The following is a 144,179-nucleotide window of genomic DNA, read 5'->3' on the forward strand; positions in this document are numbered from 1 at the left end:
GCAGTTTGACATGTTACATCGCCTGTCTCATTTGAGTGTGGCTACAACTAATGATTATTTTCATGATCAATTAATTGTTCTTTCTATTAAATGTCAGAAAATAATGAAAAATGCCTTTGATCTTTTCTTAGAGGCCATGGTGACGCCTTCAACTGTCTGGTTTTGTGTGATCAACAGTCCAAATCACAAAGATATTCAGTTTACTGTCATGTATGATGTAGTAGAGCTTCAAATCCTTAAATTTGAGAAGCTGCGACCAGAAAATGTTTGGCATTTCTTCTTTAAAAAAAAATGATTGTTTGATTCTCAAAATATTTACAGATTAATGTCCTAAACATTGTTTTGTTTCTTCTACTGAGGCTGCAGGTTGCCAATCACTTTTTCACTATACTTACACCGAAAGGAGAAGAGTTTTCTTTGCACAGTTTGCTTTGTTTTTTGGTGAGAGAAGCTTTTCTGCCTTGTGAGCACATCGGCTTGATGTACTGAAAGGTTAGCTGAATCTGTAAATTAATACCTAGTATTTAATACCAGACACCTCCTTCTGTCTGATAGGAAATCCACAAAGTTCCTCTTTCAGAAGAGGTGCATCTATATCTAACTGGTGGTTTTGGTTTTCACTGTTGTAGATTTGAATAATACACCAGGTGGTAAATGTATGGGAGGGTGGTCAGACTGCCTATCTCTCTCTCTGCATGCCTATATACACAAACTGACAAAGCCAGTGTCTTAGTTTCCTCTAAAAAAAATGTCTTCATGTGAAGAGACAATAGAGGATGTTGTAATTCTGAACAGGGTCAGTTTATGTCATCCGGATGTTCTGTGTATTTCAAAGATCCTGTTTCACCAGTTAAAACACTGTGTCAGCATAATCTTCTGTGCTACTGTCATTGTTCACCTCTATGTTTTTGTCTGTTCTTTCTCCCAACAGTGTAAAATCCTGTTGTTGAATTTCACAGCCTATCCTGACTGGGAGATACCCAGAGAATGATAAAATGTACAAAAGTGGACACTGAAAACAACAGGAATTAAACTTGTGAAACACTGGCCTGGAACTATGCCGCTGACCTCACTCTGGATCTAATCTCCCACAGTCTGTATCCTGCCTCCTCTATGAGCAGGAATGAGCTTTTGTTAGTCTAGGAACACCCAATCCCAGGAGGCTGCAAGAGCAACATGAACTCTACAGTGGAGAGTATATCCAGCTGCACTGTCTGTCACTGTAAAATTTGAAGTGGCTATTATCAATATTTTATTATTATATTACATCACTACTTGCATGTGAAAAAGGGTCAGTTGTAGTGATGAACCCCCAGAGAATTTTTACCCGACTCCGATGTTCCCCTCAGGTCAATGCATCATCTTAGCATCTTTCTGCTTGTTATTTTGGTTTTATGACTCACAGTTTTACTGTGTGTCTGTTCATCCTCACAGCTCTCATATTATCAGTCGTCAGTGAAAAAGCTTCTTAGTGAAAAGCTCTAAAAACTGACTGTACGCTTCCTGCTCAGCACCAAACAATAAACAGACAAAAGTTGCAACTAGCTGGTGAATATATTCAAACATTTAGCAGCAAAAGAACCACATATTTTTTTCTCAGGAGTTGGTGGAGACCAAAACAGAGCTAAAAGAAGAGTGACTATTAGACTTACATTCGACTGGAGGTGTAAATTAGCAACTGCTTGTTAACAAGTTCATCATATCAAATTAAAAGGTGATAATATCTTTGTGTTGTGTTCACAGCTTGTTTCCACTGTCCCCAAGTGGCCAAGAAATCGGTTATTGCAGGTTTAAATTAGTTTGAAATACACTTATTCGCATACTTGCCAAGCGTTAGATGAGAAGATTTATACCACTATCATGTCTGTACAGTGAATATGAAGCTTCAGCCAGCACTTGGTTAGCTTAGCTTAGCATAAAGACTGGAAACGGGGAAACAGCTAGCCTGGCTCTATCTGAAGGTAACAAAATCCACCTATTAGCAGCTCTACAGCTCACTCAGGTAGATATCTCACAGTTTAATCCATAGTATTTCTTGGCCAGGTACAGTGACTTCACCTCACGGTGATGACAAGACTTCATGTTGATGTAACAGTGAGCTTTAAATGTGCTGGTGGGTAGATTTTGTTACCTTTAAACAGAGCCAGGCTAGCTGTTTCCCCCTGTTTCCAATCTTTATGCTAAGCTAAGCTAACTAGCTGCTGGCTGTAATTTTATATTTAACATACAAACATGAGGGTGATACCAATCTTCTTATCTAACTCTCAAGAAAGCAAATCAACATTTATTTAGTGATTTAGTTTATTTGAATCATAAGCACGTTGGACAAAGAAATAAGTTTTAGAAATAAGACCGTTGGGATAAATATTTTTGTAAGGAATGGGTTTAGTCTGGCTGGCTGTGAGCTCAGATACTGAGTCAGATTACTCCCACCCCATCCTGCACCCACCTCCCTCTGCCTCCCTCTGTCAGAAACTTTCTTTTCATCTCACTTTTTCTCTTTTCTCACAGATAGAAAGGACACATGTTTCTCTTTCTTTGTTTCTTTCTTTGTAACACACACTTTTTCTGTCCTGCACACTTTGTTCTCAAGTTCTGGCCTCACAAGTTCTGGACACATGATGGTACCCATCAGCTTGTTTGGTCTTGATCTGTACCAGAGGCAGTGGAAACTGCAATATGCAATAAAGTTAATAAATAAACATCTTCTAGAGGAGTCATCAGAGCTTGAACAGCTAGTGTACGTGAGAAAGTACACAAGAACTTTAACCACAAAAAGTTTAAAAAAAGAAAGAAGAAGGAAAACAGGGCTGCCAGCTGCTGTTGTACAGTGAGAACATCATGATACACTTTTCAAGCATATGTTTGGATGAAACAAAAAAATATAATAACTGCCTGCAAACAAAGTACTTTTTATCATCCAAAATTATAATCTGCTCTAAAATAGGTTATCTTAACTATCCTCTCTAAATCTCTATCTGATGGTTATGTATCTGATTGCTGTAAACAGAGGAAGCACTTTAGCATCCCCTGGGATACGCAGCTTCATGACAAACAAATTGTGTTTATGTAACACAAGCTGTACTCAAAAGCCAACCCCCACTCTTTTCCACTCTGAAGCTATCTATTTTCTTGGCTACATCATTTCAAATGACTGAATGCATGAATGAATGAAATACATGTGTAAAGTTCAAAGTTCAAATTTTCATTTAAAGAAATTTCTAGGGCCAAAGACATTTTTTTTTATATCTTTTGAAAGTGCTGAGAAATCAGTTCATGTTTGTTTGTCCTCATGTCTATATTATCATAAGTCAGTGAACTCCTTCCTGCCTCAGCCAAGAAGCTGTAGCTCGTCTGCAGATGGTTCAAAAGGTGGCAGCTCATCTTTAAAACAAAGACAAAGCAGGGACCACATGACTTAAGTTTTAGTCTCACCCAGTGTAGTTTCGGATTCAATAAAAACTTTGAGGTAACACCTGACTATTTTGTGGTATTACTTCAGGAAATAATAATTTTCCTTAGCAACAGCAACAACACTTCTTCCGACCAAAAAGTCTACGTTTTTTAAAAAACTCTCTCTACAGTTTCTCAATTATGGCAAACAGCCTGAGTTAATGTTACAGAGAGCATGTCCTACAACAGCATCTCCTATTTACTGTCTTACAGGTATAAGAAACTACACAGGTGAAGCTCCTGATCAGCTAAATTTTCTGAAATTTTATGTCCTTAAAGTGTAGTCAGCTAAGCAGTGTCTAATGGATGTTTGCAGAATTTGGCTTTTAAGGATTTGGCTGGTGATTTTCTATATTTTTCTTATTGTCAACCAGTCTTATGTGCAGAGCCAAACAAACAATGAGCTCATCTACTAAGTGTGTGTGCCTGATATGTCGTATTTCTCTGTGCCGTAGACCTCCATTGTTGTCCAAAAACTATTAAAAACACATCAGTGAGTCAGTCCACTCCACTGGATGACAAGGTCTTTCATTATGAAGAGTTTGGTTACAGTTTGGCTCCAAAGACTAATAACAGCGATCACGTTTTGAATCTCTGGAGAGTAGTTCTGTGTTAGGCAGACGCCAGTGAGCATGTGCGGGAAGGCGGGTCTGTTTACAGAGGTTCACTAGCTTGTTGTGCTACATATCACAACGTCTTGACCTTGTATTACATTGTTAATTTCTCAAAGAACATCAGTACAAAGGCCTGGCCTATTAAATCATTGTTGACTCTGCACTTGAGAATTGTTGACAATAAGAAAAATATACAAAATTGCTGCCTTATCCTTTAAAATGAAGAAAGATGAGCATTTGCTTTCTTTGCCCATAAACTCGCCCAATTCAACTTAAAAAAAAAAAAAAATTCTCTCTTATATTTCCTCTTAACTGGTGTTTTGCTGTGAATTCTATTTTGTTGCTCTTGTGTTGCTTTCATTGTAAAATACTTAATTTTTACCCTCTTCCTTGATTTTTTTTGTTTAACTCAGGTTAAATAACATTGAATCTACCTTGTGGTAAAATTGGACAACAGCAAGGTTACATTTGACTTTCAGAAATTACAACGTAATGAATTAATTAATTCTTAAATCAATGTCAGCTGTGCACCATTTCTAAATTTTGAGTGCAAAAACTCATAAATTAGCCGACTGATTAGCCTATTTGACTGAAATTGTTGATATAATGTACAAAATGATTCACTTTGCTATGGTTATTAGTTACTGTTTACTATTAGGTGTGTCGTGTTAATGTCTGAATTCCATGAATTTTCAAAAGTGACACCATCAAATGAGAAAAATGTACTTGGTCCCTTCATTTTTAACACAAGTGACTGTCATGCCCTCTTGGGGAGTAGTATGTGTATATGTAATTAAACCAGTAGTTTAACTACGTTTTGCAGTAGCTTGCTGGCAGTTCAACTACATTCATATTTGCAGTGACTCAAGTAGTTAAATTACTCTTGCCATTTTGTGTAGTTAACTACTGAAACTACAAACAGTTTTGGACCATAAAAGGAAAGGAATGATTATTTATTTATTTACCTTTGATCAGCCCGCCCCCCTTTTCCTGCATCCTGACTGCTGTGAAGGCACACCCAGGCACCGATTAGTCATAAGTATTGATTATTGGTATTTATTAAAAGATGTTCAGAGAAGTTGTTGCATGCTATTTTAGAAGTTACCTGGATAACTGAGTAATCCACCTGGACTCTAGTATCTGGAAGGCAGGTGTCTGACTGATGGACATTGTATACAAAACCAAAGCTGACATGCTTTGCTCTTTCCCATGAATACTGGGGCATTTGTTTATTTATTCATTTGGTTTATGTATGACCTGTGAACAAGTGTGCACTTTTGCAATAAACTCATTTTTTTTTTTTGCTGGCATGTGACTTTTTGTATTATATTTTGTTATAATTTCACATAACGTGTATTGTCAATTTAATATTTTTGTTTTACTACGTAGTTTGAACTATTTTTTATGAGTAGCTTTAGTTAACTAAACTAGATTTCTCACTGTCGGGTAGCTTTGCTGTATAGTTCATCTTCTTCTTGTGTGAAGTTATTGGTAGCTCGCACAGCTTTCAAAGTAGCTTCCCAAACACTGCTGTCATGGTTCATTCAGTGCTGATAAATTAATTGCCAGATTGGATGTGTCTGCTGTGTGACGGGAAAAGTGACATCAGACGAAAGGAATTCTGCTCTGCGTGAAGTCGGCTGCTGATTGGAGGGCGGGGGCGTTTCGGACCCACTGGACTTTGGGCGGAAACAAACATTTTCACATTCACTGAGTGGTGATCAGCAGCAGAAAGACCCGGAGAAAGACACGAGAAACAGCGACAGCATATACGCGTGTGGACCATATTTGACACAGGTTTTCTCTCTCCTGTTTTTATGGCTTCATTTTTCGGCAGCAATATGTTTTCAGTTTTTCCAAAAACTTTGCTGTTGGTTCTGGTTTGTGCGCGTGCTGCCTCGGCTGCAGGCAGAAACGGTAAGAAAACTTCACTTTGTACTGAGTGTAACATAAAGTGGATGTTTCATGCAGTAAACAGTCTTAAATTGCACTTTCATACGCATTTTACTACAAATGTTTTGTACATTCATAGATTATAGTAGAAAATGTATGATATAATTTACATATAATAGAGCTGAAAAGGTTAGTTGATTGATCGATATTATCGTCAGAAAATTTATCAGCAGCTATTTTGATAATAAATTTATTGTCTCAGTCATTTTTCAAGCAAAAAAAAAAAAAAAAAAAGACAAAAAGACAAACATCGTATGTTTCCAGCTTCTCAGATTGAGGATTAGTTGCTTTTTTTGTCATATATTATTGAAAATTGAATATCTTTGGGGTTTTTTAATTTGTGACGTCACTGTGGGTCTGGAAAACTCTTCTACCCCCTACATATAGTGTAATATACAGTGCTACAACTAACTATTATTTTCATTATTGATTAATTTACGGATTTCGATTCATTGTTTAGTCCGTGAAAGGCAAAAAAAATCTGAAAAAAAATGTCCATCACAGCCTTCCAGAGTCCAAATGTCCCCAAAACAAAGTTTATAGACATATAAAACACATAAAAACTGAAAAACTTCTCATTTTGAGAAGCTGGAACCAGAAGATTTTTTCACTATTTAGTATCAAGACAGTTTATTACTTTTTTATTTTACTCTTGATTGACTTATCAATTTAGGGCTGCAACTAATGTATATTAAATAATTAATAATCAATGAATCATTAGGTGTATAACCTGTTGAAAAACAGTAAAAAATGTCCTTCATAAATCTCCACGGCCCAGATTGACATATTCAAATTGCTTGTTTTGTCAGATATTTAGATAAGATATATAATCTATTATAACAGAAGAATCTGAAAAATAAAAAACTGCAAATATTCACAATCTTCAACAAAAGAAGAAAAATGCTTTTAAAGATGATAAAAATAGTTATTTTATTATTTTTCTGTCAATCAACAAAGTGGTTAACTGACTTGACTGTTTCATCTCTAAATCGCTGAATTAGTTATTTGTTTCAGCTCTATAATATAAATCATTGTATGAATAAAAACACAAATCATTCATTCCTGTGTCTTAGATCCCACTGACTCATTTTCTTTTCTCTGTGCAGGCAGCGGGTATGGGAGGACCTTTGTCGTTTTTCCCAGTACCGTCACAGATGAACCAATAGACCTGACTGAACTTTATTCAGATGATGATGTTGCTGAATTCAATAATTCAACAAGTGTTCGGGCTCGTAATGTAACCTCTATCAGGAGGCAAGAAATCTCAGAGCAGGCGCTGCTGTTTCTCACAGGCTCTGTGTCCACTGTCCTCATACCGTCCTTCTACACGCTGGTCTGCCTCATCAGCGTGCCAATCAACATCTGTGCAGTGCTAGCCTTCGCTTGGAGCATCCGGCCCAAGAAACCAGCAGCGATCTATATGCTAAACCTGGCCTGCGCTGACTTGCTCTTTGCCTTGCTGCTCCCCTTCAAGATCTCCTACCACTTTGGCGGCAACAACTGGATATTCGGCCCGGTCATGTGCCGCGTGGTCACCGCAGCTTTTTACTGGAACATGTATTGCTCTGTTCTGCTCATAACTTGCATCAGTGTGGACCGGCTTCTTGCTGTAGTCTACCCCATTGATTCCCTGGCTTGGAGGAAGCCCCAGAACTCAGTCATAGCCTGTGTCACCATGTGGATATTATCCTTCGCTGGCTCAGTGCCCCTCGTGCTTTCCGACCAGACTTTTTACCTGAGAGAGTTGAACATCACCACCTGCCACGATGTCCAGCAACCACATGAGCTAATCTGGAATTACAAGATCTACTTCGTCACTCTCTGCTGCATCCTCTTCTTCCTGCCTCTGCTCATCACAGTGGTGTCCTACGCTCGGGTGATCTGGTCACTGAGCGTAGTCCCACGTGGGGTTCCAGGACGCTCACGCAGACGGACGAGAGCAGTGGTGATGGCTTTAACGGTGCTGGTGATGTTTGTGTTGTGTTTCACGCCCACAAACTGCCTACTGCTAGCGCATTACCTGCAATTCAACGAGGGAATGAAAGAGAGCCGAGAGGCCCCTGATGGCTCCTACGCGGTCTATCTGGTTTTCCTGTGTTTGGGTAGTCTGAACTGCCTTCTGGATCCCCTGGTCTACTACTTTGGATCATCTCAATGCCAGAGACAACTGTCCAAGGTGCTGAGGTGTCAGAAGATTACAGAGGGCAGCAGCAGTCATTCATCATCTGATTCATGCAGATCCAGTGCCAGGACTATTCTGAAATCCAGCCGCAATGAAATTTCAAAGACAAACACATCAACTACCAAAGTGGACTCTTTCCAAGCGAGTCTCAGCAGCCAATACAAGAAACTACTGGTCTGATAAACTGTCACACTGAGCGAGAACGAATCAAAGTGACTCAGCTGACTTAACTGAAACAATAGAAATATTTTTATCATGAAGTTGAAGTAACAGCAAATAAAGAGCACAAAGCCTGTAGGGTCTAGCCTTTATGTTTTTCTTTCACGATTAGTATAAAGAGAGGATAGCTGAACCTATGATACCAACAGAAAGTGTTAAAAATGTAATTAAATGTTTAGACTGAGAAGTCTTGCTTTCATAGAACAAACTGTGAAATGACAGACATGCTCATTTGAGTGAATAATGAAGTTAAAAAAAAATAGGGAAGGAAGTTTGAGATTAGATAAAAACAACTCAGCTGAACATTTGATACTATGAAATACTGTTATGTTTGCACTGTATATGTAAGAGCTTAAGAGTTTATAAGCTGCAAGTGAATATTGAAATGAATACAAGAACTTGCTATTTTGTCAATATTTTCCTGTATGTGTATATATATATGTATATTTACTGAAAAGCGTATTTTATTGCACTTATGTTTCACCTATGAAAAGCTTTCAGTTGTGTCTTACTTTGTAATTTCTTTAAATATACATCACTTTTAAAACAAAACAACCTTTTGTCTAAATATGTTTGAGCATCATTGTGATAGTGAAAGACACCCAAGAAGCAACACTTATGTGATCAGCAAACATCCCTCCTTGGCATAGTTTGTTTAATGCTTCCCCCTGCTGGTGAGAAATGTGCAGTACATCCTATATGTACACTCACTGAGCACTTTATTAGGAACACCTGTGCAATTTAATGCAATCCAATACAACAGCTCTGACATAAATTCTACTTTTATGAGGCTTATACATTTTCAGTTTTGTTGACATTATGAGAAAGGTGATAATTCTACTTTGTGTTTATTATTGATGTCATAGTGGATGGTGGTGGTGTACTGAAGGGCATCATGTATGTTAATGTGGTGGACACTTTTTACTCCACCACATTTATTTCACAGCTAGAGCTTCTTTTCACATGAACACTACAATATATAACCTTGTTAAAATTAGCTCCATTTTGACAGCAATAAAATGCTGCTTACAGGTTACTGCATCAGTAATAATGATTCTAATATTCACAAGTAAGGCTGGATTACCAACCTGGCAGAGCAGCAACTCACCAGACCCCCAGGTGGCCCCAAAAGCCCCCATATTATTTGGGTCTACATAATTTGATTAATTGCATATTTGTTTATAGAAATCTTCAAAGAAATTTGCACCACCGAATATCAACTCTGACAGGTCCTCCATCCTCTGTATTTCTCATTTATGCAGAAATACAGAAAATTCTAAAGGATTCACAAACTTTCAAGCTGCAGTGTATATGAATGTTGGAATGTAAGAAGGGGGAGATGTATTGATATAAAAAGAAAAGCCAAGAGAGACTCAGGGTCTCTTTTTGGGCTTCCTTTTTGGGTTTGTCACTTGAGGTCCTTTTGCAAGTTTGCCTGTTTTGCATCTTTTCAGTGCAAAACAGGCAATTTCTGCCTTCAGACAACTGAAACAAGTCAAAACATGGTCCAATGTCTTACACCATTTGTGCGGAACTATTTTTACTGAGCTACATTTGAACTTTCAAGCAAGAGTAAACAAACACCTTTACTTTCAAACAGTGAAGCAGTAACACCATCGGACATTACATTACATTTTATTTTTTCCCTGCTCTTGCAGCCATGACTTAAAAGACTCGATGGTCTCACCTGTTTCTCCTTCTGTGTTTCGTCCAGACTTGTCTTTGTCAGTCAGGTAAGATGTTGCTTTGTTTTTTCCCATCACTAGTTGAAAGGCTAGGGGAAGGGTTCAAAAAAGTTATTACATGTAATCCTTAGGGGGACAGGTACCAAATTTCATTGCAATCCATCCGATAGCTGTTGAGACTGGTGGGTGTATGGGTGGGTGTCACTGACACTGATTTCCACACTCCATATTGTGAATGTTTAGTTCATTTTGTTTAATTTGGTCTAATTTGGTTTATTTGTGTTAATAAACTTATTTCCTATTAAAACTTATTTTCTGTTAAAAGTAAGCATGGTGTGTGTCCTATTTTGGTGCGGCCAATGAGCCGGGTCATAACAATATACTGAAAAAATTATTTTATTGCACATATGTTTCACCTATGAAAAGCTTTCAGTTGTGTCTTACTTTGTAATTTCTTTAAATATACATCACTTTTTAAACAAAACAACCTTTTGTCTAAATATGTTTGAGCATCATTGTGATAGTGAAAGACACCCAAGAAGCAACACTTATGTGATCAGCAAACGTCCCTCCTTGGCATCGTTTGTTTAATGCTTCCCCCTGCTGGTGAGAAATGTGCAGTACATCCTATGTGTACACTCACTGAGCACTTTATTAGGAACACCTGTGCAATTTAATGCAATCCATTACAACAGCTCTGACATAAATTCTACTTTTTTTACGAGGCTTATACATTTTCAGTTTTTGTTGACATTATGAGAAAGGTGATAATTTTACTTTGTGTTTATTATTGAGGTCATAGTGGATGGTAGTGGTGTACTGAAGCGCATTATATTGAAAATTGTTGGAAATAATTTGCCCCCCTCATATATATTAATGTGGTGGACAATTGTTACTCCACTACATTTATTTCACAGCTAGAGCTTCTTTTCACATGAACACTAAAATGTAAAACCGACCCAACAATATAATATAATCCTGGTCTTGAAGAGGGACTGTGTCAGAATCTAGTCTTAAGACTTGAATTGTTTTAGTTTATGTTCAACTCATTTGTTATAAAGTTGTGTTTAATTAAACTCCACACAGAAAATTGAGGACAAGATAGTATTATTCCATCATAGGAGTACTGTAAGGCTGCAACCAACAATTATTTTCATTATTAATAGGTCTGACAACTATTTTCTTTTATAACTGATTGATTGTTCAGTATATAAAATGTCAGAACATAGTGGTGTAGGATATTCTTCAGCAGAACACTGTCTATCTTAAAAAGTGGGGGCTTCCATAAGATACCAACCCCTCCACACACACACATCAAACCAAGGACTTTCCCTCCATTTCAAACACAGCTATAAATTAGTTGTGAAAACCAGTCAGTCACCCTGACCAAACACCAAGCAAAGGCCATATCTACAGTTAAGGTAGATCAAAGTCCTCCTGGAGTAAGCAGACATCGGCACAGGATTGGCAAGGGACCTCTAACGACTCTGAAGAGTCAGGTTTGGGGATACACAGGCACCTCCAAAGATAAGACATTGGAGGCCTGCTGTGTCTAGTATTTGCAACACTAGGAATTACCTCCAGCCTGCATGGAATCTCATAAGAAAAGGTGGAATAAAAATGTTCAACAAAATGTCCAACAGCACCGTTTGACCAACAGGACTAAGGGTGGACCTGCCGTGTTGAAATGTGTGTATCTGAACACATTGTTGCGCAACAACTCCCCCTCTCATCCTGGGCCACTCCCCACAGACAATGAATTTTAAATTTGCCACCCCAGTTTACCAGCTGCTTCCAGTGATGGTCACTAGTCAGTCTGTGTTTGTTCATCTGTTGCACCCCCTTTTCTGACAAACTCCAGTTCTGCATTCATTCATTCATTGTAGTGTCATTGTTTGTTTAGTGAGTGTTGTTTTGTGTTATTGTTAGGTTAGTCTTTTAGTAATAAATGTTTTGTGCATAAGTTCATTGCCTTTGTTTTCTTTAACTTACTTTCAGTCACTTTACGCATCCGATCCCTTTTCTGAGTGCAAGTTAATCCCTTTCCAAAACTGATTTATGTGTTAAAGATTCTCTTGACTGATCACCAAGAGAAGCTATTTATTAGTGTTATTGTACCGATTCTGAAGTTATATCGCTGGACGAATAATTGAAGAAATTCTGCATAGTCATTATTCCCTGAAGTCCAAGTTAACATATTATATGTTTAAGGATAGGTTCTGTCTTAAAACAACAGTCAGGTGTTCATATGAACAGTGAAAGAGTTTTCCTCGCTGTAATCATTCATACTGGTTGTTAACAGATCCCCTTCAAATGTGTTTTCAATGGAAGTGATGGGGGCCAAAATCCACAGTGTGTCCACACAGTCATTTTGTGCATAAAATGTATTTAAAAGTTTATCTGAAACTTATATGAGGCTTCAGCAGTCTGAGTTAGTTATATCAAGTGGATATATATATTTACAGTCTTTTTAGTGTCAAATTCCCTCTTTGTGTTTCTTCAGACAGTGTTTCCCTGTTGAGCTGCAGTGGAGGTATAGTAACAGGAAGAAGGACTTTGGCACTAAGAAAACTGTAACGAAGGAAGATATTTACTTGATTTGATTCATTTGGACAAAAGCTTCATATTAACTTCAGATTAACTCTTTGATACATTTTTGCACCAAAGGAGGACTGTGGATTTTGGCCCCCATGGTCAGTGTGAACAGGAGGAACGATTATGGCAAGAAAAACCTATTTCAGTGTTCACCTGGACACCTGACGGTTGGATAAGAGAGGCTTGAACAAGTGGACCAGACAAACTCCACTCAAAACTACTTCTGACTAAATTATTTAATTATAATTGGTGACAAGTCAAACATGGTCCAATGTCTTACACCATTTGTGCAGAACTATTTTTACTGAACTACATTTGAATTTTCAAGCAGGAGTAAACAAACACAAACAATCACCTAAGATATAGTCAACTGGTAGAGAACCCGAGACCCAAGGAGAAGCTGCGGTTTCTTGCACATAGCAAACATCCCTAAATTTTAACCTCAAATGTAAAAAAGAAGAAGTTTCAAATTTTCCACGGAATGTGTTGTAAGTGACAGTCAAAGAAAGGTCATTGCTTCATACAAAGTCATAAAACATCAGCATGTAACTGGTAAATGTCCTGGTGGAAGACCATACAGTGCTGCTTGAAAGTTTGTGAACCATTAGAATTTGCTCTACTTCTACATAAATATGACCTAAAACGTGATCAGATTTCCATTCAAGTCCTAAAACTAGATAAAGAGACATCAATTAAACAAATATGACAAAAACCTTACACTTGTTTGTTTATTTATTGAGGGAAATGATCCAATGTTACATATGTATACATTTATTTGAAGGGGAAATGAGAGTCGGGTGTTTCAATCAATGGGATGACAATCAAGTGTGAGTCTGGGCGGCCCTGCCTTAATTAAAGAAGAGAAATCTGGGTCTTCGCTATCAAAGTCTGAGCTTCACAACACAGGTTTGTGGAAGTGTGTCATGGCTCAAACAAAGTATATTTCTGAGAACCTTAGAAGAACAGTTGTTGATGCTCACCAAGCTGGAAAGGGTTACAAAACCATTTTTAAAGAGTTTGGACTCCACCAGTCGACTGTCTGGCAGATCGTGTACAAATTGAAGACATCCAACACCATTGTTACCCTCCACAGGAGTGGTCGAACAACAAAAATCACACCAAGAGCAGGCGTGTAAAATACTGGGAGGCCACAAGGGACCCCAGGGTAAAGTCTAGGAAACTAAAGGCCTCTCTTGCAGTGGCTACAGTCAATGTTCACAAGTTCACCATCAGGAGAACATTGAATATTAATGGTGAGCATGGTAGAATTGCAAGGAAAAAAGCCTCTTCTCTCCAAAAAGAACATTGCTGCCGTCCACGGTTCGCCCAAGACCATGTGGATAAGCCACAAGGTGATTGGAAAAATATTCTGTGGATGAATGAGAACATATTAAACATACAGTTGGAGTTTGTGCTTCCTGTTTGGGACTTGACAAAAGTAAGAAAAATAAAACTTTCTCCAAAGTAAAAAATAATCTTTACAAATTTAACCAGTTTTTATATATTTTATACTTTTATGAACTTGTCTTGTGTTTAGACTCAACCCAAAGTCACATCTCCAGCTTGTCCAGAATGCAGCTGTTCAGATTATTAGAGGAGTAGAAAGACGTGGTCACATCACTCAGTTGCATATTAACCTTATTTACTAGATTGCTTCAGAGCTGTTTTTTAAGATTTAACTGATCATCTTACGTGATAAGGTCGGTTTTGAAGTCAACAGGAAATTAGAGGGATTGACATGATCTTGACCTTCATTGTAACGTCACGTATCAGTAATCGCAAAAAAAGATAAAGAGGATGTGGCAAACTTTGTACAGACTAGAGACATTTAGACTGATGAAGTGCATTTGTCCACTCAATTTATGTTAATCCATTGAATCTAATTAATCCGGAATATTGAGTTGTTGATTTTTTTGTTTGTTTGTTTGTTTTTAGATTTTTGGGTGTGTTTTTTTAAGGTGTATTATATATTTATTTATCTGACCAAGACTCAAAAACCCAAATACATAAGAAATATATATAATATATAAGAAAAATAGCAAATATTCACATATGAGAATCTGGTAACAGATAATTAATACTTATGTACTTATAGTGAAGTAATAGTTTGAATGCATGGCTTTTGCTTGTAATAGAGTATTTTATGCTGTGTTACTGTCACTTCTAAAATTCAATGCATAATCTAAATAGAAGGACAATAATCACCAAAGTCCATAAATGAAAGCTGCAGACCAAAAAAATAAAAACTAAAAAAATCACACACGCTGGTCATTTAAACATAAAATAATATCTTCTGACAATATAAGTTATTGTTTGATATATTATATCAGTGGAGGCGTAGAAATATCATTGATAAGCGGGTTTTGAATGTTTCCATATAATGTTCCTGTAGTGCAGATGAAGAGAAATGCGTGTTCTAGTTATCAATGACTGAAGGAAGATGAACTCATGAGTGAGATTATTATCATATCACCGAAATCAACCCGAGCTGTGTCTCGGTTGGTTAGATGCGGTCAGCTGACTCAGTGACATCGACTAGTGTCCAAATCATCTATTTGAAGAGGGGATGACACTTCAATCAGTGAGGCAGTAACACCATCGGACATTACATTACATTTTATTTTAACCCGCTCTTGCAGCCATGACTTTAAAGACTCGATGGTCTCACCTGTTTCTCCTTCTGTGTTGCGTCCAGACTTGTCTTTGTCAGTCAGGTAAGATGTTGCTTTGTTTTTTCCCATCACTAATGTTTTATGCTGTCATGAAAACATTCAGCTCAGGTAGATTTAAAATCCAAAAAGACTTGGTCATAACCTAGTAGCCTATATGGCTGGACCGTGTATGGTCAATGTGTGAAACTGTGGACAATTTGTTACAGAGATAGTCAGTGTCAGGGGCGCCGGATTCATTTCAGAAGTGCGGGGGGACCGCGGACGCGCACACGGTTCATATATTTTCTGGGGTCGCGGACACAGACATTGTATGTTTATGTATATACTTTATTACAAACAATCCTACCGTATAAACCTGGAATCTGTGAGTAACAGCTGACCTCTTTATATACAGTCAATGGTGTAGATGGGTAACAGAACACAGAACATTATTTACCGTTAGATCCTTGCCGATCCTGTTAATGAAGTTACTGCTACTGTGCCAGGTGCGTGAATGCGCACATCACTAATGTATCGTTTCAGCTGCTGTGTGATGCTGCAGGTATTTGATAAAGTCAAAGGAAAGAATCTGACCCACAGCCAACTGTAGACAACAAACATCAGTACAGATGTTTTTGCAACATCCCGGATTACATTCAATGACACCTGAACGACATTAATGTACAATTCAGTCTCATCAAAAGCTGTATAAAAACTATTCTGACGGACATTTCAGTAGATTATGTTATAGATGCGAAGTAAAAGAAGCAAAATACATGACAGTTGATTTGTGATGTTGGAGAGCTCTGTGTGCGCACATTTGCTGACTAAAGACACACAAACTGTGTCTCTCTCTGCAATTTTCATTATGTAACAATCTCTGTGCTGACATGTGGAGAGAAGCGTGAAACACTGGAAACCGCTCTGCTCATTGTAAAAGTAACTTTACTACCTGTAACGCGTCCACGACCTGTAAGCATCTTGTTGTGCAGCAACATATTTCTCTTCCACTTTGTTACATTAATAACAGTTTTGTGGAGATGAAACATGCGGGGAAAGGCTCAAAACACTTGGGGCTGAAGCAGTGGTGGCTCCCGGGACCTACAGGACGGCCCCAAAGCTTTGGCACCGCATCACAGCTGTTGTGTTCACTTTTGCTGTTGACATGAACAGAAATGAGACGCAGGATTGTGATTCAAAGAAACTTGTAGCCTTCAGTGCCTAGTGCATGAAGTAGTGTGATAGTCACATAGTGCAAAGAAAAGAAACTGATCTTTTTTAATCTTAATTTATTTCTTGGTATTTTACCAATTTTGTTCTGTCCTACTTTAACCTGTTAATTAAAGTTCAAATTATGGGATGGTACCAGTGAGGCTACAGTACGTTTCTGCACATTATATTTAGTTATATTGCTTTACTCTGTATTGATTGACCGCTGCAGGTGAAGAATCACGCAGATGTCTTGAATTTGTATGGATTTGTTGTCATCACCACAACCACAGTCCTTGTACAACTGTCTGATGACTCAATGGTTCTGTGTAAATGAACATAATAAATCAGAATAAACGTATGAAAGTATAACAGGCTAATGTAGAAATGGTAAACTATATTACTTTCTGAATGTATAAATTTCAACTACAAGATAATACAACTGGCAAACAGCTGATAAATAATGTGGCCATGTATTAAACAGGCATAGCTGAGGCTGAAGCAGTATATTCCCTCTAACAGTGGGTTAATGTACATCAGCACTGCAACACTGCCATCTAATGGCCAGTAGTAGACATGCATGACATCAATCCGGGGGCTGAACGTGCTGCTACACTGCACGGGTTGTGCACGCCTGTTAATTAACGAGCGGACCTACAAATGGCCGTTCAGTCCACTATTCTATTGGTAATATGGTAAATATTACACATCACAACTCAAACATAAAGTCCTAACCGTATGCTTGAGACATGATGCCTGTTAACATCTAGTGACTGTGGAAAACAGTAGCTGCTAATATGAGGCTACACAGTCGGCAGAATACATGAATATGAGCCCCTTTAGTTCGGTTAACACAGAAACAATTCACTAACGAACAGCAACTATAACAACATTCTTAAACACTTCACTCACTTGCGCTAGACGCACTTGACACCAGATGGCTGTTAGTACAAAGTAAAGTTCTGTATTACATGTGTGTAAATTTCTTTCTCTTCTGTTATTTTAGGTCAAGGTCCAGTGGGTCCAGTAGGTCCACGAGGTGAGTGACTACAAATAAATAATAATATATAACATTAAGTTATAATACTAATGTTTACAATGTCTACTTCTAACATAGGCTGTGCTTTACCATGTACTATACCTTCACCTCAGCCTCCCTTTACCTCAAGCTCACTTTTTACTGTCTCATCTCTTCATGTTTGTAGCAGCACCATTTATCCAAAATTACATGAAATGAACACAGCGTTCAATAGGAAATTATGTACTCTTTGCACAAAAAGTGGCATAAGTGTGTTTTCTCAATTTCACTAATCTGGATACCCAAGTTCCATGAAATTGTAGTAGTTTTAATACTAAAAAAAAGAAAGAAACTTGTGCCTAACTGTCTAACTTCACCAACTGCACACAAATAGGAAGAAAAAATTACTACATGATAATCAGATCAGAACTATATTGAATTATTGCCACATACAGTAACATGTGGTATTCACAACTGCCTTTTAAGGTGTATATATATAGTTATTTGTGTATGAAACATGAAATGTGCAACTTCATTTGAAAAGAAAATGTTTGCTAAGCAGAATGAAACTCAAACCTTTCCCTCCACAATCAACCTCTTGCCAAATATTATTCACTATTTAAGCCCTACATTTATGCAACTAATTTGCAATAACTATTTTCATTCACTTATAACATTCAGTACCAATGCATGAAGTAGTGTGATGTTTGTATAGTACAAAGTAAAGAAACTGGTCTTTTTTCCTTTTAATTTCTTTCTGTCCCTTTTTAACCAGTTGATTAAAGTTCAAATTATGGGATGGTCCCAATGAGTGTACAGTACATAATGTTTCTGCTCATTACATTTAGTTATATTACTTCATTCTGTATTCATTTCAATGGAAAAATAGAGGTAAAAAAACATACATTATGCTTGTTTAATTGGTGTGAACCACATCTCCTGTCCTGTACCTCTTACACCTCTGCTGATATTGCTGCAAAGTTACAGCCAGTTTAGATGGAAATGGATGCTTTAATAAAACAAAACAAAGAACCTACAAAATCCCTGTTTGTAATGTGTGTATATTTAAATTATTCTGCATAGTAGTAGTATACACTCCTTGATTACATGTGTGTAAATCTCGTTGTCTTTTTTTATTCCAGCACTTCAACCACGTGAGTGACTGAAAATAAATTCTCCTTATATATAACATTTAGTTGTAATTCTAATGTTTACAATGTCTACTTCTAAAATCAGCTGTGCTTTACCATGTACTATACCTTCACCTCAGCCTCCCTTTACCTCAAGCTCACTTTTCACTGTCTGATCTATTCATGTTTGTAGCAGCGCCAAAGTCAACATCTTATCCAAAATTAGATGAAATTAACACAGAATTTAAATGGAAATTATGTACTCTTTGGGAAATGTTAAATGGGGCCTTTTGGAGAATGCTTGTTTATTTGGCGTGAACCACATCTCCTGTCCTGTACCTCTTACACCTCTGCTGATATTGCTGCAAAGCTACAACCAGTTTAGATGGAAATGGATGCTTTAATAAAACAAAACAAAGAACCTACAAAATCCCTGTTTTTAATGTGTGTATATACATGTTATTCTGCATAGTAGTAGTATACACTCCTTTATTACATGTGTGTAAATTTCTTTGTCTTTTGTTATTCTATGTCAAGGTCCAGTGGGTCCAACAGGTAAATAATAATATATAACATTCAGTTATAATTCTAATGTTTACAACGTCTACTTCTAACATCAGCTGTGCTTTACCATGTACTATACCTTCACCTCAGCCTCCCTTTACCTCAAGCTCACTTTTCACTGTCTCATCTCTTCATGTTCGTAGCGGCACCATTTATCCAAAATTACATGAAATGAACATAGACTTCAAATGGAAATAATATACTCTTTGCACAAAAAGTGACATACGTGTGTTTTCTCAATTTCGCTGACTTGAATATGTTCACTTGTCACATTCAGTGTCAATACATGGAGTAGTGTGATGTTCATATAGCGCAAAGAAAAGACACTGATCTTTTATAATCTTAATTTATTTCGTGGTATCTTACCAATTTCTTTCTGTCCTTCTTTAACCTGTTAATTAAAGTTCAAATTATAAGATGGTCCCAGTGAAGATACAGTATGTTATGTTTCTGCACATTATATTTAGTAACATTGCTTTAATCTGTATTGGTTCAAATGTAAAAGTAGAGGGAAACAAACAGTGTGCTTGTTTATTTGGTGTGAACCACATCTCCTGTCCTGTACCTCTTACACCTCTGCTGATATTGCCACAAAGCTACAGCCAGTTTAGATGGAAATGGATGCACTAATAAAAACAAAACAAAGAACCTACAAAATCCCTGTTTGTAATGTGTGTATAAACATGTTATTCTGCATAGTAGTAGTATATACTCCTTTATTACATGTGTGTAAATCTGTCTGTCTTTTGTTATTCCAGGTCCAAAGCAAGGACGTGAGTGACTGCAAATAAATTCTCCTAATATATAACACTCAGTTATAAATCTAATGTTTACAATGTCTACTTCTACCATCAGCTGTGCTTTACCATGTACTATACCTTCACCTCAGCCTCCCTTCACTTTTCACTGTCTGATCTATTCATGTTTGTAGCAGCACCAAAGCCAACATCTTATCCAAAATTAGATGAAATAAATACAGAATTCAAATGGAAATTTTATACTCTTTGCACAAAAAATGTCATGAGTGTGTTTCTTCAATTTCACTAACTTGGATACCCAAGTTTTGGGAAATTGCAGTAGTTTCACCACCAAAAAGAAAAGAAAAAAAGAAATATGTCTAACTCCACCAACTACACACGAATAAATTATAGGAGGAAAAAATTACTACATGATAATCAGGTCAGAACTATATTGAATTATTGTCACATACGCTAACATGTGGTATTCATGTATGGCTTTTAGGGTGTATATATATATATAGTTATTTATGTAAGAAACATATAATATGAAATTTTGTTTGAAAAGAAAATGTTTTCTAAGCAGTATGAAACTCAAACCTCTCGCACCACAATCAACCTCTTGCCAAATATTATTCACTATTTAAGCCCTACATTTATGCAACTAATTTGCAATAACTATTTTCATTCACTTATAATATTCAGTGCCAATGCATGAAGTAGTGTGATTTTCATATAGTGCAAAGAAAAGAAACTGATCTTTCTTAATCTTAATTTATTTCTTGGGATTGTCCTAATTTCTTCTTGTCCTATTTTAACCATTAATTAAAGTTCAAATTATGAGATGATCCCAGTGAGGCTGCAGCACATGATGTTTCTGCACATTACATTTAGTTATATTGCTTTATTCTGTATTCATTCAAATGTAAAACTAGAGTGGAAAAAACATTATGCTTTTTTATACGACGTGAACCACATCTCCTGTCCTGTACCTCTTACACCTCTGCTGATATTGCTGCAAAGCTACAACCAGTTTAGATGTAAAAGGATGCTTTAATAAAACAAATCAAAGAACCTACAAAATCCCTGTTTGTAATGTGTGTATAAACATGTTATTCTGCATAGTAGTAGTATACACTCCTTTATTACATGGGTGTAAATTTCTTTGTCTTTTGTTATTCTAGGTCACGATGCACGAGGTGAAAATGGTGCACCAGGTATGGCAGGTCAACCAGGTGAGTGACTACAAATAAATTCTACTAATATATAACATCCAGCTGTAATTCTAATGCTCACAATGTCTACTTCTACCATCAGCTGTGCTTTACCATGTACTATACCTTCACCTCAGCCTCCCTTTACCTCAAACTCACTTTTCACTGTCTGATCTATTCATGTTCGTAGCAGCACCAAAGTCAACATCTTATTCAAAATTAGATGAAACGAACACAGAATTCAAATGGAATTTGAACTAGTGATTACTAGTGTTTGCTAAGCAGAATAAAACTCAAACAATGACTATTTTCATTCAATTGTAACATTCAGGGCTAATGCATGAAGTAGTGTGATGTTCATATAGTGCAAAGAAAAGAAACTGATCTTTTATAATCTTTATTTATTTTGTGGAATTTTCCCAATTTATTTTTGTCCTATTTTAACCAGTTGATTAAAGTTCAAATTATGGGATGGCCCCAATGAGTGTACAGTACATAATGTTTCTGCTCATTACATTTAGTTATATTACGTCATTTTGCATTCATTACAATGGAAAAATAGAGGTAAAAAAAACATACATTATGCTTGTTTAATTGGTGTGAACCACATCTCCTGTCCTATACCTCTTACACCTCTGCTGATATTGCTGCAAAGTTACAGCCAGTTTAGATGGAAATGGATGCTTTAATAAAACAAAACAAAGAACCTACAAAATCCCTGTTTGTAATGTGTGTATAAACATGTTATTCTGCATAGTAGTAGTATACACTCCTTTATTACATGTGTGTAAATTTCTTTGTCTTTTGTTATTCTGGGTCAAGGTGAACCAGGTAAAGAAGGTGTAAAAGGTGAGTGACTGCAAATAAATTCTACTAATATATAACATTCAGCTGTAATTCTAATGTTTACAATGTCTACTTCTACCATCAGCTGTGCTTTACCATGTACTATACCTTCACCTCAGCCTCCCTTTACCTCAAGCTCACTTTTCACTGTCTGATCTATTCATGTTTGTTGCAGCATCGAAATCAACATCTTATTCAAAATTAGATGAAACGAACACAGAATTCAAATTAGAATTAGGGATTGTCCTAATTTCTTTCTGTCCTATTTTAACCATTAATTAAAGTCCATATGATGGGATGGTCCCAGTCAGGGTACAGTAGCTACATAATGTTTCCTTTTTATGTAGTTATATTAGTTATATATACTTAGTAATATTGCTTCATTCTGTATCCATTCATGACAATGAAATATGTTCAAGTTTTTACTTTGATCAAAATATATAATAAAGTTATATGTAAAATGGATGTTGTTGTAATGCTGCTGACTAAAGCTCAGAGGAATATTATTACAAGTAGGAAACAGATCAAAATGCTCACAGCTGAAAGGAACAGAGTGCAGCTCACATTTGAGTTTCAGATGTAGTCAAATTATAGTTTGTTCCTGCATGTAAACCTGCATACTTCTGCTTTTCACATGTTTTCATATTGTCACCTCACAGGAGTTCAAGGTCACCGTGGTGATGAGAACCAAGGTGGGGTCAGCTCCCAAGCCGAAGAAATCATGAGCAATGGATCTAAAGGAATCGGTAATGGGAGCAGAGTTTCGGTGCAAGTCAGCTCCCAAGCCAAAGAAATCCTGAGCAGTCATCTTACAACTGTCTTCCTCCCAATCATCTACATCATTGTGTTTGCTGTGGGGCTGCCCACCAACGCCATGGCAATATGGGTATTCCTCTTCAGGACCAAGAAAAAGCACCCGTCTTCAATCTACATGGCAAACCTGGCTCTGGCTGACTTGCTCTTTGTCATCTGGGTCCCCCTGAAGATATCATACCACTTCAAAGGCAACAACTGGATCTATGGAGAAGGGCTGTGCAAAGTGCTGGTGGCATTTTTCTACAGCAACATGTACTGCTCCATCGCCTTTATCACCTGCATAAGTGTCCAGCGTTACTGGGCAGTGGTCCACCCACTGTCCGAGCAGCAGAGGGACAACCGCATACCCGTTGCTGTCTCCATCACAGTCTGGGTGGTGGTCTGGCTTATCACCATCCCTGTCTACCTGTATGACCAACAGGTCAGAGTAACAAACTACAATCTACAAATCCTTACCTGCCATGATGTCACCAGGGAAAGTCAGGTGGGAATAGCAGCTGGCTACTTCCTGACAATGGGAACTCTGGGATTTGTTGTTCCCACTATTGTGTGTATCATATCCTACATCCTCATGCTCAAAGCTCTCAGGAACAGCATGACAGATGCTGCCATCACCAAGAGGCGGCGGAAGGCTGTGGTCTTGATGATCACAGTGTTGGTTATGTTTTTAGTGTGCTTCACCCCCAGTAACATCATGCTGCTGGTACACTATATCCTCCTGTTGAGCGGGGCTGACAACAACCTGTACGGATTTTACACCACCACCCTGTGCCTGGCTAGTCTCAACAGCTGCATCGACCCTTTTGTTTACTACTTTATCTCCAAGGACTTCAGGGATCATGTGAAGAACACGTTCCTCTGCAGGAGTGAGAGAACAGTGAAGAGGATGAAGGTGTCCTTCAGGGCTCCGAAAAACTCACAAGAGCAGCACACCACACCTAACTCAGATAACACACAGAGCACTGAATGCTAGTGGATTAATCATTATTAAGCTGTTTTATTCCTGATCATTTTCTCCCTTCAGATATTGTTTTTCGGTAACACTTAATTTACAGGCCTCTTCATTTTTATTGTAGTTTCTTGGATAATTGCTGGTAATTTACAGGTATGAAGCGGTTAAGTTTTCAGACATTTTCCAGAAAGGAAAATGTCTTCATACATAGTTGCAAATTAGGAAAATTTTAGATTCTTAACATTAATTTAACTTACAGAAAAAAACTTACTGTTCAATGTCAAACTACATATTAGCGTATGAGGTTCTTAAAAACTGTATGAGTCCATTTCCCATATACTGCAAAACTACATAACCCTTTCAAAGAATGAACAGCTATTGTGTATAGCAGCTACTTTTAGGATTCCTGGAAATTAATAGGAAATGAAGCAACCCGTAAAATAAAGTCTTAATTTTTTTCTTATTCTACTGTGAATTCTTCCACCTCAGGTTTGGTTCAGTGCATTAAAGGAAATTTAGGAGTCATCTTTGACCTCCTGTTTCAGAGCTTTGAGCTGTCTAAATTACTGCTTATATTGTTTTAATACATTTAATTGTCTTTATATCTTTTACAACACACTTGTTTTATGCACTTTGCTTGATGCAGTTTGCTTGATTTCAGCAGGATATGAATGATTGCCTTAATGCAGTTTTGATGGGTCTAATCTTTTATTCCATGTTGTAATTTGATGAATTTTCTGTCAATGTTTGATGTGTCAGAATTGAGACCCAAACCTAAAATGGGCAAAATTTAGCAGGTTTTATAATGTAATGGATAAAAGTTTGTCTGTGATTTTTAAAGTAATAATTTTTGCTTGTATATCTACATTTTAGTTTGTCAATAAAAGTCATTGTCTAACTAGCAGTTTCCTGACTCTGTGGACGGGTCGACATGGGAAAGGTCAATCCAGGTAATTCTCATTTTCAAAACAATCCTGATATTTTAACCTTTGCTCACAATCCAGGGTTGTGTTCATCTAAAATTCCCCTCAAAGACAAAATTTCATCCCAATTATTGATTCTGTGTGTAGAAGATTTTTCATACCTCCCAGGGCCTGGCATAATGTCAGAAATGTCTCTTTCTTTGTCCAACTGTAAAAATATCAAGTAAATTGTTGCCATTTTGTGAAAACACACATCATCCACCCTTCTTTGTTTTTTCTTCTTTTCTTTTGAAATGGCATTTTAACACCGTAATTCTTCACTTCAGTTAATGATTGTCACTCAGCTCTTGTTCACTCCTCCTCTGTTACACTGCTGCACAGAATACCACGGGAGGTGAAGGTAAACTTTTACTGAACTTTATTTATCACTGTTCTCAGTTTACACACAACATGTTAGCATATGCAAACAATAATACAATTGACTTCTCCCAAAAAAACTCTTCTTCTCCTCTTCTTTTTAACCCTCTCCACAATTTCCCTACTATGGCAAGTAACCTAGGTCACAAAAAACATGCCCCTCAATATTATTTCCCATTTACTGCCTTACAGCATGTTGAAGAACTTTACTTTAACTGTTACTGTAGATTTCACAAAGCACGTAATAAAAGGAAACTGCAGTTTTTAACATATTAAACATGCAGTTGGAGTTTGTGCTTCCTGTTTGGGTCTTGACAAAAGTAAGAAAATAAAACTTTCTCCAAAGTAAAAATAATCTTTACAAATTGAACCAGTTTTTACATATTTTATACTTTTATAAGCTTGTCTTGTGTTTAGAATCAACCCAAAGTCACATCTCCAGCTTGTCCAGAATGCAGCTGTTCAGATTATTAGAGGAGTAGAAAGACGTGGTCACATCACTCAGTTGCATATTTACCTTAGTTACTAGATTGCTTCAGAGCTGTTTTTTAAGATTTAACTGATCATTTTACGTGATAAGGTCGGTTTTGAAGTCAACAGGGAATTAGAGGGTTTGACATGAACTTGACCTTCGTTGTAACGTCACGTATCAGTAATCGCACAAAAAGATAAAGTGGACGTGGCAAACTTTGTACAAACCAGAGACATTTAGTCTGATGAAGTGTGTTTGTCCGCTCAACTTATGTTAATCCAATGAATCTAATTAACTCAGAATATTGAGTTTACTTTTTTTGTTGTTTGTTTGTTTCTTTTAGATTTTTTGGGTTTTTCTTTTTACATATATTGTGACATACTAAGCATGTTCTGTAATGAAATGTTGAAAGTAGAGCTGAAACTATAGCTCAATTCACTGATTATTCAATCAACAGAAAATTAACAGGTAGCTATTTTGATAATCGATCAATTGTTGCAGTCATTTTCAAGTATAAACGCCAATACTTTGATGGTTCCAGATTCTCAAATGTTAAAATTAACCATTTGTAGGAAATTTTGATGGGTGTTTTTCACAATTTTCTGATGTATAAAAAATAAACATTGATCAATTGAGAAAATAATCGGCATATTAATAAATAAAGTGAGATATTCAATTCCAGAATCACATCAAACACGTTAAGCGGCAGGAGATTTGGAATTTTGAGTCATGACCTCAGTATTTATAAAATCTTTGCTACGGCCCCGAGGGGACCAGAGGTCACACTTTTACTGAGGAAACTGTGAAACTGTTGGTGCAATATTGAACATACTAGAAAAGTTACATTTTAACAGACCAAGTCAGGACAGCAGTGCTTTGAACTAAATGCTCACAATTACAATGCTAACATGCTACTAACATACTACTAAATTAGCACTAAACACAAAGAACATTGGTCATGAACGAGAAATAAATTTTGACCTGATGATGGCACTACATGAAAAGCTAGGGGAAGGGTTCAAAAAAGTTATTAAATGTAATCCTTAATGTAACAGGTACAAAATTTCATTGCAATCCATCCAATAGCTGTTGAAACGCTTTATAAGCTGCAAGTGAATATGCAAATAAATACAAAGACTTACTATTTTGTCAAAGTTTTGTATTTCCTGTATACATATATACAGGAAACACCCCAGGTGTCACCTTTTCTTGGCCTTGTGATTTACCTGTCTGCTCTCTCTGCTGGTCCTCCAGCTGTTGGTCAAACGTTTTATTCAGCTGGGGTTGTTTTGAAGATTATTTTGTTTTGCTTTGGTTGCTGTGATCCCGATGGGACAACGTCTTAAGGGAGGGGATGGGGTGGGTGTCACATTTTGTTTGGCCTTGTGATTTACCTGTCTGCTCCCTCTAGAGGTGTTCATGAGGGCAGCTGGCAACAGCTGAGGGCCCACAGGGTTCCCAGGTTATTTAAGTCCAGGCTGCAGCACAGCTCAGTCTCACATTCTTCTCTGACTGCTTACGGCTGCTGCTGGTTGCGGCTCTCTGTTCTCCCCTTCAGCTACTTGGTTTGGTTTAGCTCTGTTTCCGTAGTTTGGTTATGTTTTATGTTCTTGCATCTTAAAACACTCACACACACACATTTTACACTCATGCACGTCACACACCACTGACTACTGATTTCCACACTCCATATTGTGAATTTTTAATTTTGTTTAATTTTGTCTAATTTGGTTAATTTGTGTTTATTAAATTATTTTCTGTTAAAACTAAGCATGGTGTGTGTCCTATTTTGGTGCAGCCAATGAGCCGGGTCATAACAATATATATATTTACTGAAAAAATTGTTTTATCGCACATATGTTTCACAGTGAAAAGCTTTCAGTCATTCCTTGCTTTGTATTTTCTTTAAATATGCATCACTTTTAAAACAAAACAACCTTTTGTCTAAATATGTTTGAGTATCATTGTGATAGTGTAAGACAACCAAGAAGCAACACTTATGTGATCAGCAAACATCCCTCCTTGGCATAGTTTATTTAATGCTTCCCCCTGCTGGTGAGAAATGTGCAGTACATCCTAAATGTACACTCACTGATCACTTTATTAGGAACGCTTGTGCAATTTAATTCAATCCAATACAACAGCTCTGACATAAATTCTACTTTTTTTACGAGGCTTATACATTTTCAGTTTTTGTTGACATTATGAGAAAGGTGATAATTCTACTTTGTGTTTATTATTGAGGTCGTTGTGGATGGTAGTGGTGTACTGAAGCGCATTATATTGAAAATTGTTGGAAATATTTTGCCCCCCTCATGTATGTTAATAGGGTGGAAATTTTTTACTCCACTAGATTTATTTCACAGCTAGAGCTTCTTTTCACATAAAGACTAAAATGTAAAACCAAGTTAAGAGTATATAACCTTGTTAAAATTAGCTCCATTTTGACAGCAATAAAATGCTGCTTACAGGTTACTGCATCAGTAATAATGTTTATAATATTCACAAGTAAGGCTGGATTACCAACCAGGCAGAGCAGCAACTTACCAGACCCCCAGGTGGCCCCAAAAGTCTCCATATTATTTGGGTCTACATAATTTGATTAATTGCATATTTGTTTATAGAAATCTTCAAAGAAATTTGCACCACTGAATATCAATTGGCAGGTCCTCCATTCTCCATCTTGTGGTCCTGGTCTTGAAGAGGGACTGTGTCAGAATCTAGTTATGAGACTTGAATTGTTTTAATTTATATTGAACTCATTTGTTGTAAAGTTGTGTTTTATCAATTTCCACACAGAAAACTGAGGACAAGATAGTATTATTCCATCATAGGAGTACTGTAAGGCTGCAACCAACAATTATTTTCATTATTAATAGGTCTGACAATTATTTTCTTTAATAAATGATTGATTGTTCAGTAGCTATGATGTCAGAATATAGTGGAAAATTCCTATAATTATTCCCTAAAGTCCAAGTTAACATATTATATGTTATAGGATAGGTTCTGTCTTAAAACAACAGTCAGGTGTCCATATGAACAGTGAAAGTGTTTTTCCTGTCATCATTCCTCCTGTTCATACTGGCAATTAAAATATCCCCTTCAAAAGTGCTTTCAATGGAAGTGATGAGGGACAAAATCCACAGTGTGTCCACGCAGTCATTTTGCACAAAAATGTATTTAAAAGTCTACCTGAAGTTATATGATGCTTCAGCAGGTTGAGTTAGTCATATCAAGTGGATATCTGACACATTTACAGTGTTTCCCTTTTGAGCTGCAGTGGAAGTATAGTAACAAGAAGAGAGACTGGCATAAAAAAGATGAACATTGAAAGATATCTACTTGATTTGACTCATTTGCAAAAAAAACCTTCATATCAGCTCCAGAAAAACTTTTAGATACATTTTTGCACAGAAGGAGGACTGTGGATTTTGGCCCCCATGGTCAGTGTGAACAGGAGGAACGATTATGGCAAAAAAAACCTACTTTAGTGTTCATTTGGGCTCCTGACTGTTGGATAAGAGAGGCTTGAAAAACTGTGAACCTGTCCTTTAACATATTATTTCATCTGACCAAATATATAAGAAATATATATAATATATAAGAAAACAACTAGCAAATATTCACATATGACAAGCTGGTACTGGAGAATTTCTGGCATCTTTGCTCAGAAAGATTACAATTAAAAATTAATTGCCAGAAATTAAAATTTCTGGCAATTAATTGTCGATCATATCAGCAAATCAATTAATCAACAAATAAGTTTGGCTCTAGAGTCCTACTCCAATCTGTAGTGGGGCAAAAAACTAACTTTTACCGCGGGGCCCTATAGGAGGTAAATCCTGCCATGTTAATAAGGAGTATTTTTACTCCAGTATTTTTACTGCACTGCAGTATGTACTTTGACATATTCTTTGATACTATATCAGTAGATATCTAGAGATATCATTGATAAGTGGGTTTTGAGTGTTTCCACATAACCTCCCTGTAGTGCAGATGAAGAGAAATGCGTGTTCTTGTTATCAATGACGGAAGGCAGATGAACTCATGAGTGAGATTATCATCATATTACCGAAATCAACCCGAGCTGTGTCTTGTTCGGTTAAATATAGGCCTTGTTTGTTTCATGTTTTGGTCTTGATTATTTTTATAGTCTGGATAAGAAATAATTTGATCACATTATATAAATTACATAAGTTATATGTAAAATGTATGTTATAATGCTGCTGACTCAGAATCAGAGGACTATTATTACAAGTAGGAAACAGGTCAAAGTGTTCACAGCTGAAAGGAACAGAGTCCAACTCACATTTGCATATTTTCTTATTCTACTGTCAGTTCTTCCACCTCAGGTTTGGTTCAGTGCATGTAAGGAGTCATCTTTGTCAGTGACCTCCTGTTTTAGAGCTTTGAGCTGTCTAAGTTACTGTTCATGTTTTTTGTAAATACATTTAATTGTTTTTATATCGTTGACAACACACTTGTTTTATTCATTTTGCTTGATGCAGTTTGCTTGATTTCAGCAGGGTATGAATGATTGCAGTTTTATTGAGTCTATAGAAGATTTTTCATACCTCCCAGGGCCTGGCATAATGTCAGAAATGTCTCTTTCTTTGTCCAACTGTAAAAATATCAATTAATTTTGTTGCCATTTTGTGAAAACACACATCATCCACCCTTCTTTGTTTTTCTTCTTTTCTTTTGAAATGGCATTTTAACACCGTAATTCTTCACTTCAGTTAATGATTGTCACTCAGCTCTTGTTCACTCCTCCTCTGTTACACTGCTGCACAGAATACCACGGGAGGTGAAGGTAAACTTTTACTGAACTTTATTTATCACTGTTCTCAGTTTACACACAACATGTTAGCATATGCAACCAATAATACAATTGATTTCTCCCAAAAAAACTCTTCTTCTCCTCTTCTTTTTAACCCTCTCCACAATTTCCCTACTATGGCAAGTAACCTAGGTCACAAAAAACATGCCCCTCAATATTATTTCCCATTTACTGCCTTACAGCACGTTGAAGAACTTTAACTGTTACTGTAGATTTCACAAAGCACGTAATAAAAGGAAACTGCAGTTTTTAACATATTAAACATGCAGTTGGAGTTTGTGCTTCCTGTTTGAGATTTGACAAAAGTAAGAAAATAAAACTTTCTCCAAAGTAAAAATAATCTTTACAAATTGAACAAGTTTTTATATATTTTATACTTTTTTGAACTTGTCTTGTGTTTAGACTCAACCCAAAGTCACATCTCCAGCTTGTCCAGAATGCAGCTGTTCAGATTATTAGAGGAGTAGAAAGACGTGGTCACATCACTCAGTTGCATATTTACCTTAGTTACTAGATTGCTTCAGAGCTGTTTTTTAAGATTTAACTGATCATCTTACATGATGAGGACAGTTTTGAAGTCAACAGGAAGTTAGGGGGTGTGCTTTTACTCACTTTCGTTGCAACATCAGGTAATATCATGTATCAGTAATCGCAAAAAAAGATAAAGAGGACGTGGCAAACTTTGTACAGACTAGAGACATTTAGTCTGATGAAGTGCATTTGTCCACTCAATTTATGTTAATCCATTGAATCTAATTAATCCAGAATATTGAGAATATTGAATATTGATTTTTTTGTTTGTTTGTTTGTTTTTAGATTTTTGGGTGTGTGTTTTTTAAGGTGTATTATATATATTTATCTGACCAAGAGTCAAAAACCCAAATACATAAGAAATATATATATACATATATACATATACATACATACACACACAAACACACACACACACACACACACACACACACATATATATATATATATATATATATATACATATATGAAAACTAGCAAATATTCACATATGAGAATCTGGTAACAGATAATTAATACTTATGTACTTATAGTGAAGTAATAGTTTGAATGCATGGCTTTTGCTTGTAATAGAGTATTTTATGCTGTGTTACTGTCACTTCTAAAATTCAATGCATAATCTAAATAGAAGGACAATAATCACCAAAGTCCATAAATGAAAGCTATATAAGTTATTCTTTGATATTATATCAGTGGAGGCGTAGAAATATCATTGATAAGCGGGTTTTGAATGTTTCCATATAATGTTCCTGTAGTGCAGATGAAGAGAAATGCGTGTTCTAGTTATCAATGACGGAAGGAAGATGAACTCATGAGTGAGATTATTATCATATCACCGAAATCAACCCGAGCTGTGTCTCGGTTGGTTAGATGCGGTCAGCTGACTCAGTGACATCAATTAGTGTCCAAATCATCTATTTGAAGAGGGGATGACAGTTCAAACAGTGAAGCAGTAACACCATCGGACATTACATTACATTTTATTTTAACCCGCTCTTGCAGCCATGACTTTAAAGACTCGATGGTCTCACCTGTTTCTCCTTCTGTGTTGCGTCCAGACTTGTCTTTGTCAGTCAGGTAAGATATTGCTTTGTTTTTTTCCATCACTAATGTTTTATGCTGTCATGAAAACATTCAGCTCAGGTAGATTTAAAATGCAAAAAGACTTGGTCATAACCTAGTAGCCTATATGGCTGGACCGTGTATGGTCAATGTGTGAAACTGTGGACAATTTGTTACAGAGATAGTCAGTGTCAGGGGCGCCGGATTCATTTCAGTATGCGGGGGGACCGCGGACGCCACACGGTTCCATTCATACTTTTCTGGGGTCGCGGACACAGACATTGTATGTTTATGTATATACTTTATTACAATCAATCCTACCGTATAAACCTGGAATCTGTGTGTAACAGCTGACCTCTTTATATACAGTCAATGGTGTAGATGGGTAGCAGAACACAGAACATTATTTACAGTTTAATACTTGCCGGTCCTGTTAATGAAGTTACTGCTACTGTGCCAGGTGCGTGAATGCGCACATCACTAATGTATCGTTTCAGCTGCTGTGTGATGCTGCAGGTATTTGATAAAGTCAAAGGACAAAATCAGACGCACAGCCAACTGTGGACAACAAACATCAGTACAGATGTTTTTGCAACATTCCAGATTACATTCAGTGACACATGAACGACATTAATGTACAATTCAGTCTCATTAATTATTATAAAAACTATTCTGACGGACATTTCAGTAGATTATGTTATAGATGCGAAATACTAGAGAAGTAAAAGAAGCAAAATACATGAAAATTGATTTGTGATGTTGAAGAGCTCTGTGTGCGCACCTCTGTTGACTGAAGACACAAAAAATGTGTCTCTTACTCTTTCTGTAGTTTTCATTATAAAACAATCTCTGTGCTGATATGTGAAGAAAAGCGAAACCGCTCCGCTCATTGTAAAAATAACTTTATTGTCTGTAATACGTCCACGACCTGTATGCGTCTTCTTGTTATATATTTATATATATGTATTTATATTGCTTTATTCTGTGTTCAAATGTAAAAAATAGAGGGTGAAAAACCCCAACAGTATGCTTGTTTATTTGGCATGAACCACATCCCCTGTCCTGTGCCTCTTACACCTCCGCTCATATGGCTGTGAAGTTATTCTGCATAGTAGTAGTATACCCCCCTTTATGTGTGTAAATCTCTTTATCTTTTGTTATTCCAGGTCAAGGTCTAACAGATGTACTAAGTGAGTGACCGCAAATAAATTCTACTAATATATAACATTCAGTTGTAATTCTAATGTTTACAATGTCTACTTCTACCATCAGCTGTGCTTTACCATGTACTATACCTTCACCTCAGCCTCCCTTTACCTCAAGCTCACTTTTCACTGTCTGATCTATTCATGTTTGTAGCAGCACCAAAGTCAACATCTTATTCAAAATTAGATGAAACAAACATAGAATTCAAATGGAAATGATGTACTCTTTGCACAAAAAATGGCATGAGTGTGTTTCCTCAATTTCACTAACTTGGATACCCAAGTTTTGGGAAATTGCAGTAGTTTCACCACCAAAAAGAAAAGAAAAAAAGAAATATGTCAAACTCCACCAACTGCACACGAATAAACTATAGGAGGAAAAAATTACTACATTATAATCAGGTCAGAACTTATATATATATAGTTATTTTATATACAAAATATGTAATGTGCAATTTTGTATGAAAAGAAAATGTTTTCTAAGCAGCATGAAACTCAAACCTCTCCCTCCACAATCAACCTCTTGCCAAATGTTATTCACTATTTAATCCCTACATTTATGCAACTATTTGCAATAACTATTTTCATTCACTTGTAACATTCAGTGCCAATTCATGAAGTAGTGTGATGTTCATATAGTGCAAAGAAAAGAAACTGATCTTTTATAATCTTTATTTATTTCTTGGAATTTTCCCAATTTCTTTTTGTCCAACTTTAACCAGTTAATTAAAGTTCAGATTATGGGATGGTCCCAGTGAGGATATAGTACATAATGTTTCTGCTCATTATATTTAGTTATATTGCTTTATTCTGTATTGATTCAAATGGAAAAATTGCGGGGAAAAAAACCTACATTGTGCTTTTTTATTTGGCGTGAACCACATCTCCTGTCCTGTACCTCTTACACCTCTGCTGATATTGCGACAAAGCTACAACCAGTTTAGATGGAAATGGATGCTTTAATAAAACAAAACAAGGAACCTACAAAATCCCTGTTTGTAATGTGTGTATAAACATGTTATTCTGCATAGTAGTAGTATACACGCCTTCATTACATGTGTGTAAATTTCTTTGTCTTTTGTTATTCCAGCTGAATATGAACCAAGTGAGTGACTACAAATAAATTCTACTAATATATAACATTCAGTTGTAATTCTTATGTTTACAATGTCTACTTCTACCATCAGCTGTGCTTTACCATGTACTATACCTTCACCTCAGCCTCCCTTTACCTCAAGCTCACTTTCCACTGTCTGATATATTCATGTTTGTAGCAGCACCAAAGTCAACATCTTATCCAAAATTACATGAAATTAACACAGAATTTAAATGGAAATGATGTACTCTTTGCACAAAAAGTGACATAAGTGTGTTTTCTCAATTTCACTAAATAGAAAGTGATCTTTTTTAATTTTAATTTATTTCTTGGGATTGTCCTAATTTCTTTCTGTCCTATTTTAACCAGTTAATTAAAGTTCATATGATGGGATGGTCCCAGTGAGGGTACAGTAGCTACATAATGTTTCCTTTCTATGTAGTTATATTAGTTATATATTTAGTAATATTGCTTCATTCTGTATCCATTCGTGACAAAGACATGTTCATGTTTTTGCTTCATGTCTAATTTGTCTAAAGTGCCTGTAAAGCAAGTTATGCACAAAGTCAGATTTTTGATTTTTTTGAACTGATGTGGTGTTTTGCTCTGTTCATCCTCTTTCCAGCCTCTTTGTCAAGATATACTGTAGGAAAGAATAAACATTACAATTAACAATAGCAATAGAATTAGAATAGAATTATTAAAAAAAGAATATCTCATTGCATCTTCCCTGTGCTGGGCCAAAAAAGTCTTGATCAGTATTTCTTATCATGTTGATGTGTTTTGAATGTTTAGTTTGGATGATGTGAATTATGTCTTTCAAGGATCACAGGATTTAGTTGTAATGATATCTACATGTGTTAATTTTTGTTTTAGACAATCCCTCAATCAAACAAAGTTATGTAAAATGGATGTTGTTGTAATGCTGCTGACTAAAGCTCAGAGGACTATTATTACAAGTAGGAAACAGATCAAAATACTCACAGCTGAAAGGAACAGAGTGCAGCTCACATTTGAGTCTCAGATGTAGTCAAATTATAGTTTGTTCCTGCATGTAAACCTGCATACTTCTGCTTTTCACACGTTTTCATATTGTCACTTCACAGCAGAAGAAGACATCCCTGGACGTCAGCCTGATATAGAGAGCTCAGGTGGGGAGCATTCTCAATTTCACTAACTTGAAACGGATCTTTTTTTCATTTTAATTTATTTCTTGGGATTGTCCTAATTTCTTTCTATCCTATTTTAACCACTTCATTAAAGTTCATATGATGGGATGGTCCCAGTGAGGGTACAGTAGCTACATAATGTTTCCTTTTTATGTAGTTATATTAGTTATATATATTTAGTAATATTGCTTCCTTCTGTATCCATTCATGACAATGAAACATGTTCATGTTTCTGCTTCATGTCTAATTTGTCTAACCACCAGATCTACTAAGTGAGTGACTGCAAATACATCCTCCTAATATATAACATTCAGTTGTAATTCTTATGTTTACAATGTCTACTTCTACCATCAGCTGTGCTTTACCATGTACTATACCTTCACCTCAGCCTCCCTTTACCTCAAGCTCACTTTCCACTGTCTGATCTATTCATGTTTGTAGCAGCACCAAAGTCAACATCTTATCCAAAATTACATGAAATTAACACAGAATTTAAATGGAAATGATGTACTCTTTGCACAAAAAGTGACATAAGTGTGTTTTCTCAATTTCATTAAATAGAAAGTGATCTTTTTTAATTTTAATTTATTTCTTGGGATTGTCCTAATTTCTTTCTGTCCTATTTTAACCAGTTAATTAAAGTTCATATGATGGGATGGTCCCAGTGAGGGTACAGTAGCTACATAATGTTTCCTTTCTATGTAGTTATATTAGTTATATATTTAGTAATATTGCTTCATTCTGTATCCATTCGTGACAAAGACATGTTCATGTTTTTGCTTCATGTCTAATTTGTCTAAAGTGCCTGTAAAGCAAGTTATGCACAAAGTCAGATTTTTGATTTTTTTGAACTGATGTGGTGTTTTGCTCTGTTCATCCTCTTTCCAGCCTCTTTGCCAAGATATACTGTAGGAAAGAATAAACATTACAATTAACAATAGCAATAGAATTAGAATAGAATTATTAACAATAGAATATCTCATTGCATCTTCCCTGTGCTGGGCTAAAAAAGTCTTGATCAGTATTTCTTATCATGTTGATGTATTTTGAATGTTTAGTTTGGATGATGTGAATTATGTCTTTCAAGGATCACAGGATTTAGTTGTAATGATATCTACATGTGTTAATTTTTGTTTTAGACAATCCCTCAATCAAACAAAGTTATGTAAAATGGATGTTGTTGTAATGCTGCTGACTAAAGCTCAGAGGACTATTATTACAAGTAGGAAACAGATCAAAATACTCACAGCTGAAAGGAACAGAGTGCAGCTCACATTTGAGTTTCAGATGTAGTCAAATTATAGTTTGTTCCTGCATGTAAACCTGCATACTTCTGCTTTTCACATGTTTTCATATTGTCACTTGACAACAGGAGAAGACACATCATCGCAAGCCATCCCTGGACGTCTGTCTGATATAGAGAGCTCAGGTGGGGAGCATTCTCAATTTCACTAACTTGAAACTGATCTTTTTTAATTTTAATTTATTTCTTGGGATTGTCCTAATTTCTTTCTATCCTATTTTAACCACTTCATTAAAGTTCATATGATGGGATGGTCCCAGTGAGGGTACAGTAGCTACATAATGTTTCCTTTTTATGTAGTTATATTAGTTATATATATTTAGTAATATTGCTTCCTTCTGTATCCATTCATGACAATGAAACATGTTCATGTTTCTGCTTCATGTCTAATTTGTCTAACCACCAGATCTACTAAGTGAGTGACTGAAAATACATCCTCCTAATATATAACATTCAGTTGTAATTCTAATGTTTACTATGTCTCCTTCTACCATCAGCTGTGCTTTACCATGTACTATACCTTCACCTCAGCCTCTCTTTACCCTTTAGTAATTTCACCACCAAAAACAAAAGAAAAGAAAACATGTCTAACTTCACCAACTACACACAAATGAATTATAAGAGGAAAACATTACTACATGACAGATCAGAACTATACTGAATTATTGCCATATGCACTAACATGTTGTATTCACATCTGCCTTTTAGGGTGTATATATATACTTATTTGTTTATGAAACATGTAATGTGCAATTTTGTTTGAAAAGAAAATGTTTTCTAAGCAGTATGAAACTCAAACCTCTCCCTCCACAATCAACCTCTATCCAAATATTATTCACTATTTAAGCCCTACATTTATGCAACTAATTTGCAATAACTATTTTCATTCACTTGTAGCATTCAGTGCCAATGCATGAAGTAGTGTGATGTTCATATAATGCAAAGAAAAGAAACTGATCTTTTTTAATTTTAATTTATTTCTTGGAATTTTCCCAATTTCTTTCTGCCCCTTTTTAACCAGTTAATAAAAGATCAAATTATGGGATGGTCCCAGTGAGGCTACAGTACATAATGTTTCTGCTCATTATATTTAATTATATTGCTTTATTCCGTATTCATTCAAATATAAAAATTGCGGGGAAAAAAACCTACATTGTGCTTTTTTATTTGGCGTGAATCACATCCTCTGTCCTGTACTTCTCACACCTCTGCTGATATTGCTGCAAAGCTACAGACAGTAGACCTACAAAATCCCTGTTTGTAGTTATATTGCTTTATTCTGTGTTCATTCAAATGTAAAAATAGAGGGTGAAAAACAACAGTATGCTTGTTTATTTGGCATGAACCACATCCCCTGTCCTGTGCCTCTTACACTTCCCCTCATATGGCTGCGAAGTTATTCTGCATAGTAGTAGTATACCCCCCTTTATGTGTGTAAATCTCTTTATCTTTTGTTATTCCAGGTCAAGGTCTAACACTTGTACGAGGTGAGTGACCGCAAATAAATTCTACTAATATATTACATTCAGTTATAAATCTAATGTTTACAATGTCTACTTCTACCATCAGCTGTGCTTTACCATGTACTATACCTTCACCTCAGCCTCCCTTTACCTCAAGCTCACTTTTCACTGTCTGATCTATTCATGTTTGTAGCAGCACCAAAGTCAACATCTTATTCAAAATGAGATGAAACGAACATAGAATTCAAATGGAAATGATGTACTCTTTGCACAAAAAATGGCATGAGTGTGTTTCCTCAATTTCACTAACTTGGATACCCAAGTTTTGGGAAATTGCAGTAGTTTCACCACCAAAAAGAAAAGAAAAAAAGAAATATGTCTAACTCCACCAACTACACACGAATAAACTATAGGAGGAAAAAATTACTACATGATAATCAGGTCAGAAATATATTGAATTATTGCCATACACGCTAACATGTAGTATTCATGTATGGTTTTTAGGTTGTATTTATATATAGTTTTTTATGTATTAAACATGTAATGTGCAATTTTGGTTGAAAAGAAGTCAGTTTAGATGGAAATGGATGCTTTAATAAAACAAAACAAAAAACCTACAAAATCCCTGTTTGTAATGTCTGTATATTTATGTTATTCTGCATAGTAGTAGTATACACTCCTTTATTACATGTGTGTAAATCTCTTTGTCTTTTGTTATTCCAGTTGAATATGAACCAGGTGAGTGAATGCAAATAAATTCTCCTAATATATAACATTCAGTTGTAATTCTAATATTCACAATTTCTACTTCTAACATCAGCTGTGCTTTACCATGTACTATACCTTCACCTCAGCCTCCCTTTACCTTAAACTCACTTTTCACTGTCTAATATATATTCATGTTTGTTGCAGCACCAAAGTCAACATCTTATCCAAAATTACATGAAATTAACACAGAATTTAAATGGAAATGATGTACTCTTTGCACAAAAAGTGACATAAGTGTGTTTTCTCAATTTCACTAACTTAAAACTGATCTTTTTTAATCTTAATTTATTTCTTGGAATTGTCCTAATTTCTTTCTGCCCTATTTTAACCAGTTAATTAAAGTTCATATGATGGGATGGTCCCAGTGAGGGTACAGTAGCTACATAATGTTTCCTTTCTATGTAGTTATATTAGTTATATATTTAGTAATATTGCTTCATTCTGTATCCATTCGTGACAAAGACACATGTTCATGTTTTTGCTTCATGTCTAATTTGTCTAAAGTGCCTGTAAAGCAAGTTATGCACAAAGTCAGATTTCAGATTTTTTTTGAACTGATGTGGTGTTTTGCTCTGTTCATCCTCTTTCCAGCCTCTTTGCCAAGATATACTGTAGGAAAGAATAAACATTACAATTAACAATAGCAATAGAATTAGAATAGAATTATTAACAATAGAATATCTCATTGCATCTTCCCTGTGCTGGGCCAAAAAAAGTCTTGATCAGTATTTCTTATCATGTTGATGTGTTTTGAATGTTTAGTTTGGATGATGTGAATTATGTCTTTCAAGGATCACAGGATTTAGTTGTAATGATATCTACATGTGTTAATTTTTGTTTTAGACAATCCCTCAATCAAACAAAGTTAGTGTGGAGAATTTAAACATGAAATTTATTTTTCAAAAGTCAGTATTTTGAACAGTCACATTTCATAAGAGCTGATATTAGCAGCTTTCTCCTTCACAGGAACAAGTAGGTTACTGGTAGTGATAGTAAGGAGGCAGTTTGAGCATGATATTGTCTGGAAGGGATTATTTGGTGCTTCTGGTTTTATGGAATGAAATGTGAGATTATTATATAGTTGTCACAAGCAGGCCAAAAAAACTTTTCATTAAAGTTGAATAGGTCACAATTTTACCATTGTTGGTAAACTGAGACTTCATTTGCTCTATCTAGTGTAATATGTACACTTCTGGCAGTCTGAAGTGTACTCTATAAAACATCTAACCTACTTATGCTATTTATGCATCTTATTTGTACATTCATCAATATAACGAGCCTCTCATACCGCTGTGTGTTTTTCTGTTCGTTGACTCGACGGGTGGAAGAAGCAAATCAACATTGTTTATGGGGTATTTTTACATATTTCTCAAGAACCACTCATCCAAACGACTTCACACATCAACATTGCACTTCCTTGATTCCCAGCAATACACCTGCCAGGTACGAAGTAGATCGAATGAAGAGTTCTCAAGTTATAGGCTGGATGAGAATTACTTTGATCAAAATATATAATAAAGTTATATGTAAAATGGATGTTGTTGTAATGCTGCTGACTAAAGCTCAGAGGACTATTATTACAAGTAGGAAACAGATCAAAATGCTCACAGCTGAAAGGAACAGAGTGCAGCTCACATTTGAGTTTCAGATGTAGTCAAATTATAGTTTGTTCCTGCATGTAAACCTGCATACTTCTGCTTTTCACATGTTTTCATATTGTCACTTCACAACAGTGCAAGCCATCCCTGGACGTCAGCCTGATATAGAGAGCTCAGGTGGGGAGCATTCTCAATTTCACTAACTTGAAACTGATCTTTTTTAATTTTAATTTATTTCTTGGGATTGTCCTAATTTCTTTCTATCCTATTTTAACCACTTCATTAAAGTTCATATGATGGGATGGTCCCAGTGAGGTTACAGTAGCTACATAATGTTTCCTTTTTATGTAGTTATATTAGTTATATATATTTAGTAATATTGCTTCATTCTGTATCCATTCATGACAATGAAACATGTTCATGTTTTTGCTTCATGTCTAATTTGTCTAACCACTAGATCTACTAAGTGAGTGACTGCAAATACATCCTCCTAATATATAACATTCAGTTGTAATTCGAATGTTTACTATGTCTCCTTCTACCATCAGCTGTGCTTTACCATGTACTATACCTTCACCTCAGCCTCCCTTTACCCTTTAGTAATTTCACCACCAAAAACAAAAGAAAAGAAAACATGTCTAACTTCACCAACTACACACAAATGAATTATAAGAGGAAAACATTATTACATGACAGATCAGAACTATACTGAATTATTGCCATATGCACTAACATGTTGTATTCACATCTGCCTTTTAGGGTGTATATATATACTTATTTGTTTATGAAACATGTAATGCGCAATTTAATTTGAAAAGAAAATGTTTTTTCTAAGCAGTATGAAACTCAAACCTCTCCCACCACAATCAACCTCTGTCCAAATATTATTCACTATTTAAGCCCTACATTTATGCAACTAATTTGCAATAACTATTTTCATTCACTTGTAGCATTCAGTGCCAATGCATGAAGTAGTGTGATGTTCATATAATGCAAAGAAAAGAAACTGATCTTTTATAATCATAATTTATTTTGTGGAATTTTCCCATTTTATTTTTATCCTATTTTAACCAGTTAATTAAAGCTCAAATAATGGGATAGTCCCATTGAGGCTACAGTACATAATGCTTCTGCGCATTATATTTAGTTATATTGCTTTATTCTGTATTCATTCAAATGTAAAACTAGAGGGGAAAAAAACATTATGCTTTTTTATACGATGTGAACCACATCTCCTGTCCTGTACCTCTTACACCTCCGCTGATATTGCTGCAAAGCTACAACCAGTTTAGATGGAAATGGATGTTTTAATAAAACAAATCAAAGAATCTACAAAATCCCTGTTTGTAATGTGTGTATAAACATGTTATTCTGCATAATAGTAGTATACACTCCTTTATTACATGCGTGTAAATTTCTTTGTCTTTTGTTATTCTAGGTCAAGGTCCACCACGTGAGTGACTGTAAAATAAATTCTACTAATATATAACATTCAGCTGTAATTCTAATGTTTACAATGTCTACTTCTACCATCAGCTGTGCTTTACCATGTACTATACCTTCACCTCAGCCTCCCTTTACCTCAAACTCACTTTCCACTGTCTGATATATTCATGTTTGTTGCAGCACCAAAGTCAACATCTTATCCAAAATTACATGAAATTAACACAGAATTTAAATGGAAATGATGTACTCTTTGCACAAAAAGTGACATAAGTGTGTTTTCTCAATTTCACTAAATAGAAACTGATCTTTTTTAATTTTAATTTATTTCTTGGAATTTTCCCAATTTCTTTTTGTCCCTTTTTAACCAGTTAATTGAAGTTTAGATTATGGGATGGTCCCAGTGAGGATACAGTAGCTACATAATGTTTCCTTTCTATGTAGTTATATTAGTTATATATTTAGTAATATTGCTTCATTCTGTATTCATTCGTGACAAAGACATGTTCATGTTTTTGCTTCATGTCTAATTTGTCTAAAGTGCCTGTAAAGCAAGTTATGCACAAAGTCAGATTTTTGATTTTTTTGAACTGATGTGGTGTTTTGCTCTGTTCATCCTCTTTCCAGCCTCTTTGTCAAGATATACTGTAGGAAAGAATAAACATTACAATTAACAATAGCAATAGAATTAGAATAGAATTATTAACAATAGAATATCTCATTGCATCTTCCCTGTGCTGGGCCCAAAAAAGTCTTGATCAGTATTTCTTATCATGTTGGTGTGTTTTGAATGTTTAGTTTGGATGATGTGAATTATGTCTTTCAAGGATCACAGGATTTAGTTGTAATGATATCTACATGTGTTAATTTGTGTTTTAGACAATCCCTCAATCAAACAAAGTTAGTGTGGAGAATTTAAACATGAAATTTATTTTTTAAAAGTCAGTATTTTGAACAGTCACATTTCATAAGAGCTGATATTAGCAGCTTTCTCCTTCACAGGAACAAGTAGGTTACTGGTAGTGATAGTAAGGAGGCAGTTTGAGCATGATATTGTCTGGAAGGGATTATTTGGTGCTTCTGGTTTTATGGAATGAAATGTGAGATTATTATATAGTTGTCACAAGCAGGCCAAAAAAACTTTTCATTAAAGTTGAATAGGTCACAATTTAACCATTGTTGGTAAACTGAGACTTCATTTGCTCTATCTAGTGTAATATGTACACTTCTGGCAGTCTGAAGTGTACTTTATAAAACATCTAACCTACTTATGCTATTTGTGCATCTTGTTTGTACATTCATCAATATAACGAGCCTCTGATACCGCTGTGTGTTTTTCTGTTCGTTGACTCGACGGGTGGAAGAAGCAAATCAACATTGTTTATGGGGTATTTTTACATATTTCTCAAGAACCACTCATCCAAACGACTTCACACATCAACATTGCACTTCCTTGATTCCCAGCAATACACCTGCCAGGTACGAAGTAGATCGAATGAAGAGTTCTCAAGTTATAGGCTGGATGAGAATTACTTTGGTAAAAATATATAATAAAGTTATATGTAAAATGGATGTTGTTGTAATGCTGCTGACTAAAGCTCAGAGGACTATTATTACAAGTAGGAAACAGATCAAAATGCTCACAGCTGAAAGGAACAGAGTGCAGCTCACATTTGAGTTTCAGATGTAGTCAAATTATAGTTTGTTCCTGCATGTAAACCTGCATACTTCTGCTTTTCACATGTTTTCATATTGTCACTTCACAGGCCAGAGCCCAGATGGGGTAGAAGTCATACCTCAAGACAAAGAAATCCTGAGCAGTCATCTTACAACTGTCTTCCTCCCAATCATCTACATCATTGTGTTTGTTGTGGGGCTGCCCACCAACGCCATGGCAATATGGGTATTCCTCTTCAGGACCAAGAAAAAGCACCCGTCGTCGATCTACATGGCAAATCTGGCTCTGGCTGACTTGCTCTTTGTCATCTGGGTCCCCCTGAAGATATCATACCACTTCAATGGCAACAACTGGATCTACGGAGAAGGGCTGTGCAAAGTGCTGGTGGCGTTTTTCTACAGCAACATGTACTGCTCCATCGCCTTTATCACCTGCATAAGTATCCAGCGTTACTGGGCAGTGGTCCACCCACTGTCCGAGCAGCAGAGGGACAACCGCATACCCGTTGCTGTCTCCATCACCGTCTGGGTGGTGGTCTGGCTTATCACCATCCCTCTCTACCTGCATGACCAACAGGTCAAAATAACAAACTTCAATCCAAAAATCCTTACCTGCCATGATGTCACCAGGCAAAGTCAGGTGGGAATATCAGCTGGCTACTTCCTGACAATGGGAACTCTGGGATTTGTTGTTCCCACTATTGTGTGCATCATATCCTACATCCTCATGCTCAAAGCTCTCAGGAACAGCATGACAGATGCTGCCATCACCAAGAGGCGACGGAAGGCTGTGTTCTTGATCATCACAGTGTTGGTTATGTTTTTAGTGTGCTTCACCCCCAGTAACATCATGCTGCTGGTACACTATATCCTCCTGTTGAGTGGGGCCGACAACCACCTGTACGGATTTTACATCACCACCCTGTGCCTGGCTAGTCTCAACAGCTGCATCGACCCTTTTGTTTACTACTTTATCTCCAAGGACTTCAGGGATCATGTGAAGAACACGTTCCTCTGCAGGAGTGAGAGAACAGTGAAGAGGATGAAGGTGTCCTACAGGGCTCCGAAAAACTCACAAGAGCAAAACACCACACCTAACTCAGATAACACACAGAGCACTGAATGCTAGTGGATTAATCATTATTAAGCTGTTTTATTCCTGATCATTATCTACCTTCAGATATTGCTTTTCAGTAACACTTAATTTACAGGTCTCTTCATTTGTATAGTAAAATAAAATAAAGTGTTACCTTTTTTTCTTATTCTACTGTGACTTCTTCCACCTCAGGTTTGGTTCAGTACATGTAAGGAAATTTAGGAGTCATCTTTGGCAATGACCTCCTGTTTCAGAGCTTTGAACTGTCTAAATTACTGCTTATATTGTTTTAATACATTTAATTGTCTTTATATCTTTTACAACACACTTGTTTTATGCACTTTGCTTGATGCAGTTTGCTTGATTTCAGCAGGATATGAATGATTGCCTTTATGCAGTTTTAATCTTTTATTCCATGTTGTAATTTGATGAATTTTCTGTCAATGTTTGATGTGTCAGAATTGAGACCCAAACCTAAAATGGGCAAAATTTAGCAGGTTTTATAATGTAATGGATAAAAGTTTGTCTGTGTTTTTTTAAAGTAATAATTTTTGCTTGTATATCTACATTTTAGTTTGTCAATAAAAGTCATTGTCTAACTAGCAGTTTCCTGACTCTGTGGACGGGTCGACATGGGAAAGGTCAATCCAGGTATTTCTCATTTTCAAAACAATCCTGATATTTTAATCTTTGCTCACAATCCAGGGTTATGTTCATCTAAAATTCCCCTCAAAGACAAAATTTCATCCCAATTATTTATTCTGTGTGTAGATGATTTTTCATACCTCTCAGGGCCTGGCGTAATGTCAGAAATGTCTCTTTCTTTGTCCAACTGTAAAAATATCAAGTAAATTGTTGCCATTTTGTGAAAACACACATCATCAACCCTTCTTTGTTTTTTCTTCTTTTCTTTTGAAATGGCATTTTAACACCGTAATTGTTTACTTCAGTTAATGATTGTCACTCAGCTCTTGTTCACTCCTCCTCTGTTACACTGCTGCACAGAATACCACGGGAGGTGAAGGTAAACTTTTACTGAACTTTATTTATCACTGTTCTCAGTTTACACACAACAGCATATGCAACCAATAATACAATTGATTTCTCCCAAAAAAAACTCCTCTTCTCCTCTTCTTTTTAACCCTCTCCACAATTTCCCTACTATGGCAAGTAACCTAGGTCACAAAAAACATGCCCCTCAATACTATTTCCCATTTACTGCCTTACAGCACGTTGAAGAACTTTACTTTAACTGTTACTGTAGATTTCACAAAGCACGTAATAAAAGGCAACTGCAGTTTTCAACATATTAAACATGCAGTTGGAGTTTGTGCTTCCTGTTTGGGTCTTGACAAAAGTAAGAAAATAAAACTTTCTCCAAAGTAATGAAGAGTAAAATCTAATCACTTCCTACCTCCTTCACTACCTCCACTGCAATGACATAACTTACCATGACACAAAATCTCACCATTGGTCCAAATCAGAAGCAGTCTGTTGATTTGCCCATTTCATGTGAGAAAGCTGTGGAAATTTTTGCAAAATTGCAAGCTCTTGCAAATCACAAATAGAGAGAGAGAGAGATTGAATTTGTGTTAATGATTGTGATCTCAAAATCACAATTTCATGGAGGGACTGGCGGAATATTATTATTATTATTATTATTATTATTATTATTATTATTGTTATTATTATTAATATCATCAGTTCAATGCAGAGACTGTACTACATCATCATGCAGGAAACATACAGAGAAAAGACTAGAAATGGTTACACAACTACAGTAGTTGGGGTGATCAGAAATCAGTATAAAAAGTAGTCTGGACATATATGAGGAGGGCAGAAGATGGCTGTTTGTTTTTTTTTAATGTTGTAATCAACATCATGTAAAAATATTTATTTTCCTGACAGGCAGTGAAAACCTGATATCAGATGCACATTTAGCATCATTACATCGACCTTCGTTACGTTGTGTTGAACTTTACTACTTGACTCACTGGATTAAATGGTAACTGCTGTTGTGTTTCCTGCAGGCATATTTCAGAAAGCAGCTCTTCTGCAGCCGCTGGCAAAACTGGAGTCGAGACGTCGTGATCTGCTGAAAACACTCAGTGAGCCTCTGCACGACAGAGAAGCTCTCTCTCTACTGGTGGAAACAGTAAGACCAATGTTCTCAACAGTCAGGGTGAAACCTGTGTGAAGCTATGTGTGGTCCTCCAGAGGTTTCTGAAGGGAACATTTATCACTTACTGGAGACATGATGTATATTTGTGATCTTTAAAAATGAATAAATAGCACATATGAACACGTCAGTAGTGCATTAAGACAGACTTGAAACAACCGGAACCTGTCCTTCAAGGTTTGACTTCATCAGTCAGCAGACACATCTCTTCCTCTGTTTCTTCTCTTCAGTTGGATCAGAGCAGTAAAGGAGTGTCTCCAGCTGTCTCTTCATTCATGGATCTTCTTGATGTTTCTGAAGTCTCCAATTCTCAGAAGGATGCTGCTCACCTGCTAGTCAGCGCCATGGATGGTATGGACTGACACACACTACACACTGATTTGACAGATTCTACAGCACATGATGAATAAAATAAAGATTTTTCTCTGTTATTTTTTCTCCTCAGCTCTACCAGATGATGCTGCAGCTCTTCTGGCTACCTGCAGTCTTGAAACACTGAGAGTCCTCCAGCAGCTGGTTGGTTTATAGTCCCTCCAGGATTTTGCAGTTTTTTGTGATTATTGCAGCAAAAAATGTTTGATTTTGCAGAGACTGTTTGACAATTACGATACTATTGGCAATTTTTTATGCAGTCTTTTTGCGGTAAAATTGCAGGAATTTAGAAAAAGTGCAAGCAAAGGAAAATAATGTGATTTTTAAAAAACCTACTACCAATGAAGAGTCATATGTAATCATTTCCCTCGATAAAAAGCATACTAGATATCACAGAAACAAATATATTTCAGTATTTATTTTTAAATATATATTCTGAACATGAGAACGATGGGCTCAAAGTTATATAAAAAATTAAATATTTTATTAAATAAACTTTCACCTCAACATTAGAACCATACAAAAATTAGTCCATAATGCCATTGAAATAAATGCATTAATGTAAAAAATATAGTTTCATTTCCAAAGTGCCCATTTTTATGTATGAGGTAGATTATGTCCATCTTTGCTATCTGAACAACATCAGCTTGTGTTATTCTGACTAACTGAATCAAACCTCCTTTGGAAACATTTGGGAAATGTTTTGCTCGTCTATGGCATCATTTTTGTTGGTAGGTGAGATTTGTCCATCTTCCACCTGAATACACCTGAATACTTGCTGAATGTGCTGCAATAACGTAAGTTACCACCACACCAAATGCCACAACTGGTCAAAATCACAAGCAAATCCCAAGTGATTTGGCCATTTCACGTAGAAAAGTTGTTATTTCATAAAATTGCAAGCTCTCGCAAATATTGTGGAGATTTCTTGAATTTGTGTTAATTATTGCGTTCGCAACATCACAATTTCCTGGAAGGATTGACATACTCTAAATTGTATTGATCTCATCACAGCAACATTCAAGGACATCTTTCTCTGTCTGTCTGTGTCTTGTCTTGTTGTCCAGGTGAACAGTCTAGAGGAGAAAGCTCAGGTCAAACTCCCAGAGTCTCTGCCTGCCTCCCTGCAGGAGGAAGGAGAGCTCCGCTGGGCGGCCGAGCTCCTCTGTTTGACCGATCAGACTCTGACAGAGCTGAGAGATCAGTGGGACAGACAAGATTTCTCACCAGAAGTGCTGCTGGAGCTTCTGTGTCTCATCGTGCAGGGACTCAGCATGATGCAGCTTGAAACACACTCATAATGTGGTCAGCTCTTTTATTATAGAGGTAATATTAAATAAAGGCTTTCACCATTTTTCCATTGTGTCTTAACACAACACTCAGGTGCCCATTTGAACAGTAAAAGAGGTTTTCCAGGCTGTAATCATTCCTCCTCTTCATACTGGCTATTAAAAGATCTCTTTCAAAATCCACAGTGTGTCCACACAGTCATTTTGTGCAAAAATGCATTTAAAAGTTTATCTTAAGCTTATATTAGGCTTTGAGCCTGTCCTCCCAAGAAAAAGGACATTATGGGTTGTAAATTCATGCGTCAAAAATGACCTAGAGTTACATTTGAATGACTGACACCATCTAGTGGCCGTAGTAATTAAGACCCAGGGAAGTGATGCTGTTCAGGTGACATTAGGTGACTTCCTTAGTAGGAGGAGGCAGGTTGGGTAGATAGCAAGATAATTGGTTTTAAGGGCAATAATGGACTTAGGGGAAGGAGACCGCTATTTGCTTCACGTTTCAACCATGAGTGTCATGTTTAAGGAGGAAGAAACCACATTTCAAGTGATCATTTTAACCAAGTGGTTTTTGTGTCTAAACCTAACCAGACCTTAACCACAGAGTTGTCACATCATAAACCATCATTATTTTTTAAAAGTGATTTTTAACGGTTTTGGAAAGTGGCATATTATGCTCCTATTTTGGAAAGCAGTACATTATGCTTCAGTGGGTCGTTCTGGAGTGCAGATAGAATCAACACATTTCCTCCAGAAATAAACTTAGTTTTTGTGGGTGCTATGTCATCCATAATTTGTGTCACTGGCAAATTCTGCCTAGTCAATTAAAGATAATAATATATATATAGGCATTACACTTATCACTACTCAGAGTATACTCCCTAACCATCAAAAATAAGAAAATAAATGCATATAAAAAATATAAGTGATGCAACTTATGCAACTTAACTCTTAGGTATTAATGTAAGACACTACATACTGATTAAGGTAATAGCATTTTAAAGTCTACATTCAATGCTAAGCATATGAGCTAATGACTAACAAATTTCAATAGAAACTCAAGATATAGTAAAATGAAAGCATCCCAATGCATAGTCTAAACCAAAACATTCAAACATTGTTACACGTAGATATCACCACCATAATTCTGAAGAAGTTCAGTCTACAACCCATGTACTTTGCGTACAGTAGAGGGTCACCGCCATGGAGAGGTTACTAGCACTTACGATGTGTGGTGGTATGGAATCCATCTCTTCAACACCCTGGTAGTCATAATATATCATCATTACATCATTTGTCCATCTCACTCTTTCAAACTATTCATCTCCATCTTCCTGTGTCACATGAGACACACACTTATACACTTATGTGTAAGTCATGTTTCACAAATATTTCACTATTATGAGCCTCAACAAAATCATACAACTCTTGTATAGCTAAAAATAGTCTATATTACAACAATAATCATACTTGGAAACAGTCGGGTAGTGGCATACCATAACAGTCAAAGAATCGTCAACAGCATCAGATTTTTCAATACTAAACCATTTTCAGAATCACTTATTTGGGGTTGTTCATGATCCTCCTGACAAATGGTGGCAAGATTTAAAGCTTGCATAGATAGTCATAACCCTTGAGATGATTGATTCCTATCTCCAAACAATCTGCTCACAGACATATTACCAGGTGGTGGGCGTGATGTTCCTCATTTGCCATCCCATTCCTCTGGCATTATGGCAATACAATCTTTGGCCCAGTGACCCATTTGATGACACCTCCAGCAAATATCGCTTTCCTCTTTGTTGTCAGAAGAGAAGCTCCTCGTCCACGGCCTCTGTCAGCTGAAGCATAGTAGGCAGGCAGGACCAGCTGAAGCTTCTTGGCTGCTGTTGGATTTCTTCATTTCTTCATTTATTGGTTTCTTTCATCTTGAACAACAGTCTCAGCCCTTATACAATATCTCTTAATGTCATTCAGTCTGGCACTCTGCCATGCCACACAATGCCTGATAACAATGACTCTTATCTTCGGGCACAGACCATCCACCAGGGTCTGAATGAACTGTCTCTCCCACACAGAATCATTGGTGGTATCGGAAGGTTGATCGTGGCTGCTATGCATAACAAGTTGGAGACAAGGCAGTCAACTGGGTTTGGTAAGGAGAGGTTTTTGCAGTTTCACATGGAGCAGCTGAGTCCCAATTAGCTGGTTTGACTTCTCCCCAGACGAGACCCAACTTGGTAACACAAACATGTTCCAATTCTGCTGAAATAGGTTTGCACTGCACTACCATCTTCTTGAGGGCAGTTGCAAATGTTTTGCCACAAATCTTTCAAAATAGCCTGTAATTCTGTTATCCTCTAGGGTCTATAAACACGTTGAACACTCCCAGCTCCACTGGGGCATTCTAGCATTGGCGCAAGAAATGCACTTTCCAAAGAACCTCTAAATGCTCCTCCTTCTACAGCTATAGATGAAAAATCCAATGTTGGAGTTGACATTTTGGGCTGGTTAGCATTTGCTTTTTTCTGCATTGTTACTGGGCTCCATATAGGAGTACAAAGACATGGTGTCTCTTGAGGTGTCAATGTAGGTGTCTTCAAAGCTTAGTCTAGTAGACCAGTATATGATGGATGTGAATGGTCAGTAGATGGTGCTGCAGCATCTCCTCTGCTATCTGGTGCTATAGATGTTCCTGCTGCAGTTCCACCTCCCACCTGCAGGTGAGAGCCCCAGCTCCTGTCTGTGAAGGATGTCTTCCTGGTGGGCAAGCCAAGAAATCATCCACTGAACACTGACCATAGTTGTTTTAGGGTGGTTGTGAATCATCTGACCTGTATGACAGACCCTTCAACCAATGGCATCCCATTTCCTAAGGCATTCAAACATATACTCATAATCCCAATCAGGAGGCCCTGTAGGATTAGGAGGATTTATAAATTCCTGCAGCAATGCTATCTGAGATTTTTCAAAAGAGCCATCTTGTGGCCATTTTGGGTAAAACTCTGTTACATGATCACAAAAAGGCATTGTATAATAAATTGAGCCTGTCACTTCCTCAACAAGAGCTCTAGGAGTCATCTGAACTCAATCTAGCTCCACATCTCAGTGGAAACCTCCAAATAATGTGGAAATTGTCTGAAAACACTAAACACACATATGAAATAATACACAAAATGCTGCTGGGTTGAAGATTAAAAATGATTATTGTACAATAAGGAGAGAGAACACACACAAAAATTTGCATCAGCTTGTCTCAATGAACAAAGAGCAAAGCTAATCTATTAGAGTTTCTGAAGGTACAAAGAAATGATCTGTGATTGGTCGGTGTATATTATTTTAAACACTTGTGATAGGTAGGCTTTTGGCCTAGTCATGCCACTATCTTTTTCCTCGTTTTCCTCTCCGTGGAAGCCCCTCCCTCTGCCGCTCACTGGTAGGAGGCACACAGATATCACTCTTGATGCATTTTGTCCCATGTGGTTAGGGAACAGGCTTGTCTCCTGGAAGGCATTTTAAACAATCAGTTGCCCAGGCCCTGCAGGCTGGATAACCTGCTTTGAAGGTAACTGTTGTAACTGTTGAGCTCATCACAGTGAAGGCATTGTAAGTTGATAATGCCTCTGGGTTGCCTTGAATGTCCTGTGGTTGCTTGAGATAGCACTGACCTGGGTTACCAGATACTGAGTTGTTTGAGGGTTGTCATAGCCACTGCTGTTTTGCCTGTGTTACCTTGCTGCTAGTTGTGCCTCCTTTTTGTACATGTGTTCATCATTTATAAACTGGATCCAGCTTATAGGTGGATGGCCATGGGAATGTTGGTGCCAACTGCTAGGACTTGCTAATGTTTTTTTATATTTTTGTCTTTTATGTGACCTGACCTCAGCCCCCTTACCTTTTTGCCCCTTTTTCCTAGTGTTCCTGCCAGACGTTGGTGTTCCTCTCCCCTTCACTGCTTCACTGCATGTGGTGGTCTGATGTGATAACTGTTTGCACTTTAACTCTGTCTTTAAAAGTAACCCCCTACATGTCTTGGTCCTAAAGATTTTGAGGTGGTTCACACGTTTTATCTTTTTCTGTAGCGTTCATGGCAAGTTGGCACAAACATTTTACCTCTTTTTAGGACTGTTGTGCTTTTATTGAGTTGTATGAATAAAATTGCACAAAACCTGATTTTATAACTATTGTTCAATAAATTGCCCATCCAGTGTCAGAATTCATGTCTCTGTGTTATTCTGGTACTATCTGCGGGGATCCCAAAATCAAGTTAAATTTCCAACGCCAAGTGGCGTAGTTAACATTGAGGCCCACTAGCCTCATTAATAGGCAGAGCGCCATAAGATGTTATATGATCTAGTCACCTCATGCCTCCTCATTCACCTCATGCATATCACATACAGACGGATGACAAATAAAGGAGAAACATCATTAAGTGTCTTAGTAAGGTGTTGGGCCACCACACACCAAAAGAACAGCTTCAATGAGCCTTGGCATTGATTCTACAAGTCTATGAAACTCTACTGGAGGGATGGAACAACATTCTTCTAAAAGATATTCCCTCATTTGGTGTTTTGATGATGGCGGTGTAGAGTGCTGTCTAACACCTTGGTCCAACATCCCCCATAGGTCTATAATGATGTCTTTCCCATAGATCTAAATGCAGATGCCACTTTAGTCAGTGTTCTTATATTTGCCTGTTCTGTTCATCATAAGCAATAAAGATAGATAGATAAATAAATTGTGCCAACTTTAAACGAAAAGCGATTTGTACATTAAAAGTTAAATGTGGTCTAAGGTACATAAAATATCAAGATAAGTGTGTATACATATATACATATTTATATACATTATCGTTATGGATGAACAATAAGTCACTCAACATATAAAACATTTTACTGAATGGTAATTAGTGTTTTTTTTAGTGCTTGTTAATGAATTCAAATACAGGTCAAATTTGACTCATGAACACTAAAGGTGTAAACATTCAAGAAACTGGACTGTCAGTCCTCAGGGAGCACCAGGCAAGTGAATGAAAGAGTGAAGGCAGGAAAGTGAATTTACATTGTGTGTGTGTGTGTGTGTGTGTGTGTGTGTGTGTGTGGCTAATAAAAAGACAGACTTAACGTGAAAGTTCTCTGTGAAGCTGTGTTTGTGGTGAGTTGAACCTTGAGGTAACACTGTCAGGTGTTACAAATGCCAATTTGTCAGTGATTCTATACAGTAGCATCCATATGATTTAAATAGTAAAAACAATAGAAACATTATAGAGGCTAGAGACAGGATAGTGTAGCGGACCAGTAGAATTAATCAATCCATACATTTTATTCAGAAAACACTGTAAGGGAAAACAAACATACAAACAAACAAGGGGATGATTTGGGAACAGAGCGGAGTGCTGTAACCGAGTTATCTGCTCACCAAATGTGTGTGTTGGTGTGTGTGAAGGAGCATATATGTGCGTGGTTAGTAAGAGGAGAAAGGGGGTGCAGCAGGAAACAAACTGTATGTCACTGTTTTGAGAGCCATAGTTTCCTGCACTGCTATATTCACTTCGTGTGTGTGTGTGTGTGTGTGTGTGTGTGTGTGTGCCTCGCCCTCAGTCCGACTTACAGAGTAGAGGACGGAAGCAGCTTGACCACAAGAGTAAAACAAAGTAGAGAGTCAGTCTGATCTTTCTGCTTTGCATGCTGAGGTTTTTAAGCGTTAAGATCTGAAACTCAGATTTTTAACCGACCGTAAACTCAGTTTGACAGGAAGTAACGAGGACTTCGTGTTTTCGTGTCCACAGAGATGTTTGCAGCTAGAACCAAAGCAATTGTGAAGTGTCTGGGCGCGGAGAGAGATCTCATCTACAACGAAAATGCCAACCAGAAGATTGACGTGCTGACTCTGGTCAAAGTCAGAGTCAAAAAGAGAATCCTCTGGCCAACCGTCGAGTACATGATCAGCAATCAAAAACTGCTCAACCTGCTGCAGGAGCCGGACATCCCCTTAGGTGTGTATTCTGACACAAAACTATATGTAAACAGCAGTAAAAGTACCAAAAATACATTATAAAAATACTTAATTACATGTAGAAGTCTTGTATTTATTATACAGATGATAGGATTCATGTAGCTAAAGTTTCACAGTAAAAGTACAAAAGTATTATTCATATTTAATAAGATCATCGTGTTTTTTATGTAAAATATAATATTACTCTTAACTATAGCAGTTACTATATATAATGAAGTTACACCCCAGCCACCCTACTTCCCTCTGATAAATAACGAATAGTCCCTAAGTGAAGTTATGAAATACTTCGTCAAAATTATGAGATATTTAGTCAAAACTATGAGATCCTTAGTGAAAATGATGCAATGCTTATAAAAAGCTCTGAAATAATGAGGTAAAATGTCCCTGCAGACTACAAAGATGAAGTTCTGATAGAGGATTTTGAGAACTTGAATGACAGCAGTATTGGAGGCCATGCAGCAGCAGGAGTTGATGCACCTAAAGTTGGCATGAAAGTGTCTGCAGCTGTGGACACTGTGGATGGAGCGTCCTCCTTCACTCTGAAGAAAAAGACAGTGGACACCGAAAAACTGAGGGAGAGCTGCGCTGACAAGTACGTCTCTGTTTGTCTCTGAATGTCAGAAAAACTCCAGTTTCTCTGCTTTGTTTCCACGTGTGAAGGCCTCTCAGTCAATTATTGGTGAGAATATGGACTGAAAACTCATCAAAGATCTCACATGGGGATAACAAAATGTTGTTTGATAGGTTTAATTCCATATTCTCATGTTTAATTAAATATCATCAACCCTTCTCCTCTCATCTGTGTTCCCTGCAGGAAGATAAAGGAGGAGATGGTGAACATGCTGAAACTAAAGGAGATGGAGAAGCTGACTTTTGTTCACCAGACAGTCTACAACCCTGCTCCTGTCACGTTTTATGGCAAAACTGGAAAGGACGGCCTTGTGTCGGCAGTGTTTGAAAAATTCGGATGTTCACTGTGGGTGAGTGTTTGTGTCTCCGAGAGAAAAAATACAGAGAATAAAAACTACTGACAAAAGATATGAGCTACAAATAACTTCTAACTGGCTGATGATGGGAGTCAAAGTCTGTTTCGTGTAAGAACAATAAACTGACAAGAATGTTTTCAAACTCAGAAGCCAGTCAAGATTCCTGTTTAGGCAGAAAAACAACATGTAAAGTAAAGAAGATGGACATTTTTTGACAAAAGAAAATAAAAACTGGTGATTCTCAACAAGCAAACAATCAATAACAGCATGAAGACGCCCATCTTGTCCTCAGGTTCACTACTGACTTTGCATTTTTTAGTTGCATGACAGTGTAACAACTTGTGCAACTAAAACATGCAGTTCATGTTCATTTTAAAATATGATGCCTTTACTGGATAGCCAAGAGTAGAGAGATGTCTTCATGATTCAATTGTAAGTTAAAAATCCAGTTAAATGTACATAAATTTTAATTTAAACGTCTTCATGATAATCCTTTTAGAGACTCAGGTACTCATGAAGGTCTGGGCCTGTATTCATCAGACTACAAGGCCCTGTTTACACCTGGTATTAACATCCATTTCGGGTGATCCGATCACAAGTGGACAGCTCTAAATACAGGTGTAAACGCACCCAAGACGCATTGAGGACGGATTGAGATCCGATCGTTCAAACCACATTCTGAGGTGGTCTGGGCCGCATGTGGCCACATTCATTTAGCAATGTAAACGCAATGCGTCCTGGGCCACATTGAAGGACCGCCTACTCAACTGATGTCCTCTATTTTCCGGCAGACTAGGCAGGGAATTGCATTGCCGCCTCCGGGTCCAAAGCTGTTCAACTTGTTTGGTAACAGGATAAACAAATTAATTTGTTTTTCATGTGAATTAAAAAATGTCATCCACCTCCTGTTTTTTCCTGTTTTTCCCGTTCCCCTAACCGGTTTCCCTCTTCAGTTTGACAATTAGAATAGTGATTGAACCAAAACCAGAAGCTAAGTCTCTGAAGCTAGTCTGTCAGAACCTAAACGTTGGTGGATAGTTTCTTCTCTCCTGTCAAGTTGATAACGACAGTTTTTAGTTTTGCTGCACAGCTCGACATCATGAGTTCAGGATTTATCAGGAGGACGGCTGCTTTACTACAAACAGTATCAACCTGGACTGTTTGTGTGTAACAGCTGATCTGTAAGATGTGTAGAAGAAAACAGAACATTATTAACATTAGATCTTGACCGCTGCTGTCGGCGTGTCTGAGATTTGAATCAGAGATTGGTCACTCAAGACGCATGTGGACATGCATGTTAATGCCAGGTGTAAACAGGGCCCAAGAATTACACTTAAGATTACCTTAAAGAACCAACTGAGGAGTAAAAGATTATTTGTATTATTCATTATAAACAATAACTCTATTTTCTACAATTTTTAAATTTTCAAAACATGTCTCAGAAGGCATGTGCTCACCAATATTTTTGTGTGTACCAATATCTGTCTGCAGTCTCTACCATCCCCCCTGGCACATAGTCCTTCGTCCCATGTGACTGTCTTGTAAGATAAGAAAACAAACATTTTGGCACAGTTTTCCCTCTTTTGTCGGAGCATTCTGCTGGGCTTTAACCAGTTCAGCTAAGGAGACAGAAGGGATTATAGGAAAAGAAATGTTAGACATTTGCATCACAGTTTGGATTGGAGCTTGTGTAGCCGCCTTAGCTGTGTTTTCATTTCCTCTTGACACTGAGTCATGTGCTTTGGTATGTGCCTCACACTTGCACACGGCCACTTCCTGTGGGACTAACAGGTTAGAGACCAGCGATGCATGTGCAATTTGTGTACCTGATATTAGAAATCTTCTAATCCACAATGTCCCAAAATCATATACAACCCTGAAAGCATCCTGCACCATTTATACAGACAGCAACCTGCGGTCTGTATAAATGGTGACCTGCTGGATTCAACAATGTAATGCATAACCAACTTGATTCTCACCTCTTTATGGGTCCTTTCTGCTTGAGCCATCTACATAGAGAATCAAGTCAGCATTAGACAAGGGTGTTACAGTTAGGTCTGATCGTGGTGAACAGATCTGAGCAACTACAGCCAGACAATCAAGAGTTTTGTCTTCTTCTGTTGGGAGACGTGTAGCAGGGTTAAGTACAGGGTGGGTTATGGTGACATTTGGAAGGGTTAGTAGGACATCATTGTAATGCATCATTCTAGCAAGTGTTAAATTGCTTGTTTTGTGTTCTATTAGGATTTAGGATACTGCATGAGGAACCAGTAGGTTAAGGGTCTGATATCCCTCTAATACTCTTGAGGCTAATAGGGCTAGTGATGTATCTGCCATTACTTTAACGCTGTGTGGCAGCCCTGCTGCAACAGTATCCAATCTAGATGAGAATTAGTCTACAGGGGCCAGATGCATAAACAATACGTACACAAAAAAACATGCTTACGCCATTTCCCGCACATAAACTGGTATTTATAAACACAGAATGTGTGGTGAGAATGTGCGCACCTCACACATAATTAAGACCAGGCATACACACGTTTTTCCTAAGCGATCTGAAGGTGATGTGATGAGGTGGAGATAAAATATAAGGTGAGAGACGGAATCTTTTAGTAAAAAATTGTTTATTTAGGTTGATAACCAGCTATACTGATTGTGTGATTTTTTAAAATTTTTTGTAAAGTTTACACAGTTATTTGTAAAATGCCAATCAAAGACGCATTTATTAATTTGACATTGATTAATTACTTTTGTGCTTAATTTTATCATTCTTTTAATTTTCATAGGAGTCAACATTTTATTTGGTCTTATTATTTTTTTTATTTTATCCTCAGTTGTGTCACCTTGTAAAGTCGGTTTAGATATGAATGCTACAAACTAATCATTGATTATATTTCTGAGATATCACTGCCGACGATGGTTCACAGGTTCATGTGATAAATGAATGTTATGGACGCTATAAAAAGCTGCACAGCCACATGTAATGACAACTGTTCTGACTTTTGGAGAACCTCGCCAGTGCAACACAATTTGTGAAACAGAACTACTACTTATTGTTTGTTTCATTGACAGCTGTACAGACTGGTGGGGCAGGTGGCAAATTGATATAAAAACTGTCTGGTTCAGGGTGTGTCTTCATCTATTTATAGTTAATTGTGGGAATGGAAATGAGGCTCATGCACGTGTGCACAGTTCCCCAATGACTGAGATTTATAAAACAGAACCATGAGTACACAGTTTTATAAATCTGATGAAATGCATATGCGTATTTCTGGCTTTGTGCGTACACACAGTCTTAGTCATGAATCTACATAGAGTTTTATGCATCCGGCCCCAGGTCTGAGTTTTCCCCCATGTTTTTGCAGCAGTGCTGATGACATAAACCTGTCTTTTTCACAAACAGGTTGAGTAAACGGTTGTTGCCAAGCCCAAGGTCGGGGCTGTGGTCATTGCTTGTTTGAGTTTCACAAAACTGTCATGTCTTTCTTCAGTCCAGGTCAGTGCGTCTGTAAGTCTCAGTCCATGGTCATGATTCATCCTCTGCAGAGGCTGTGACATGTTAGTGAGACACACCGCTGCACTGGGTGACATGTTCCTTCATTATGAAGAGTTTGGTCACATTAGTTTGTTTAGAAATGGCTCAAAAGAATAATAATAGCGATCACAGTTTCAGTTTCTGAAAAGTATTTCTGTCAGGAAGAAAATTATAGAAAATCACAAGAATTACCCTCGAAATCATGTCTGGATTTTATCCTGATACGAGACACCTGAAATGTGTGAGTGTAAACGTGTCTCAGTGATCCTGCTGTGTTTGTTCCTTCAGAGGAAGAAGAAGAAGGAGACAAGCTTCAAAATTCCTGAAGATGTCACCTTCGCTTACAGCCTGATGGAGATCACCACTGAGGACAATACTCTGGGTGAGACACAACTCTGTCTCTGTTACTGCGTCTCTACTCACCCACATAACTCATGTTAATGCTGCTGTAAATCACATCTGCACAGTTTGAACACGTTCTTTTAAAGAAAAGACGGAAGCTATCGCTTCCTGTTTACCCCCACCTATTTATCAGTAGTAATTATATCTGCTTATAACTATATTTTAGTGAGTTGTAAACCATTTTAAACTGTTAAGATACTGATTATTAATGATACATAGGTAAATAAGTGTTATGGTCCATCTAAAAACTACAGACGAGTTCTTCCCCTGTGAAGGAAAAGTAAGTTGTTCATGTGACCAGATATCATTAATTTACTACATGATCCAGTGAAACATAATTGGCTGTAATCTCAATCATTATTATTAAATATCAGATAGATGATCAATGATTTAGTTTGTAGTGCTCATATGGAAACTGACTTCATAAATAACATCACAATAAATGATGAAAAATGAAAGGAACATTAACATGAAATAAAATGATGCCTGCAATGTTAAATGAAAAGGAAATTAATTACACAAATTAATCAAAATTAACTGTATAAATGAAAATTTGATGGACATTCTACAAATTTGAGCACAACAATCTCTCAATCAGTGAAACTGGCAGACTACCAAAAAATGTTTGATTATAATTTTTAATTATTTATTTTCTTCTTATCTTATCTCCACCTCGTCACATCACTCACCGCTGACTCTAAAAACATGTTTACAGGTGTGAAGACAGGTGAGATGAGCACATTCTGCCTTCGGAAATAAAGAATTCTTTTGTTTCTGCGTATTTATACGTCTGGTGTTTGAATCCAGATAGACATCACAGGTTAATATAACAGCAGGTGGAGACAGAGTCATAACTTCATAACTTGCTCTTCACTTTTGTTCAGGAATTCCACCTCAGTTCATCACAATGGAACGTTACAACAAAGGTCTGTTTTTAGCTTTCTATCAACTTTTCAACTTATTTTTACTGAGAAGCTCAGTTCTGTTGTTTACTGCTCATCTCTGTCTTCACTGTCATACTGATGCTGCTGTTTTTGACTCCATCTTATATCCAATAACTCTAAATTGACACCATGGAAACCTCGGCAGGATGGTGGAAGGTCAGCACAGACGGAGACGACGAGACGCTGCAACAAGTGACGGAAGGTCAGTTTGAGTCTTACCGAGTCACTCTGTAACCTCATTTAAATCATATTCCATACCTGAGTTTCTGAGACTTCTACATCATCAACAAGATCAGTCATCGCCTGAAAAACCTGTTGTTCATCATCTGCCACATGTTAGCTGCTCTCTTGTGGCAAAAACTGATTTTGCAGCGATTTTATGTGCCCTTTTTGTGGTAAAATTGCAAGCAAAGGAAAATAATGGGATTTAAAGAAAAAAACTACTACCAATGAAGAGTCATATCTAATCACTTCCAGCATGCTGCGATGAAATAAGTTACCATGACACAAAATCCCACAATTGGTCCAAATCACAAGCAGTCTGTTGATTTGCCCATTTCATGTGAGAAAGTTGTGGTAATTTAGCAAAATTGCAAGCTCTTGCAAATCACAAATGTTGCGGAGATTTCTTGAATTTGTGTTAATGATTGCGCAAAATCACAATTTCATGGAGGGTCTGGCGGAATATTATTATTATTATTATTATTATTATTATTATTACTATCATCATCAGTGCAATGCAGAGACTGTACTACATCATATCATGCAGGAAACATACAGAGAAAAGACTAGAAATGGTTACACAACTACAATAATTAGGGTGATCAGAAATCAGTATAAAAAGTAGTCTGGACGTATATGAGGAGGGCAGAAGATGGCTGTTTGTTTTTTTTTAATGTTTAGTAATCAACATCAGGTAAAAATATTTCTTATTTTTTCTGACAGGCAGTGAAAACCTGATATCAGATGCACATTTAGCATCATTACATTGACCTTTGTTACGTTGTGTTGAACTTTCCTACTTTACTCACCGGATTAAATGGTAACTGCTGTTGTGTTTCCTGCAGACATATTTGATAAAGCAGCTCTTCTGCAGCCGCTGGAAGAACTTCATGAGTCGAGACGTCGTGATCTGCTGAAAACACTCAGTGAGCTTCTGCACGACAGAGACGCTCTCTCTCTACTGGTGGAAACAGTAAGACCAATGTTCTCAACAGTCAGGGTGAAACCTGTGTGAAGCTATGTGTGGTCCTCCAGAGGTTTCTGAAGGGAACATTTAACATTTATCACTTACTGGTGACATGATACATGTTTGTGATCTTTAAAAATGAATAAATAGCATGTATGGACACGTTAGTACTGCATTAAGACAGACTTGAAACAACTGGAACCTGTCCTTTAAGGTTTGACTTTATCAGTCAGCAGACACATCTCTCTCTCTGTTTCCTCTCTTCAGTTGGATCAGAACAGTAAAGGAGTGTTTGAGTGTCAACAGTCTCCAGCTGTCTCTTCATTCATGGATGTTCTTGATGTTTCTGAAGTCTCCAATTCTCAGAAGAATGCTGCTCACCTGCTAGTCAGCGCCATGGAAGGTATGGACTGACACACACTACACAGAATTTGACAGAATCTACAGCACATGATGAATAAAATAAAGATTTTTGTCTGTTATTTTTTCTCCTCAGCTCTACCAGACAATGCTGCTGCTCTTCTGGCTACCTGCAGTCTTGAAACACTGAGAGTCCTCCAGCAGCTGGTTGGTTTATAGTCCCTCCAGGACTTTGCAGTTTTTTGTGATTATTGCAGCCAAAAATGTTTGATTTTGCAGAGACTGTTTGACAATTACGATACTATTGGCAATTTTTTAATGCAGTCTTTTTGTGGTAAAATTGCAGGAATTTAGAAAAAGTGCAAGCAAAGGAAAATAATGTGATTTTTAAAAAACCTACTACCAATGAAGAGTCATATGTAATCATTTCCTTCGATAAAAAGCATACTAGATATCACAGAAACAAATATATTTCAGTGCAAAGTTATATAAAAAATTAAATACTTTATTAAATAAACGTTCATCTCGACATTAGAACCATATAAAATTAGTCCATAGTGCCATTGAAATAAATGCATTAATGTAAAAAATATAGTTTCATTTCCAAAGTGCCCATTTTTATATTTGAGGTAGATTATGTCCATCTTTGCTGTCTGAACAACATCAGTTTGTGTTATTCTGACTAACTGAATCAAACCTCCTTTGGGAACATTTGGGAATTGTTTTGCTTGTCTATGGCATCATTTTTGTTGGTAGGTGAGATTTGTCCATCTTTCACCTGAATCCCTGCTGAATGGCCAAGTGATTTGGCCTTTTCACGTAGAAAAGTTGTGGTTATTTCATAAAATTGTGAGCTCGCGCAAATATTGTGGAGATTTCTTGACTTTGTGTTAATTATTGCGTTCGCAAAATCACAATTTCCTGGAAGGATTGACATACTCTAAATTGTATTGATCTCTCACAGCAACATTCAAGAACATCTTTCTCTGTCTGTCTGTGTCTTGTCTTGTTGTCCAGGTGAACAGTCTGAAGGAGAAAGCTCAGGTCAAACTCCCAGAGTCTCTGCCTGCCTCCCTGCAGGAGGAAGGAGAGCTCCGCTGGGCGGCTGAGCTCCTCTGTTTGACCGATCAGACGCTGACAGAGCTGAGAGATCAGTGGGACAGACCAGAGTTCCCACCAAAATTGCTGCTGGAGCTTGTGTGTCTCGTTGTGCAGGGACTCAGCTTGATGAAGCCCAAAATACACTCATAATGTAGTCAGCTCTTCTTTTATTACAGAGTCAATATTAAATTACGGGTTTCACCATTTTTCCATTATGTCTTAACACAACAGTCAGGTGCCAATATGAACACTGAAAGAGGTTTTCCAGGCTGTAATCATTCCTCCTCTTCATACTGGCTATTAAAAGATCCACAGTGTGTCCACACAGTCATTTTGTGCAAAAATGCATTTAAAAGTTTATCTGAAGCTTATATGAGGGATCAAGCCTGTCCTCCCAAAAAAAGGACATTATAGGTTGTAAATTCATGCGCCAAAAATGACCTATAGTTACATTTGAATGACTGATGCCATCTAGTGGCCGTAGTAATTAAGACCCAGGGAAGTGATGCTGTTCAGGTGACATTAGGTGACTTCCTCAGTAGGAGGAGGCAGGTTGGGTAGATAGCAAGATAATTGGTTTTAAGGGCAATAATGGACTTAGGGGAAGGAGACCGCTATTTGCTTCACGTTTCAACCATGAGTGTCATGTTTAAGGAGGAAGAAACCACATTTCAAGTGATCATTTTAACCAAGTGGTTTTTGTGTCTAAACCTAACCAGACCTTAACCACAGAGTTGTCACATCATAAACCATCATTATTTTTTAAAAGTGATTTTTAACGGTTTTGTAAAGCGGCATATTATGCTCCTATTTTGGAAAGCAGTACATTATGCTTCAGTGGGTCGTTCTGGAGTGCAGATAGAATCAACGTATTTCCTCCAGAAATAAACTTAGTTTTTATGGGTGCTATGTCATCCATAATTTGTGTCACTGGCAAATTCTGCCTAGTCAATTAAAGATAATATATGTATAGGCATTACACTTATCACTACTCAGTGTATACTCCATAACCATCAATAATAAGAAAATAAATGCATATAAAAAATATAAGTGATGCAACTTATTGTCAACTCTTAGGTATTAATGTAAGCCACTACATACTGATTAAGGTAATAGCATTTTAAAGTCTACACTCAATGCTAAGCATATGAGCTAATGACTAACAAATTTCAATAGAAACTCAAGATATAGTAAAATGAAAGCATCCCAATGCATAGTCTAAACCAAAACATTCAAACATTGTTACACGTAGATATCACCACCATAATTCTGAAGAAGTTCAGTGTACAACTCATGTACTTTGCGTACAGTGGAGGGTCACCACCATGGAGAGGTTACTAGCACTTACGATGTGTGGTGGTATGGAATCCATCTCTTCAACACCCTGGTAGTCATAATATATCATCATTACATCATTTGTCCATCTCACTCTTTCAAACTATTCATCTCCATCTTCCTGTGTCACATGAGACACACACTTATACACACATGTGTAAGTCATGTTTCACAAATACTTCACCATTATGAGCCTCAACAGAATCATACAACTCTTGTATAGCTAAAAATAGTCTATATTACAACAATAATCATACTTGGAAACAGTCGGGTAGTGGCATACCATAACAGTCAAAGAATCGTCAACAGCATCAGATTTTTCAATACTAAACCATTTTCAGAATCACTTATTTGGGGTTGTTCAAGATCCTCCTGACAAATGGTGGCAAGATTTAAAGCTTGCATAGATGGTCATAACCCTTGAGATGATTGATTCCTACCTCCAAACAATCTGCTCACAGACATATTACCAGGTGGTGGGCGTGATGTTCCTCATTTGCCATCCCATTCCTCTGGCATTATGGCAGTACAATCTTTGGCCCAGTGACCCATTTGATGACACCTCCAGCAGACATCGCTCTTCAGTCTTCTCTGTTGTCAGAAGAGAAGCTCCTCATCCACGGCCTCTGTCAGCTGAAGCATAGTAGGCAGGCCGGACCAGCTGAAGCTTCTTGGCTGTTGTTGGATTTCTTCATTTCTTCATTTATTGGTTTCTTTCATCATGAACAACAGTCTCAGCCCTTATACAATATCTCTTAACATCATTCAGTCTGGCACACTGCCATGCCACACAATGCCTGATAAAAATGACTCTTATCTCTGGGCACAGACCATCCACCAGGGTCTGAATGAACTGTCTCTCCCACACAGAATCATTGGTGGTATCAGAAGGTTGATCGTGGCTGCTATGCATAACAAGTTGGAGACAAGGCAGTCAACTGGGTTTGGTAAGGAGAGGTTTTTGCAGTTTCACATGGAGCAGCTGAGTCCCAATTAGCTGGTTTGACTTCTCCCCAGACGAGATCCAACTTGGTAACACAAACATGTTCCAATTCTGCTGAAATAGGTTTGCACTGCACTACCATCTTCTTGAGGGCAGTTGCAAATGTTTTGCCACAAATCTTTCAAAATAGCCTGTAATTCTGTTAAATTCCAGGGTCTATAAACATGTTGAACACTCCCAGCTCCACTGGGGCATTCTAGCATTGGCGGAAGAAATGCACTTTCCAAAGAACCTCTAAATGCTCCTCCTTCTACAGCTATAGATGAAAAATCTAATGTTGGAGTTGACATCATGGGCTGGTTAGCATGTGCTTTTTTCTGCATTGTTACTGGGCATCATATAGGAGTACAAAGACATGGTGTCTCTTGAGGTGTCAATGTAGGTGTCTTCAAAGCTTGGTCTAGTAGACCGGTATATGATGGATGTGAATGGTCAGTAGATGGTGCTGCAGCATCTTCTCTGCTATCTGGTGCTATAGATGCTCCTGCTGCAGCTCCACCTCCCACCTGCACACGATGTTGTTCACCAAGGAGAGCCCCAGCTCCTGTCTGTGAAGGATGTCTTCATGGTGGGCAAGCCAAGAAATCATCCACTGAACACTGACCATAGTTGTTTTAGGGTGGTTGTGAATCATCTGACCTGTATGACAGACCCTTCAACCAATGGCATCCCATTCCCTAAGGCATTCAAACATATACTCATAATCCCAATCAGGAGGCCCTGATTGGATTTATAAATTCCTGCAGCAATGCTATCCGAGATTTTTCAAAAGAGCCATCTTGTGGCCATTTTGGGTAAAACTCTGCAACATGATCACAAAAAGGCATTGTGTAATAAATTGAGCCTGTCACTTCCTCAACAAGAGCTCTAGGAGTCATTTGAACTCAATCTAGCTCCACATCTCAGTGGAAACCTCCAAATAATGTGGAAATTGTCTGAAAACACTAAACACACATATGAAATAATACACAAAACACTACTGGGTTGAAGATTAAAAATGATTATTGTACAATAAGGAGAGAGAACACGCACAAAAATTGCATCAGCTTGTCTCAACGAACAAAGAGCAAAGCTAATCTATTAGAGTTTCTGAAGGTACAAAGAAATGATCTGTGATTGGTCAGCGTATATTATTTTAAACACTTGTGATAGGTAGGCTTTCGGCCTAGTCATGCCACCATCTTTTTCCTTGTTTTCCTCTCCATGGAAGCCCCTCCCTCTGCCGCTCACTGGTAGGAGGCACACAGATCTCACTCTTGATGCATTTTGTCCCATGTGGTTAGGGAACAGGCTCGTCTCCTGGAAGGCATTTTAAACAATCTGTTGCCCAGGCCCTGCAGGCTGGATAACCTGCTTTGAAGGTAATTGTTGTAACTGTTGAGCTCATCACAGTGAAGGCATTGTAAGTTGATAATGCCCCTGGGTTGCCTTGAATCTCCTGTGGTTGCTTGAGATAGCACTGACCCTGGAGCCAGATCTGGATTACCAGATACTGAGTTGTTTGAGGGTTTGCATAGCCACTGCTGTTTTGCCTGTGTTACCTTGCTGCTAGTTGTGCCTCCTTTTTGTACATGTGTTCATCATTTATAAACTGGATCCAGCTCATAGGTGGATGGCCATGGGAATGTTGGTGCCAACTGCTAGGACTTGCTAATGTTTTTTTTAATATTTTTGTCCTTTATGTGACCTGACCTCAGCCCCCTTACCTTTTTGCCCCTTTTTCCTAGTGTTCCTGCCAGACGTTGGTGCCCCTCTCCCCTTCACTGCTTGTAACTGTTTGCACTTTAACTCTGTCTTTAAAGGTAACCCCCTACATGTCTGGGTCCTAAAGATTTTGAGGTGGTTCACACTTACCGATTTTATCTTGTTCTGCAGCGTTCATGGCAAGTTGGCACTAACATTTTACCTCTTTTTAGGACTGTTGTGCTTTTATTGAGTTGTATGAATAAAACTGCCCAAAACCTGATTTTATAACTATTGTTCAATAAATTGCCCATCCAGCGTCAGAATTCATGTCTCTGTGTTATTTTGGTACTATCTGCGGGGATCCCAAAATCAAGTTAAATTTCCAACGCCAAGTGGTGTAGTTAACATTGAGGCCCACTAGCCTCGTTACTTGGCAGAGCGCCATAAGATGTTATATGATCTAGTCACCTCATGCCTCCTCATTCACCTCATGCATATCACATACAGACGGATGACAAATAAAGGAGAAACATCATTAAGTGTCTTAGTAAGGTGTTGGGCCACCACATGCCAAAAGAACAGCTTCAAAGCACCATGGCATTGATTCTACAAGTCTAAAAACTCTACTGGAGGGATGGAACAACATTCTTCTAAAAGATATTCCCTCATTTGGTGTTTTGATGATGGTGGTGTAGAGTGCTGTCTAACACCTTGGTCCAACATCTCCCATAGGTCTATATGATGTCTTTCCCATAGATCTAAATGCAGATGTCACTTTAGTCAGTGTTCTTATATTTGCCTGTTCTGTTCATCATAAGCAATGTGCCAACTTTAAACGAAAAGCGATTTGTACATTGGAAGTTAAATGTGGTCTAAGGTACATGTAGTGACTAAATTTCGACAAAAACAAAAAAAAAAACTTAAGCCACAGTGAGGGGCTGTTACCGGGACATGCAATTGACGTGTCGTCATGCGGCGGCTCCATGTACTAAATCAAACATCTTCGGACTTAAGCTTCAGATGTGTTTATTTATCAACGTGCACCAATAAAACATTTGCTATGCATACACTTATATCTATAACTTGCATGAAAACAACAAAAAGGCTTAAAGTTTAGCCTCTAAACGGCGGTGTGCTTCTCCCAGTAAGCAGCACACCTGAGGAGTAATTGCCTCTTCCTCTTCATATACATTTCCATATGCTGCTGTCCAATACGCCACCTACTGTGGCAACCAGGGAGTGACCTTAACACAGTCATAGATACAAATGGCTCTAACAATGGGTATTCCTCTTCAGGACCAAGAAAAAGCACCCGTCGTCAATCTACATGGCAAACCTGGCTCTGGCTGACTTGCTCTTTGCCATCTGGGTCCCCCTGAAGATATCATACCACTTCAACGGCAACAACTGGATCTATGGAGAAGGGCTGTGCAAAGTGCTGGTGGCGTTTTTCTACAGCAACATGTACTGCTCCATCACCTTTATCACCTGCATAAGTGTCCAGCATTACTGGGCGGTGGTCCACCCATTGTCTGAGCAGCAGACAAACAACTGTGTAGCTGTTGCCGTCTCCATCACAGTCTGGGTGGTGGTCTGGCTTATCACCATCCCTCTCTACCTGCATGACCAACAGGTCAGAATAACAAACTTCAATCCAAAAAATCCTTACCTGCCATGATGTCACCAGGCAAAGTCAGGTGAAAATAGCAGCTGGCTACTTCCTGACAATGGGAACTCTGGGATTTGTTGTTCCCACTATTGTGTGTATCATATCCTACATCCTCATGCTCAAAGCTCTCAGGAACAGCATGGCAGATGCTGACATCACCAAGAAGCGACGGAAGGCTGTGTTCTTGATCATCACAGTGTTGGTTATGTTTTTAGTGTGCTTCACCCCCAGTAACATCATGCTGCTGGTACACTATATCCTCCTGTTGAGCGGGGCCGACAACCACCTGTACGGATTTTACATCACCACCCTGTGCCTGGCTAGTCTCAACAGCTGCATCGACCCTTTTGTTTACTACTTTATCTCCAAGGACTTCAGGGATCATGTGAAGAACACGTTCCTCTGCAGGAGCGAGAGGACAGTGAAGAGGATGAAGGTGTCCTACAGGGCTCCGAAAAACTCACAAGAGCAACACACCACGCCTAAGTCAGGAAACACACAGAGCACTGAATGCTAGTGGATTAATCATTATTGAGCTGTTTTATTCCTGATCATTATCTCCCTTCAGATATTGCTTTTCAGTAACACTTAATTTACAGGCCTCTTCATTTTTATAGTAGTTTCTTGGAAAATTGCTGGTAATTTACAGGTATGAAGCGGTTACGTTTTCAGACATTTTCCAGAAAGGAAAATGTCTGAAAACATGTCATACATAGTTGCAAATTAGGAAAATTTTAGATTCTTAACATTAATTTAACTTACAGAAAAAAACTTACTGTTCAATGTCAAACTACATATTAGCGTATGAGGTTCTTAAAAACTGTATGAGTCCATTTCCCATATACTGCAAAACTACATAACCCTTTCAAAGAATGAACAGCTATTGTGTATAGCAGCTACTTTTAGGATTCCTGGAAATTAATAGGAAATGAAGCGACCCGTAAAATAAAGTGTTAATTTTTTTTCTTATTCTACTGTGACTTCTTCCACCTCAGGTTTGGTTCAGTACATGTAAGGAAATTTAGGAGTCATCTTTGACCTCCTGTTTCAGAGCTTTGAGCTGTCTAAATTACTACTTATATTGTTTTAATACATTTAATTGTCTTTATATCTTTTACAACACACTTGTTTTATGCACTTTGCTTGATGCAGTTTGCTTGATTTCAGCAGGATATGAATGATTGCCTTTATGCAGTTTTAATGGGTCTAATCTTTTATTCCATGTTGTAATTTGATGAATTTTCTGTCAATGTTTGATGTGTCAGAATTGAGACCCAAACCAAAAAAGGGCAAAATTTAGCAGGTTTTATAATGTAATGGATAAAAGTTTGTCTGTGTTTTTTTAAAGTAATATTTTTTGCTTGTATATCTACATTTTAGTTTGTCAATAAAAGTCATTGTCTAACTAGCAGTTTCCTGACTCTGTGGACGGGTCGACATGGGAAAGGTCAATCCAGGTATTTCTCATTTTCAAAACAATCCTGATATTTTAACCTTTGCTCACAATCCAGGGTTGTGTTCATCCAAAATCCCCTCAAAGACAAAATTTCATCCCAATTATTTATTCTGTGTGTAGATGATTTTTCATACCTCCCAGGGCCTGGCATAATGTCAAAAATGTCTCTTTCTTTGTCCAACTGTAAAAATATCAAGTAAATTGTTGCCATTTTGTGAAAACACACATCATCCACCCTTCTTTGTTTTTTCTTCTTTTCTTTTGAAATGGCATTTTAACACCGTAATTCTTCACTTCAGTTAATGATTGTCACTCAGCTCTTGTTCACTCCTCCTCTGTTACACTGCTGCACAGAATACCACGGGAAGTGAAGGTAAACTTTTACTGAACTTTATTTATCACTGTTCTCAGTTTACACACAACATGTTAGCATATGCAACCAATAATACAATTGACTTCTCCCAAAAAAACTCTTCTTCTCCTCTTCTTTTTAACCCTCTCCACAATTTCCCAACTATGGCAAGTAACCTAGGTCACAAAAAACATGCCCCTCAATATTATTTCCCATTTACTGCCTTACAGCATGTTGAAGAACTTTAACTGTTACTGTAGATTTCACAAAGCACGTAATAAAAGGAAACTGCAGTTTTCAACATATTAAACATGCAGTTGGAGTTTGTGCTTCCTGTTTGGGACAAAAGTAAGAAAATAAAACTTTCTCCAAAGTAAAAATAATCTTTACAAATTGAACCATTTTTTATATGTTTTATACTTTTATGAACTTGTCTTGTGTTTAGACTCAACCCAAAGTCACATCTCCAGTTTGTCCAGAATGCAGCTGTTCAGATTATTAGAGGAGTAGAAAGACGTGGTCACATCACTCAGTTGGATATTTACCTTAGTTACTAGATTGCTTCAGAGCTGTTTTTTAAGATTTAACTGATCATCTTACATGATGAGGACAGTTTTGAAGTCAACAGGAAGTTAGGGGGTGTGCTTTTACTCACTTTCGTTGCAACATCAAGTAATATCATGTATCAGTTGGCGCACAAAAAGATAAAGAGGACGTGGCAAACTTTGTACAGACTAGAGACATTTAGACTGATGAAGTGCATTTGTCCACTCAATTTATGTTAATCCATTGAATCTAATTAATCCAGAATATTGAGAATATTGAATATTGATTTTTTTGTTTGTTTGTTTGTTTTTAGATTTTTGGGTGTGTTTTTTTAAGGTGTATTATATATATTTATCTGACCAAGACTCAAAAACCCAAATACATAAGAAATATATATATATGAAAACTAGCAAATATTCACATATGAGAATCTGGTAAAAGATAATTAATACTTATGTACTTATAGTGAAGTAACAGTTTGAATGCATGGCTTTTGCTTGTAATAGAGTAGTTTATGCTGTGTTACTGTCACTTCTAAAATTCAATGCATAATCTAAATAGAAGGACAATAACCACCAAAGTCCATAAATGAAAGCTGCAGACCAAAAAAAAATCACACACGCTGGTCATTTAAACATAAAATATCTTCTGAAAATATATAAGTTATTCTTTGATATTATATCAGTGGAGGCGTAGAAATATCATTGATAGGCGGGTTTTGAATGTTTCCATATAATGTTCCTGTAGTGCAGATGAAGTGAAATGCGTGTTCTAGTTATCAATGACGGAAGGAAGATGAACTCATGAGTGAGATTATCATCATATTACCGAAATCAACCCGAGCTGTGTCTCGGTTGGTTAGATGCGGTCAGCTGACTCAGTGACATCAATTAGTGTCCAAATCATCTATTTGAAGAGGGGATGACAGTTCAATCAGTGAAGCAGTAACACCATCGGACATTACATTACATTTTATTTTAACCCGCTCTTGCAGCCATGACTTTAAAGACTCGATGGTCTCACCTGTTTCTCCTGCTGTGTTGCGTCCAGACTTGTCTTTGTCAGTCAGGTAAGATGTTGCTTTGTTTTTTTTCCATCACTAATGTTTTATGCTGTCATGAAAACATTCAGCTCAGGTAGATTTAAAATCCAAAAAGACTTGGTCATAACCTAGTAGCCTATATGGCTGGACCGTGTATGGTCAATGTGTGAAACTGTGGACAATTTGTTACAGAGATAGTCAGTGTCAGGGGCGCCGGATTCATTTCAGAAGTGCGGGGGGACCGCGGACGCCACACGGTTCATATATTTTCTGGGGTCGCGGACACAGACATTGTATGTTTATGTATATACTTTATTACAAACAATCCTACCGTATAAACCTGGAATCTGTGAGTAACAGCTGACCTCTTTATATACAGTCAATGGTGTAGATGGGTAGCAGAACACAGAACATTATTTACAGTTTAATACTTGCCGATCCTGTTAATGAAGTTACTGCTGCTGTGCCAGGTGCGTGAATGCGCACATCACTAATGTATCGTTTCAGCTGCTGTGTGATGCTGCAGGTATTTGATAAAGTCAAAGGAAAGAATCTGACGCACAACCAACTGTGGACAACAAACATCAGTACAGATGTTTTTGCAACATCCCGGATTACATTCAATGACACCTGAACGACATTAATGTACAATTCAGTCTCATTAAAAGCTGTATAAAAACTATTCTGACGGACATTTCAGTAGATTATGTTATAGAAGCGAAATACTATAGAAGTAAAAGAAGCAAAATACATGAACGTTGATTTGTGATGTTGGAGAGCTCCGTGTGCGCACATTTGCTGACTAAAGACACACAAACTGTGTTTTTTCTCTCTCTGCAATTTTCATTATGTAACAATCTCTGTGCTGACATGTGGAGAGAAGCGTGAAACACTGGAAACCGCTCTGCTCATTGTAAAAGTAACTTTACTACCTGTAACACGTCCACGACCTGTAAGCATCTTGTTGTGCAGCAACATATTTCTCTTCCACTCTGTTACATTAATAACAGTTTTGTGGAGATGAAATATGCGGGGAAAGGCTCAAAACACTTGGGGCTGAAGCAGTGGTGGCTCCCGGGACCTACAGGACGGCCCCAAAGCTTTGACACCGCATCACAGCTGTTGTGTTCACTTTTGCTGTTGACATGAACAGAAATGAGACGCAGGATTGTGATTCAAAGAAACTTGTAGCATTCAGTGCCTAGTGCATGAAGTAGTGAGATAGTCACATAGTGCAAAGAAAAGAAACTGATCTTTTTTAATCTTAATTTATTTCTTGGTATTTTACCAATTTTGTTCTGTCCTACTTTAACCAGTTAATTAAAGTTCAAATTATGGGATGGTACCAGTGAGGCTACAGTACGTTTCTGCACATTATATTTAGTTATATTGCTTTACTCTGTATTGATTAAAATGGAAAAATAGAAGAAAACAAACAGTATGCTTGTGAGGAAGCTCTAGTTCCCTGCTATGACTATGTGCTGGATTTGTTCACGTGGAACTCGCTGCGGGTGACGAATCACGCAGATGTCTTGAATTTGTATGGATTTATTGTCACCACTACAACCACAATCCTTGTACAAGTGTCTGATGACTCAGTGGTTCTGTGTAAATGAACATAATAAATCAGAATAAACATGTCAGATATCCGTACGAAAGTATAACAGGCTAATATAGAAATGATAAACTATATTACTTTCTGAATGTATAAATTTCAACTATACAAGATAATACAACTGGCAAACAGCTGATAAATAATGTGGCCATGTATTAAACAGGCATAGCTGAGGCTGAAGCAGTATATTCCCTCTAAGAGTGGGTTAATGTACATCAGCAGTGCAACACTGCCATCTAATGGCCAGTAGTAGACATGCATGACATCAATCCGGGGGCTGAACGAGCTGCTACACTGCACGGGTTGTGCACGCCTGTTAATTGAAGAGCGGACCTACAAATGGCCGTTCAGTCCACTATTCTATAGGTAATATGGTAAATATTACACATCACAACTCAAACATAAAGTCCTAACCGTGTGCTTGAGACATGGTGCCTGTTAACATCTAGTGACTGTGGGTAACAGTAGCTGCTAATATGAGGCTACACAGTCGGCAGAATACATGAATATGAGCCCCTTTAGTTCGGTTAACACAGAAACAATTCACTAACGAACAGCAACTATAACAACATTCTTAAACACTTCACTCACTTGCGCTAGACGCACTTGACACCAGATGACTGATAGTACAAAGCAAAGTTCTTCACCCAAAAGAGCGTCTGATGCGTGGCGGATTTCAGACTACCATCTTAAGGAAACTGCGGGTCAACCTAGTTTAGTTCTGATGAGCCCCAAAGTCCATGTCACATGATGCAGAGCTCAGGTGGGGGAAGAGAGGGAGAAAGAGGGGGGGGGGGGGGGGGGGGGGGGGGGGGGTGCTGTTAAACGGCGCCTTTTGGACAATGCTTGCTTATTTGGCGTGAACCACATCTCCTGTCCTGTACCTCTTACACCTCTGCTGATATTGCCGCAAAGCTACAACCAGTTTAGATGGAAATGGATGCTTTAATAAAACAAAACAAAGAACCTACAAAATCCCTGTTTTAATGTGTGTATATTTAAATTATTCTGCATAGTAGTAGTATACACTCCTTTATTACATGTGTGTAAATTTCTTTCTCTTTTGTTATTCTAGGTCAAGGTCCAGTGGGTCCACCAGGTAAATAATAATATACAACATTCAGTTATAATTCTAATGTTTACAATGTCTACTTCTACCATCAGCTTTACCATGTACTATACCTTCACCTCAGCCTCCCTTTATCTCAAGCTCACTTTTCACTGTCTGATCTATTCATGTTTGTAGCAGCACCAAAGCCAACATCTTATCCAAAATTAGATGAAATGAATACAGAATTCAAATGGAAATTTTATACTCTTTGCACAAAAAATGGCATGAGTGTGTTTCCTCAATTTCACTAACTTGGATACCAAAGTTTTGGGAAATTGCAGTAGTTTCACCACCAAAAAGAAAAGAAAAAAAGAAATATGTCAAACTCCACCAACTACACACAAATAAACTATAGGAGGAAAAAATTACTACATTATAATCAGGTCAGAACTATACTGAATTATTGTCACATACGCTAACATGTGGTATTCATGTATGGCTTTTAGAGTGTATATATATATAGTCATTTATGTACGAAATATATAATATGAAATTTTGTTTGAAAAGAAAATGTTTTCTAAGCAGAATGAAACTCAACCCTCTCGCACCACAATCAACCTCTTGCCAAATATTATTCACTATTTAAGCCCTACATTTATGCCTGATTTTTGTGATATTATGTAAGTGAAAAAAGGCAGTCCTTGAAATTTGATTTATGTGGTAGTTAAAGGACATATCCTGATCAAAGATAACTCCCAGATTCCTTATGGTGGTGCTGGAGGCCAGGGTAATGCCATCCAGAGTAGCTATATCATTAGATAATGTGTTTCTAAGGTGTTTAGGGCCAAGCACAATAACTTCAGTTTTATCTGAATTTAGTAGTAGAAAATTGCAGGTCATCCAGGTCTTTATGTCGTTAAGGCATGCTTGGAGTTTGTTTAACTGATTGGGTTCATCTGGCTTCATTGATAAATATAATTGGGTGTCATCTGCGTAACAATGAAAATTTATGGAGTGTTATGCAACTAATTTGCAATAACTATTTTCATTCACTTGTAACATTCAGTGCTAATGCATGAAGTAGTGTGATGTTCATATAGTGCAAAGAAAAGAAACTGATCTTTTATAATCTTAATTTATTTCTTGGAATTTTCCCAATTTATTTTTGTCCTATTTTAACCAGTTCATTAAAGTTTAGATTATGGGATGGTCCCAGTGATGATATGGTACATAATGTTTCTGCTCATTACATTTAGTTATATTGCTTCAATCTGTATTCATTTTAATGGAAAAATTGTGGGGAAAAAAATCTACACTGTGCTTTTTTATTTGGTATGAACCACATCTCCTGTCCTGTACCTCTTACACCTCCGCTGATATTGCTGCAAAGTTACAGCCAGTTTAGATGGAAATGGATGCTTTAATAAAACAAAACAAAGAACCTACAAAATCCCTGTTTGTAATGTGTGTATATACATGTTATTCTGCATAGTAGTAGTATACACTCCTTTATTACATGTGTGTAAATTTCTTTGTCTTTTGTTATTCTAGGTCACGATGCACGAGGTGAAATAAATGCAGGAGGTATGGTACTTTATGAACGTGAGTGACTGAAAATAAATTCTCCTAATATATAACATTCAGTTGTAATTCTAATGTTTACAATGTCTACTTCTACCATCAGCTGTGCTTTACCATGTACTATACCTTCACCTCAGCCTCCCTTTACCTCAAGCTCACTTTTGACTGTCTGATCTATTCATGTTTGTAGCAGCACCAAAGCCAACATCCTATTCAAAATTACATGAAATGATCAGAAAATTCAAATGGAAATGATGTACTCTTTGCACAAAAAGTGACATAAGTGTGTTTTGTCAATTTCACTAACTTGGATACCCAAGTTTTGGGAAATTGCAGTAGTTTCACCACCAAAAAGAAAAGAAAAAAAGAAATATGTCTACGTAGTGTGATGTTCATATAGTGCAAAGAAAAGAAACTGATCTTTTATAATCTTTATTTATTTTGTGGAATTTTCCCAATTTCTTCTTGTCCTATTTTAACCAGTTAATTAAAGTTCAGATTATGAGATGATCCCAGTGAGGCTGCAGCACATGATGTTTCTGCACATTACATTTAGTTATATTGCTTTATTCTGTATTCATTCAAATGTAAAACTAGAGTGGAAAAAAACATTATACTTGTTTATACGACGTGAACCACATCTCCTGTCCTGTACCTCTTACACCTCTGCTGATATTGCTGCAAAGCTACAACCAGTTTAGATGGAAATGGATGCTTTAATAAAACAAATCAAAGAACCTACAAAATCCCTGTTTGTAATGTGTGTATAAACATGTTATTCTGCATAGTAGTAGTATACACTCCTTTATTACATGTGTGTAAATCTCTTTTTCCTTTGTTATTCCAGGTCCAGTGCTACTAAATAAACCAGGTGAGTGACTGCAAATAAATTCTCCTAATATATAACATTCAGTTGTAATTCTAATGTTTACATTGTCTACTTCTACCATCAGCTGTACTTTACCATGTACTATACCTTCACCTCAGCCTCCCTTTACCTCAAACTCACTTTTTACTGTCTGATCTATTCATGTTTGTAGCAACACCAAAGCCAACATCTTATTCAAAATGAGATGAAACGAACATAGAATTGAAATGGAAATGATGTACTCTTTGCACAAAAAGTGACATGAGTGTGTTTCCTCAATTTCACTAACTTGGATACCAAAGTTTTGGGAAATTGCAGTAGTTTCACCACCAAAAAGAAAAGAAAAAAAGAAATATGTTTAACTCCACCAACTACACACGAATAAACTATAGGAGGAAAAAATTACTACATGATAATCAGGTCAGAACTATATTGAATTATTGTCACATACGCTAACATGTGGTATTCATATATGGCTTTTAGGGTATATATATCTATATAGTCATTTATGTACGAAACATATAATATGAAATTTTGTTTGAAAAGAAAATGTTTTCTAAGCAGAATGAAACTCAACCCTCTCGCACCACAATCAACCTCTTGCCAAATATTATTCACTATTTAAGCCCTACATTTATGCCTGATTTTTGTGATATTATGTAAGTGAAAAAAGGCAGTCCTTGAAATTTGATTTATGTGGTAGTTAAAGGACATATCCTGATCAAAGATAACTCCCAGATTCCTTACGGTGGTGCTGGAGGCCAGGGTAATGCCATCCAGAGTAGCTATATCATTAGATAATGTGTTTCTAAGGTGTTTAGGGCCAAGCACAATAACTTCAGTTTTATCTGAATTTAGTAGTAGAAAATTGCAGGTCATCCAGGTCTTTATGTCGTTAAGGCATGCTTGGAGTTTGTTTAACTGATTGGGTTCATCTGGCTTCATTGATAAATATAATTGGGTGTCATCTGCGTAACAATGAAAATTTATGGAGTGTTATGCAACTAATTTGCAATAACTATTTTCATTCACTTGTAACATTCAGTGCTAATGCATGAAGTAGTGTGATGTTCATATAGTGCAAAGAAAAGAAACTGATCTTTTATAATCTTAATTTATTTCTTGGAATTTTCCCAATTTCTTTTTGTCCTATTTTAACCAGTTCATTAAAGTTTAGATTATGGGATGGTCCCAGTGATGATATGGTACATAATGTTTCTGCTCATTACATTTAGTTATATTGCTTCAATCTGTATTCATTTTAATGGAAAAATTGTGGGGAAAAAAACCTACACTGTGCTTTTTTATTTGGTATGAACCACATCTCCTGTCCTGTACCTCTTACACCTCCGCTGATATTGCTGCAAAGTTACAGCCAGTTTAGATGGAAATGGATGCTTTAATAAAACAAAACAAAGAACCTACAAAATCCCTGTTTGTAATGTGTGTATATACATGTTATTCTGCATAGTAGTAGTATACACTCCTTTATTACATGTGTGTAAATTTCTTTGTCTTTTGTTATTCTAGGTCACGATGCACGAGGTGAAATAAATGCAGGAGGTATGGTACTTTATGAACGTGAGTGACTGAAAATAAATTCTCCTAATATATAACATTCAGTTGTAATTCTAATGTTTACAATGTCTACTTCTACCATCAGCTGTGCTTTACCATGTACTATACCTTCACCTCAGCCTCCCTTTACCTCAAGCTCACTTTTGACTGTCTGATCTATTCATGTTTGTAGCAGCACCAAAGCCAACATCCTATTCAAAATTACATGAAATGATCAGAAAATTCAAATGGAAATGATGTACTCTTTGCACAAAAAGTGACATAAGTGTGTTTTGTCAATTTCACTAACTTGGATACCCAAGTTTTGGGAAATTGCAGTAGTTTCACCACCAAAAAGAAAAGAAAAAAAGAAATATGTCTACGTAGTGTGATGTTCATATAGTGCAAAGAAAAGAAACTGATCTTTTATAATCTTTATTTATTTTGTGGAATTTTCCCAATTTCTTCTTGTCCTATTTTAACCAGTTAATTAAAGTTCAGATTATGAGATGATCCCAGTGAGGCTGCAGCACATGATGTTTCTGCACATTACATTTAGTTATATTGCTTTATTCTGTATTCATTCAAATGTAAAACTAGAGTGGAAAAAAACATTATACTTGTTTATACGACGTGAACCACATCTCCTGTCCTGTACCTCTTACACCTCTGCTGATATTGCTGCAAAGCTACAACCAGTTTAGATGGAAATGGATGCTTTAATAAAACAAATCAAAGAACCTACAAAATCCCTGTTTGTAATGTGTGTATAAACATGTTATTCTGCATAGTAGTAGTATACACTCCTTTATTACATGTGTGTAAATCTCTTTTTCCTTTGTTATTCCAGGTCCAGTGCTACTAAATAAACCAGGTGAGTGACTGCAAATAAATTCTCCTAATATATAACATTCAGTTGTAATTCTAATGTTTACATTGTCTACTTCTACCATCAGCTGTGCTTTACCATGTACTATACCTTCACCTCAGCCTCCCTTTACCTCAAACTCACTTTTTACTGTCTGATCTATTCATGTTTGTAGCAACACCAAAGCCAACATCTTATTCAAAATGAGATGAAACGAACATAGAATTGAAATGGAAATGATGTACTCTTTGCACAAAAAGTGACATGAGTGTGTTTCCTCAATTTCACTAACTTGGATACCAAAGTTTTGGGAAATTGCAGTAGTTTCACCACCAAAAAGAAAAGAAAAAAAGAAATATGTTTAACTCCACCAACTACACACGAATAAACTATAGGAGGAAAAAATTACTACATGATAATCAGGTCAGAACTATATTGAATTATTGTCACATACGCTAACATGTGGTATTCATATATGGCTTTTAGGGTATATATATCTATATAGTCATTTATGTACGAAACATATAATATGAAATTTTGTTTGAAAAGAAAATGTTTTCTAAGCAGAATGAAACTCAACCCTCTCGCACCACAATCAACCTCTTGCCAAATATTATTCACTATTTAAGCCCTACATTTATGCCTGATTTTTGTGATATTATGTAAGTGAAAAAAGGCAGTCCTTGAAATTTGATTTATGTGGTAGTTAAAGGACATATCCTGATCAAAGATAACTCCCAGATTCCTTATGGTGGTGCTGGAGGCCAGGGTAATGCCATCCAGAGTAGCTATATCATTAGATAATGTGTTTCTAAGGTGTTTAGGGCCAAGCACAATAACTTCAGTTTTATCTGAATTTAGTAGTAGAAAATTGCAGGTCATCCAGGTCTTTATGTCGTTAAGGCATGCTTGGAGTTTGTTTAACTGATTGGGTTCATCTGGCTTCATTGATAAATATAATTGGGTGTCATCTGCGTAACAATGAAAATTTATGGAGTGTTATGCAACTAATTTGCAATAACTATTTTCATTCACTTGTAACATTCAGTGCTAATGCATGAAGTAGTGTGATGTTCATATAGTGCAAAGAAAAGAAACTGATCTTTTATAATCTTAATTTATTTCTTGGAATTTTCCCAATTTCTTTTTGTCCTATTTTAACCAGTTCATTAAAGTTTAGATTATGGGATGGTCCCAGTGATGATATGGTACATAATGTTTCTGCTCATTACATTTAGTTATATTGCTTCAATCTGTATTCATTTTAATGGAAAAATTGTGGGGAAAAAAACCTACACTGTGCTTTTTTATTTGGTATGAACCACATCTCCTGTCCTGTACCTCTTACACCTCCGCTGATATTGCTGCAAAGTTACAGCCAGTTTAGATGGAAATGGATGCTTTAATAAAACAAAACAAAGAACCTACAAAATCCCTGTTTGTAATGTGTGTATATACATGTTATTCTGCATAGTAGTAGTATACACTCCTTTATTACATGTGTGTAAATTTCTTTGTCTTTTGTTATTCTAGGTCACGATGCACGAGGTGAAATAAATGCAGGAGGTATGGTACTTTATGAACGTGAGTGACTGAAAATAAATTCTCCTAATATATAACATTCAGTTGTAATTCTAATGTTTACAATGTCTACTTCTACCATCAGCTGTGCTTTACCATGTACTATACCTTCACCTCAGCCTCCCTTTACCTCAAGCTCACTTTTGACTGTCTGATCTATTCATGTTTGTAGCAGCACCAAAGCCAACATCCTATTCAAAATTACATGAAATGATCAGAAAATTCAAATGGAAATGATGTACTCTTTGCACAAAAAGTGACATAAGTGTGTTTTGTCAATTTCACTAACTTGGATACCCAAGTTTTGGGAAATTGCAGTAGTTTCACCACCAAAAAGAAAAGAAAAAAAGAAATATGTCTACGTAGTGTGATGTTCATATAGTGCAAAGAAAAGAAACTGATCTTTTATAATCTTTATTTATTTTGTGGAATTTTCCCAATTTCTTCTTGTCCTATTTTAACCAGTTAATTAAAGTTCAGATTATGAGATGATCCCAGTGAGGCTGCAGCACATGATGTTTCTGCACATTACATTTAGTTATATTGCTTTATTCTGTATTCATTCAAATGTAAAACTAGAGTGGAAAAAAACATTATACTTGTTTATACGACGTGAACCACATCTCCTGTCCTGTACCTCTTACACCTCTGCTGATATTGCTGCAAAGCTACAACCAGTTTAGATGGAAATGGATGCTTTAATAAAACAAATCAAAGAACCTACAAAATCCCTGTTTGTAATGTGTGTATAAACATGTTATTCTGCATAGTAGTAGTATACACTCCTTTATTACATGTGTGTAAATCTCTTTTTCCTTTGTTATTCCAGGTCCAGTGCTACTAAATAAACCAGGTGAGTGACTGCAAATAAATTCTACTAATATATAACATTCAGTTGTAATTCTAATGTTTACATTGTCTACTTCTACCATCAGCTGTGCTTTACCATGTACTATACCTTCACCTCAGCCTCCCTTTACCTCAAACTCACTTTTCACTGTCTGATCTATTCATGTTTGTAGCAACACCAAAGCCAACATCTTATTCAAAATGAGATGAAACGAACATAGAATTGAAATGGAAATGATGTACTCTTTGCACAAAAAGTGACATGAGTGTGTTTCCTCAATTTCACTAACTTGGATACCAAAGTTTTGGGAAATTGCAGTAGTTTCACCACCAAAAAGAAAAGAAAAAAAGAAATATGTTTAACTCCACCAACTACACACGAATAAACTATAGGAGGAAAAAATTACTACATGATAATCAGGTCAGAACTATATTGAATTATTGTCACATACGCTAACATGTGGTATTCATATATGGCTTTTAGGGTATATATATCTATATAGTCATTTATGTACGAAACATATAATATGAAATTTTGTTTGAAAAGAAAATGTTTTCTAAGCAGAATGAAACTCAACCCTCTCGCACCACAATCAACCTCTTGCCAAATATTATTCACTATTTAAGCCCTACATTTATGCCTGATTTTTGTGATATTATGTAAGTGAAAAAAGGCAGTCCTTGAAATTTGATTTATGTGGTAGTTAAAGGACATATCCTGATCAAAGATAACTCCCAGATTCCTTATGGTGGTGCTGGAGGCCAGGGTAATGCCATCCAGAGTAGCTATATCATTAGATAATGTGTTTCTAAGGTGTTTAGGGCCAAGCACAATAACTTCAGTTTTATCTGAATTTAGTAGTAGAAAATTGCAGGTCATCCAGGTCTTTATGTCGTTAAGGCATGCTTGGAGTTTGTTTAACTGATTGGGTTCATCTGGCTTCATTGATAAATATAATTGGGTGTCATCTGCGTAACAATGAAAATTTATGGAGTGTTATGCAACTAATTTGCAATAACTATTTTCATTCACTTGTAACATTCAGTGCTAATGCATGAAGTAGTGTGATGTTCATATAGTGCAAAGAAAAGAAACTGATCTTTTTTAATCTTAATTTATTTCTTGGAATTTTCCCAATTTCTTTTTGTCCTATTTTAACCAGTTCATTAAAGTTTAGATTATGGGATGGTCCCAGTGATGATATGGTACATAATGTTTCTGCTCATTACATTTAGTTATATTGCTTCAATCTGTATTCATTTTAATGGAAAAATTGTGGGGAAAAAAACCTACACTGTGCTTTTTTATTTGGTATGAACCACATCTCCTGTCCTGTACCTCTTACACCTCCGCTGATATTGCTGCAAAGCTACAACCAGTTTAGATGGAAATGGATGCTTTAATAAAACAAAACAAAGAACCTACAAAATCCCTGTTTGTAATGTGTGTATATACATGTTATTCTGCATAGTAGTAGAATACACTCCTTTATTACATGTGTGTAAATTTCTTTGTCTTTTGTTATTCTAGGTCACGGTGCACCAGGTATGGTAGGTCAACCAGGTGAGTGACTAAAAATAAATTCCACTAATATATAACATTTAGTTGTAATTCTAATGTTTACAATGTCTACTTCTACCATCAGCTGTGCTTTACCTCTTACACCTCTGCTGATATTGCTGCAAAGTTACAGCCAGTTTAGATGGAAATGGATGCTTTAATAAAACAAAACAAAGAACCTACAAAATCCCTGTTTGTAATGTGTGTATATACATGTTATTCTGCATAGTAGTAGTATACACTCCTTTATTACATGTGTGTAAATTTCTTTGTCTTTTGTTATTCTAGGTCACGATGCACGAGGTGAAATAAATGCAGGAGGTATGGTACTTTATGAACGTGAGTGACTACAAATAAATTCTCCTAATATATAACATTCAGTTGTAATTCTAATGTTTACAATGTCTACTTCTACCATCAGCTGTGCTTTACCATGTACTATACCTTCACCTCAGCCTCCCTTTACCTCAAGCTCACTTTTGACTGTCTGATCTATTCATGTTTGTAGCAGCACCAAAGCCAACATCCTATTCAAAATTACATGAAATGATCAGAAAATTCAAATGGAAATGATGTACTCTTTGCACAAAAAGTGACATAAGTGTGTTTTGTCAATTTCACTAACTTGGATACCCAAGTTTTGGGAAATTGCAGTAGTTTCACCACCAAAAAGAAAAGAAAAAAAAAAGAAATATGTCTAACTCCACCAACTACACACGAATAAACTATAGGAGGAAAAAATTACTACATTATAATCAGGTCAGAATTGTTTTGAATTATTGCCATACACTAACATGTGGTATTCATGTATGGCTTTTAGGGTGTACATATATAGTTATTTATGTACGAATCATATAATATGAAATTTTGTTGAAATTTGTCCACCTGCCAGGTACAATGAACAGTTCTCAAGTTATGCGAAGGACAATCCAACATACATGCATACAGGCATGGTCAGTGGTAGTGTCTATAATGTGCATTCCTGGATATTAAATGTTCATTTGCAATTTTCTGTAGTGGTCCCAGTAATATTTGCTGGTAAAGTGTCCTGAAGTAGTGTATCACATGACATGGTTATGCTATGTTTGAGTGAAAAAGGGTATAAATGCGGTTGCAAGAACAATACTTTCCACTCATATCTTGGGATGTTTCATATGTTTCACTCTGCAGATTCTCGTTTCTCACTCTGCATTAAATGTTTTGTCAGAGTTATTATTATTTGGGGCGCTTTAACTACGCGTTCAACCTCTCTCATGACTCTATGTGCCTTTTTTCTGCCTCTTTCCCAGTCGATGATCATGGAGGCTGCGCTGGAAATTATAAATGTAAATTTTGACAGCATTTTGCGTGCAAATTCAGGAGGCTCATCTCTGCCCAGTTACCACAATTGCAGTCAAATCAAGCACATCTGCAATGCAGTCGACCCATAATAAACTGATATAACAGCTCCATTAGTCGCATGTTTTACCTTCAAGACTCGTATTTTACTGCTGTTGTTCATCGTTTGTGATGTGAAAACATCAGAGAAATTAAAAGTTTGCATCCTGGTATTAGTTCAGTTATAAAATCCAAACGCACCGCAGAGGAAACACAGTCAGTCTGCGCCTCGCTGCTGTTCTCTGTGTCCATCATCTCATGCTGACTCATTTTAAAAAGCAACGGCCAATGGTGAAACTTCATCACTCGACTGGCCAACCAATGGTGAAACTTCATTACTCACTCAGACACTCCCTCACTTACAGACAACCGCGGTTATACGGCTGGTCTGTGGCTGGTCCAGCCAAAAAGTACATTAGGGCCTATATTCTACATTAACATATGTTTAATATAGGCCCTGTTAGTTTGATGTTTTGGTCTTGATTGCCTTTATAGGCTGGATAAGAATTACTTTGATCAAAATATATAATAAAGTTATATGTAAAATGGATGTTGTTGTTATGCTGCTGACTAAAGCTCAGAGGACTATTATTACAAGTAGGAAACAGATCAAAATGCTCACAGCTGAAAGTAACAGAGTGCAGCTCACATTTGAGTTTCAGATGTAGTCAAATTATAGTTTGTTCCTGCATGTAAACCTGCATACTTCTGCTTTTCACATGTTTTCATATTGTCACTTCACAACAGAAGAAGACGACCCTGGTAGAGAGAGCCAAGATGGGGAAGGCATCAGCTCCCAAGACAAAGAAATCCTGAGCAGTCATCTTACAACTGTCTTCCTTCCAATCATCTACATCATTGTGTTTGCTGTGGGGCTGCCCACCAACGCCATGGCAATATGGATATTCCTCTTCAGGATCAAGAAAAAGCACCCGTCGTCGATCTACATGGCAAATCTGGCTCTGGCTGACTTGCTCTTTGTCATCTGGGTCCCCCTGAAGATATCATACCACTTCAATGGCAACAACTGGATCTACGGAGAAGGGCTGTGCAAAGTGCTGGTGGCATTTTTCTACAGCAACATGTACTGCTCCATCGCCTTTATCACCTGCATAAGTATCCAGCGTTACTGGGCGGTGGTCCACCCACTGTCTGAGCAGCAGAGGGACAACCGCATACCTGTTGCCGTCTCCATCACAGTCTGGGTGGTGGTCTGGCTTTTCACCATCCCTGTCTACCTGTATGACCAACAGGTCAAAATAACAAACTTCAATCCACAAATCCTTACCTGCCATGATGTCACCAGGCAAAGTCAGGTGAAAATAGCAGCTGGCTACTTCCTGACAATGGGAACTCTGGGATTTGTTGTTCCCACTATTGTGTGCATCATATCCTACATCCTCATGCTCAAAGCTCTCAGGAACAGCATGAAAAATGCTGCCATCACCAAGAAGCGACGGAAGGCTGTGGTCTTGATCATCACAGTGTTGGTTATGTTTTTAGTGTGCTTCACCCCCAGTAACATCATGCTGCTGGTACACTATATCCTCCTGTTGAGCGGGGCCGACAACCACCTGTACGGATTTTACATCACCACCCTGTGCCTGGCTAGTCTCAACAGCTGCATCGACCCTTTTGTTTACTACTTTATCTCCAAGAATTTCAGGGATCATGTGAAGAACACGTTCCTCTGCAGGAGTGAGAGAACAGTAAAGAGGATGAAGGTGTCCTTCAGGGCTCCGAAAAACTCACAAGAGCAACACGTACACGTCTGAGTCAGGAAACACACAGAGCACTGAATGCTAGTGGATTAATCATTATTAAGCTGTTTTATTCCTGATCATTATCTCCCTTCAGATATCGTTTTTCAGTAACACTTAATTTACAGGTCTCTTCATTTGTATAGTAAAATAAAATAAAGTGTTACCTTTTTTTTCCTATTCTACTGTGAATTCTTCCACCTCAGGTTTGGTTCAGTACATGCAAGGAAATTTAGGAGTCATCTTTGACCTCAAGTTTCAGAGCTTTGAGCTGTCTAAATTACTACTTATGTTGTTTTAATACACTTAATTGTCTTTATATCTTTTACAACACACTTGTTTTATGCACTTTGCTTGATGCAGTTTGCTTGATTTCAGCAGGATATGAATGATTGCCTTAATGCAGTTTTAATGGGTCTAATCTTTTATTCCATGTTGTAATTTGATGAATTTTCTGTCAATGTTTGATGTGCCAGAATTGAGACCCAAACCTAAAATGGGCAAAATTTAGCAGGTTTTATAATGTAATGGATAAAAGTTTGTCTGTGTTTTTTAAAGTAATAATTTTTGCTTGTATATCTACATTTTAGTTTGTCAATAAAAGTCATTGTCTAACTAGCAGTTTCCTGACTCTGTGGACGGGTCGACATGGGAAAGGTCAATCCAAGTATTTCTCATTTTCAAAACAATCCTGATATTTTAACCTTTGCTCACAATCCAGGGTTGTGTTCATCCAAAATTCCCCTCAAAGACAAAATTTCATCCCAATTATTTATTCTGTGTGTAGAAGATTTTTCATACCTCTCAGGGCCTGGCATAATGTCAGAAATGTCTCTTTCTTTGTCCAACTGTAAAAATATCAAGTAAATTGTTGCCATTTTGTGAAAACACACATCATCCACCCTTCTTTGTTTTTTCTTCTTTTCTTTTGAAATGGCATTTTAACACCGTAATTCTTCACTTCAGTTAATGATTGTCACTCAGATCTTGTTCACTCCTCCTCTGTTACACTGCTGCACAGAATACCACGGGAGGTGAAGGTAAACTTTTACTGAACTTTATTTATCACTGTTCTCAGTTTACACACAACATGTTAGCATATGCAACCAATAATACAATTGATTTCTCCCAAAAAAACTCTTCTTCTCCTCTTCTTTTTAACCCTCTCCACAATTTCCCAACTATGGCAAGTAACCTAGGTCACAAAAAACATGCCCCTCAATATTATTTCCCATTTACTGCCTTACAGCACGTTGAAGAACTTTACTTTAACTGTTACTGTAGATTTCACAAAGCACGTAATAAAAGGCAACTGCAGTTTTCAACATATTAAACATGCAGTTGGAGTTTGTGCTTCCTGTTTGGGTCTTGACAAAAGTAAGAAAATAAAACTTTCTCCAAAGTAATGAAGAGTAAAATCTAATCACTTCCTACCTCCTTCACTACCTCCACTGCAATGACATAACTTACCATGACACAAAATCTCACCATTGGTCCAAATCACAAGCAGTCTGTTGATTTGCCCATTTCATGTGAGAAAGCTGTGGAAATTTTTGCAAAATTGCAAGTTCTTGCAAATCACAAATAGAGAGAGAGAGAGATTGAATTTGTGTTAATGATTGTGATCTCAAAATCACAATTTCATGGAGGGACTGGCGGAATATTATTATTATTATTATTATTATTATTATTATTATTATTATTATTATCATCAGTTCAATGCAGAGACTGTACTACATCATCATGCAGGCAACATACAGAGAAAAGACTAGAAATGGTTACACAACTACAGTAATTGGGGTGATCAGAAATCAGTATAAAAAGTAGTCTGGACGTATATGAGGAGGGCAAAAGATGGCTGTTTGTTTTTTTTTAATGTTGTAATCAACATCATGTAAAAATACTTATTTTCCTGACAGGCAGTGAAAACCTGATATCAGATGCACATTTAGCATCATTACATCGACCTTCGTTACGTTGTGTTGAACTTTACTACTTGACTCACTGGATTAAATGGTAACTGCTGCTGTGTTTCCTGCAGGCATATTTCAGAAAGCAGCTCTTCTGCAGCCGCTGGCAAAACTGGAGTCGAGACGTGATCTGCTGAAAACACTCAGTGAGCCTCTGCACGACAGAGAAGCTCTCTCTCTACTGGTGGAAACAGTAAGACCAATGTTCTCAACAGTCAGGGTGAAACCTGTGTGAAGCTATGTGTGGTCCTCCAGAGGTTTCTGAAGGGAACATTTATCACTTACTGGAGACATGATGTATGTTTGTGATCTTTAAAAATGAATAAATAGCACATATGAACACGTCAGTACTGCATTAAGACAGACTTGAAACAACCGGAACCTGTCCTTCAAGGTTTGACTTCATCAGTCAGCAGACACATCTCTTCCTCTGTTTCCTCTCTTCAGTTGGATCAGAGCAGTAAAGGAGTGTCTCCAGCTGTCTCTTCATTCATGGATCTTCTTGATGTTTCTGAAGTCTCCAATTCTCAGAAGGATGCTGCTCACCTGCTAGTCAGCGCCATGGACGGTATGGACTGACACACACTACACACTGATTTGACAGATTCTACAGCACATGATGAATAAAATAAAGATTTTTCTCTGTTATTTTTTCTCCTCAGCTCTACCAGATGATGCTGCAGCTCTTCTGGCTACCTGCAGTCTTGAAACACTGAGAGTCCTCCAGCAGCTGGTTGGTTTATTCCCTCACTAACATCTACATGCCAGTCCCTCCAGGATTTTGCAGTTTTTTGTGATTATTGCAGCAAAAAATGTTTGATTTTGCAGAGACTGTTTGACAATTACGATACTATTGGCAATTTTTTATGCAGTCTTTTTGCGGTAAAATTGCAGGAATTTAGAAAAAGTGCAAGCAAAGGAAAATAATGTGATTTTTAAAAAACCTACTACCAATGAAGAGTCATATGTAATCATTTCCCTCGATAAAAAGCATACTAGATATCACAGAAACAAATATATTTCAGTATTTATTTTTAAATATATATTCTGAACATGAGAACGATGGGCTCAAAGTTATATAAAAAATTAAATATTTTATTAAATAAACTTTCACCTCAACATTAGAACCATACAAAAATTAGTCCATAATGCCATTGAAATAAATGCATTAATGTAAAAAATATAGTTTCATTTCCAAAGTGCCCATTTTTATGTATGAGGTAGATTATGTCCATCTTTGCTATCTGAACAACATCAGCTTGTGTTATTCTGACTAACTGAATCAAACCTCCTTTGGAAACATTTGGGAAATGTTTTGCTCGTCTATGGCATCATTTTTGTTGGTAGGTGAGATTTGTCCATCTTCCACCTGAATACACCTGAATACTTGCTGAATGTGCTGCAATAACGTAAGTTACCACCACACCAAATGCCACAACTGGTCAAAATCACAAGCAAATCCCAAGTGATTTGGCCATTTCACGTAGAAAAGTTGTTATTTCATAAAATTGCAAGCTCTCGCAAATATTGTGGAGATTTCTTGAATTTGTGTTAATTATTGCGTTCGCAACATCACAATTTCCTGGAAGGATTGACATACTCTAAATTGTATTGATCTCATCACAGCAACATTCAAGGACATCTTTCTCTGTCTGTCTGTGTCTTGTCTTGTTGTCCAGGTGAACAGTCTGAAGGAGAAAGCTCAGGTCAAACTCCCAGAGTCTCTGCCTGCCTCCCTGCAGGAGGAAGGAGAGCTCCGCTGGGCGGCCGAGCTCCTCTGTTTGACCGATCAGACTCTGACAGAGCTGAGAGATCAGTGGGACAGACCAGATTTCTCACCAGAAGTGCTGCTGGAGCTTCTGTGTCTCATCGTGCAGGGACTCAGCATGATGCAGCTTGAAACACACTCATAATGTGGTCAGCTCTTTTATTATAGAGGTAATATTAAATAAAGGCTTTCACCATTTTTCCATTGTGTCTTAACACAACACTCAGGTGCCCATTTGAACAGTAAAAGAGGTTTTCCAGGCTGTAATCATTCCTCCTCTTCATACTGGCTATTAAAAGATCTCTTTCAAAATCCACAGTGTGTCCACACAGTCATTTTGTGCAAAAATGCATTTAAAAGTTTATCTTAAGCTTATATTAGGCTTTGAGCCTGTCCTCCCAAGAAAAAGGACATTATGGGTTGTAAATTCATGCGTCAAAAATGACCTAGAGTTACATTTGAATGACTGACACCATCTAGTGGCCGTAGTAATTAAGACCCAGGGAAGTGATGCTGTTCAGGTGACATTAGGTGACTTCCTTAGTAGGAGGAGGCAGGTTGGGTAGATAGCAAGATAATTGGTTTTAAGGGCAATAATGGACTTAGGGGAAGGAGACCGCTATTTGCTTCACTTTTCAACCATGAGTGTCATGTTTAAGGAGGAAGAAACCACATTTCAAGTGATCATTTTAACCAAGTGGTTTTTGTGCCTAAACCTAACCAGACCTTAATCACAGAGTTGTCACATCATAAACCATCATTATTTTTTAAAAGTGATTTTTAACGGTTTTGGAAAGTGGCATGTTACACTCCTATTTTGGAAAGCAGTACATTATGCTTCAGTGGGTCGTTCTGGAGTGCAGATAGAATCAACGCATTTCCTCCAGAAATACACTTAGTTTTTATGGGTGCTATGTCATCCATAATTTGTGTCACTGGCAAATTCTGCCTAGTCAATTAAAGATAATAACATATATATAGGCATTACACTTATCACTACTCAGAGTATACTCCCTAACCATCAAAAATAAGAAAATAAATGCATATAAAAAATATAAGTGATGCAACTTAACTCTTAGGTATTAATGTAAGACACTACATACTGATTAAGGTAATAGCATTTTAAAGTCTACACTCAATGCTAAGCATATGAGCTAATGACTAACAAATTTCAATAGAAACTCAAGATATAGTAAAATGAAAGCATCCCAATGCATGGTCTAAACCAAAACATTCAAACATTGTTACACGTAGATATCACCACCATAATTCTGAAGAAGTTCAGTGTACAACTCATGTACTTTGCGTACAGTAGAGGGTCACCGCCATGGAGAGGTTACTAGCACTTACGATGTGTGGTGGTATGGAATCCATCTCTTCAACACCCTGGTAGTCATAATATATCATCATTACATCATTTGTCTATCTCACTCTTTCAAACTATTCATCTCCATCTTCCTGTGTCACATGAGACACACACTTATACACTTATGTGTAAGTCATGTTTCACAAATATTTCACTATTATGAGCCTCAACAAAATCATACAACTCTTGTATAGCTAAAAATAGTCTATATTACAACAATAATCATACTTGGAAACAGTCGGGTAGTGGCATACCATAACAGTCAAAGAATCGTCAACAGCATCAGATTTTTCAATACTAAACCATTTTCAGAATCACTTATTTGGGGTTGTTCAAGATCCTCCTGACAAATGGTGGCAAGATTTAAAGCTTGCATAGATAGTCATAACCCTTGAGATGATTGATTCCTATCTCCAAACAATCTGCTCACAGACATATTACCAGGTGGTGGGCGTGATGTTCCTCATTTGCCATCCCATTCCTCTGGCATTATGGCAATACAATCTTTGGCCCAGTGACCCATTTGATGACACCTCCAGCAAATATCGCTTTCTTCTTTGTTGTCAGAAGAGAAGCTCCTCATCCACGGCCTCTGTCAGCTGAAGCATAGTAGGCAGGCAGGACCAGCTGAAGCTTCTTGGCTGCTGTTGGATTTCTTCATTTCTTCATTTATTGGTTTCTTTCATCATGAACAACAGTCTCAGCCCTTATACAATATCTCTTAATGTCATTCAGTCTGGCACTCTGCCATGCCACACAATGCCTGATAAAAATGACTCTTATCTTCGGGCACAGACCATCCACCAGGGTCTGAATGAACTGTCTCTCCCACACAGAATCATTGGTGGTATCGGAAGGTTGATCGTGGCTGCTATGCATAACAAGTTGGAGACAAGGCAGTCAACTGGGTTTGGTAAGGAGAGGTTTTTGCAGTTTCACATGGAGCAGCTGAGTCCCAATTAGCTGGTTTGACTTCTCCCCAGACGAGACCCAACTTGGTAACACAAACATGTTCCAATTCTGCTGAAATAGGTTTGCACTGCACTACCATCTTCTTGAGGGCAGTTGCAAATGTTTTGCCACAAATCTTTCAAAATAGCCTGTAATTCTGTTATCCTCTAGGGTCTATAAACACGTTGAACACTCCCAGCTCCACTGGGGCATTCTAGCATTGGCGCAAGAAATGCACTTTCCAAAGAACCTCTAAATGCTCCTCCTTCTACAGCTATAGATGAAAAATCCAATGTTGGAGTTGACATTTTGGGCTGGTTAGCATTTGCTTTTTTCTGCATTGTTACTGGGCTCCATATAGGAGTACAAAGACATGGTGTCTCTTGAGGTGTCAATGTAGGTGTCTTCAAAGCTTAGTCTAGTAGACCAGTATATGATGGATGTGAATGGTCAGTAGATGGTGCTGCAGCATCTCCTCTGCTATCTGGTGCTATAGATGTTCCTGCTGCAGTTCCACCTCCCACCTGCAGGTGAGAGCCCCAGCTCCTGTCTGTGAAGGATGTCTTCCTGGTGGGCAAGCCAAGAAATCATCCACTGAACACTGACCATAGTTGTTTTAGGGTGGTTGTGAATCATCTGACCTGTATGACAGACCCTTCAACCAATGGCATCCCATTTCCTAAGGCATTCAAACATATACTCATTAATCCCAATCAGGAGGCCCTGTAGGATTAGGAGGATTTATAAATTCCTGCAGCAATGCTATCTGAGATTTTTCAAAAGAGCCATCTTGTGGCCATTTTGGGTAAAACTCTGCTACATGATCACAAAAAGGCATTGTATAATAAATTGAGCCTGTCATTTCCTCAACAAGAGCTCTAGGAGTCATCTGAACTCAATCTAGCTCCACATCTCAGTGGAAACCTCCAAATAATGTGGAAATTGTCTGAAAACACTAAACACACATATGAAATAATACACAAAACACTGCTGGGTTGGAAATTAAAAATGATTATTGTACAATAAGGAGAGAGAACACGCACAAAAATTTGCATAAGCTTGTCTCAACGAACAAAGAGCAAAGCTAATCTATTAGAGTTTCTGAAGGTACAAAGAAATGATCTGTGATTGGTCGGTGTATATTATTTTAAACACTTGTTATAGGTAGGCTTTCGGCCACCAGCTTTTTCCTTGTTTTCCTCTCCATGGAAGCCCCTCCCTCTGCCGCTCACTGGTAGGAGGCACACAGATCTCACTCTTGATGCATTTTGTCCCATGTGGTTAGGGAACAGGCTCGTCTCCTGGAAGGCATTTTAAACAATCTGTTGCCCAGGCCCTGCAGGCTGGATAACCTGCTTTGAAGGTAACTGTTGCAACTGTTGAGCTCATCACAGTGAAGGCATTGTAAGTTGATAATGCCCCTGGGTTGCCTTGAATGTCCTGTGGTTGCTTGAGATAGCACTGACCCTGGAGCCAGATCTGGGTTACCAGATACTGAGTTGTTTGAGGGTTGTCATAGCCACTGCTGTTTTGCCTGTGTTACCTTGCTGCTAGTTGTGCCTCCTTTTTGTACATGTGTTCATCATTTATAAACTGGATCAAGCTTATAGGTGGATGGCCATGGGAATGTTGGTGCCAACTGCTAGGACTTGCTAATGTTTTTTTTATATTTTTGTCTTTTATGTGACCTGACCTCAGACGTGTACCATTGACGTCCCTCTCCCCTTCACTGCATATGGTGGTCTGATGTGGTAACTGTTTGCACTTTAACTCTGTCTTTAAAGGTAACCGCCTACGTGTCTTGGTCCTAAAGATTTTGAGGTGGTTCACACTTGTTGCTGTTGACTGTTGTGCTTTTATTGAGTTGTATGAATAAAACTGCCCAAAACCTGATTTTATAACTATTGTTCAATAAATTGCCCATCCAGCGTCAGAATCCATGTCTCTGTGTTATTTTGGTACTATCTGCGGGGATCCCAAAATCAAGTTAGATTTACATACAAATACAAATACAAATAATACACATCCTATTACTGAATGTAAAATTAAGGCAACTTTCTGTTTTTTTACTTTAAATTTAATGGATACAGGCTCTCGGGGCACCCGTCGAGGCCCCTGTGCAGGGTCCCCAGCCGTGGCCCCTTCGAGCCTTACGCTATAAAATATTGCTAGAATGTTAAAGAAATATATAAATCTGCACAAAAAAATTAAAAACATTGAAGAAATACTTTAAAATTGCCCAATTTAAATAAAGGCTTGCTTTATACAGTATTCTTTTGTAAATTCAAAGAATTATCCAGTTTATCCTTAAGGCTGCCCAATCAAAGCACAGATTTCCAGCTGTAAAACACAAAAATCGTCATACACCAGTTATTGGTATAAGGGAAAGGACATCCCTGATAGAAATATGGCTCTGCCTAGATAGACTGCAGGGCCTATTTAAAGGGAGAGATGTTAGTTTGAGAGAGACCGGAAACAAAAGAGGATCTCAGAGTAGCTATGGGAAGGTAAGTTTGATTTTGCTTAATATCTTTTGGTCATTTCTGAGTGTTTCTCTTATCACCATTCTTGACACTCTGGCAAAGCTACCTCACACCTAAAACTTTATTTCACAGTAAAACAACAAATAAATGTACAAAGCCAGAAAGGGTTGTAGAAATGTTTCATTTTTCTTGTTTCCTGTCTCATCAATTGTCTTTTGATCCAAAATCCTTTAAATAGGTTAAATAGTTTTACATGCAAATGAAGAGATTTGCTTTTGCACATTATCTATTCATATAAAAAAGGGAGGGGATGTTGAGTAAAAGAACGGGCAGCTTTACATTATGGTGCTGTAATACCTCTTAACTTTTGGGGTTGTACTAAACAGTCCTTTCATCTGCATGTCTAAACTGTGTGAGTGTCAGCATGTGTGTGCGTAATACTGTAGGTCAAGGCTGATAATTGGTGTGATTACTGCAAGCGATCACACTATTGTAGCAGCTCGCAACGGCAGTCGCGGCAGCTCTCTACAACAGTAGAGTCGGCACATGTGCACCTGGTAAGCGGAGTTTTTTTTTTTTTTTCTCCCATATTCATCCAGCAAATCACTAGGTGAGTTCCTTTTTGCTTTGCTTGGTAGCATTGTCAAAATACATTACATTTCCAGTCAATTTGAATTGTGCTATATGCCCTTACTGTTACCTGATCACTGTACTCTCAAAAATGTTAAAGAATATTTGTTAAATATTGTTCAAAAATGAATACATTAATATTAATCATGTAAACAATCATTAACACAGTTATCAGGACTTGATCAGCTCTCCAAGGTTCTGATCATGCTGCTGGCAGCAGCTAGAAGCTGTGCAGATTTATTTCCTTCTTTAGTTTAATCATTGTTTTCACCTCATTTATTTCCTCGTGTGTTCCTCATGTCATCATGTATTGATGCAGCAGGAAAGTTGATCTGTGTTTGATCAGTTGTTGCCCGTCTGTTTAAATACCTTTGTGTTTTGCTACAATTTGGTCAAATAATTAGACAGTTTTATCTGTCATTACTGCGATTAGTTAATTCTGATAAATATTATGACTAACCATTAAGACATGTATGTTTTAAAATATGTTAATGCATACCATAATAATCTTTCACACTGTGATGCTTTTATTTGTCAACCACTAACATATACTAGTACAGTCACATTGATGTTTACCCTATTTATTATGGTGCTGTGCTCTCCCCTTATTTTGTACTGCCTTGAGATGTGTATGCCTTTTTTAAGCTGTCCTACCTGTTGTCCTATATGTACGGTGGTATTCAGTTTCCCTGCTGGGGAATTAATAAAGTATTTTATATCATATCATAAGTAGCGTTGAGTCATTAAATGTCCTTAAAAATGATGTTTCCTCCACAGAGTGGACCAGGAGAGCTCAGAGGTTCCCAGTGATCAGTCTTCCCAGCAGCATCCAACAGACCTGGGCTCCATATTTATGGTGCGTACATGTACAAACACACCTTTTACTATTGAATACTAAAGTACCATTGAAGTCCTAACAGTATCCATGCTGCCCTCTTTAGACCAGCAGACCTTCAGACTGACGAATCACATGTTGTGTTCCATCAGTTTAAATTAAATGTTCAGTTTATCTTTCTGTTTCAGCTGCTGGAGGACAGCATCATCACTTTTGTAAAGAAGGAGCTGAAGATGATGCAGAAGGTTCTGAGCTCAGATTACCCAAAATGCTTAGAGATTCAGAGGGAGAATGAGGAGGTGTTGGAGGGTGAAGAGGAAGAGCAGAGGAGTAGCAGCAGAGAGGCATTTCTGAAGACCACACTGCACTTCCTGAGGAGAATGAAGCAGGAGGAGCTGGTTGACCGTCTGCAGATCAGTAAGAGGATTTCTATAAAGATTTAACATGATGGATAAATGAGACATTTACTGACATCTGAAGAGATGGAGGAAAATATGTTCAAATAGTCATTCTTTACGGGAATCAAATGGTTGCTTTATACCTTATTGGTTGAGCTTATTTGTTGTTTGTTCTTTCAGGAACCTGTGCTGCAGAGTGCCGATATAAACTCAAGTCTACCCTGAAGAAGAAGTTCCAGTGTGTGTTTGAGGGGATTGCTAAAGCAGGAAACCCAACTCTTCTGAATTGGATCTACACAGAGCTCTACATCACAGAGGGAGGGACTGCAGAGGTCAATGATGTACATGAGGTCAGACAGATTGAAACAGCAACCAGGAAACCAGACAGACCAGAAACAACAATCAGACAAGAAGACATCTTTAAAGCCTCACCTGGAAGAGATGAACCAATCAGAACAGTGATGACAAAGGGAGTGGCTGGCATTGGGAAAACAGTCTGAACACAGAAGTTCACTCTGGGCTGAAGACAAAGCCAACCAGGACATACTGTTCACATTTCCATTCACTTTCAGAGAGCTGAATGTGCTGAAAGAGGAAAAGTACAGCTTGGTGGAACTTGTTCATCACTTCTTTACTGAAACCAAAGAAGTGAGAATCTGCAGCTTTGAAGAGTTCCAGGTTGTGTTCATCTTTGATGGTCTGGATGAGTGTCGACTTCCTCTGGACTTCCACAACAATGAGATCCTGACTGATGTTACAGAGTCCACCTCACTGGATGTGCTGCTTACAAACCTCATCAGAGGGAACCTGCTTCCCTCTGCTCGCCTCTGGATAACCACACGACCTGCAGCAGCCAATCAGATCCCTCCTGAGTGTGTCGGCATGGTAACAGAGGTCCAAGGGTTCACTGACCTACAGAAGGAGGAGTACTTCAGGAAGAGATTCAGAGATGAGGAGCAGGCCAGCACCGTCATCTCCCATATCAAGACATCACAAAGCCTCCACATAATGTGCCACATCCCAGTCTTCTGCTGGATCACTGCTACAGTTCTGGAGGATGTGTTGAAAAGCAGAGAGGGAAGACAGTTACCCAAGACCCTGACTGAAATGTACATCCACTTCCTGGTGGTTCAGGCCAAACTGAAGAACATCAAGTATGATGGAGAAGCTGAGACAGATTCACACTGGAGTCCAGAGAGCAGGAAGATGATTAAGTCTCTGGGAAAACTGGCTTTTGAGCAACTGCAGAAAGGCAACCTGATCTTCTATGAATCAGACCTGACAGAGTGTGGCATCGATATCAGAGCAGCCTCAGTGTACTCAGGAGTGTTCACGCAGATCTTTAAAGAGGAGAGAGGGCTGTATCAGGACAAGGTGTTCTGCTTCATCCATCTGAGTGTTCAGGAGTTTCTGGCTGCTCTTCATGTCCATCTGACCTTCATCAACTCTGGAGTCAATCTGCAGGAAGAAGAACAACATCCTGGTTGTCTAAACTATTTAAAGACAAACCTGAACCAACACATTTCTACCAGAGTGCTGTGGACGAGGCCTTAAAGAGTCCAAATGGACACCTGGACTTGTTCCTCCGCTTCCTCATGGGTCTTTCACTGCAGACCAATCAGAGTCTCCTACAAGGTTTGCTGACACAGACAGGAAGTAGCTCACAGACCAGTCAGGAAACTGTCAATTACATCAAGAAGAAGATCAGTGAAAATCTGTCTGCAGAGAGAAGTATCAATCTATTCCACTGTCTGAATGAACTGAATGATGGTTCTCTAGTGGAGGAGATCCAACAGTCCCTGAGATCAGGAAGTCTCTCCAGAGATAAACTGTCTCCTGCTCAGTGGTCAGCTTTGGTCTTCATCTTACTGTCATCGGGAAAAGATCTGGACGTGTTTGACCTGGAGAAATACTCTGCTTCAGAGGAGGCTCTTCTGAGGCTGCTGCCAGTGGTCAAAGCCTCTAACAAAGCTCTGTAGGTGCACAGATAGTTGGATTTATTCATAATTATTTAAATACTATGATATTTTTTAACACAAGAGAAAATTAAATACCTTTGTGCTTGTTTTTTTTCCTTTTTATTTCCTTTCCAGATTGAGTGGCTGTAACATCTCAGAGAGAAGCTGTGAAGTTCTGTCCTCAGTTCTCAGCTCCCGGTCCTCTAGTCTGAGAGAGCTGGACCTGAGCAACAACAACCTGACAATTTCAGGAGAGAAGCTGCTGTTTGCTGGACTGAAGAGTCCAAACTGTACACTGGAAACTCTCAGGTCAGATCAATACATTTATTTATAGTTTTTGTTTATGTTAATGTTATTGAAGCCAAATTCCTTGGCAAACCAGAATTAAGGCACTCCAATATTTTAACTCTATGTTTACATTTTACATATTTGTCACATGATTGTTGATCTTGAGGAAGGCCTGAGGGCCGAAACGTCATCCAGATAAAAGAGAAATACATATGGAGCCAGAATGTGTGACACAGCTTTTGATTTTGCTTCCAGTTATCAGCTCCTCACTACAACCCTTGGTGTGCGTTACTTTTCCACTATATATTTTACATATCAACATCTTCAAAGCCTTCTGCCAAAACTTCTGCATTATGACTTGCAGTTGTTGAGTTAAGCCTGTTTATTGAGTGTTGTCCTGTGGGCATTCAGCTCTTCTGCCTCTTTATTTAATCAGTTAATATCATTAGATCACAAAAAGGTGGTCAAACCTAGACAGTGATAACTACTTGATTGATCTCCTGTAATGAAACAGAAGGCTAAATGATAAACTGAATCAAGTTATATTAAGATTGAAGGTTAGCGCTACCAGCTGTTTGTCTCCTAATATTCACACAGCAGCAGTGGATGGAAACAAACATTCACACATTTTCTATTGAGCTTTTTCTGGATATTTGGTGAAAATTTGTTCTACATTTGGATGAAAATTTGACTAAAGTCCTGGAATTTGCCCGTTCCTGGAAACTATCGGTCTGCTTATCTACTGTTGGGAATAATACAGACAAAAAGAAACAGCTGCTCTGATACACATACAAGAAACACAAGTATTATTGATGATTTTAGGTTTGTCATTCCCATGTAACACATACACAAGTATAACCAGAATACAACATTATTATTAGTTTTAAATTAAAAAAATAAAAAACAAAAAAATAAATAAATTTAAAATAATAATAAATAATAATAATAATTGCTGTATTGTGGTTATAATTGTGTATGCAGGATGGGATTGACACAGCTAAAAGCATCATTAAGAATTCAATTTATCAAGTATATAATGTAGTGAAAATGTTTTGGCACAATAGGCAAAGATTTAAATTTTTCTTGATAAAGTCATAAAAAAAATCAGAACTTGGTGTTTGGAGGTTTGAATATGTATTTCAAATGTTCTAACTAAAGGCAGTGGTATGTTACACAGCAGAAGAAAATCCTGTTAATTGACTGTAATCTGAGTCTCTGTCCTCACAGTCAAAACCAGAGCTCACATTTAGACTAAAATCCCCAAATGTGGCTGTTTGGTTTGACTTTATTTTATTCATATTCTACAATCACAGATGGCACAGCTGCAGTATTTATACTCCACTGTACTATTATTAATTTATTAAACCAGCCGCTACTGTAGGCATGTATATGATTAGAAATGTGTTTAATTTGTCAGTTCGATGAGAAAAGAACATGTTGATTGAATCTCTGCTTTTTCTACAGGATTTATAACACAACTTATGAGGAAATCATCTTCAAAAGTTCTCTGATCTCTCCAGGATCTCCTGATGTCTACCAGCTGAGAACAAAGAAAGAGAAGTCTAGAACTCTGACAAGAAAAACTGTTGGTGAGAAAAACCTGAACAAGAAAAACAAAACCATCTTACTTGTAGGTGAAACAGGAGCAGGAAAATCTACTCTGATCAACACTCTGGTCAACTACACCATGGGAGTGAAGTTTGAGGACAACATCTGGTTTGAGATCGTAGAGAGAGAGAAGAGAAGTCAGTCAGAGTCAGACATCAGATGTATGCATGTAGATCAACAACATCAGACAGCTGTGTAGACAACAACGTCTACACTGTTCATATAAATGTTTAAACATCACAAAAGTTATTTCATTTTAATCATTTTAAGTGTGACGATGATGTAAATACTTCTTTTTTTTAAAGCAATGCAATTGAAACCGCCTCCTCTGTGATATATAACTGTTCTTTTAGTTTAATGTTCTGTAATTATCATTTGTTGATCCATTTGAGTGAAAGTAAAGCCAGAGTTTATCTTATAGTGAGAGCAGCTGTTGGTTTTCTTGTTATAGATTCTCACATCAATCACTCTCATAGTTCAGCCTCTTTTCTGCTCTCAGCTTCAGTCATCAGATCAAAACACTTCATCAGTGTGTTCAGCTGCACTTCAGTAACCAGTTTACAGTCGACTCTCTGCACTCAGCCGTTTTCTGTCCTGTCATATAAACAAGAAACCTGGTTTCTGTAATCAGAGTAGAGGATTAGAGAAACCTGAGGTTCCTCGATCCTTGCTTGAACTGGAAGTTGTTCCGCTCTGCCATCTTGCAGGTCGTCCCAAAGCTCTTATTCCTGCTCTAAGGAGCCATGAGTGAGGATACACAAGAGCCTTCACGTCTTTTACTGGTCGACACGCCTCCTTATCAGAAAGCAGTAGGCTTATTTGAGATGAACTGCTCCTTTCTTGTAAAGTGGAGCGATCAGGCAGCAGCATCAGCAGGAAGTGACAAAAAGCTGCAGTCAAGTCAAACAGTTTCCAGCAGCCTTCAAAGAATCTACAGGAAGTTACAGAAATATTTACATCCTGTTAGATCTGATCCTGATTTAATAAAATGTTATCAGATCAATCTAATCAAGCTCAGCTGATCAATCACTAACATTGTTTTAAGGATGATCCGTATGATAGAGTATAAACTGTTAAAATGACCTATAATCAATAATCAAAACAACATTTATTCTGTAATGTCCAATATTTGACTATTAAATTATTTTACATAGAAATTTAACTGTTGCAGCAAGTGGATCACTACCTGCTGGTCAACATGCCGACTGTAATCAGCTGATGTCACACTAATCAAACTTCACATCTCATTGCTGAAATAAAGAAATTCTAATAAGATAAAAAAAAAAAAAATTTCTATGTAATTCATTTTTTTCTTGAGTTTTTGGGAGAGATCTTTGTATAAGCTTTTAGCTTCTTATCTCTCCTGCACAGAAGTTTATTTTCTTTAAATGAATGAATAGTTGAGTATATGCAGGTAAAAGTATGTTTGTTACCTACATGTGAATGTCTCTGTGTACATATCAAATGTTTAAATATTGTATAAAAAATAATATTTTGTTATGCACAAACAAATAAAGTAAAACACAAATCAGACCTACTCATGCAAGAGGAAATAAAAAGCAGAAATAGACATTATATCATTTATCTGTCAAATAGTCAGACTGTCGGAGCTTCACATCTGTACAGATGAAAATCTTCAAGTCACACTTGTTACCAAAAGTTATGAAATGTTATTTCAGTTCATAATGTGGACAAGACTCAAATAATGATAAAATGTTCATATTGTGTCTGTCTGTAATATTTGGTTATTGAATGTTTTCTGTCTCTTTGGATGATAAAAGTTGTCATCAACACATCTGAATTCTTAGTAGAAGATCAGACAACTGAAATCCAAAATGAAGCTAAAACGTCATGTTGTTGATCAAACTCCTGAGCCAAACAGCTCTTTGATCAGGTGACATCCATTCTCCCATCATGCCCTGATCCTTGCAGTGGCTGCTGGCCTGGAAACTGATTTACAAACATAATTTTTCACCAACTAATTACTATATTTGGAATAACAAGAATATTCAATATAAAATAAGTCACTAATGGGTTGACAATGGTATCTATTGGTTGAACAACTTGTTAATGCTGATGGGAAGTTACTAGCATATGATGAATTCTTCTCTGAATCCAGGTTACTAGTTATGCAGTGGTTTTTGATGCTTTGCTGAGGGCTGTGCTGCAGCTTCTCAGAGGTTCAGTAATCGAGGTTTCAATGATCAATCCATTCAATAGAGGTATATTCCTTGGAGAAGCTGACATTACCAAGAGTAAATGCTCAAATAAATACATCAGGAATTACATATAAGCTGTAACTCTGCCCCCAGGAGGATTCTTTTGGTCCCCGCTTTATGTAGATAATAATGTGCCAAAAATGAGAAGAATCAGCCCGTTCACTTCCTGTTTGATAACAGCCAGACTGATGATTGGACAGGTGACATAGAAGACCTGAAACATGCTGATAAAATAACAATGAAAGGAATGAAGCAATTTAGAGCCTTTCTAGAAAAAACTGCACCTCAAAAACTGAAAAACAGGTTCTGAATGAGCGCATCAGACTGACAGCCTGCATCCAAAACCTGCAAGACCAAATCAGTCTAATCAAACTAAAACAGAAAGAGATCCAACAGATTCAGGAGGCTCTGAAGAAACACGGACAAGAGACGAAGGAAGAGTTCATGACCACATTTAAAATGAGCTCTGAAGTTGTGAAAAATATGTATAAAGAAAATAAAACAAACATCTAACAAAAATCAGTTGCTGGATGAGGCCTACCAACGTTTTGTCAGACTGGATCAGATCAACCTGAATGTTAATTCACTGTCTACTTATGTCCACTTGGACTTCCTGATTGAGAAAATGAAGGAGAGAGGAGACACAGAGAAGGTCCAGAAGCTGAAGGAGATTAAAAGTCGAGTGGAGGAACTATGACAGACACACTGCGGTGCGTATTTATTAAACTAACGGCTGGTAAAGCAGCTAAAAAAATAAAGTGATGTAGATGAACAACATCAGACAGCTGTGTAGACAACAAGCTCTACACTGTTCATATAAATGTTTAAACATCATAAAAGTTATTTCATTATAATCCTTTTAATTACAATGTTGATGTAGAAACTACATCAGAAAATAATTAATCGTTTCCTATTTAAAGAAAGTTCGATGTCTGATCACTAGAGTACAAAGTATAAAACATATACAAATGTGATATAAATCAAAGGTATTTGCTGTCATTACTGATAAATGTTCTTTTCCTGTTTTTATTGTCATTTTTATGGTTTTGCATTTTTGGATTTTTTTTTTTTTTTTTTTTTTTTTCAGGATAAAATTTTCTTTGTTTGTGTGGAAAATAAAATATTGACTTTTTAAACATTATGTTATCAATATCTAAATGAACCTGCACTGAAGATACAACAAAACACTGTTCATCATAAAAATGTCACTTTTTACATTTGTTTTCTTTTGTTTATGTGTTTTACTCAGTAAAAGTTGTGCTTGTTGTGAACTGGTTCATCTAACAGTCAAAGCAGGTTAGTATAAAGTATATTTGATTAGTTTTTCTAGTTTAAAGTTTCTTCATGTGAGTTTGTGTTGTACAGTTTGGAATGATTAGTTAAACACATTTTAGATGATTTGGGCCAATAGGAGAACTCCATTTACTGTGTATATTATTTTATTTAGAAACCTTATTGTTCTTACATTAACTGACTTGTCTCTGTTGCTCCATATTAAATCACATTCTGACTGATTCACTGGATGAAATAAAGTCAATAAATCCTCCCAGTTTGCTCAGAGAGTCTTCACTGGATCTTCTGTTGAACCGTTTTCATACAATCTGATCTAAAGTGTCCAAACTGCCAACATCATAACTCATCATTTAATCAAAGTATCCTGAAGTGTTCAGTGTGTGATGAACTGTCAGATAACTGTTGTAGGTTTCTGTAGTGACCACTAGATGAGCAGCACTGCACAACTGATAAGAGACTGTTGAACTGAAGAGAAGCTGACAGGACTGAACTGTTGGAAGAAGTCTGACATAAATGAACCATTTCCAGTTTCTGTCTGCACTTTCAACTGTACAGCAGTCAAACAGTAACTCTGTTTGAACTTAATTAGTACTCAACTATTAATAATACCTGAGACACAACTAAGTAGACTAATAATGAATTCCAAAGTTCCACATTTTACAAACATATTTAATCACACAGATGTATAATATACAGAGCTGCTAAACTCACAAAACTTTTTTATTCTTTTGCAAACAATATATTTTACTATAAATTCATATTTGTCTCTAACATGCAGCCTCCATATAAAGCAGAAAACTCAGCGAATCAAGTTTGATTTTCACCTCAGAATGTCACACAATGAAATTCTTGCTGCTCTTGAACAGACAGAAAACATTAATTTATTAATAATTTGTAATCATTTATAACTGCAGACGTTAATTATTTTCAGTAATTACTTTTTAGATATAACTATAGACCTGATGACTTAGAACATGAATAAATAGAAGAAATAAGTTATTGAGTGTAAATAGTAAATAATTGCTTAATAGTCACAGTCACTGAGAAGTCATCAGGCCTGCAGTTATAAAATATTATCAGTCATTAATAATGAGTTACATTACAGTTACATTGTGCGCACATTATAATAAGTTGTTTTGACCTTTCGGGACTTTAAAGGCTCTGCAGTGATATGATATGATCTGTCTCTGGTCTCCAAGGATCAAACTCTGCAGGAGAGGCAGCAGTAAAAGTTTCCTCCTTAAGAGAAATGTTCAGACTTCCCATTGAGCTGTCAGTGTCTCCTTAAAGTGCTTTTACATTAAGTGTTCACAGTATTTTGTCCACCCCTTGTGAAAGAACAAAGTCTTGTGAACAGTCACAATAACGCTGAGGTTAATCATGTCTTCAAGGAGAATATATTATTATGAATTTCTGTCATTTACTATGAATTATGATCACAAACGCATCAGTTTTCTAGATTTGGTTTCTAGATGGATAATTAGAGAGAATAATCACTTGGATACAGATCTGTTCAAAAACCTACTACTATAAATACTTTACTAAGAGTAAACTCTGATCATCTCTTACCACTAAAAAATAGTCTCCCCTTTAGTCAGTTTTGCAGATTAAAATGAATTTGCCCAAAAAACTGATGATTTTGACAGGAACATGAGTGAAATGAAAAAACAATTTTCAACAAAGAGGATACAAGAAATCTGTCCTACATGATGCTGCCACTAAAATAAAAGACAGATCAAGGTCTGATCTCTTAAAAAATAAACCTACAGTGAAATCTGATGACTGTATAATGTTGACAACAGAGTATTCTATGAGTGCAGAACAGATGAAGGGAATAATAACAAAACATTGGCATATACTTGAATCAGATTTTCAACTCAATGGTGCATTCAAAGAACAACCTCTTATGGTTTATAAAAGAGCTAAAAACCTGAGAGACCACCTGGTACATTCATATTTACCTCCTCTTCAATCAGTACCAGCCCGAGTTACTTTAACACCTACTGTATGGTTGTTGTAGTCAGTGTAACTATACTTACTGATGTAACAGTTTTAAACATCCTCACACAGGTAAAGAGATCCCTATAACTGAGTTATTTGATGTCACACTAAGTTGATCATTTAGCTCAGCCATTCTCAACCAATGGGCAGCGGCCCACAGATGGGCCTCAGAGAGCCATCTAGTGGGCTGCAGAGGTAGTGCTACTGCCAAATTGTTAAAATTATTTTTTCTTGTAATTTACAAAGTTTGCAAAGCTATTTATTTTTATATCTAAATGTGCTCAATAATTCACATAAATATAAAAGATCAAATTCAAATGCATAATTTTAATGACCAATCATGTTTTTAATATCATTACACCATCATCATCACAACATATCTTAGGTATACTGGCTGCAAGTTAATATTCCTCTCTGTCAAAACGGGCAATCTGTTTTCATTTCTGTTGCCTTTCACCACCACCTATTTATGTGAGTCAGGGGTTTCCATTGTGACTGTCACAAAATCAAAGGCAAGGAACAAAGTGAAAGCAACTTGGAATGCTACTCTGCAGGTCATCCTCTCACTCATCCCACCACAACTTGATCTCATTATTTCTAAGAAGCCCAAGTGTCTCACTGGGGGTGAGCAGAGTATTTATTTTGGTCATTACAGCTGACAGTGGCATAACATATTTACAGCCCAGTTTTTTTGTCATGTTTTTTTTTCATTTATATGGGAAGGTTGTCCTCAGAAATGTTTTAACAATCAGAAGTGGGCCTTAAGTTACAAAAGGTTGAGAACCCCTGATTTATCTCATCACTTTCCCTTGTGGAAAGTTATATGTTGGAAAGATGAGTAGAGCACTGAAAACTCATATTGCTGAACACAGAAGCACTATTAGATGTAAAGACATGAATGATCCAGTAGCAGCACATTCTGTTGAATTTAATCATCCTATTTCCTGTCTAAGATATATTGGTATTGAGAAAGTATCACTCTTTTATCACTTACTTTCCTGGTCACCTCATGGATTAAATATAGATTATGACCTGAAGTGTTTTCTGTAATGTTCCTCTATTTATTGCATATTTAGATTAAGTTGTTTATGTTGTTCATCTTGAGCTGATGTTTAACTTCCTCTGTATATCTATTAGAAATCTACTCAAATCTCATGTATTTTTTAAACATTTTTAAATGTACTTAACCAAAAAACTTGCAATGTAATATTTAAATCTCTGCATGTGGTATGAGACATGGTGGTTCTTGTCACTTTATTTGAAGTGATTTGATTGGCTGTAGTTCCTGATGCTGTTTGTTTAAAAGTTTTGATTCGCTGAAGGCCTTTTGATTGTTTTTCTCACCCTGATGATGGAACATGATTATCTAATCACCATCAGTTGTGTTACTAGGTGTGGCCTACATAACATACCAGTGCCTGCATACTGCTATGATTGTTGATCTTGAAGAAGGGCTGAAGACCTAAAATGTCATCTGAGTACAAGAGAAATGCATATGGAGCCAGAGCTTTTTTTATTACTCTCAAAGATCTCCTTCATACCAAACCAAGATTAATACATATAAATATTAATAATTCAGTAACTCTGCTAAGTATCACATGTTGTTTCATGGATTGAGATCCAAGACCTAAATTCTAATGGTGACGTTGGAAAAAATTATTTTTGTTCTGAAATGTCACTGAACACGTCTTCTTATACTCAGTGGAAACTGCACTCTTCACAGGAAAGGGGATTTCAGGTTTTCAAATTTGAGAACTTTGGAAGTAATTAGTAAATACTATTTCCAAAGATTAAATAATTTATTTAACATTTTCCTCCCAAGATGGTCTTGCAGCAGTTTTGAACAGTGCTGAAAATGTTCAGTTACAGGAACAGTTTGATTCTGGATAAGACAGAAAACAATAGAACTGCAGGTCAGACTCGTCAGACTGGTTTATAGCTTCAACATCACATCAAGGGGCAGACACTGCGGACTGCGTGAGGAGAAAACATGCTCAGTGTTTGTTAATGTTTTTATCTTTCCAAGACAGACCTCACTGACACACAAATATCCTTAAGGTGTGACAGACACTAAATAACTACGGTAAGTCTGATCTATTATGGATAAGGAGTCGATGAAGAGAGGCTAGAATTGGTGTAATTTGGTCAGATTTTCTTGTTTTAGTTCAGATCCTAGCTGAAGTATTTTGAACCATTTGAATCTTCAGACATTTGAATCTGAAGAATTTTAGTACTAGTGAGTGGCAGGCCTGAAACCAAAAGTTTATCTTTAATGAAATCAAGTGTTGGGGCAAATTTTTGATTTAATAACTTAATAATTATGTTCACTTTTACTGTCACAGTCAAGGTAGTGCTGGTAAAATAATTTGTTGTTAGGTCTACAGGATTTAATTACTAAACTTTAAGGCTGTACCCGTAACTAACAAGCCACAAATATGATAAATACCTCTTTGCCAACAAAAAGTAAAGAGCGCATAAATATGAGAAATGAAAACCTGTGACCGTGACTTTACCCACAGACTAAGGTTAGAGAAGTGGAGGGTCAAAAAGTAGCCGGCTACCCAACTATCACAGCACCATTTTACAAAACTTCAGCAACTCTGATCGACAAAGAAGATAAGTTGGTACAGATAAGGCTGTACAGGATAATGTGGGTAATGATGGTTAGCAGTGTTCTCCAGTGCTAAGCATAACATTAGTCAAAGCACTCTATTACTGGTAGAACAACTTCCTTTTCTGCAAAACAAGACATTTCAGCCAGTGGTGGTGGTCAATAAATTAATTTAATTATCTTAAAGGTGCAGAAGACTGTAACATGTTTCCATGTATTGTAGTTAACTTTTAAAATAGAAGAGCTTGTAGTCTCATGGCCAAAATACAGCAACACGTCTGTCTCAGGATGGTCGCAGCAGAGCTTGTCTATTATAATCAACAGAAGCTGTGTAAAAAGCAAGTACTGACTGTTTGAAAATTATTATGATAAATACCTCATTGTACCAGAGGCAATGTGACATGGCAGTGCAACCTTGTGGAATTTTTTTTCATTGTACGTTACAATAACTCAGTCAAATCAATGTGTATCCATGATCCTGTAGTTAAAATGATCTAGTTAATTAATTCAGTACCAGTTAATACAGCCTAGGCTTCCAAACCCTGCATAACCAACTGCATTATCACTTGGCAAAACTCAATATGCATGCAGTAAAGGAGTTGGTGTAGCAGGTAGAAAACCCCGCTCTGTCCTGTCTACGTGACAAGTTACATTCGTGCCTACTATAAATCAGCTGTCACACGTCTGTTTTCCCTCAATAACCTTCATCAAAACCAGTTAACTGAACTGCCAGTTATGTTTTATCTTGTAATTCAATGGTCTTAAGAGAAGCCAAATGAAACAACTTTATTCATATAGCACTGTTAAAACACAGACACAATTCAAAGTCCTATATAATAACAATAGCAATATCTTTATTTATATGGCACTTATCTAAACAAAGTTACAAAGTGCTTCACATATAATCACATAAAAACACACAATAATAATAACATGCAATAAAAAATAAAGGTGCTAAACAAACAACAGAATAAAAACCAGCCCAACAATACTTAATAATAGTAAAACCCATAAAACTAGAATCAAATAAAATCAGGGAAGATGTTGTGATAAAAATACATTTGAGCTCAGATTTAAAAGAAGCCACTGACTCAGCCTCCTTATTTATTCAGGCAGGATGTTTTTCAAAGCTCTGGTCCCGCTCAGTCTTTAGCTGAGAGTCTGGAACAGATAGAAGACCAGAGGACCTCAAAGTGTGAGCAGAGTCGTACAGGGATAGAAGGTCTGAGATGTAATGAAAAGTCAGACCATTTAGTGCCTTGTAAGTAATTAAAAGGCCTTGAAATCAATTATATTGATCTTTTAATGATATCTTTAATATAAGTTTTAAATTAGATGAAAAAGTGGATCAAATTGAAGATGTAGACATATATAGACATAGACAGAGCACACTAAGAGCCTGAATATAGTGTCCCTTTTTATGTATTGAATTGAGCCTTGATTGTGAATGGAGATTCCATTCTGGATGTAATTGTGATACTAAAGAGACTCAAAGATTCATGCCTCTTGTAGTTGTCCTTGAAGTTAAACATTTCCTCTCATTCTAACAGGAGTCTGGGGGACGATGGCTGTTAGAGAGGAGCTTTTGACGACACTGCAAGAGTTGGGAGATGATGAATTCAGGAACTTTAAGTGGTTCCTACAGCAGCCGGACATCCTGGAAGGCTCCTCAACCATCCCAAAGAGTCATCTGGACAACGCAGACAGGCTGAAAACTGTTGATAAGATAGTACAGACCTACAACCATCAGTCTGTGGAAGTGCTGAAGAAAACCTTAAAGAAGATCAACAGGAATGATCTAGTGGAGAAACTGTCAGCTCACGGTAAGCTGCAGGACAGAAACATGAAACTGGGACATGATGTGATCACACAAATCTTGAAAAGCATTTATTATAATAAAGCAGTATATACTAAAAATGTATATGTTTTTAGAAAATGGAGCTGCCTGAGCTGCCTCTAATCTAATTTAGTGTTCAGTTTAAATAATCTCACAGTATAGAAGTGCTGCAGAGCTGCACATGCTGTCTGGCCCCCACTGAGGTTTTATACTGGACTGTGCTGGTTTGGTATCTTGGTGACTCACCGTGGACCACAGAGGGAGGAGAGGTGCAGTTCAGGGTGTGGTGATCTCAATCCACTAGCAAACTGCCGTCAATGAGTGTGTCTAATGCTGTCCAACACTAACCTCCTCAAAGAAGGTCAAAAACTCATCGCTCTTATGTTCTGTTACTGTTCTGTCTGGTATGTTTTCTCCTCTCTGAAATCACACAAACTGCTTTTTTCATGTTTTGCTTGTCTATAAACTTGTGTTCTGGATACATTACGGTGAGACTGAATACAGATTAGTGATTGATTCTTACCAGCATCTCTCATCCACAACAGCTGCATCCTGTACTGACGGCCTCTACTTTACCCTGGTGATTGTCTGTAAAGCCCATTGACTGTTAGTAAACTAACAGTCACTAACTGCTAGTAAACTCATAGTTGAAACTTTTTATGTCCCAGACAAAAATGAGTTTCCTCTGATGTAAACTCTTTGCAGGATTCCCAAAAAGTAAGCACATCATGGTGGGGATGAAGTAGTGAATATGATTGACAATTGTAACAACCTTCAACACACCTACCTATAATGTATTCCTTCTGATCCCACCCGTATGCAAGTGCAGCACCAGTGCACCTGGCACACCTGGCCATGAAAATACCAAAGGTTTGTTGGGCATAATGGTTGTGCATCAGGCCAGTGATCCGTCAACACTGAGATTCAGACAAACTTACCGCAGGTGTGAAAACTGGAAATGCAGTAGCTGATGGAAGTTGAAAGGAGAAAATTTCACATAGATTCCCAGATAATCCTCATACCAGAGAATGCTGCAGGGGTTCCAGCTGGTGTCTGATAGTTTTGTGGTGGACTGACACAAGTCTTTCAGAAGTCTTTGTAGCCCCTCAGTCATGCTTCTGTACAAGTTGTTGTGTGATATGTTTTCTAATTAGTAGTGGAACATTTTCTGTAACTGTTGCTCAGCGTCAGTTCCAATTAAAGTAACTAAATAACATTTCGTCATTGACAGCATACCTGCATTGTATTGATCTGTACTTCTCTCCGGAAGTAAAGATGAGAGATTAAGTGAAAACCGTCAAGTAGGCTTTGATATTTCTTTGTAATTTGAGTCATGCAAAAGCATGACCACTTTGGAAGATGTTGTTAATGTCAGTGAAAAAAGTCCACCAACCACAGAAGATTGTTAAATCTTAAATACAGTAATCTAACCTCTTGTGTTGCTTTGTTCTAAGATGACACATCTTAGATGAGCATACAGCCTGTCCTGTTGAAGCAGAGGCAGGTTGGACCTTTTCCCAACGCTACATAACCTTTTAAAGAACTGACAATCCCAGGAATGTTGCAGATTTCATGACTGAAAAAGCTGATGACTACAGAGATAAAGGCCTGTCAACCTGTTTAAAAGGAACATTAACCAGAGAGCACAAAAGTTTAATCCAGTTATTTATTTATTTATTAAAAATAATCTATTCAAGGCTACTTGGTAGAAAGGCTTAACGCTTTGTTCTGGTTATTTTACATTATTCTACACAGATGAACCAAAGCTTCTACGAACCATCACATTGTACCAAACGAGGCTTCAATCTAACCTCCAGGACAGGTTTATGTGCATACAAGAAGGATGGACAACAAAGAAGGATGCAAAGATTCTGGATGATATCTACACAGAGCTGTACATCACAACTGGGGGAGACGCTCACATCACCAGGCAGCTCAGCCAGATCCAAATGGCATCAGGACAACCTGCAGAACCTCAAATCAGCAATATCTTCTCACACCCTTCTGGAATAAAAAAGAATATAAGAACAGTGTTAACCAATGGGATTGCAGGAATTGGTAAAACAGTTCTTGTGCACAAATTTGTGTTTGACTGGGCAGAAAAAAGAACCAATCAAGATGTGCATCTTATATTCCCGTTTACATTTAGCAGGCTGAATTCACAAAGGGACACAGTGCAGAGTTTTGCACAACTTATTCACACATGTATCCATGAAACCAGGTACATAAAACAGGAGGTTCTTGACAACATCTTCACAACACTACAGACATCAGGAAATGCAAACTTTGACAAGAGTGAATATAAACTCCTATTTGTGTTGGATGGACTGGATGAGAGCTGCCTTCAACTAGACTTCAGTGCCAATGAAAAGCTGCCTATTGATGTGACAAAGCCCACCTCAGTGGATGTGCTGCTGACAAACCTCATCAGGGGCACCCTGCTTCCCTCTGCTCGCCTCTGGATAACCACACGACCTGCAGCAGCCAATCAGATCCCTCCTGAGTGTGTTGACATGGTGACAGAGGTCAGAGGGTTCACTGACCTACAGAAGGAGGAGTACTTCAGGAAGAGATTCAGAGATGAAGAGCAGGCCAGCACAGTCATCAAGACATCAGGAAGCCTCCACATCATGTGTAACACCCCAGTCTACTGCTGGATCACTGCTACAGTTCTGGAGGATGTGTTGAAAAGCAGAGAGGAAGGAGAGCTGCCCAAGACCCTGACTGAGATGTACACAGAATTCCTGATGATTCAGATGGAACACATGACAGACGAGTATGGCAGAGAAAAAAGTGTTCAGTGCATTAAGACACTTACAAAACTGGCTTTTAAACAGCTGGAAAAAGGCAGCTTGACCTTCTGTGAGGAAGACCTAAGAGACGGCAGCAAGGAGTCCAATGAAGTCTTTGAGTATTCCCAAGTGTTCTCACAGATCTTTAAAGAGGAGCATCAGATGAAGAAGAACAGGAACAAGATGTTCAGCTTTGTCCATCAGAGCATAATGGAGTTTCTGGCAGCTCTGTATGTGGTCCTGTCAACCATCAATACCAACAGAAACAGCTCTTCCCAAAGTCCAACAATGGTTTGGGGCCAAACACCTCTACCAGAGATCCACAAGATCACTATTGACAAGGCCGTAAAGAGTCTAGATGGACACCTGGACTTGTTCCTGCGCTTCCTCCTGGGCCTTTCACTGCAGAACAATCAGACTCTCCTGCAAGGTCTGCTGACACAGACAGGAAGTAGCTCAGTGACCAATCAGCTAATAGTAAACTATGTGAAGAAGAAGATTGGTGAGAATCCATCTCCAGACAGAAGCATCAATCTGTTCCACTGTCTGAATGAACTAAATGATCGTTCTCTAGTCGAGGAGATCCAACTTTCCCTGAGATCAGGAAGTCTCTCCAGAGATAAACTGTCTCCTGCTCAGTGGTCAGCTTTGGTCTTCATCTTACTGTCATCAGAAAAACATCTGGATGTATTTGACCTGAAGAAATACTCTGCTTCAGAGGAGGCTCTTCTGAGGCTGCTGCCAGTGGTTGAAGCTTCAAATAAAGCTCTGTAAGTGGATTGAAACTTGTATTGTGAAGAAAACATATTTGGCAAGAACACCGAAAAAATGTATTAAGTTCCCATATCTTGTCACCACTTTTTCCCAGGTTGAGTGGCTGTAACATCTCAGAGAGAAGCTGTGCAGCTCTGTCCTCAGTTCTCAGCTCCCAGTCCTCTAGTCTGAGAGAACTGGATCTGAGTTACAACAACCTGATGATTTCAGGAGTAGAACCACTGTCTGCTGGACTGAAGAGTCCAAACTGTACACTGGAAACTCTCAGGTCAGGATTAAAATGTTTAAAAAAATGTGACTGTTAAAGTTCAACACTAGCATTTGAGTTTACTAGTAATCATCATTTTCGCATCAAACATGAACATGAATGCAGTGCCTGCTTAAACAGATGGATTTATCCAAGTAAATTTTTATACATTTACCTCAATGTTCAAGGTTGAGCAGCTGTAACATCTCAGAGAGAAGCTGTGATGTTCTGTCCTCAGTTCTCAGCTCCCAGTCCTCTAGTCTGAGAGAGCTGGACCTGAGAAACAACAACCTGACGATTTCAGGAGTAGAGCTACTGACTGCTGGACTGAAGAGTCCAAACTGTACACTGGAAACTCTCAGGTTAGGATTCATATGTTTATAAAATGTGACTTTCAAAGTTCATCACTAGCATTTGAGTTTACTAGTAATTATCACTTGCGACTCACACATTAACATGAATGCAGTGCCTGCTTAAACAGAGATTGATCCAAGTAAATTTTTATACATTTGCCTCACTGTTCAAGGTTGAGCGGCTGTAACTTCTCAGAGAGAAGCTGTGAAGTTCTGTCCTCAGTTCTCAGCTCCCGGTCCTCTAGTCTGAGAGAGCTGGACCTGAGAAACAACAACCTGACGATTTCAGGAAAGAAGCTTCTGTTTGCTGCACTGAAGAGTCCAAACTGTACACTGGAAACTCTCAGGTCAGATCAATAATTTATTTATAATTTTTGTTTATGTTAATGTTATTGAAGCCAAATTCCTTGGCAAAACAGAAATTAAGGCACCGCAATATTTTAACCCTATGTACATTTTACATATTTGTCACATGATTGTTGATCTTGAGGAAGCGAAACGTTATCCAAATAAAAGAGAAATACATATGGAGCCAGAGGCCCTGTTTACACCTGGTATCAACATGCATCCTGAGTGACAACTTGTGATCAGATCTCACTTTCCCGCTCTATATGCAAATATACACGGACATCATTTTTGCATTTTCAAAGACCAAATTCACTCATTATTAACCAGCAGGAGGACCGGATTGGGGGTCTGCTCCGTCCAAAGCTGTGTTCAACTTGTTTGATAACAAGATAAACAAATATACAACACATATCAAATGCCCACAGGGCCGCTGCTTACCATTTGGAGGCCCTAAGCATAATTGGTCACTAATTTATATATTTTTCAATTTGTGTTAAAATGTAATAATGTGATAATTATCATGACATTTTTATCAACCTTAATTTTTGGGGCCCCTGCCTGGTACTTGAGGCCCCACACGCTCTGCATACTCTGCATGTGCGGATGTAAAATGTAAAGTCGTTAAAAGAAACTCAGAACTTGGTGTTTGGAGGTTTGAATATGTATTTTAAATGTTCTAACTAAAGGCAGTGGTATGTTACACAGAAAAAGAAGATCCTGTTAATTTACTGTAATCCGAGTCTCTGTCCTCACAGTCAAAACCAGAGCTCACATTTCGGTTAAAATCTCCAAATGTGGCCGTTTGGTTTGACTTTATGTTATTCATATTGTATAATCACAGATGGTACAGCTGCAGTATTTATATTCCGCTGTACTATTATTAATTTATGAAACCAACCACTAATGTAGGCATGTATATGATTAGAAATGTGTTTAATTTGTCAGTTCGATGAGAAAAGAACATGTTGATTGAATCTCTGCTTTTTCTACAGGATTTATAACACAACTTATGAGGAAATCATCTTCAAAAGTTCTCTGATCTCTCCAGGATCTCCTGATGTCTTCCAGCTGAAACTAAAGGAAGAGAAGTTTGGAAATCTGACAAGAAAAACTGTTGGTGAGAAAAACCTGAACAAGAAAAACAAAACCATCTTACTTGTAGGTGAAACAGGAACAGGAAAATGTACTCTGATCAACGCTCTGCTCAACTACACCATGGGAGTGAAGTTTGAGGACAACATCTGGTTTGAGATCATTGAAGATGAGAAGAGAAGTCAGTCAGAGACTCAGACATCAGATGTGATTGTGTACGAGATTTTTGGTTTTGAAGATAAAACTCTGCCCTTCTCTCTGACCATCATCAATACTCCTGGATACGGAGACACCAGAGGGATTGAACATGATGTCATCATCAGTCAAAGATTATTTGACTTGCTCCGTTCAGTTGATGGAGTTAATGAAATTGATACAGTGGGTCTGGTGATGAAGGCGACTGAGAATCGAGTGAGTGACCGACTGAAGTACATCTTTGATTCAGTGACATCTCTGTTTGAGAAAGACATTGAGAAGAACATTGTCGCTCTCATCACAAATTCTAATGGATCAACACCTGCTAATGCTCTGAGAGCTCTTAAAGCTGCAAACATTAAATGTGCCAAAAATGAGGAGAATCAGCCCCTTCACTTCTTGTTTGATAACTGCCAGAATGAACAGAGAACAAAGAAAACAAGGCTTCCTTTAGAGAACGCATGGAGGGTAACAGAGAGAGGAATGGAAGAATTCACAAACTTCCTGGAAAAATCTAAAACTCAACAGAAGGTCCAGAAACTGGAAGGGATGAAAAGTCGAGAGGATGACAGAACCAGAGCAGAGCTCCGGTACGTGTTTGGTAAACTAACAGCTGGTAAAGATGCAGTGATGCAGGTGAACAACATCAGACAGCTGTGTAGACAATAAGGTCTACACTGTTCATATAAATGTTTAAACATCACAAACATTATTTCATTTTAATCATATTAAGTGTGATGTTGATGTAAATATCTCCTGTAATGAAACAGAAGGCTAAATGATAAACTGAATCAAGTTCTGTTAAGATTGAAGGTTAGCGCCACCAGCTGTTTATCTCCTAATATTCACACAGCAGCAGTGGATGGAAACAAACATTCACAACATTTTCTATTGAGCTTTTCTGGATATTTGGTGAAAATTTGTTCTACATTTGAATGGAAATTTGACTAATGTCTGGAATTTGCTCTGCAGATGTTACTGGAAGCTATTGGTCTGCTTATCTGTACTGTTGGGAACAATACAGACAAAAAGAAACAGCTGCTCTGATACACATACAAGACAACCTTTAAACACAATTATTACTGATGATTTTAGGTTTGTCATTCCCATGTAACACATACACAAGTATAACCAGAATACAACATTATTTTTTTTAAATAATAATAAATAATAATGATAATTGCTGTATTCTGGTTATAGTTGTGTATGCAGGATGGGATTGACAAAACTAAAAGCATTAGTAATTCTATTTATCAAGTATATAATGTAGTGAAAATGTTTTGGTACAATAGGCAAAGATTTCAATTTTTCTTGACAAATCACTTCATATTCCCAAATGTGATTAAAAAAAACTGAGAACTTGGTGTTTGGAGGTTTGAATATGTATTTTAAATGGTCTAACTAAAGGCAGTGGTATGTTACACAGCAGAAGAAGATCCTGCTAATTGACTGTAATCTGAGTCTCTGTCCTCACAGTCAAAACCAGAGCTCACATTTAGGTTAAAATCTCCAAATGTGGCTGTTTGGTTTGACTTTATTCTATTCATATTCTACAATCACAGATGTCACAGCTGCAGTATTTATACTCCACTGTACTATTATTCATTTATTAAACCAGCCACTACTGTAGGCATGTGTATGATTAGAAATGTATTTAATTTGTCAGTGAGGTAGTGATGAGAAAGGAACATGTTGATTGAATCTCTACTTTTTCTACAGGACTTATAACATATCAGCAAAGTATAAGGAAATCATCTCCAAAAGTTCCCTGAGGTCTTCAGGATCTCCTGATATCTACCAGCTGATAACAAAGGAAGAGAAGTTTGGAAATCTGACAAGAAAAACTGTTGGTGAGAAAAACCTGAACAAGAAAAACAAAACTATCTTACTTGTGGGTGAAACAGGAGCAGGAAAATCTACTCTGATCAACGCTCTGCTCAACTACACCATGGGAGTGAAGTTTGAGGACAACATCTGGTTTGAGATCGTAGAGAGAAAGTGGCAGTTAATGAGTCCGACATCAGATATGATTGTGTACCAGATCTTTGGTTTTGAAGATAAAACTCTGCCCTTCTCTCTGACCATCATCGATACTCCTGGATACGGAGACACCAGAGGGATTGAATATGATGTCATCATCAGACAAAGATTATTTGACTTGTTCCGTTCAGTTGATGGAGTTAATGAAATTGATGCAGTGGGTCTGGTGATGAAGGCGAGCACGAATCGAGTGAGTGACCGACTGAAGTACATCTGTGATTCAGTGACATCATTGTTTGGAAAAGACATTGAGAGAAATATTGTCGCTCTCATCACAAACTCTAATGGACGAACACCTGAAAAGGTCCTGAAAGCTCTTGAGGCTGCAAACATTAAATGTGTCAAAAATGAGGAGAATCAGCCCGTTCACTTCCTGTTGGATAACTGCCAGACCAAACAGAGAACAAAGAAAACAGAGCTTGCTTTTGAGAATTCATGGAGGGTAACAGAGACAGGAATGGAAGAATTCAAAGAGTTCCTGGAAAAATCTAAACATCAAAAGCTGATAATAACTGTTGAAGTGTTGAACACACACTTCAGAGTAACAGCCTGCATCAACAACCTGCAAGACAGAATCCAGCTGATTGAACTAAAACAGAACGAGATCCAACAGACTCAAGAAGCTCTGAAGAAACATGAACAAGAGATGAAGAAGAAGAAAGAGTTCACTGTTGAAGTTGATGAGGTCAACAAAGAGAGAGAAAAGATTGATGCCCAGTTGGACTTCAAAGCTCTCACCTGTTACATCTGTGAAGAGACCTGTCAGTTTCCTGGATGCACAATGGACTGGAGTCCCAGAGACTGTGAGGTCATGAAAGATGGTCACTGTACAGTTTGTACAGGGAAGTGTCCTGCATCAAAGCATGAGAAAAAAATGTGGAGATATGTGAACAAGACCAGGAAAGTTAAGAGGACCTTTGAAGATATGAAACACAAGTATGAAAAAATTAAAGCTGAATGTGAGAAGAGAATGAGCCTTCCGGAAAATCTTCAAGCAGACATGGATGAACTGAAAGCAGAGAAGACAAAGTTGCTGGATGAGGCCTACCATCATGTTCTCACACTGGAGCAGATCGCCCTGAATGTTAACTCAGTGTTCACTCATGTCCACTTGGATGTCCTGATTGAGAAGATGAAGGAGAGAGGAGACACAGAGAAGATCAAGAAGCTGGAGGAGATGAAACAACAAGAGGATGAAGGAACCAGAGCAGCGCTCCTGTACATCTTTGGTAAATGAACAGTCTGATACAGAAGTTAAAGATGCAGTGATGAAGATGAACAACATCAGACAACTGTGTAGACAACAAGGTCTACACTGTTCATATAAATGTTTCAATATCACAAAAGCTATTTCATGTTAATCTTATTAAGTGTCATGTTGATAATTGTAATTTTTTTTTTTTTTTCTTATTTTAAATTTTAAATTGTGTGATTCTGGGAAACCACCTCCTCTGTTATATATAACTGTGCATTTAGTTTAATGTTTAATTATCATTTGTTGATTCACTTCAGTGAAAGTAAAGCCAGAGTTTATCTTATAGTGACAGCAGCTGTTGGTTTTCTTGTTATGGATTCTCACATCAATCACTCTCATAGTTCAGCCTCTTTTCTGCTCTCAGCTTCATCAGATCAAAACACTTCATCAGTGTGTTCAGCTGCACTTCAGTAACCAGTTTACAGTCGACTCTCTGCACTCAGCTGATTTCTGTCCTGTCATGTAAACCAGAAACCTGGTTTCTGTAATCAGAGTAGAGGATTAGAGAAACCTGAGGTTCCTTGATCCTCACTTGAACTGGAATTCGTTCTGCTCCGCCATCTTGCAGGTCGTCCCAAAGCTCTTATTCCTGCTCTGAGGAGCCATGAGTGAAGATACACAACAGCCTTTACAGAAGTCTTTTACTGGCTGACACGCCTCCTTATTGGAAAGCTGATCAGTAGGCTTGTTTCAGATGAACTGCTCCTTTCTTGTAAAGTGGAGCGATCAGGCAGCAGCATCAGCAGGAAGTGACAAAAAGCTGCAGTCAAGTCAGACAGTTTCCAGCAGCTTTCAAAGAATCTACAGGAAGTTACAGAAATATTTACATCCTGTTAGATCTGATCCTGATTTAACAAAATGTTATCAGATCAATCTACTCAAGCTTAACTGATCAATCACTAACATTGTTTTAATGCTGATCTGTATGATAGAATATAAACTGTTAAAATGACGTATAATCAATAATCAAAACAACATTTATTCTGTAATCTCCAATATTAGACTATTAAATTATTTTACATAGAAATTTAACTGTTGCAGCAAGCGGATCACTACCTGCTGGTCAACATGCCAACTGTAATCAGCTGATGTCACACTAATCAAACTCATTCACATCTCATTGTTGAAAGAAAGAAATTCAAATTAAATTAAATTATTATTTTTTTCTATGTAATTCATTTTTTCTTAAGTTTTTGGGAGAGATCTTTGTATAAGCTTTTATCTTCTTATCTCTCCTGCACAGAAGTTTATTTACTTTAAATTAATGAATAGTTGAGTATATGCAGGTAAAAGTGTGTTTGTTACCTACATGTGTATGTCACTGTGCACATATCAAATGTTTAAATATTGTATAAAAACAGTATTTTATGATACACAAACAAATAAAGTAAAACACAAATCAAACCTACTCAAATTGTAAGCAGAAATAGACATTATATCATTTATCTGTCAAATATTCAGACTGCTGGGGCTTCACATCAATAATTAAATAATGATAAAATGTTCATATTGTGTCTGTCTGTAATATTTGGTTATTGAATGTTTTCTGTCTCTTTGGCTGATAAAAGTTGTCATCAACACATCTGAATTCTTAGTAGAAGATCAGACAACTGAAATCCAAAATGAAGCTAAAACGTCATGTTGTTGATCAAACACCTGAGCCAATCAGCTCTTTGATCAGGTGACATCCATTCTCCCATCGTGTCCTGATCCTTGCAGTGGCTGCTGGCCTGGAAACTGATTTACAAACGTATTTTTTCACCAACTAATCACTATATTTGGAATAACAAGAATATTCAATATAAAATAAGTGGCTAATGGGTTGACAATGGTATTTATTGGTTAAACAACTTGTTAATGCTGATGGGAAGTTACTAACAATAATGAATTCCTCTCTGAGTTCAGGTCACCAGTTATGCAGTGGTTTTTGATGCTTTGCTGAGGGCTGTGCTGCAGCTTCTCAGAGGTTCAGTAATCAAGGTTCCAATGATTAATCCATTCAATAGAGGTATATTCCTTGGAGAAGTTGACATTAAGAATAAATGCTCGAATAAATTGGAATTACATATAAGCTGTAACTCTGCCCCCAAGAAGATTCTTTTGGGCTTTGCTTTATGTAGAAATTAATTGGCAGAAAATTTGGCGAGTCTGAGCTGGCTACTTGCGGTTAAACCCACTGCTAACTTGAATGGGGATAAAATAATTTGATCATGCGGCTCTTCTAGACTTTCCAAATGTTATTGGACTGAATGGATCAGATTCTGATTTTATAGAAATCAGAGATTCCTTCTCATTAGTGACACCTGTAGCCATTTAATGAGCTGTAACATCCTGGTGCTCACACTCGCTTGTTTCAGCAAAGCATCTCTCACTCCCACTCAGTCCGCAGAAAATCCAGCCCGAGTTCTTCACGTGAAAATCAGACCACAGGCTGACACAGACAACCGAGAAAGTTGGGGAGGGTCTCATTTTTTATGTTACATAACTACCTGTTCACTCATTGGCAATAAAAAACGATTAATACATGTAAATTGCTTCACAATTCTACATATTGAACCTTTAATATTAGATTTTGTTTTCTCTTATGTGATAACAGATATAGTAGCTTAGATACACAGTAACCAATAAGTATTTTGTATTTAATTAAACTGTATAACGTCAATAACTTTAATACTTAATACTTTAATGCTATTGGCTGATGGAGGAAAGGGGTTTGATTTCTGTTAAAAAAGGCTCTCTGGCAGAAAGACCTGAAGGCAAACTTCTCCCATGAGCTCTAATTTGTGCTTCCTCTCTCCTCCCGTGACCCGGAAACCGTTCCTCCACCGCCATCATGGAGGATCTTCCAATCCCTGAAATGCTCCTGGAGGAGACGAGGAGCGAGGAACCACAGGTGTATCCTCTGTGGAAGTTTTTTTTACAGGACGGCAACACCCCTTCATCGAATCTGTTTATTGATTGGTCAGCTGACCTGATGGGACAGTAAACAGTCGGGCTGTTGTTGTAATGCAGCAGATCAAGAAAACTACCTGTGGAACAAGAATGAAAGCTGATTATATTTAATAATAAAGTACAAATGACTGAATCATGAATCAATAACAAAAAACACTCTTGTAACTTTATTATTTTCTTCATAAGCCAAAAGTCTTCTCCTTTATTCTTTTGTTTCAGTGCGTCTCAGCTCCTTCAGGAAAATATGACGTCACACAGCTGCGTCTCCTATAAAATCATCCTGAGCCTGAAAATGACGTCAGACTGTCACAAACTAAACAAGCAACATTTTATTTAAACATATTCCTTTTCATTGGTTCTGTTCTTTCAGTAATTAACAGATTTAAATTGTCTATTTGTGTCTTATTCTGTGAAAGACAGTCGCTCCTATAGATCTACAATCAAATAATAAAACACTGGAGCAGTTATCAGGTGTTTTACTTCCAGGTATCACTATATGGAAATTATTAAATAATGTTAATTAATTGTACATGAATGTCAAGTTTAAATTTTATAGATTAAACTGTTAGTTAATAATTTTTACATCATATTTTGATCGCTGACTTCTTCATATTTGACAGTTGAGGTGATGTCCGTCATGAGTAGTTGTCGTCTCCTCAAAATCATGCTGGAGTGAACGAGAATTAAAACTCTCATCCTCACTGAGAGGAGCTGAGACACAAAGAAGAGACGCATTTGAGAGAAGTGAGGAGACACATTAGTGTAAAGAAAAGCACCTACAGTGAACTGCAGCTGGGACGATGAGAGCGACTCCCTTAAGGGTGCTGCTCAACATTCCCACTTTTCATCTTAATTTCTGCCTTTATGTCTTGTTAAACTAATAAAATCATACATTAACCTTTCACAAGATAATTTTAATGATACATAAACTGTAAATCCAGTAAAAAAAAAATCAACCTGCAAGTTGCTCTTTAATCTTTTCTGAAAAACATTGGGCTCATTTGAGATGAACTGTGCCTCACCTGGGAGTCGATTCATGAGAGCGGGCATACGTCACTTCCCTGTCGTCAGAAAGACCACGCCCCCTTTTGGGTGAAAAAAAGTGATGTAAAAGTGCTGCACAAAATTAGAAAATTGGTTGGCCTAAAAGCTGCTGCATCACATTTTGTGTATCAAACAATAAAAAAAAGTTTTATAACTTCCTTTACATCCCCAAATTGATGAAAATGGTACACTGCGTGTGTGTGTGTCATAGGCTACTTTTGAGGACAAATTTCAGACTAAAGACCAGCTAGAGAAAAAACAGGCATCTATAGATGGGCATTTATGCAGTGACTAATCTACACAGACAGAGAACATCATATGAAGCATCAACTATTGTGCAGTAAATCCGTTTGGGACATCTCATCCAGGTAGCATCAGTTAGAATCAAGCTCTCACTGGACAGTGGCCTCCATCAGTGATCATTTGGAGCCACTTGATAACTGGCAAAACACACTCAATGTAACTCAGCAGACCGGTTAGAGACTCATCCTACCTGATAGGAAGGGACTGCTTTACGGCTATTATGGAGATAGGACGAATAATTTCCTCCCACTAATAACTTGGTCATCATAAATTTTACATTTGAATATTGTACTGAGATAGACTTGAAAAAGTCCAAACCTATCCTTGAATTTACTTAAATTTTGAGAATGCTACAGGAGGCGTTCAAGTTCGTTTCCCATACAATATGTTATGTCAACACTGTACTGATAGATATTGACATTTCTGTGAGTGTACTGAGAAGTTACACTGCTGGTCTTGAAGAACTCAGAGACCCCTCGCACTGATACACAGGAAGACTATGAAGGGCCAGAGTGCATCACATTTTCATGAACATTTTGTTCTAGACTGAAAATGAAAAAGTAATAATCATTACACAAATAATTATACATCACACAAATATCAAGCACAAAACAGTGTAACAGTTCGACTAATGTAATTTCCAAAAAATAATATAATTATGATGGTTCTATTTTTTTTTAAACATTTTTTTTTAAACAACCATCGCTGTCCAAGCCAGTGTTTGAGAATTATATATATATAAATGTTTGCGGTCATGTTTCCAGACATTACAAACTTGCCAGGGTTGTAAAATACTGATTTGCAGTATTATAAAGTACTATGCAGTGTTTTGGCATCTGAATAGTCTCAAAACGCATGGATCTATCCCTCAAACCGGACTTCTTGTATCATATTTCATCATCTCACTGCTACCTGAAGTAACATGCCAACACTAATACAGATCATTTTTGGTCTGAACAGGGTTCAGACAGATATTCAGTCTGGTAATAGCTCAGTACATAAAAAGCACCGAGTCTACATATTCTTGAATAATTCAATACAGATATACTACTCCTGATGCAGAGAAAATCAAATTTAAAACATACCTCTGATTGTTGTGCAAGGGGCAATGTCACTCAGTCAGTTTGATCCTGCAGGAACAGATTTATCAAGAAATATGAAATTATTCGTGTTACAGTCCTAATTGCTAATTATTCCAGTTAACAAGGACTTCACAATGAAATGCTTAAGTGACTTTTTAAATACAAAATGTAAATATTTATCTGACTTACCAATACAATAGCCGCTTTCTGGTGAGTGAGTGATTTAGTCCTAGATGTGCACAAAACACATGAATAAGAACTTTTGATTGGTTTACAAAATAACAGTCAAGTAAAAACATCAAAAATGTAATATGGGCAGGGTCTGAAGTAGTGCTACAATGTTTAATTGATAAAGTTGATCAATAGAAAATTAATAATCAATTATATCTTAATTTTAGATAATTGTTTCACAAGAAAAAATGCCAAACATGTGTTGGTTCCAGCTTCTCAAATTTGCGGATTTGCTGCTTTCCTTTATGTTACATCACTGTGAATTGAATAGCTCGGCGTTTGAAAAAAAAAAAAAGACATTTGAAAAAGTTCCCTTGGGCTTCTGCAAATTACACCAAATTTGATGTATTTTTGACAGTTTATAGACAACACAATTAATTGATGAGTCAAGAAATAATCAGTAGTCAAGCCCTAGATTGAAGTTGTGAGCAATATTATTTATTTAGTCTTCAAAACAGATGTGAAACTGAATATGTTTGCCCACAACAACTGAAGAACTGAAAACTCTCACCAATAAAAAAGTTAAAGGCCAGTGTCCACTTCAGATGAGGCAACCAGTTACTGGAGCAGTAGCGCTGGGGGAACCCTCGGGTACACGGCTAATAAAATTAAACTTGAGCCTGAGAGGAAAGATAAATGACAAAAGATGTTACTTGAAATATATGATGGACTTAGCATACAAACACACAGCATGTTCAATAGTAACACAGTTCAGTATTCACTGGTTGAGTCAAGCTATTTATATCCAAAACCAAACTATTTAGCTTAATTTTTCCTGGTTAAAAAAAACTGAGTTTTGACTATTTCAGTATCAAATCTTAAGATCAGAGGAGGAAAGTAGTTCTAGGATTGTTTTATCTGAATAGTTTTTAGAGGCTGTGAAAAAGTGGGTGAGACCTCCATCTTGTCTCCATTAAACTTTGTATTTCCTGCCATACTTGTCATTTGTTTGTTTAGCCAGTCACATTGCTGTCATTTATGGTTCAATCAAGACAGAAAAGTATTGAAATTCATTATTTATTGTTTCTTGAGTTATAGATTAGCTTAGGTTGTAACCTACCATACTCACCCACCATGCGGCCAGGAGACAAAATGGAGGCACTGAACCACTTCCTGATTTTAAGATCTTGCTGACATCACCAGTGATGTCATGGGTTAGACCAAGTGTGAGGGAATTTATTTTATTTAGTTAAATGTTTGGTTTTGTATTTATGTTATTTGTACTTATTTTGGTTTACGATAAGGAACAATGCTGTTGTTGATGTGTGTGTAAACAATGTTAACTGATACAAGTGACATTGTCATTCACCAGTAGTTGGTCTAAGGGAAAGGACACCCCTGATAGAAATATGGTTCTGCCTTGACAGATTTCAGGGCCTATTTAAAGGGAGAGATGTTAGTTTGGGAGAGAGCAGAAACCAAAGAGCTTGTCAGCGTAGCTGTGTGAAGGTAAGTTTGATTTTGCTTGTTTTCATTTGGTAGTCTCTGAGTCTGTCCCTTATCACCTTCCTTGACACTCTGCCAAAGCTTCCTCACAGGTAAAACAGCAAATAATTGTACAAAGCCAGAAAGGGTTGCGGAAATGTTTCATTTTTCTGGTTTCCTATCTTGTCAATTGTCTCTTTGATCCAAAATCCTTTAGGATTTAATTTAACTTTTAAATTGTATTGCATGCAAATGAAGAGATTTGCTTTTTGCCCATTATCTATTCATGTAAGAAAATAAACAGAACACTAGTGGGTCGAAAAATGAGGGAGGGAAAGGGAGAGGAGGGGTGAGAGACAGACAGTGATCAGTAGATTCAGAGTAAAAGGGAACAGGCAGCTTTACATTACGGTGCTGTAATATCTCTTAACTTTTGGGGTTGTACTAAACAGTCCTTTCATCCCCATGTCCAAACTGTGTGAGTGTCAGCATGTGCGTATGTAATACTGTAGGTCAAGGCTGATAATTAGTGTGATTACTGCAAGCGATCACACTATTGTGGCAGCTCGCAACAGCAGTAGCAGCAGCTCTCAACAGTAGAGTTGGCTCATGTGCACCTGGACAACTGCGTTTTGTTTTTTTCTCGCCCATCTTCATCCAGCAAATCACTAGGTGAGTTCCTTTTTGCTTTGCTTGGTAGCATTGTCAAAATACATTACATGTCCAATCAGTTTGAATTGTGCTATATGCCCTTGCTTTTGTCATGATAACGATTTGGTACCGTGTCATCTGATCACAACATCAAACAAAAAGCTATTTTACCGGTGTGTATATATATTTTTTTTTCCTTAAGCCTGTGATCTATTCTTTGAGATTCTTTCCGACTTACTGACCAATCTTGACGATTTGGAGTTTTTGCTCAAATTGTTTTCCTGAAGTGAATTTAATTCGATTGAATTGTAAAAGGCATAGGACTGAAGATGCAGGAATTAAGTTTTGAAATCAGTCTTGCTAACTACTACATCTGTACTGTTGCTAAAATAATGTCTTGTTTCAGCAGCAAGTCAATATTTCTGAGAGCGGAGCTGGACTTGTGATTCTGATGCTCCAAATTACACAGTGAGTTTCATTTTACTTTGTCTTATATGACAACATGCCCAAATAACTTAATTTTATGTCAATAATATCCCATCGCTGTCTGTGTATGTGTAGATTTATTACTCTAGTGGCCTATATGAAACACATCAGCAATTTGCAGCAATATCCCAGTCCTTCAGTGTTGCATTCCTGGATGGATGCAACACTGAAGTGTGCTATTTATACTACTACTACAGTTAATGATACACACTGTTTTTGTTTTTCAGGTGGTTCACAGGGATAAACACTGAGAGGCACCCTGTCCTTTCACTGAAGATGGAGAAAGATGACATCAGTCAACCCTTGTGTGTTCAGTCTCCTAAAGAAACTAACAGACTTTTGAATGGGACAGCGAACCCTCTCACCCACCTACACAATCAGTCTCTTAGCCACACTTTTCAGTTACTCACTTAGTCTTGGTTACTCATAGTGACCGTCATTCACTCAGTCACTTTCTCAGTCAGTCATTCGCTCATTGCAAACTTTTATAAACACACACTTGGACAGTCTGGTTACAACTTGCATTAGAGGGACATTAATTAGGGTTTTTTAATGGAAAATGCCAATTTTAAAAAACAAACAGGCACTGATATTAGATGCATGTATTTGGTTACAATCATGTGGTGAGCATTAGTACATGGCAACAATTACATATGTACTGTACCAAACCATCAGATTCTTAGGCTACAGACATACACCCACTAAAGCTGTCCCATTGGTCTTTAACCATATCATTTTTCCAGTTCAGTCTTCCCAGCATTTTTTGACATGCAACAGTAAGAGGAGCATGTTGATATATTTTGTCTATTTGTGTACAATGTTCAGACAGACCACACTAGTTTGAATATTTACATTTTAAATGACTTTTGAATGTTTAGCTACCTGAATAAACTCCATGCTTTGTTCTATTACTCTATAATTGTGTACAAATGTTTAGCATCATTCATTTATAATGTTAATAAAGTGAGACATGGTTTGAAAGAAACACTTTGAAGTTGTATAATTTATCTTAACATTTGAAGTTACAATTCAAATGGCAGGTCAAGTAACAAGGTTTGTGGAAAAAAAATTTAATTTAAACTCACCGTAGTCCTTACTGTTAGCAGTCAGTTAGTTAAACACAGTGGTCTGAACTGACGTTTCTGCTGCGCTTATTTTATTGCTCTACTAGTGTCTTTGACAAAGCAAATCTACTCAACAGTGACATGTTCCATCTTTGGTTAAAGCATGTCTCAGGTTAAAAAACTGAATATATTCCTGCACTTTGTATAACCTTTGTATCCAGGCAGGCACGTGGCATGTTTGCAATAAGGTGGTTGACTAAAAACATATATACAACTAACTGCATCATTGTTTTATGTCCCAGAGAACCACATGCTAGAGGACGTGAATAAGTGTCATCGCTCTGCAGGAGAAAGATGTTGACGGTTTGGATCGCACTGCTGGGGCTATTCGAGGCCGTGCTGCCAGAGTTTTCCACCCAGTCACTTCTGAAATGGTTAATTATGAACCTGGAGTCTACACAGAGAAGCTACTGGAGGCCACCAAGCTCCTCACTAACACAGGTACCACACAGACATCATGTAATGAAACCAAGAACAGTAATGTGTTTGTTTCTGCCAATAGACTGTGCACTTACATGCAAGTGATTATTCAGTTGTTGTTGTTGTTGTTGTTAATTGAAACTCACTGTAGTCCTCACTGTTAGTAGTCGGTTACACAATTGTGCGTTGAGTTGTACATTTTGCTCTTTATGGTACAAATATGTAAGTATGCCACTTGTGAAAAGTGCAAATTAACAGTAATTTGCATTACTTTTAATTTACACTGCTTTTAGCAGAATTTTCACAAGTGGCATATTTACAGATTTTTATTGTAAACTGCAAAATGGACGACATACTACTCAAAACACTATTGTGTAACTGACTACTAACAGTGAGGACTACAGTGAGTTTCAATTAACAACAGCTACTAAATACCCTTGAAAGTCAAATCACTTGCATGTAAGTCTACAGATGGCTGAAGAAACAACAACAACAACAACAACAACGCAGGGGACAACAACACCCATCGAGGCCCCTGTGCAGGGTCCCCAGCCGTGGCCCCTTCGAGCCTTTCGCTATAAAATATTGCTAGAATCTTAAAGAAATGTATAAATCTGCACAAACAAATTAAAAACATTGAATTCATTCATTTAATTCTGCAGCTGCTGTGAGGGTCGGAGGCAAAGTTGCCATTGTGTGTACATTGAAAAAAATACAGGCAACAACGTTGACACCTGTTTGGTGTGCAGGTACTTTTAAGAGCATGATACATATTTTCTGCTTGTGTATTCTCAGGACAAGGCTTGCTGAGGCTCATTGCACAGGATCATAGCCATGGTTGGAATTCTGAAAGGAAGTGGGTGGCTTTCAATCTGTCCTATGAACTTGAGGCTTTTTTTAGCATGCAGATTTACCTATTTCCATGGCCAAGGATAGTTCAATAAATATTTGTCAGAGGTTGGAGACTCAAGTCGCATGACTTGACGCGAGTTGCAATTTTGAGGCCTCGCAACTTGGTTGACTAACACTTATAAGACTCCACTTGACTTTGACTTGAGGCAGATGACTCGAAAAGACTTGACAGTTTTTATTTAGCTGAATCGCCTATTTGCATTATTGTGGATATTGAGCATGAACAGCTAATGTTTTGAGACATGAAAGGATGGCTTCTAGTGTAGTGTGTGCAACCCAGGCATTGAAGACAGTGTCTAGCAAGACCTAGAAAACAATGCAAGACAGGATTGAGCTCAAAGCTTGTTGAAAGCATTTTCCCATACCTGCGCTGATTTTCTCTCAAGCTTAATATTACCAGACCGTTTCTGATTCAGACAAGACAGCTTATGAATTGACAGCTTTTCATGACAGAGCTTCACTGTTCTGTACGCAGTCCCTCACTAGTTCAAAGTCAATGTAACTCAACCACAGCAGAATGGTCTCTTTCTCTTTAATCAACCATGTGAGAAATGCAATCCTTCAAGACCAGGCAAACAAGATGGTATTTTTCCTTGATGATGCTTGATGTTTGAACAATTTCAGTGTTCTAAATTAATGGATGTATTAGTCTACACAATCCACAGCAGAAAAAAGTAATCATCGGATAGAATACTATGTTTCGTTGTGCAAGCGCCAAATGCGGGTAGATTTTCCATTTGGCGAGTAAATATACCAAAGTAGTCATGTGTTGCAGACAGACACTCAGGCCGTAGTATAACTTGCAGTTTCTTTTATCTGCACACTTTACAACCACAACAAAGCAGTATGTGTTGCTTACAGTCCATCAGCATATTTTTTGCTGCTGTTAAAACCCACTAGTTTCGTGCTAACTACTGCAACTGGAGGAAGTTCCTCTTCTTCTACTATTTCTGCTTCAAAACTCTCACCTTACTCAAAGGCACAACCTGGTGGCAGAATGGCAGAAGTCATACAACATATCCACACACATTAATACTGCATAAAATACAAAATTATGAACCCTAGATCCTGGAAAACATGTTAGATCAGATTATTTATTTTTGTTCAACTAGTTAATTAATGTGAAGTTAATTTATAAAGTTAATCAATCTGCATGATGTTCTTTAGTTTTATGTTGACATTCCAAATTAGTAGTTGATTTTACCCCCCCCCCCCAAAAAAAACCCAACAACAACAATAAACAAGGTATGAACTGAACCACAAATAGTTGTATTTATGAATCCTAACCATAGCCATCCCTAGTTGTAGAGACTAACTAACATGTGCAGTTCTCTCATGACATGGCTTGCCATTGTAACCTTTTCGTGTTTTAAGTGCTTCTTTCATGGTGACTGACTTGTGACTTAATTGACTTTTCTTGCTTGACGTTTAGCATTGACTTGACTTGGCTTACTTGAGTCTAAGTGATTTGTGAGTGAGAGTCACAGTGATTTAAGACTTGCTTGAGCCTTTAAGGTTAAGACTTGAGACTTGCTTGTGACTTGCACATGTGTAACTTACTCCCACTTCTGATTTGTGAACATGAACTACTTTCTCCCAAAGCCACAAACCAGAGACGTAAGACTCAAATTTGTGATGCCATCCGGAATAAAGTCTGGAGCTGCTTCATATACAATGAATGTGAAACTAATTTTGTAGTAATTTTTTAATACCCAAATAAGCTTTACTCTATAGTAAACTTTCATATCTGAAACATAAAATGTACCTGTATACTAGGCTTAGGCAATGTCTACATAATTACTTTGTAAAGCAAGCAGTAAAAGGTAATTTTATGATATATTCTGGTTATTAAACATCTTGAAATTTCATACATCTCAAATGGGGATCTGTATTGAATGGATTGCACAATATTGTAAAATGTCAGTAGAACAATGTATATATTTATTCAGTGTCAAAGTTGATATAAAGATACTTTTACATAGACTGTCTCGTTTTTGTACATTCAGAACTCCATATTTTAATGTGAAATGTCTGTAGATATATTGGGGAGTTGCTTGCAATTACTGTCACATAATGTTTATATAAAGTAAACCCTATACATTAATGGGAAAAGCCGGTAAATATATTGGAGAGTTGATTTTAATTACTGTCAAAAATGTTTATATAATGTATACCCCATACATTTATGGGAAAAGCCTGAAAATATATTGGAGAGCTGCTTGTAATTACTGTTAAATAATGTTTATATAAAGTTAACCTCATACATTAATGGGGAAATGTATGTAGATATATTTGATAGTTGCTTTTAAATACTATCAAATAATGTTTATATAAAGTAAACCCCATACATTTATGGGAAAAGCCTGTAAATATATTGGAGAGTTGCTTGTAATTACTGTCAAATAATGTTTATATAAAGTAAAGATTATTAAAATTATGTTTTTGTAAACTATTATCACATGATCTTATTTTTTTGTACAGTATAAAACCAACATTTACCAGGGATCTACTGTAAACAGATTGAATAATCACATAAAATAAAAGCTTAAAGCTCTCAAGATACCATTAATAGGTGTTAAAGGAGGGTAATTTGAATGTAATTTTATGTAATTTCTCTGTGTTTTACATCCAGAAATCTGTAGTTTGAGTGGGAGTTCTTGTGGATGGATTGGATAATCCTATGAATTTACCAAAGATTACTGTATGAAAACAAGAGTCTTCATTTAAATTAGGTAATTTTAAGGTAGTTCTGCAATCTTTTTCATTTTTTGTGCAGATTTATACATTTGTTTAACATTCTAGCAATGTTTTATAATGAGATTTTATTTTTATTTTATAATGGTTGTACTGTAAAAATGCAGACAATGTCCAAAGTAAGTATCCATATATTTATTTTTGTTTTGTCTCTTTTCTGGCAAATGAATTACACTCAAAATATGAGGTGAGAGAGAAAGTCTGTAACCAGAACTTCACAGAAGCTACAACAAGAACAAAATACAACCAGATGATCTGACAAACAAAAGATCCACAAGGTTTAACATCTGCCATCAATAGAGGACAGAGAGTTAGTGTGTGTGTCCATGTCCTTACATACGTTTTTTTTTTTCCACAATTACAATATTTCACATTTTCTGTGTAATTTTTATTAAAGAAGACGAGCATGTTTAGTTGATCAGATTATTTACACAATACTATCATATGTGTTTTTAAATATCACAGTTATTGTCAATGCTGGTATGTCATGACACCCGCTAAATAAAATATTCATACAGCCTTAAAACATCCTCTTCTCCTCCTTGTTTATGTGACTCTTATGGTTCTGCGATGGTGAAACAAATTGTGGATGTTGTACAGTCTGTTTACACACGGCTGTGTTGCCAAATATGACGATAACAGCATCATAAAATTTTCAGACAACACCACAGTGATCGGACTAATCTAACCATATGGTGCCATGATAACAACCTCTCTGTAAATGTCACTGTATCGTGTCCTGTAGATTGTGTTTATAATGTGTAGACATGAATGTGTACATAGTCTGTGTGTGTCTGTAGTGTTTGGGATGTTGTGTCCTTTGTGTTAAAGGTAGAGAGAGCCAGAACCTGAACCAGAGCCTGAACTTAAACTCCACACGGTGCGTTCAAGAAACACCTGAAAACTCAGCTCTTCTGTGAAAACTTCAACATTTGAGCCCCTTTAAACCTTTTAGCACCTTGTTGATTGTTGCACTTTTCTCTTGTTGTTTATGTTATTTATTATGCACTTCACTACTTGTAGTTGTTTCTTAGTTAAAGAATTAAATTAATTAACCAAAAACAACAAAAAAAATTGAAAAAAAAAATTACAGCACAGCTCTTTCTGAGTCTCTGTCCTCAAAAGTCAAAAGTCAGTAACTTTATTGTTACTATGAAAGCACAACAAAATTGCAATTTCATCAACATCAGATGGTTCGTTTGTATTTAAGACTTTACAAATATTTACTTCACACATTTTAAAAAAGAATAAATAAGGCAGAAATATAAAGATATCAGCGATAAAGTGCAGAATCTGAGCGATATAAGTACAAAATATAAGCAATATAAAGTAACAAATGGTGCAGCAAACAGATATGAGTGATGGTGCGTTGGGGTGTTGCATGTGATCAACGGCTTAAAGTGACATGTAAGTAAATAAACATGACACGTGCCCAATGATGGCAGCATATCAGTCAGTTAAAATAATGTACAGTAGATAAATATTGATAATTAACACTCAATTGTCTCGTCTCACTTGTAGGTCTCTTTAGATAAAAGTGTCTGTCAAAAATCCAGAATCTGTAAATTTGTGGATTTTGTCCTCCATCACTTCCATTGTAAGTGCATTATGAAGGGATCTTCTAATGGTCAGTTAATAGTTGAGTATTAAAGTATACATGGAGCGCTAATTGAATTCTGCACAGATTAAATAGATTTGTAATGTGTTATGACAGACTTGTTGTAGTTCAGTCTGCTCAGGTTTCCTTCAGTCCACATCAGTTGTGGCTCCATCTAGTGGTCACTACAGAAAACATCATTATCCAGAATTGATCTAATATTCTTCAGGATATGTTCATTATGATGGTGTGAGCTGTGTTTTCTTTGAGTCTCTGTCAGACTTGCTTCTCAGAATAAAGTCAAACAGACATTTAATCAACAAAGTTCAGCAACAGACTCAGAAAGCAGCTGATGATCCAGTGAAGACACCAATCATGATCAAGAACATGAAACATGATCATAAAAGCTGTTTGATTCAAAAACACGTGAAGAAAATCTAATCAAACATTTCATGACTCGACTCAGAAACACAAACATCAGAAAGTTGGATTCATGTCCAACACAGCAGAATATTTCTACGTTCTGTAACATCGTCTGAACAAACGCATTCAAATGAGAAAATAAATCACGTTTGATAAACTTTAAATGACCTGACTTCTTTAGATGCTACAGAAGAATTTCTTAGTTTTAGTTCCAAGTTTTAAGGCTGGTTAATAACTTTGTTTCTCACATACATGGCAGAGAAATCTGAACCAGGTTTATCTAATCCTCTACTGCAACTACTGAAACCAGATCTCTTGTTCTTGTTTCCTTACTTGTTACTGAAGTCTTTGATCTGATAAATGAAGCTGATAAGCAGAAAAGTGGTTTAATTTCATAACAGATATTGATAAAAAGAAAAAGCTGCTGTTATATTATCCATAAAAAGTAACTAAAGCTGTCAAATAAATGCAGTGGAGTAGAAAGTACAATATTTCCCTCTGAAATGTAGTGGAGTGGAAGTATAAAGTAGCATCACATGGAAATACTCAAGTAAAGTACTAGTACCTCAAAACTGTACTTAAGTACAGTAGTTGAGTGAATGTGCTTGGTTATTTTCCACCGCTGGCTGTTTGGTTTGATTGACAGGTTCGATCAGGAAGCAGGACTCATTTACACTCATGAAACTTGACAGATTTGACAGACAAGTGACTCACAGACCACACGTGGAAATTTACTGTAAGATGACACTTTGAGTTTCACTATGACGAAACTTTTAGTTTCACTATGACGAAACTTTTAATTTCACTATCAATGAAATGTGTTATTATTATTATTATTACACACCAGGAAAGGTATGAGAAAACAATAAGAATTCCTTAAAACGCCTTTAATTACACCTGAAAACAAACTAAAACCATTTATCTGTAAAGATGAATTTGAAAAGCCCTTCAATATCAAATTAAGTAGATTTTAAGGAATACATGACGTCCCCTTAACTTTCATTAATTTGCCGCTAATATCAACATTGAATAATGATTCATCTGTTCTGTTTTCTGCACACCAGTTTATTTCAAAGGAGTAAAAACCCTAAAAATGTACAAAATAACATTACACGTAACTCTTAATCTGTCCTTTAAAAGGACCTTAAATTTTCAATTCAAGAACAAATTCAGGCACTTAAACTAAAAATGTTAATAAATAGATTAATGGATCGTGAAATATTAAAGTATTTGTAATAGATTATATGCACAGATTAAGGGGTAAAATGTTTAGCCCATTTTAAGGGTTTTTACCCCTTATAACACCTTAATCTGTGCATATAATCTGTTAAAATACCATAATATATTACAATCCTTTAATTTATGCATTAATTATCCCCTTAAAATCCCATTAAAAATGCCTTAATTTCATAACTATTAATGGGTAAATTAATGGAATGTCATAAATTAAGGTAATTTTAATGGATTACATGCACAGATTAAGGGATAAAAACCCCTTAAAATGTACAAAATAACATTACACGTCCCCCATAATTTTTCATTTCAGGGGCAAATTCAGGTGTTCACAACAAATATGAGGATAATTAATGGATTCTAACTCATTAAGACGTTTTTAAAGGATTATATGCATATATTAAGGGATAAAAATGCCTTTCAGCCTATTTTAAGGGCTAAAACACCTTAATCTGTGTATATGCACCATTAAAATACCATAATATTTTACAATTCTTTAATTTATCCTTTTATTATCCCCTTAAAATCCCCCACTTCCTTAATTTCATAATATTAATGGATAAATTAATGGATTTTTAAGGTTAAAAGAAAAATGATTAAGGGATTCAGTTTCATCACCAAAGAATCCTCTGACATTAATTTATTTTTTATTATCGATTAAAATGTCAATTACTTTAGTCAAAAAATGTCAGAAAGTAAATTAAAATGTATGCAATTTCATACAAAAGCATGAAAATAAAATCATAAAACAAAAGAAAATAGTCAAAGTTTCAGTTCACGTTGATAGGAATGACAGAGAAACTGTAAATAAAATATTTGCGACATTATTGTTTTTATTATTTTTTGTTGTTTGTTTTTGTGAGCTAAAGAAATAGACGTTATTATTATTATTATTATTATTTTAAAGCAGGAAGAAGGAGAATTATTTCTGTGCTGCATGTTAGAGATAGTTAGTCCCAATATGACAACATTATTATAAAGAAATGTTTGATATTTATTCTGACAAAACCTTGTTTGGATGTTCAGTATAGACAAACTTACTCAGACAGCAACACAGAGGCTTTTTTTTACACTTAATTGTTTATATTTTCAGACAATATGTTTCACTGAAATTAACATCTGAACAGACAAGGACATCTAAAGATTTAAGTTTGAACATTTCTCCGTAAATGAATAGTTTATGAGTTATAGTTTAATAACATACACACACATAAATAAAGCTTTGCATTTAAACTTTGAATACAACATTCAACTTCACAGCAGGAGTCGGTTGCAGCAGCTGTTCATTAGTTCAAACTTTGCCTCGTTGTAAAGTAAGTGTTTAATTAAAAAAGTAGAAAAGTTACGTGTCACCAAATTAAAACCTGTAGCACCACTTAAACTAGTTTTTATGCAGAAGTTACTAGCTAAGACATTTCTTAAAGGAGACATACTCAGCTTTTTGAAATATTATGTTATTTATATCCTGTTCTGATGTCGGATGTTAAACATCAAAGTTCCAAAACTTGAGGTCCAAAACGTATGTGGAAATGCTGCCTGCAAGTCAAAAGTCAGGGCTTTAAACTCTACTAAGTTGCCTCTACTTCCTCCTTGAGATGACATCAGATTGTTCACGCATGCACATAAACGTCCGTCCATTCTGTAATTTTTGTTGCTAAGGTGGTTGCTAAGGTGGTTGCTAAGATGTTGTCCACTCTCATATTTCAGATCTGATTCAGCTCCAACATGTACGGATGGATTTGAGAAGTTGACATTTGGAGTAAAGAAGGAGAAAAAGAAGTGAAATCCTGCTACTATAGTTTGTTTACGTAGCCTCCGGAGCCGGAGGAAGCTTCCTGAAGCTGACCAATCAGAACAGAGTGGTTTCATCAGGAGGCGGGGCCTTAAAGAGACAGGAGCTGTTTCAGACAGAGGCTGAACTGAGGGGCTGCATAAAGGACCAGTAGAAGATAAATAAGAATATAAAGAGAACAGAATATAAATATACACCTGGAAATGTGCAGAATACGTGTCCTTTAAGTTTTGATGGTGCAACTGGATTTAGTAAATCACCAGTTTGAAACTAGTTATTAGTTCCTAACAACATAAAGACTTTACTCACAAACATCATGATGGATTTATGATCAGCTGGTGCAGCATGTCGACAATATTTCCTTGATGAAACCTTGAAACAGGTTTCTCGGTTCTGTGAGTGGAAAAATCCACAGAGATCAGCTGTTTGCGGCGTCTGGTCACTTATCTCCTCTCACGCATCCACATTCCTGCTGATAATTATAGTTTTCACACGCTCACATGCAGTCATGCACAACACACAGTCTAACTGATTGAAGGAGCCCGTTGTCTGACGTTTTCAGTCAGCAGTGACGTGGCTGAGAGACCCGCGGCCCCGCCGTCTTTCCCCGCCTCAGCGAACGGGAACACCTCTCTGGTCAGGCGTGTCAGGAGGCAGGGCATTTCTTTCTTCCCGTCGAGCTGCCGACCTTTGGCCTGGAAGGTGTAGGCCACCCTGTTGGAGAGACGGGTCATCAGGCGAGTCAGCTCCAGGTTGCGGTTTCCTTCGTCCTCTAATAAGGTGCAGAAAGTCTGTAGGAAGACGGATCCCAGAGGGCTCATGAAGGCACCATAACCTGAGGAGGGGAGAAGATTTAAACATTTAAATCAGACAAAACATTTTCATATATGAGATGAAATTATTGAAAGGCTGAAACTAACAATTAATTATCAGCCCAACAGTCCAAAACTCAAATATATTCAGTTTACTCTCATCTAAGATGTGGAAAAGCAGCAAATTCTCCTCTTTGATAGCCACTTTTTACTCAAGCTTACTACCCACATTCTACAAATACCTCCCTTGTTACACCATTACCAATAATTATGACTTTAGTTTTACTTAAATTGTTCCTACACCTCCATGTTCTTTGCACTAACTCAGCATTGGGGTTTACCTGATGTAGTGGCGTACATCACGGCGGTATCTACAGGAACAGAGAGATACTGTGCGAAGCTGCTCTCTCTGGTATCAGAGACCGAATCCACCTCCACACCATCATCCAGATCGTGTCCTCGACACGCCTGCAGACACAGCAACACGACAAGGTCTTCAGTAACAGACATCCTGAGTCATAAAACCTATTATTTTGATAATAATCAAAGCCTGATATATCTTATTCCTCCGTTGTTGTTCCAGAAACTATTAAAAACACGTCAGTGAGTCACACCGCTGCACTGGGTGACATGTTCCTTCATCACGTTAGTTTGTTTAGAAACGGCTCCAAAGACTCAGAACAGCGATCGCAGAGAGTAGTTCTGTGTAAGGCAAACGCCACTGAGCATGTGCGGGAAAGCAGTTCCGTTTAGTAGAACTTTGTACTGAAGTTCTTTGAGACGTCCAGAGGTTGTGATCTGTAGCACAACAAGCTAACGGAGCTGTAAACAGAACCACGTCCCTGCACATGCTCAGTAGTGTCTGCCTTACACAGAACTACTCACTGGAGACTCAAAACATGATGCTGTTATTACTTTTTAGAGCTTTTTTCTAAATAAGGGAGGTCTACAGCTCAGAGGAATAGGAGATATCAGGCTTTGATGCTCACACAGTCGTTGACAATAAGAAAAATATAGAAAAACACCAGAAATATCTTTTAAATGCTGTGATATATGTACAGTATATTTTTTTTAATTTTTACATCCCTTAAAATCAACAGGGCTCATCACAAAGCTTTGGCAACCCCTAGTTGGGGTCAGGACTCCCTGGTCAAAAGTCACTTCCTGTTTTGACTAGAAGTGTTGCCATATACGACACAGGTATTATAAAGCTGAGGATACCTTTCTGTGTATTAATAATGCAGAAATTATGCCAACCAGCCTGGCCTCCTGTACTAATAATAAAATAATGATCTTGATATAAACATCTTCATCAGTTTTTCGTGTGTTTGTTGGCTCCTGCTGCTGCTGCTGCTGCTTCTTACCTGTATGAGGAACAGTTTGGCCTTTTTCTCCATATGTTCATTATCAAAATATCTGAAAATCTGAGACAGCCAGACGGGTTTCCCATCAGCTCCGAACACGCAGCCTTCGTCTCCGTGAGACGAAAACACGGCCAGAAAACAATCCTTCACCGGCCGCCTGCTCTCTGCAACACACAACAACACACACTCAGTTAGCTACACACCTGACTGTCTGTACTAGTCAAATAGAGATAATAAACAGGATGGTATGAGTTTAAACATAGTATTACATAACCATTAATATCTGCAGCTTAGAGAACATTGTGTATCAACTGCACTCTTTGTTTTACCGCTTAGTTAACAGAATGAAGAAGTTAAACGCCTTCATCAGAGCTTGATTACGTGGCCAACAATCAGGTCCAGTTTGTGCTTGTTCTGCATTTTTATCTGTTAGTGATAAGCAGCTATAAAACTCGACGTGAACTTTCTGTTTGTTGAAGATCTTCAGTCATCCAGGTCATGTTGATCCAAGGCGGGATATCCGTGCTGGTTCTAAATACACAGAGTTGTTTCATGCTCTGATAGAATATGAAGTTGAAGAATCAGCTGATACAAAAATGAAGGTTTTATGAGGACTATTGATTTGAATGCAAACAGGAACTTCCTCTATTACTCCACTAAAGTCAGAGATGAGATAATATGGAAATTATGGGCCCACTGACAACCAGCCAGGGCACTGAGGTCATGTCCACCACTTTCATATAGACTGAAATATATTAACAACTGTCGGATGGATCGCCATGAAATTTTGTACAAACATTCATGTTCTCCAGAGCATGAAGCCTGCTGACTTTGGTGATCCTCTGACTTTTTCCTCGAGCACTTCTGTGGTTCAGATTTGGATCAATTGTCATGAAATTTACAACAGATATTCAAGATCCCAGAAGAAACAGTCTAACCACAGCCGAAGTCTTTCAGTTAGTCTGTTTCCATCCACCTGTCTTTATTTGCAAATTAACTTCAGGTTTTCATGGTTCCCAGAGGATGAATCCTAATACATTTAGTGATTCTCTCACTTTTCATCTGTTCGTCCAATATTAATGACTAATTCCCATCAGCTTCAGCTGCACTTTGTGTTTAGTGCTAATTAAGCAGCACAGTGAACATCAACATGCTCATTATCTTTGCGAGCATGTTAGCATGCTGATGTTAGCATTTAGCTTCACACAGCCGCTAGCATGGCTGTCTGGATTTTAGCTTTATGAGGAGAGTTTTTAATTCTACAATTAAAATTTTAGATTCATTATTTTTCAACCTGAATTCTACTTGAAGCTTTTAGACCTTTGTTTTTGGCAAATAAAACAGCAACACTTTATTATACAGGTGATTCATTTCCTGTAATTTCATTGGAAGTTTCCTGGGAAATCTGGTACCTTTAAGCTCCTTTAATTTTATTTTAATTTCCTATAAATTTTTAATCAATTTAAAATTTTTTAATGTAAACTTTTAGGACATATTACAGAAAGGATGGTGCACTTTGGTACAAATTACAAGAAGAAATATAAATAAAAGTTGGTTTAGTTGGTAAATACCCACTTTTATATTAAATTAGACTCTTAACGATTCTTTAACTGACAGAAAATACTCATTTTTCATTTGTTTAAGGGACACTTACTGACTAAACCATCTCAACACTTGTTTTTTTAGTTTTTCTTATAATTTGTAACAAATTCTGTAAAATATCCCAAGAATTAACAGTTAAATACCTGCAGATTGCTCTGAAAATTTCAAGGAAACGTGTAATAAAGGACCTGTAAAATAAATCGTTACTGAAATAAAGTTTAGTTTAGTTTAGTTAGTAGTGTTAGTGGAGTTTATAGGCAGTCATTTGATTGATTTCCAGATAACTTTCATTAAAAGTCCAGCTCCTGATGAATAAATCTAGCAGAAAACACAAAAATCAATCCAGATATTCTTTTAAATTGACTTGTTTTTTATGTTTTTGGCGGCAGGGAGGAGGTGATTGGAGGATCTTGAACTCAGTGACCTCAATATTTGGTTGATATCACACAAATCTGTAAAATCATCTTCCAGATTTGATGTTTTGTGTTTTTATTTGGTAAAGTGGGACTTTTTTTAGGGGCCCCCAAACAGATTAAAATACACATTTAGAGTCTGAATAATGTGTGTCGTACCTTCCTGAAACAGCTCGTAGATTTCCTCACTCCCGAGGTCACTGTGGATGTCAACCTTGAAGCCCAGTTTGCTGAGGGTGCGGTGGAGTTTCTTGGCGTCCCTCTCGGCCCCGGGCCTCCTGCCCAGCGTCACCCCGTGATCAAACTGAGCCACAGACACCACCACCGCCCGGTTACGCCCCCCCCCCCCTGCCGTCCATCCGTCCTCTCAACCGCAGCATCGTCCCTCAAACACCTCAGAGAAGGAAATGAAGGTGCTGCTGCTGCTTTCACCTGTCTGACACACCTGGAATATGTGCTGCAGCTTCACCTGCACCTGTGGGACTGACTGTCTCTGTTATATCTGCCTCTATTAGACTTTGTGTCTGTAGTATACCTCTGCCCAGCAATATACAGCTTTAACCACACCTGTTAAGAGGAGGAGCGATCACATGTGTCACACAGCGTTACGTAACTTTGTGTTCTTCAGATGCCAGGAAACCACGATGTGCAATCCTATCACATGACTTCCTCAGGTGTGTTTTCCTCAGGCTTTTTGACATGAGTCAATGTTTACTGTCTACACTTATGGTTTCATAAGTTAGTTACTGTGCTCTCTATAATAAGAAATAATAAGATTAAGAAACACTTATTATTATAATAGCTGTTAGTATAATATTTGCATTTTTACTACAAAGATCACAGAGTTTTACTGTCTTTCTGCATGATCGATGCTCAATTGAAGCATCTTTTTATTGGAACATTAACTGATATAGATTAAAAAATATGTTTATAATCCAAAAACATGCCGAGAAGGCCTGATAGTGTCTGCAGTCTTAGTTTTCAGGCTGCAATAACCTGCAGCAGTAAGGTAGCAGGGTGATGTTCTTTATTTTCTCGATTAATTGATTAGTTGTTCGGTCCATAAAAAGCCAGAAAATAGTGAAAAATGTCGATCAGTGTTTCTGTTTTGTCCACAACTCAAAGATATTCAGTTTACTGTCATAGAGGACTAAAGAAACCAGGAAATATTCACATTGAAATAATAATTATTAATAATAATTCACCTTAAAACTCTA

The 144,179-nt window shown here is 37.2% G+C and overlaps 7 protein-coding genes, 2 long non-coding RNA genes and 1 pseudogene across 14 annotated transcripts; 8 read left to right on the forward strand and 2 right to left on the reverse strand.

Annotated features, from left to right (window-relative positions):
• The first annotated feature begins 5,719 nt into the window (after positions 1–5,719).
• Positions 5,720–8,506, forward strand: LOC121885626 (proteinase-activated receptor 1-like). Its single transcript, XM_042395285.1, has 2 exons — positions 5,720–5,984; positions 7,127–8,506. Exons 1-2 carry the CDS (start codon positions 5,885–5,887, stop codon positions 8,380–8,382), a joined length of 1,356 nt encoding a protein of 451 aa, XP_042251219.1. The 5' UTR covers positions 5,720–5,884; the 3' UTR covers positions 8,383–8,506.
• An 8,488-nt stretch (positions 8,507–16,994) lies between these two features.
• LOC121885343 lies at positions 16,995–21,956 on the forward strand. Its single transcript, XR_006092539.1, has 5 exons — positions 16,995–17,256; positions 17,568–17,600; positions 19,247–19,264; positions 20,032–20,046; positions 21,195–21,956. It is a non-coding gene; the product is annotated as an uncharacterized LOC121885343 (long non-coding RNA).
• A 533-nt stretch (positions 21,957–22,489) lies between these two features.
• LOC121885341 (proteinase-activated receptor 2-like) lies at positions 22,490–24,742 on the forward strand. The gene has a single exon (XM_042394707.1). It carries the CDS (start codon positions 22,705–22,707, stop codon positions 23,857–23,859), a length of 1,155 nt encoding a protein of 384 aa, XP_042250641.1. The 5' UTR covers positions 22,490–22,704; the 3' UTR covers positions 23,860–24,742.
• An 11,812-nt stretch (positions 24,743–36,554) lies between these two features.
• On the forward strand, positions 36,555–45,547 carry LOC121885340 (proteinase-activated receptor 2-like). The gene is made up of 6 exons (XM_042394706.1): positions 36,555–36,982; positions 38,320–38,343; positions 39,043–39,057; positions 40,821–40,862; positions 42,124–42,138; positions 43,895–45,547. The coding sequence occupies exons 1-6, from the start codon at positions 36,898–36,900 to the stop codon at positions 44,932–44,934; spliced, it is 1,221 nt and encodes a 406-aa protein (XP_042250640.1). The 5' UTR covers positions 36,555–36,897; the 3' UTR covers positions 44,935–45,547.
• LOC121885342 (proteinase-activated receptor 2-like) lies at positions 43,996–69,557 on the forward strand. The gene is given in 3 exon segments (XM_042394708.1): positions 43,996–44,031; positions 68,580–68,951; positions 68,953–69,557. Coding segments are annotated over 3 exon segments (915 nt in total). The 5' UTR covers positions 43,996–44,019; the 3' UTR covers positions 69,484–69,557.
• On the forward strand, positions 54,217–91,084 carry LOC121885338. Of its 4 annotated transcripts, none has more exons than XM_042394705.1 (11): positions 54,217–54,243; positions 54,530–54,736; positions 55,147–55,348; positions 55,571–55,736; positions 59,566–59,659; positions 60,564–60,605; positions 60,769–60,825; positions 61,691–61,818; positions 62,080–62,215; positions 62,309–62,379; positions 63,190–63,574. In XM_042394705.1, the coding sequence occupies exons 2-11, from the start codon at positions 54,532–54,534 to the stop codon at positions 63,421–63,423; spliced, it is 1,335 nt and encodes a 444-aa protein (XP_042250639.1). In that variant the 5' UTR covers positions 54,217–54,243; positions 54,530–54,531; the 3' UTR covers positions 63,424–63,574. The 4 variants fall into 4 exon arrangements, with proteins under 4 accessions (XP_042250639.1, XP_042250636.1, XP_042250637.1 ...); XM_042394702.1 differs by lacking the exons at positions 54,217–54,243; positions 62,309–62,379; positions 63,190–63,574 and adding exons at positions 89,499–89,568; positions 89,663–89,733; positions 90,680–91,084 and having other exon boundaries at positions 54,298–54,736; positions 62,080–62,145; XM_042394703.1 differs by lacking the exon at positions 54,217–54,243 and adding an exon at positions 54,300–54,433.
• On the forward strand, positions 72,011–87,645 carry LOC121885337 (annotated as a pseudogene).
• A 22,891-nt stretch (positions 91,085–113,975) lies between the features above and the next one.
• LOC121886156 lies at positions 113,976–120,324 on the forward strand. The gene is made up of 6 exons (XM_042396085.1): positions 113,976–114,808; positions 114,907–115,080; positions 115,248–115,421; positions 115,577–115,759; positions 116,753–117,637; positions 118,767–120,324. Exons 1-6 carry the CDS (start codon positions 113,976–113,978, stop codon positions 120,322–120,324), a joined length of 3,807 nt encoding a protein of 1,268 aa, XP_042252019.1.
• A 2,526-nt stretch (positions 120,325–122,850) lies between these two features.
• On the reverse strand, positions 122,851–126,569 carry LOC121885182. Of its 3 annotated transcripts, none has more exons than XR_006092485.1 (6): positions 126,466–126,569; positions 125,913–125,952; positions 125,727–125,771; positions 124,317–124,379; positions 123,878–124,005; positions 122,851–123,371 (listed from the first exon to the last, which is right to left on the reverse strand). It is a non-coding gene; the product is annotated as an uncharacterized LOC121885182 (long non-coding RNA). The 3 variants fall into 3 exon arrangements; XR_006092486.1 differs by lacking the exon at positions 122,851–123,371 and adding an exon at positions 123,557–123,580; XR_006092487.1 differs by lacking the exon at positions 123,878–124,005.
• A 12,366-nt stretch (positions 126,570–138,935) lies between these two features.
• Positions 138,936–143,826, reverse strand: LOC121886157 (caspase-7-like). Its single transcript, XM_042396086.1, has 5 exons — positions 143,814–143,826; positions 143,122–143,328; positions 140,948–141,111; positions 139,925–140,051; positions 138,936–139,606 (listed from the first exon to the last, which is right to left on the reverse strand). The coding sequence occupies exons 1-5, from the start codon at positions 143,824–143,826 to the stop codon at positions 139,296–139,298; spliced, it is 822 nt and encodes a 273-aa protein (XP_042252020.1). The 3' UTR covers positions 138,936–139,295.
• Between the last annotated feature and the right edge of the window lie 353 nt (positions 143,827–144,179).

Source organism: Thunnus maccoyii, chromosome 19 (genome assembly GCF_910596095.1).
Source record: "Thunnus maccoyii chromosome 19, fThuMac1.1, whole genome shotgun sequence".
Classification (NCBI taxonomy): domain Eukaryota; kingdom Metazoa; phylum Chordata; class Actinopteri; order Scombriformes; family Scombridae; genus Thunnus; species Thunnus maccoyii.

Excerpts from the sequence above, each read along its gene's own strand:
- LOC121885626 (XM_042395285.1), top strand. The coding sequence starts at position 5,885 with ATGGCTTCATTTTTCGGCAGCAATATGTTTTCAGTTTTTCCAAAAACT. Across the intron at positions 5,985-7,126 it reads CTCGGCTGCAGGCAGAAACG|GCAGCGGGTATGGGAGGACC; the intron begins GTAAGAAAACTT and ends TTCTCTGTGCAG.
- LOC121885341 (XM_042394707.1), top strand. The coding sequence starts at position 22,705 with ATGTTTTCATATTGTCACCTCACAGGAGTTCAAGGTCACCGTGGTGAT.
- LOC121885340 (XM_042394706.1), top strand. The coding sequence starts at position 36,898 with ATGTTTTCATATTGTCACTTGACAACAGGAGAAGACACATCATCGCAA. Across the intron at positions 36,983-38,319 it reads GTCTGATATAGAGAGCTCAG|GTCAAGGTCTAACACTTGTA; the intron begins GTGGGGAGCATT and ends TTGTTATTCCAG.
- LOC121885338 (XM_042394705.1), top strand. The coding sequence starts at position 54,532 with ATGTTTGCAGCTAGAACCAAAGCAATTGTGAAGTGTCTGGGCGCGGAG. Across the intron at positions 59,660-60,563 it reads CACTGAGGACAATACTCTGG|GAATTCCACCTCAGTTCATC; the intron begins GTGAGACACAAC and ends ACTTTTGTTCAG. Across the intron at positions 60,606-60,768 it reads AATGGAACGTTACAACAAAG|GATGGTGGAAGGTCAGCACA; the intron begins GTCTGTTTTTAG and ends AAACCTCGGCAG.
- LOC121886156 (XM_042396085.1), top strand. The coding sequence starts at position 113,976 with ATGTACACAGAATTCCTGATGATTCAGATGGAACACATGACAGACGAG. Across the intron at positions 115,760-116,752 it reads TGTACACTGGAAACTCTCAG|GATTTATAACACAACTTATG; the intron begins GTCAGATCAATA and ends CTTTTTCTACAG. Across the intron at positions 117,638-118,766 it reads AGAACCAGAGCAGAGCTCCG|GACTTATAACATATCAGCAA; the intron begins GTACGTGTTTGG and ends CTTTTTCTACAG.
- LOC121886157 (XM_042396086.1), bottom strand. Across the intron at positions 141,112-143,121 it reads CTACGAGCTGTTTCAGGAAG|AGAGCAGGCGGCCGGTGAAG; the intron begins GTACGACACACA and ends TGTGTGTTGCAG. Across the intron at positions 140,052-140,947 it reads CCAAACTGTTCCTCATACAG|GCGTGTCGAGGACACGATCT; the intron begins GTAAGAAGCAGC and ends CTGTGTCTGCAG.